This window comes from Lytechinus variegatus, chromosome 5, assembly GCF_018143015.1.
Source record: "Lytechinus variegatus isolate NC3 chromosome 5, Lvar_3.0, whole genome shotgun sequence".
NCBI classification, from domain to species: Eukaryota; Metazoa; Echinodermata; class Echinoidea; order Temnopleuroida; family Toxopneustidae; genus Lytechinus; species Lytechinus variegatus.
The window spans coordinates 18,074,770-18,199,746 of NC_054744.1; the positions used below are offsets into that span (position 1 = coordinate 18,074,770).

The following is a 124,977-nucleotide window of genomic DNA, read 5'->3' on the forward strand; positions in this document are numbered from 1 at the left end:
AGTTGGAATCGAACGCGGGTCATCGAAATCCGAAACCCTCGCTCTACCAACTGAGCTGTCACATGGACAAGTGAGCTATTACATCACAAACTTACTCGTAATTTGCATACAACTATACCACTTAGATATCTTAAATTGTATTTGTGTTATTGTGAATTGTTTCTAGTCAATTTTTTAATGTTTTTTATTTGTTTATTCGATTTGTTTTTATTTCTTGTTTTTAGCTGGCCAGTTGCAATAAAGACACAATAAGGATGGTGCGAAGTTTCCGCTTCATCTAGATGAGTAAACGAGAAACGGAGAAAAAATAAAAACCGGTTCTCTTAACCCGTTTTTCACAAATATACTTGAAGAAATAAAGTCAGCTAATTACCAGTGTTTTCATTTGTCTCGTTAAAACGTGCTACTGGTATTTGGATTTCTAGGTCTAGATAATATGCTATGATAAAACTAATGAATATCATATTTCCGCACCACCGCCACTACTACGGCTACTACTACTACTACTGCTACTACTACTACTACTACTTCTACTACTACTACTACTACTACTACTTCTACTACTACTACTACTACTACTACTACTACTACTACTACTACTACTACTACTATAACTACTACTTCTACTACTACTACTACTACTACTACTACTACTACTACTACTACTACTACTACTACTACTACTACTACTACTACTTCAACTACTACTACTACTACTTCAACTACTACTACCACTACTAGTACAAATTACCATCCTATTGGGATTTTTGTTGCATGGTCAGCCCCCCCCCCACACTTTCAAATCCGTTCCGCGCCCCTGTACCTTAATAGCACTGCTGTTAAAAATAAATAGCAAATGCAAAAAAAAACTAGTTATAAGAAGTCGCGTGCTTTAGAACAAAATCTAGGGCTTCAAGAATTTACGGTATTAAGTGCAAGCGTCAATTTGTGAAATAGCGCCAACACTGTGCTATGACATCTTAAACTGTCAGTACTGATTCCATAATATTGTGCTATAACATTCAAATAAAGTATATTCGATCGTATTAAATCAATTCCCAACTTCAAAAGTGCCAACATTTATTTGTATTTTTGTCGCTTTCTTTGTGAGCTGCTTTCACTTGTTTGGCCTTCAATCTCATCAAACTTGTCGAGATCAAAATGACTAAGGAGGATGATAAAATGTCAACTCCTCCCTCCTAATCATCACCATCATCCCACCACCATCATCAGGCAAACTGGACTAGTGATAATGGTGTCAAAATACTCAAATTTTTACTAGAATATAAAATAAAATTAAGTACCTAGAATGCACATTCACTGATAAAATTCAAGGTCAAAGCCTTTCAAAGGTCAATGACCTTTTTTTACGTTATATACCATACTGTATAATGGTATCTCTGAGATGGACAGGTGCAGGCTGGCGATCATTGTGTAAAAATGTACTGATTCTTACAAGAAGATAAAATAGAATGAATTCAAGTACTAAGAATGGACATTCACCAATAAAATTCAAGGTCAAAACTTTTAAAAGATCAATGACCTTTTTCCATTATATATACCATATTGTATAATGGTATATCTGAGAAGGAAATGTGCAGGTTGGTGATAATGGTGTCAAAATGCACTGATTCTTACAAGACGATCAAATGAAAAAAAAAGGACCTAGAATGCACATTCACCCATAAAATGTAAGGCCAAAGGTCAATTATGTTTCACAAAATATACCATATTATATATTTGTATCTCTAAGATAAAACGGCGAAAATTGGTGTTCTTGGTGTCAAAATACACAGATTCTTACATGCAGGAAGATCAAATAACATAAAATTAAATATCGAGAATTCACATTAACATTTAGAATTCAAGGACTAAGGTCAATGTCCTTTTTAACATAAGAGAATGATAATGATATCTCTGAGATAAAGCACCGCAGGTTGGTGATCTTGGTGCCAAAATGCAAAGATTAATATTGTACAAGTAGATTAAACAACACCAAAATCAGTATAAAGAATACAGTTTCACCCTTGAATTCCAAAATCAAATGAAATATTATATCTGTTTGACATAAAATAGCAAACATTTATTCTAATTTTATTTGTGATAATGTAAATAAAGGTGGCTAATTTGTAATGAAAACATGGAGGTTTCATAAATCCAGTCTGAAGTAATGAAGGTCATGGAGAATGTATTTAGTGGTCAGAGGTCAATGAACTCTTTCCAAAATATTAGTGGAAATTAAGTAAAAAAAAGAAGTTGCTAACCAAATAACACTTCTTCATATACTGCGACGCATTGCCAAAAGCATCGAACAAAAATAAATGAAACCAAGTATATAATGTGAAATGATATATGTCCTAGTAGCAGCATTTAATGCAACATATCTAAATCAAGGTGGTCGTGTCTTTTCTCTCCAGCGATAGTCCACTCACCTCAATGCTATAATAAATACTATAAACTATTAGCTTAATCTTATGAAAATGAATATAATAGGTCTAACTCTCATGTCACAGCTAGCATCATCTGAGAGCATTTACAAACAGCAGAGGGATGACGATGAAGATGAAATGATGGCCATACTTAGAGCTGCAACTTTTGTCATAGTAAATGGCATGTACATGTATCTCAACTTCAACAAAGATGAATTCCGGTATTATTATTAATTACCTATCACTGCGAGCTGCCAGAATCTCTTGAGATGCTAACGCTACAGGACAAAACTTCATATCTGCTCTCTAGCTGCTGTACGTCACCCATGATGCTTTTTCTACTAGGTATCAATTTGTACAAGGATCATGTATTTGGTCCAGAACAACTGATTGTTATCATGCACAAATTAGGTATATGATAATGAAATTCAAAAGGAGATAATAGCTTATAAGTACACATCCATCGACCTAACAAAACTCCTACAGCACCACTTCCAGTTCTTGAGGATCAAGCTGTGCAACATATCAGTAATAATATAGATCCTGGTCTGATATGCCTTGACAGAACATAAGGCTTTCATTGAATGGGCCAGATCAAAGTCCTGAAAATGTCAGAAGGTTTTTAAGAGTTTAATTGATTACTCTTTGCAGAAGTTGAGACACTTAACTTCATACTATGACCAAAGCTGCAGCTCTAATGATTGCCTTAGTTTAATTCTTCATCATTGTCCCTGGCTATATGAAAATGTTCTTAGATGATGCCTATCCTTTCCATTCACAGATGAAGTTATAGTTTATAGAATTGATTGTAACATTTGAGGTTTAATAGTGACCTATTGCTACAGAAAAATTAATACCTTGATTTAGATTTATAAAATGCATATCTAAATGCTGCTACTTTAGACAACTTCACCATTTCAAATTATATCATACATGTTTTTTTTTACACTTTTAGCCAATGCATTACTACAAAATATATTAAAAAGTGTTTTTTGATCTCAATTTCACCTGAAACTTGTATTTTGACATCATCATTGGACAAATATTCAACTAGTAAATATCTGTTCATTTTCCAAGCAGGTCAGTCTTTTTCCCATCAGAATCACTATATACCTACACAATCAAGTTATCGACCTATTTACTTAAATGCCCTGCCGTTATTGACATAGTTGATTGACCTCTAACCCCTAAATATATTTTTCATGGCCATTATTTATCCTTATTTCAGAGTAAAATTAATAAACAAGAAAGTTTTCATTACAAATAGCTATCTTTATTTCTACTATTCACAAATAAACTGTGAATAAAAAGGTTTAATTTCTTGGGGAGATCATGCATGGATATATAAATATTTATTAACTTTTGACCTTTGACTTTGGATACCAAAGACAAAGGATAATTCTTTATTATTATTTTGTGCCTTTTTATCTTATTGCAAAAATCGCTTTTTGACACCAATATCACCAACATGCAGCGTTTTATCTCAGCGATACCATTATACGATATATAGCCTATAGATGTAAAAAGGTCATTGACCTTTGACCTTGAACTTTATGGATTAATATGCATTCTGGGTACTTTATTTCATTTTATTTGATCTTTCTGTAAGAACCTCTGCATTTTGACACCAAGACCACTAACCTGCACCGTTTCATCTCAGAGATACCATTATACCGTATATGGTATATAATGTAAAAAAAGGTAATTGACCTTTAAAGGGCTATGACCTTGAATTGCATTGATCAATGAACATTGTATGTACTTGTAAAAAAAGTGTAAAAAAGTAATGTAAAAAAGGTCAATGCCCTTTGAAAGGCTTTGACCTTGAAAATTTTTGTTTAATGTGCATTGTGGGTACTTAATTTTATTTGATATTCTGGTAAGAATTTGTGCATTTTGACACCATTATTACCAATCTGCGCCTTTCCATCTCAGAGCTTTCATTGTATAGCATATATGAAAAGGTCATTGACCTTTGACCTTGAAAAAAAAAAATTTCCCCAACCCGTATTCCTCCTAACATTTTTGGGTAAATGCTGACACCCATACCTACTCAAATCAGTCAAAAAACCATGTCCAATAATTTCATTCCAGATGGTTACTAATTACAGGATACTAAGTGTCCTATAAGTCGGCATAAACGTCTACATGCAGCGGGATGCAGTAGAAAATATCGATTTTCTACTGTATCTGTGCGTGGAAATATACATCGCAGCTATAATTCATACTCGGCATGCTAACGGTAACATCAGTTTCTAGTCATTACAAAAATATAATTTGGAGATCACCTGTCAGAAATGTCGAATAGTGTGTTATGAACACCCTCTTCATTATCATCATCAAAATTAGCAGCATCTCCCTCCTCATCATCCACACCCTCATCATCATCATCATCCACATGATCACCATTATCATCACCATCAACATCATCATCATAACCACCACCACCGCATCATCATAATAAATAATAATAATCATCATCATCATAATCATCATCAACTTTACCATCATCATGATCACCATTAACATCACCGTAATCAACAACAACATCATCATCACCACCATCACCATCATCGTCAGTCTTTATTACCATCGTTATCACCACCACCACCACCACCATCATCATCATCATCATTGTCATCATCACCATAATCATCATCATCAGCATCATATCTCTTACCAGGTTTATCTCTTCCTCCACGCCTTGATCTTGTGTTCATATCATAAATATGTTGCGAAGATTTTATCATCATTCGTCATCCTTTTCCATTTTATGTTTATCTTTTGTAATAATTTCCCCTTTTTCCTTACCATTTTCTAATATTTACCTTTCACTATGTCCTGGGAATCACTCTCTGAGAGTGTTGCCCAGGCTACGTGACCATTGTCCCACCATAGAAACGCCATATTGGCTATAAGATGAAAGTTCAAAGACATTACAGAAGGACCATAGAGTAGGACGAATTGCTAAACCAATTGTTGCACAACAATCCAAGCTCCCCCCTTGTGTGTGTGTGTGTGTGGGGGGGGGTGAAATCACACATATAAATGGGATAGTCATACATAAAAAACACACTCGATCATACACATTCTAACACAATTTTGTTATCATTGCGTTAGGTTGTTCCCGTTCATGCAGTATTTGAAATCGTATATGTTCCTTAAAGGGAGGAAATACTTCATATCACATGTTTATATACCCCCTCATGCCCTAGGTATCACAGGCCTAATTCAATCCCCATAGACTCGTGCATAAAAGTGACACCTAAAAAGAATTCATTAAAATAACGAGGAAATTCGAGGGTTGAATGTTTACCACCAATTGATAGAATAAATGTCTGATATTCCATACCTGACCAAAAAAGGGTACCTCGACCGGCTCATTTTAAAAATAAATCAACATTTATGATGAAGACTACACCTGACGGGATCAAATTCATCACTCGAGAGAGTAAAATGGCCCTAATTCTTCCGCCATAAGAATTTAGTTCCATACATAGTGGTGATGTATCTTTCCACTTTGGAGAAAAGAAGTTGGGTCGAATGAATATTTTTTGCCTGCCAGTTGTAATTAGGCCCGTGTGACCCCTAATCAAAGATTCTTCTGGGTTTTTTTTGCAACGTCTGATCATGTTTGGAGGGGGTCGCACTTCATAGTCCTACATATCGATTAGATTACATCACGCTTAGAACATGCATTCAGTAATGGTATCATAATATGTCAAATCAATGGAAAAAAATAAGATTTTGCATAAAAATTTAATCAATTTACATAGATTATATCAATTATTCATTTGACATGAAAATAGAAACATATCAAATAAAAAGGAACATTAAACTAGGATATTGTTAAACACTACTACATTGCTATGTACATTCATATCAGTACTGGAGTTAAATTTTGTAGTCAACTTTAACATTTTCAGTATTAAATTGTTTCGATATAATGTCAAATGAAATCACTTTTTTATAGAAAGTTGAGGACGAGATAAAAGTTTGTATGATAAGGCTATCCAGATACTGAGTTGAAGAAAAGTATAACAAATCCCTAATTTCAACCAACAAATTGATTGGGAAATAATCTTTTTCTCTGTCATAGAATTTTTATAATAAGTTTGACTGTCACTATGGTCATATACAAAATATTTTTCTATGGAAGATTGTAATGATCGTGACATAAGTATGCGAGGCGATTGGACTTTCCTTAAATTCGATTTGTGAGTATTCAATTGGATCAAGAAGGATCCATTGCGCCCTGCACATGAACTTATTTGTTGCTGAACTGTTTAAAGAGTAGTTTTATTTCCGGAGGAGGGATTGCTCCCATTCCCAATTCCCCCCCCCCCCACTATGTACGGCTATGGTCATATCAACTGCATGCCGTTAGTTGAAGCGGGAGCTCTGTCTTCTGTTATTCCTCACTAGTACTACAATCGCCACAAACATCATGACCATAACAGTTGCCATGACAACCACTGCTGTCATCCAGGGTCGGGCGTTCTCGCCAACTGAGCCCTCCTCTCGAGCTTCTGAAAAAAAAAACCCAGGTGGATATGGTAAATTGAGAAAGAGGGAAATTATAAGTGCCTATGTGTGAAACAGGGAAAATATTGTTGTTAGATTTAAAAGTATCATTAATTTCATCACTATTTTTTTCTTTTGAACATCATGTATTTTATCATAATAATAATCATAAGTATTGCGAATAATATAAATATCTTCAACTTCATACTTTCCAAGGTGAATTGGATAATACGATCTTTAAATGATATTTATAATAACAACAATGATAATACTATTACTAATAATAATAATTAATAATGATTACAACTACAATAAGAACAACAACAATAATATTAACAACAATAATAATAATAGTAATAATATAATGATTATGATGATCATTATTTATTACTAACTTACCATCATTATTCACAGCCATCCCAGTATCCATCAATTCATCCGTGTCTTGCTTGACCCAGCGCACTGGTCCAACCGACAGATCCTTCAGATGTCCCGAGTTGACCCCTCTCCTCCGGCGGGCCTGGTTTCCACAAGGTGCACACTCACCACTCGTGTCGCTATCTAAACAGATAGCAACCTCGCAGTAGAGATAGATCTGTCAGGAGAGAGAGAGGGAGAGAAAGATAAAAAGAAAGACGTCAAATTGTATCTTTTTGAGTTTGCACAAGCTTCTTTCTTTTCCCCTTTTCGCCTTTTATTGGTGCTGTGGCTCAGTGGATAAGTCTCCGGACTGTGAACCACAAGGTCCGGGGTTCAAATCCCATCACAGCAGTAGCGTCCTTTGGCAAGGCGTTTATCTACATTTGCCACTCTCGACCCAGGTGTAGTAAATGGGTACCCGGTAGGAAGGAATTCCTTTAATGCTTGATGCGCCCGATCAGGGTAGCCGTGCTAAAGCCGGGGTAATAGTATGCAGCGCTTAGAAACATTTGTATTAAGCGCTATATAAGAAATTGCATATTATTATTATTATTATTATTATTTTATTGTCCTTTTTTTAATCTGAAGTGCTTGAACATGTTGGAGGTGCTAAAATTCGTTTTAGTTAAAGCTTGGTAAATGAAGTCCATGGGGCTGTTAAACTGTTAACCATCAACAACTATGTTTAAGAATGAAAAAAAAGAATAATCAACTGATTATCAAATTATCTATTATTTTCATTCTAATCATCATCATCATAGTCGTTATTATCATAATTGTAATCATCACTATCATCAGTTGACACCTTCATAATCATTATTGGTATTATTCTTCTAAGGATTTAGTTCTTACGGGGTTTTTTTTTAACCGGTGACCGCCCGCATTTTTTTCGGTGGTCCGCTAAAACGGAGAAATGCATAAGAAATTCAGTGTCACCAAAATCTGTAGATATCAGTCACTTTAAGCCACATATTTCCATACCTTGGCCCATATGAATAAAACCTTTCACATTGAACTATTATTTAAAACCTTTTTTAAACAAAGTAAAGCTATGGAGATGATAATAATACCCAGCAGGATTTCTCAATTTTCTTGCCTGTAACATTATAATGTTGTTTCGTCTGAATTTGACTCTTAGTTATTCCACTGCAGAATTGTAGCAGAGTACAGAAAATGGCACTCCACTTGCAACGGGATAATAAGCGTAGCGATCGTAGCTGCAGCTCGGTGTATTTTCGAACTTGATTAATATAATCACCATCAAGTGTGATTGAGAAGTTGTTTTTTAACTTCATTGGTATTTATTTTTTTTCTGTATTATTATCACCATGAATGATTTAACAACCAACCTGAGTAGTATCGATGTAGGTAAATCCCGAGAGACTGAATGCAGCTAGCCCATTCATCCCTAGATCATGGCGCATAACTGTCTGTTCTACCACACACCTTAATTGTTGATTAAAAAATGGAAAGAAAAAAATAAACGTATGATTTACGACCATGAGAACATGTTGTGCGATACAACTTCGAGTGCCTTTTTTCATAAGACTTGTGATTATTGTAAATTTACCGTAACGGTTATCGTTGCCATGGTTGCTGAAATCACAGAAGGATAACGTTGCCATTAACGTGAAATCGTTATAAAAATGGGCTCTTCATTTATCACGATTTCGTTTCAAATAACGTTTCAAAAACATTTCTTCAGCCTTTTCAATTGATCTTAGGTGTATCGCAATGTCTCGTTACAATTCGGCACCGATCGTAATCATTGATTGGGAATGTATATAGTCATGGTAATTGCATGACAGTGCATCTGAAAACTAGGAATAGAATTATCGAAGCAGTATTCCTTATAAGCATGCAGGAAATTTACCGCATCATAATTGCTAGTCGCCGAGATGTAGTCTCTGACGAAAATAAACTTATCCCACTGCCGGGTAAGAATAGTGGTCTATAGAGGATTCCCCTAACTTTTGAAGAAGAACATAGTACATGTAGATTTAAACATGTTAACCAGTAAGTCGAGTTGCCAATACATTTTTTTAATATTTCAGATAAATTGATTGTATCTACTTCAACTACTTTTAAATCTGCGTCCATCATTTATTGGTTCGCTGCAACTAAGGTCCACTAAAACTCTATCCACTACATCTCCATCTACTACACTTATGTCCACTACATCTTTAATACGTCCACTAGATCTGTCCACTACATCTACGTCCACTGCATGTACGTTCATTACATCTACGTCCACTACATCTACGTCCACTACATCTACGTCCACTACTTCTACGTCTACTACATCTACGTCTACTACATCTACGTCTACTACATCTACGTATACTACATCTATGTCCACTACATCTACGTCCACTACATCTACGTCCACTACATCTACGTCCACTTCATCTACGTCCACTGCATCTCCGTCCACTACATCTACGACCACTATATCTACGCCCATTACATATATGTCCACTACATCTACGTCCACTACATCTACGTCCACTACATCTATGGCCACTTCATCTGTCCACTGCACCTAGGCCTATGTCCATTACATATATGTCCACTTCATCTACGTCCACCACATCTATGTCCACTGCATCTATGTCCACTACATATACGTCCACTACATCTGTGTCCACTACATCTACGTCCACTACATCTACGTCCACTACATCTACGTCCACTACATCTACGTCCACTACATCTATGTCCACTACATCTATGTCCACTACATCTGTGTCCACTGCATCTACGTCTACTACATTAGAACCACTACATCTGTGTCCACTACATCTGTGTCCACTACATCTACGTCCACTACATCTACGTCCACTACATCTACGTCCACTACATCTACGTCCACTACATCTGTGTCCACTACATCTACGTCCACTACATCTACGTCCACTACATCTATGTCCACTACATCTATGTCCACTACATCTATGTCCACTACATCTGTGTCCACTACATCTGTGTCCACTACATCTGTGTCCACTACACCTACGTCTACTACATTAGAACCACTACATCTGTGTCCACTACATCTGTGTCCACTACATCTACGTCTACTACATTAGAACCACTACATCTGTGTCCACTACATCTATGTCCACTACATCTATGTCCACTACATCTGTGTCCACTACATCTGTGTCCACTACATCTGTGTCCACTACATCTACGTCCACTACATCTACGTCCACTACATCTATGTCCATTAAATCTACGTCCACTACATCTACGTCCACTACATATACGTCCACTACATTTATGTCCACTACATCTATGTCCACTACATCTATGTCCACTACATCTATGTCCACTACATTAAAACCACTACATCTGTTTCCACTGCATCTATCGCTACTACATCTGTCCACTGCACCTAGGCCTATGTCCATTACATATATGTCCACTACATCTACTTCCACTACATCTATGTCCACTACATCTACGTCCACAACATCTATGGCCACTACATCTACAATATGTCCACTACATCTACGTCCACTACATCTATGTCCACTACATCTGTGTCCACTACATCTACGTCCACTACATCTACGTCTACTATATGTATGTTCACTACATCTTTGTCCAATACATCTATGTCCACTACATCTGTGTCCACAACATCTATGGCCACTACATCTGTGTCCACAACATCTACGTCCACTGCATCTATGTCCACTACATCTATGTCCACTACATCTATGTCCACTACATCTGTGTCTACAACATCTATGGCCACTACATCTACATATATGTCCACTACATCTACGTCCACTACATCTACGTCCACTACATCTATGTCCACTACATCCGTGTCCACTACATCTGTGTCCACTACATCTACGTCCACTACATCTACGTCCACTACATCTATGTCCATTACATCTACGTCCACTACATCTACGTCCATTACATCTATGTCCACTACATCTACATGTATGTCCACTACATCCGTGTCCACTACATCTACGTCCACTACATCTACGTCCACTACATCTACGTCCACTACATCTACGTCCACTACATCTATGTCCATTACATCTGTGTCCACTACATCTACGTCTACTACATCTACGTCCACTACATCTACGTCCACTACATCTATGTCCACTACATCTATGGCCACTACATCTTTGTCCACTACATCTATTATTGTGTCCACTATTCCTATGTCAACTTCCTCTACGTCCACTGCATGTATGTCTATTTCATATAAGCACACCACATCTACGTCTTCTCAAGATCAACATCAACTATATATACGTCCACACCATGTACGTCCGGATTATTCATGTACATGTAATACACTCGCCCGCCATGCGGCGAGAAAATTGTGATAAAGTTCAAGTTCACTTGGCAATGATAATGCGGTAGTTGAGAGATGACTATCAGGAAAAACAATTGCTCTCCATAGAAGTTCGCGAAAGACAACCGATCTACAACCTCTCTCCGCGTTCAGGTTTTGATTCTCAGAGATGGTGTAACATTCGGACATATAATCCTCTTTTTGGATGGTTCGTGAAAATAATTTTCTTGTATATCCGTGATTGAAATAAGGTGTTCGAATGCACAGTGTAAAATAAATTTATGTTCTTATAAAAATGTTAATTACATGAAATATTATGGTTTGTGCGAATCTCACATAAGACGGAACCTAAAAATATCACTCCTTATTAATTTTGATTGATTTTCGCCAAATCTTGTATGTCGCTTTATTATTTTTTCATTAGAACCGACTTGATGTGAGCATGGTTTTTCTTACTTAACTACTCTTGGATGCAATATTTGCAATTCCGAGCAATTGAAGGGGGTTTCTTAATACTTTGCCCCTCAGGACTAGTAATTCGCAGTCAGTGGTATCAATTTCCGAAGGGTCTCTCGACTTGTGTTGCACCTTGCAGCATTAACATTGACTGCACAAGACTTAAAACTTCTATTTAACCGTAAATACGAACAAACTCACCCATCCGATATCAAATTGTAACGCCTACTATCATCGGGGTTATTCGTTGGTGTCGTCCAGCATGAGTCGATGACGATCCGTTGATCGGCAGCGGTCGTGGCTTCTACACCGAAGTAAGCTCTCTGGTTAACGGGTACGTTAGTGGCAGAAGAATCCGCTTTTGTCGTAAAAGTGTCGTCGGTATACATCGCAAAGTCGAACGTTGCACTTTAGACAAAGGGGAAAAGGAGAATAAAATAGTATGTTTAACCTGCACATATATAGAAAGAGACTCCACGATTCTTAAAAAAAAAACTCACAAAAGAAAATGGATGCACCGCCCTGTTATGTGACGTCAAGGCCTAGCTGAAACCCCTCAATGTTGGATGAATTTGAATAGATATTCAAAGTGGACCCTGAAAATAAGATGACATGGCGACGATCCCAGAGGACGGGGGGGGGGGGTGAATTGGATGGGCCCTTCCCTAAAATTTAATATGTAAAGAGCACTATGGGAAAGAGTCACCACTCATCCCTCGACCAAACAGAAATTACGATATCACCGCCACTGTCTTTAAGACACCACTTCTCTCTCTCTCTCTCTCTTTCTCTCTTGTATAATAATCCATTTCCCTTGGCCTTTAGCCAGTATCAACAGTTTTTGGCGATCCTAGTCTTACCTGTACGAGCCCGTCTCTTCGAGAGCCTGCTGAACAACCCCCGCGCTGCCACTAGCAGAGTAACCATATTCCAGGCGATGGACTCGCTCATAGAAGCAAGTTATTGGGAATGATACTGTGATATCACGCGAAACAACGTTACCGCTGTTTTTCCCATTTACGATGCGGTTCTTGTATACGTCTAAATCACCGTCTTCCTACAAATTCGGAGAAGGATTACACCAACATTAGATCTAGCAGTCATATCATTTTGATAATAGTTATTGGTGCACCAAGAGTGGTCAGCTGAAACCATAAGTTAGAAACCAGCTCTGGAACGTCTTCCTAGAGGGTATTTAACTCTATGAACGTCTTTCAGAAAGACTTGCGAAGAATTTATCGCAAAAAAGTATTCGCCATTCAGTACCCTGAACAATTTAAAATGTCATAATAGTGTGCGTGTTTGAGTATTAAACTGAAGCGTTTCTTATTTTATCGACAGCATAATGGCACTAAATTACGTTGTATGAAAAACTCCATGCATTGCCATGTCCATGGGTTCCTTCAAAAACATAAACATGTCAACGCTGCCAAAAGAGCAAGGAACAGTGACTGTTCTAGTCTTAACTAAAAATATATGAAATAATGGAATTCCAAATGCAATATCAAAAACAAAATAAAGAGAGATATGGCAATGATGATTTCCCGAATTAGGCATGTTTGGAGACGTTAGGCATTAATTACCATCATTATTCCCAGTAATCGTGGTAATTATCCCCCGTCACAGTAATGGTAATCCATTCTCGTCATCAATATCAAACTTTTTTTTAATACTTACCTCTTTAGTGGTTCCACACTGGTCAAACATAGTGGTGAAAACGAGGTAGTCTCCATCAATGACACCAGTACAATTCGGGTCGTTTTCAAATCTGATGACATCTCCTGCTAGGTCAGGCAAAATAGAGCGTTCAATGGTGACACGGATGGAATCACTCCTGCACTCTAGACTAACGCTCCTGTTGGTTACTGGATCAGGATTCTCTATAACAGGGAATAAGCGATAATACATTTCTGTCATTTCTTGTTTTCAAAGTGGGAAAATGAGAAGAAGCCTACTGTAGGTAATCACTAGCTGGAAGGTCCTTTTCGAGCATTGGCCTTGATATTTTACCAGTAGATGATAATTTATTCAATTCTATATTGTAGTATTTAACATTCTCACGAACGTTCGTATCGTAATGTAGGGCCTATATCGTAAACTTTCTATTATGGTAACAAGACGATAATCATGAACTGTGAGAGTCTAGAGCTGATATCACGACAAAGCAGTCAAAGGATTCCAAGTCCTACCGTTACAAGTCGGCACGTTCCCGCTCCATGATCCGTTGTTACAGCTTATACTTGACTGCCCCACCAATGTAAAATTAGCGTTGCATGTAAAAGACACCTCTGCACCATGGCTAAAGTCGTTTTCATTTGCTCTACCATTGGTTGGGGAACCGGGATCGGAACAATTCACTGTATTTTTTTAAGGAGAGACAAGACGGATAAACTATTAGCATCACTTAATTATAATAAATCACCGTTGGCCCCATGCTTTTTCTCATTTTCTGTAAGTAGTTAATTCAAGGACGACACAAGTCCATGATATTTCATTTCCAGAAAATAAAAAAGTTTTTTGGCGAGTGTGATTGTCTTATCAGTACTGTCTATTTATTCATCTATTACAAGCATGTTTTTTGGAGTGGTATACCGGGATATTCATTGCAAATTACACCAAAGATTGGCAATAATTATTATGTTTAATTCAATTTGGCCAGGATTACTGGTTTTACAGTCGTATACTCAATTGGTACAAAATAATAATGGGATGTTATACGAGTAGAACTGCTATGATTATTGATGTTCATTAATTGTGATCTGACCTCTCAACTTATCTAAATGATACTCACGTGGTTGGACACACTCAAAACTTGGAACGTTCCACGTGCCGTCCTGGCAAGTACCAGTCGCAATGGGCACTGACAAGACCCCGGACTCACAGGAGAATTGAACGGTTGTCTTGTCATAGTAGGTCGGTGAATCTGGTTCTATCTGAGCAAAAGCTGGAGCGGTAAGGTCAGCTGCTGTGCAATTTGCTGGGTATCATATAAATAACACAAATATGCACTCTTATTACTTGGATGATGTATACTTCAATATTTTTTTTTATTCCTGTTTCATTTTATGTTGGTTCCCTCCTCCTCCTCCTCATACTTCTTCTTCTTTCTTTCTTTCTTTCTTCTTCTTTTTCACTTTCTTTTTTGTTTTCGTCTTTCTGTATTATTCAAGTTCCACAATTATCTAAAACAATAATTATCATGAATACTGGTGTTCTTCTTTTTATGTTTTCGCTTTGTTTTGTAATCATAATTGCATTCTATTACGTTATATTTTTAGTTATCTATTTTTATCATGATTATCATCATTATTACCATTATTTTCATAACACGGTTCGCTTTTCATTACCTGATCCTACCCATGTTCCCATTGGTACCAAGGTCCTAATAGTTAATTTGTAAATAATCATAATTATTCACACAAGCATGTATGTTCACACTCATGTCATGCATCAATGGCGTAAAGACGAGGGACCTATAGGAAGCCACAACTACCCCCCCCCCCACATAAATAAACATAAAATAAGAGAGGACGAACAGAAAAATGGAGGCGAATAAGACAATATCATGGTTCACTCTGAATGTTATGTCAAAATTTATCACAAATTATATTTTTGTATTGAATAGGCTTTTAATTTGCTCCCTCGCTTCGATTACTCGCTTCTTTCTTGAGCTTTTGCTACGTTAGCTATTTCTTGCTCGCTCAAGATTTGTTTTGCTCATTAGCCATCTGCTGTCATAAGAAAATGTAATGGGTATTTCAGACAATGAACCTAAATTTCGCTGCATGTTGAATAAAGAAAGTATTTCTTCTCTGCTTTGTTTCATATCAGTTAAACCGTAACATTATAAAAAAAAATTTAGCATTAATTACTTTATTAAATTTACAGTGACTCAGATCACTCTTTTTAAAAAGAAGTATTTTACCAGTTCACCTTCATTGCATTTCAATAATATAATGTTTTATTGTCCAACTTAATGGAAATTCATTTTGTTTACATGCAAATATACAAATTACAAATATACATAATCAAGGAGAGACAAAATTAATACAAAATACTGTCATGCACGTAATACATTCGTTCTTAATTTAAATTTTAATGCTCTTTCACTTACCGTAACATGTAGCGAATGGGCTCGGGAACTCGCCATTGTTACATGTTTGGGAACCAGTAGTATCGCCGATGACGATATCATTGTAGTGTCGCCCTTCGTTGCATTGGAAGTCAATCATAGTTTCATGATCTACGACTGATCCCGACGTTTGTCCATTTCCAAGGGTGGCTGTTGTGGTCTCGGGTATGGTGCATTTAACTGTTTAATGTATTAAAAAATCAAATCGATAAACTAGATTATACTCTATTTTCATGAAAGTCACCCAATCTAAAGCAAATATCATTGTCCGTGACGAAAATGCAACCTTTATCATGTTTATTAATTCGTTTGTGCGTTGGTATGGGTGGGTGTATTTGTATGGATGAACGGGTATATACGAGTGTGTATTTGGGTACAAAACATTGCAAAAAGCGTCAACAAGATGGGATGTTTGGGGGATTGTAGGTGCGTAAGAGGATATTTGCACACCCAATTTTGGTGCGTGTGTGTGGGTGTATGTGGCTGTATGATGTTTTGTTTTGAAGTACCATTTTCTTAGTGGTCTCCAAAACAATTTAAATGCCACGCCCGTTTCGATCCAGCGCTAAGGTGGATACCTTGGGTAAATAAAAATATTTTTTATCATTAACACCTTGCATTTCATAAAACTACATGATTAACGTAATGGGAAATCGAGAGTGTGTCAGGGTACATCATTGTTCTCTGCTCACAATACGGCCTATGTTTTACCGCGCCCTATGTAAGTTTTTAGTAACAAATAAATGTTTTTTTTAGATGAATAATAACAGAAAAATAATGAGAATTAAAATTGGTCGGCACAGTTTTATCGTCAGATTTGAATAGAAAGTTGACGTGTTTTACTACGGTCATTCGGTTTACGGGAAAATTGTTTGTCTATTTTTTTTATCTATTTTATCTATTTTATTTATTTATTTATTTATTTTATTATTATTTTTTTGGGGGGGGGGGCTTTAATACTTATTTTTTCGCACAACATATGAACGGATATATTTTGTTTCAAAGGCTTACGTTATCATCCCAAATCAAATTAAGCCATAATTGACCGTTTGATTTAATAAATAATCATAATGATAATAATGAGACTATAATAAAGAAAATAATAAAGCGCCAAATCCACTCTGTAGAGAGCTCAAGGCGCATAAAGAGCTAAGAGTTAAATAGCAAAGTTTTTAGAAGATTTTTGAAAGTTTAGACAGAGGTACATTTTTTATGTCTTCATGAAGGCTATTCCACATAGTAGGGCATGCAAAAGCAAATGATCTTTCCCCCCAAGTTTTTGAAACTTTCGGAATGACAAGTAAGCCAGAGGTGGATGAGCGCAAAGATCTGCCTGGTCTGTAGTGATTGGTAAATGAAAGGCTGTGTTGTGGTGCTGATCCACGAATACTATGAAAGGCAAGTAACAAAATCTTAAAGATAATAAACACATTAAAAACACTTACAATAGCAGGAGGGAGGGGACGGGTCCCACGATCCATCTCTACACGTTGCGGTATCGGTTCCTATCATGGTTGTGGTGGTGAGGTCGCATTCAAAATTCAAAGTATCGCCGTCGTTGTAAGGGCCGTCTGGATTAGAAAGAGTCACCGTTGCGTTGACATCTGGTCTAGCGCATGGGGCTGCATTAAATCAGGCAAAACTTGATTAGCCAATCTTCAGAGCGAATGGCAATGTCATAACTAGAATGACTCACCTTTAAAGCACCGTGATACAAGAATGTACAATTTAGTATTTGGTATCGTCTGTCCTACATGTAGAAGGATGCCATGGACTCAAGGTCACAGTTATACAAAGTTGATCTGAGAAAGTGGGCAGTCAAGATTTCACGAAAAGTCTAAAATAAAGCGTTACAACATTGTAAGCTACTGCCATGGATGACAATATATTACAAATACGACAGTTACATTTTATCTGAGATAGTTAAAGAGAGCTTAAAATGCGCCAAAAATCGTACGAATACTTCCGAAATGTCACAAAATACATGTTCCTTTTCTTCATTTCATTTATCGGTTTTTGCAACATTTTTCATAACAAAATTCTGAACAAGAAAATACATATCTGAAATTTGACATCAAGATAATGAACAATAGTTTTGTATGTAAATCATCAAATATATCTTACATAAATGAAAAATGTTAAGTGGTATTTTCTGTTACGAAATAACTAGGACGGTTGCAAGGGTCGTCACAAAAGCAAAGCTTGAAACGTAACAACACTTGGTGTAAGTTAAAAATCCATCCTGGATTCATATAGACTGAAACCCTGTTCATGAAAATAGCTCATCGTGTGCAATTAATACCTTTGCATTCCGGTGGTTGTTGACTCCATGTCCCATCCTGCTGGCATGAGGCTTGACTGGCTCCAATTCTTCTGTATGTGTCATTGCAGATATAACTGATTGTCTTGAAGAGATTGTAGTCATTACCGACGATGTAACCATTGGTGGGGGCCATAGGTTCAGGGCATTGACAAGCAGCTTCAAAGAGAGAGAGAGAGAATGTTATACTGCTTCCACACCAAGGTACGGTCGCTGGATACGGTCGCAGAGACCGTACCCAGCGACGGTCGATTTATTTACTAAGTTATTGGTGTTCTGATGTAAATTTTTCAAGCAACCCCCCCCAAAAAAAAATAACTAATTGGAAATAAGGGTTTCACTACAAAATAAAAGTTGTAACAAAAAATACCAAATATGTCATGTCAACTTGATTAACCTAAATACCATCTTAAACCTAAATGAAACGAAATATGCATATCTTGGTTTGACATATGAACAGGTCTGGGTTAGATTAAACAAGTTTAGTTAGAAGCAGTAATCGTTTTAAAACAAGAGGTCAAGTGTTACATAAGAGGTATTTTTTAACACACCTGTGTGGCAATTGTAACGCATGATATTGCAACATTGTTTTTCTTTATCAAAGTTTATGCACCTGGCAAATTAAAGATTTTCATAAATTAAATAACACTAGCCCATATATAATAAAACATGACAATCTATACCCAATGCCCAAACTTATAAGAATCAACTTTATCAATGTCATTGTAATAAACTTATGTTATTGAGATGTTTACAGTGACTTATAATATTAAATACATAAATAGGAGGATGAATACAGTTATTTTCATAAACAAGCAGAAATTTTAAAGCTGTCAACTTACCGAAACAAACGATAGTGGGGTTGGGAATCTGAGATCCACCTGAAGCCCAGGTTCCACTTTCACAGTCGAATGAATCCAGACCTTGTTGAGTACATGAACAGGTAACTGAAAGGCTTACGCCTGCAGCTACACATCCTTCTTGACTGAACGTGACGGTTCCTGCGTCTGCATGACCTTCAACGGGGTATCTTGCAAACAGTGCAGTATCGCAAGCTGTTAGATCTGTGATTGTGGTTAGCAAGGTCGAGCTTAGTTTCTGCCTGCTTATTGGGGAAACTATTTTTTTTGCATGTTTATGTGTTCATAACAAATATATATTGGAGATCTCAAATTCAAAGGGGCTGAATCCGTTTTTGATCGAAATGATTTTCCAAGATAAATATGTGTATCTTAAACATAATAAACATGGTAATCGAAAGTATCACTTAAAGAAAATAAGGTTGGTAACATCTAATTACAAAGTTGTGCTTACAAAGAAATGAATGCAAAATAAGCTTAATTCATAGTGATCATCTAGATTAGTCAATTTAATCACATTACGTTTAGTTATGCATGTTGAGGCTACGAGTCTTCATCAAACAAGCGTTCGGAAACTGTTTGGCCGTTCGTAAGCTCACAGATTGGTCGATGGTCTTATCTTAGAATTTTTGTTAACGTCGTTCAAAACCTTCCCTCCGAAAGGCAGCTGAAAGAATGTCGTAAGAACGCCGTAAGAACCACACACGATTCGGCGGGGTCGAGAGACAGTTCTCAATGATCTTGAAGCCTTAATTCAGTGTTGATTTTTTTATCTTAATTTCTAAATGTATATGACGTTCCGCATTCATAACATATCTATATTATCATGATTATGGTATTTGCATATTATGAAAATGCAAAATACAAACAATAAGAAACAAATGAAAGGACTTACCTCCTCCGCATTCTGCCTTCACCAGCACTAGATTGAGAAAAGGAATAAAAAATTTAATACTTTGTGTGAAGAAACCGAAGTGCATTTAAATTCATCAAAAAAATTAAACGAGCAGTAACAAGTGATTATGAAGGGTTTCTGTATAGAGTAATTTAAATATTAATTTAGAAGCTAAATATTAAAGTCACAAAATTCTGACTGAAGCAGAAAATCTCACAAGTTTTAAATTGGAAGTAATATAGGCATCATCATTACAACCGACCACCGTGATGATATATGTATATACATAATATGTATGTGTAAACATGGTAAAGCTTTACATGTATAACAGCTTTTTGGCAACTCTTTTTTTATTTAAATATTGTAAAGAAATGGATGAAGAGAACAATGTAGGCGTAGCTTATAAAACAAGGTTCCCCAGAGCTATCTACCCTTTGGAAAAGTTGGTGATGCCGAAAAAATGTCTCTAGTGATTTTTTATTTCCTTTTTTCTTTATTGGAAACTGCAATAAACGAATATTACTGCAGCTATAGTGTTTGAGAAAGCTGTTTATATAAACGACGGGATCATATTCCTGGGTGATAATCAAATTCTCAAATATTTCAGTCCCCATCCACTACTAAATTTAAAAAATTCTATTTTGAGGGTTTTGAATTATGGGTTTAAACAATCAATTGAATTCAAATCTTTATTGTTGTTACTATTCAATGAGGGTTACTTGACATTAGTTCCAGTTTATTCCAACAACGTTAAAAAGTCCTCACTTGACACACGATTCCATAGAGCAGTCCCTTGTCTTTCTTTAATCTAACATTGTGCAAATTGATGGAAGATGAGATCATGATAATGATCAGTTTCCCACCATTTCCTCTCATTTTTTTGTGACTAGTCATTTTGTAATAGTTTTAGCTTGATTCGGAAAAAGCACTTGCATTACTTACCGGTGAATATGACACTTAAGAGCACACTCTGCAGAAATAAGCGATACATTATTCATTAATTTTGTAGCAGAAGTCAATTATAGAACAGCAACGTTAATCAGGAACAGAACTTTTGGGATTCAGCGGTCTTTCGGCCCTAATTAACCGGGATACAAGTATACACGACCTGCCAAAGTAAGCCTCCAAAGAAAAATGGAAGAGGGTAGAAACTATTGCAATGAAATACTCTTGAACTTTCTTTTAACAGGATCACGTTCAAGAGAATCAAGTGAGTGGTATTTGAGGCGAATCAACAATCGTTGCCGTTGGTAAATGGGCGTGAGCCGTATTTGCTTTTCAGATGGCATTTACTTGTACTTGCTCTATCATTCTATCAATATTCATTCTGAACACTCTTATTGCAGCACCGCCAGCTACCGCAGCAACTGCTTCCTGCTCTCTGTGTGTTTGGCGACGCAATTCTCTTGCGCTAATTAATCGACGGCTCCGTCAACTGAAACCCTGTGGCGTTATTTTACCAACAACACACCGTAATTAAATTGTAAATCCATGGCTGATAAATAAAAAATCAAAATGTTTTCATACAACCACTCCCCCCGCGCATTTCTAACCTTCAAAATATTTGCCCAATTCTAACAGTGTTTATTTTGTGTATTGTCCGTTATCCAGATTCGGTAAATCTTCGTTCAAGACTATGGAATTTAATTACGTAAGAGCTTTGAGTTTATGTGTACAATAATTTTGATTTTGAAGCATGATTTTTGTTTTAACTATAGAGCGAATATGCTAACACAAACATACATTATCATTTTGCCCCTTGCTTCATTGTAATGAAAAAAGGTAATATTGAAATTTACTCGAAATATTTGCTTTGGTATACAGTGGTAATGTTACTAATAATACATCGCTGGTCCCTGCATTTTGTTCGACAGTGGAGCGATAGGGTATTCATGCTCTAGATGCCAAAATACATTTTTCAAGTAATTATAAGTTTTTGAATATTCTGTAGCATTTTGTTTAATATGTACTTCTGAATATTCCATGTATTCATCTAGTAATTTGCTTTTGTACGGTTTGGTAAACAGAATCTCAAGTTTTCTCTTCTATGTTAACAGGTCGGCATATTTAAATAGGAGGCGGATACGGGGTTAATAAAAAGGGTCGCTCAAAGAATTGTTGGTATGTCAACTTCTGTATCCGTGATATTTTTACTAGTCTGATGTTCTCTCCCTCTTTCGTTTTCCAACACAAATAAAAGGATAAAAAAATATAAAACACCAAATGTAGCAACGTCATGGATGATCATAAATTGTGTTGATTTAGAGGGCTTGGCTTTCTGCTCGGGCAATGTGACTGAAAAAAATAATAAGTTCGTTTTTTTCAAACACGCAGCATGATTATTTGCCACTGTCCTGCTTTTATTTACGTTTAAGTTTGGTTTTAGTATTCGTTTCTTGTCATTTTTCTTTACAGGTATTGGATAGACAAAATTAGTACATTTATCATCTTAAGTAGAAGAATATATGTTGTTGTTGTTGTTGTTGAGCAGGGAAAGGCATATTATTTTACCGTAGTCTACCTAGTGAGTATACGTCAATCATATGAACTGTGGTTCGAAAAAAGAAGACTGTAAAATGTTGGGCCATTTTTTTCATTATGTGCTATGCTAGACTAGATCTGGACATTACTAGTTATTTGTCACTCATTTGCATTTTGTATACATACCTGCGGTCCTCTCTCTCTCTTAACCTTCCCCTATACTAGATTTGATTTGAATGTAATTCTATTAATGTTTCACTCCCAGTTGCTTTGTGTATATAATTTTCTTTTTTCCCCATGATTTGTAATTGTGGATCTTTAATTATTTTATAACTGTTGATGTTGATTTATATGTTCAATAAATATTGCAAGATTAAAAAAAGTGAAGAGAGAGAGAGAGAGGGCTGATGTATTGGCGTGCATACCTGCAATGAGTGAGTGCAGGGTTTTCCAAACAAATAGCGACGAAGGTCCATATCTAATCTAGTGCTATATTCGGAAGTGCTTCCGCTGCAACCCACCCCACCGATATCGTGGATATAAGAAAATATACTAATAATGGAATGTGATAGTGGTGTGCCGATGCCACTGAAGATTCAGAACTCATACTTGGTTGTTCCGCTGAGAGGCCTATCCCTGCATACAGAGTTCCTGTACGGTACAGCTTTACCTATCAGAATATGTGGCCATGGCTTTATATATTAACCAGGGGCGGTGCCAGGATTTTCCAAAAGGGGATGCACATTTTCCCGAGGAAAATTCGATAAGAAAAAAAGGGTCTTTACCTAAAAATTTAAAGTCATTTCGTCCGCAACAAATTTGATAAGCAAAAAACTTGGGTGAAAATTGTATTTTTGCATTAGAAAGTTTAATAATGGCTCCCAAAAGGGGGGGGGGCACGAGCCAGATGTGCCCCCCCCCGGAATCCATGTATAGTAACTATCCCTTCAATAATCAACAGCCACATTTCTTCTCACTCACACTAAAGAATGTATAAACTATTTTCTAAATTTAATTAAAAAAACGAGGGTCGTAAATAATGATATGCAAATATTGGCTATACTGCTAATCATGTAACATTTTCTTTGATAAGGTTCTACAAGTGCGTGGCTACTCGCTATACATTTTCTCGCTCGGTAGGAGACGTGGCCGTTCATTTCCTGAAAATGTTCCAATAATGAACACAAATTTCTGACCGCTAAATACCCCCCTTTCAATTACCCTTCGGTAATAAAACAATATAAATCGAACCAACCAGTTGACACTTATTTTCTGTTTTGCTCTCCAAGGATATTTGACAGGAGCAAAGCAGTTTGCTCCTTCAGTTTGCTGATGGATCAAGATATCCATGTAAAATTGATTTTTAATATTTATCTATAGTAAGAGTATTCTCGAAATCAAAGTTTTATCAACTTTTTCCCCTTTCATGCCACTACAAGTTTTAAGATAATTTTTTCAATTACAATTAGCCAGATCATGGTCATGTGGGTATTTTTTTGTTAACATCTCTATTGTCTTTGCCAAAGGGGAATTTTCTCAGCTTCTTATTTATTTAGTATTGTAACATTATCTTAACCAATCTCGGAATTGGAGCACAGTCTAAAATAAAAACTTTTTACATCGAAATTTAATCTGGTAACCTTGGAACAACTCGTTTTTTTTTTTATATTTAGATCTGACAGAAACTTACATGCATTGTAGAAGAGGTGAAACTGGGTTGTATACACTCTAAAAAATGAAGTGCTAATTCAGCTCTTAAAGAGCGTGTATAGTGACTGCACTTCGGAGTGCTGATTTGTCTAGTTCAAATTTGAACTCAAATCAGCACTCCGAAGTGCAGTCACTATACACGCTCTTTTAGAGCTGAATTAGCACTTCATTTTTTAGAGTGTAGACTATGTGAACATACAGGTCGCCATATCCATGATATATTCCATTCTCTGACTCCCTCCCCACCCCTCTCTCTTCCTCTCTGACACCCATCCCTCCCCTCTTACTTTCCAAAACACACGCGTGCGCTCTCACACGCGTGCGCTCTCGCGCATGCTTTCTTCTTTTTTAAAGAAACACCGTGTATATCACGAGTCACTAAATTAATCCCTATTCAAAGCTGCCAGTTTTCGAGAATAAAAGAGGCAAGCGTTTAATGAATGTATCATTTCTGTATATTCCGACAGCTCTTCAGCATGATATTTGGTATTAACAAATTGTAGAACGCAAAAAAAAATCGTATTGGAAACTTTTTCCCCCCACGATTTTAGATTTCTCACTTAATAACTAGATGGAATTTGTGGTGCCTTCTGTGAAGCAAAAATTGTGTGTGATGTTCATACACAAACCTGTCATAACGTTATCACGACTTGTTCATGTTGTATAAAGCAAATATTTGTATCTCAATAGCTTGGATTTTAATAACACCCATTATGCTCAATAGCCTGATTTAAAATAAAAGAGAGATCATTGGTTATCTTCATATAAAGGGTCCCCATTTTACAAAAAAGTTACGATAGATTGAAATCAAATTCAAATTGAATTTGTTCTAAACTTACTCTTTATTTTACAAATTTAGATCAACTGCCATTTGAAATTTGTTTGAATCAATCTCATATTGCTCTTTGAAAGACAGAGCAAAGAAGAAACACCTAAAATGGCACAAAATAAACAAGACAACAGAGATGGTAATATAGGCAATTATAAAGAGATTATTTTTTACATAATTTTTACATTGCTTTACACAAATCCAATTGATATAAACATCCAGTTATTTTAATAAACAATTTGTTTTGACAAAAGAGGTGCAATCATTTCCCTGTTTTAAATCTCTTTTTTTTAATAAACAATGAACCATTTATAAATAAATCGAGATCCTTGAATACTTACCTGACAAATACTTCATTAAAATCACGATTAATATTTTTAAGTCTCATTTCCAACTAATCAATCTCTCACAGCCTCTTGGCTTTATTCATGCAATTCACCATTTTATTTCCAATTTTACTCTGAATTGTTTGTTAATAGTTTCGCACATGTTGTATTATGTATTAAAGCGAGAATGAAATACATACAAATTGAATCGAATTGAATCAGACATTAATCATTACATCCATATACACTCTTGAAAATATTGGGCAACATACTGTCCACACAACAGTCGGTTAAACAAATTATCCAACTCTGGGTAGTTTTCAACCAATACTGTGTAGTTTTCACCCAAAGCACACATTATTGGTTTAAAACTACCCAGAACTGAATGAAGTTTTAACCAATTGTTGTGTGAACAGTATGTTGCCCAACATTTTTAAAAGAGTACCAGCACGCCTGACTAGTGAGTCCGTATTACAAGTTTCCATGTAAAACATTTATACTGCTTTATGATTTTTTTTACGTGTAGCGTGTGGTAGGAGACAAGTTATCAATCACATTGAGAATGCGTTTCAAATTATGTTTGGTCTTCTTCCCATTCAGCAGCGTGTCAACAAAACGTTTACATAAAAATATCTTGGTACTACTATCGTTAAGATAAAGTCTTTTGCGTGCAAGAACAAATATTCAGGCAGAGCATTCAGGTTTGTTCTACCTACTACTGTGAATGAAATAGCCAATTGACATATCCTAATAGTGATTACCGAAAAATTAAATGATACACTCGTCATTGTATTCATAACTCGCCATTGTTACGTATATTGAAAAAAATTATTAAAAAGATTATTAACATACTACGGTGCTCTGCCGCTTGATTGCCTCTCTGTTTTCTGAACAAATAAAAAAATGAAATTGCTATTAATATTTAAGTGCTAGAAACATCAGATCATAAGTTATTAGATATAAAAGTGCCACACAATTGACATAGTCTGAGTAATAAAACATATACAAGTTGTTTTCAAACCAGGTTCTCTACTACTTTAGACACACTTGAGATTATAAAGATTTGTTTGTTGTTTTTGAATTGGAGATACTTTCAAGATTTTCTTCATTTTAGCTATTATTTCTGGTACAATTTTCTCGATAAAAATATGAAAAGAGAATGGAATTTCAGAAGTAAAGAATGCTTCTAAAACAATCATTTTTATATACGGCCTATGAATTTTTACATTCAGTTTCATGCGATAGGCATTGTAAACATCGATTTTTTTTTTAATCATAAAGCTGTTCTTTGATAAATGTCATTAATAATACATTTCTTTACAATTACTACCAATGTTTGTCATCAGAGAAAGGAGATAATTTCCAATATCAACTCTAAGACACCTTACCAGTCTATTTATGCTAATTTTTTTCAACAAATGACTTATCGAAAGGGTGACAAGTACAAGCCGGGGGGGGGGGTAATGGTCCCATGAAAAGTAACTCGTTGATTAGAAGAAAAACTTATGGGTGACCAACAAAAAAAATATATTGAACAAGGCCCAACCAATCACCTGTCAGGCGTTTTTAAGTGCTCTATCAACCAGGTGTTGCCTGCTTTACCTTTTAAAGTTTGACATTTCAGACTGACGGTAAAATGCCAACGAAATTAACGTGCGCCATTTTGAAATTATTTCATATTCAGCGGATACAGATAATACACTCGGCTTTGGTGCGCTTTTAATTGAAATGATTTTCTTTTTGTTTAATACATCAAGTTCAAGTTTTATTCTATGCAACCATCGATCGAAAAAATAGAAAACAGAGTATCAGAAAGATGCCATCATTTTTTTAATGGAAGACCTGGGATGGAGTAAGACAAATCAATCCCTTTGATTGGATGGACCACGGTTGACGCTTAATATTCGAATTCGAAGGATAGATATGAAATTAATATGTAGTTTTCGTTTCAACCAAACACACTCGGTGATATAATTTTCTGACATGATTAATCTTCATTTCATTTCTTGATATTACTATCATAATACCGATAGCTTCAATTTGGCATGTCAAAAAATAGTTTTGTTATCAAGGTGCAGATCCATGGAGCAAATGATGATCCCATAGAAACGATTCCATTCAGAATTCCCATTGATTTCGAGAATTCGACTAACTTAGTTCTGGTTGGTAACAATTTCATGAATCCTGTTCGAAGAAAAGAGACCTGCATGCTCAGAAAAAAGGCGCGATGAAGTGACGACTTTCCTGCTTGTCATCATTACACTCCTGGAACCAATGTTGTTCTGTTTTTATCGTTCTTACAATTTGATCTGATCATGCGCAGCAACGCAAGCATCATCAAATCGCATCCATCTGGAAAATGGTTGACCATATACCGATTTCAGTTCAATCTAATACAGGTGGTATTAGTAAACGTTGCTGATCAACGGTCGTTACTTTGTTCTCGCCATGAGCAACTTCGTGGTTACAAATGAAAGACTGGCGATGAGGACCAAGCATATTGCAGCTAAACTCACAATGATGACGATATAAGCTGTAAGAGATCCGGCTACAGAGGGCAACCCTATAAGAAATGAAATGAATTAACTTTATATTAGTTTCATTATACTTTAATATTATATAACTTTATTTCGATCTTGCATTACTTTATTTAAAGATGATATTGATATTTGTTTAGCTCATTATTTGCTTTTAAACTGTGGAAGAAAAATAAAGTCATCTTTAACAATATCTTTCTGGTCATTTTTTTTTCTGGTTTTTTTTTGCACTGTTATAATTTTGTTTGAGGAATCTTAAGGTTATAAAAAATTTGATTTGCAATGATTTGTTTGTAGTGTCATTAATAGTGAGACTGACGTGGGAAAACATGGTATACCACGCTTTCCCCCAAGTCAAACTGCGGTGCTCTTAAGTTTGTTAATGGGATTCGGAATATGTTATGTCGACATTGCTAAGAGAAAATAATCCCGGCATTGCCGCCTAAATGTAAGCGATTCTGTCAAATTGTACTATCAAATCTAGATTTGACTTCATGAATATTAATGTACAAAAAAGAGAAAACTACTTTACTTATACGAACCGTTTTTTGGGTCCCAACAAAATTGCTGTATATTATTTTAATCACAAACTAAATTTGAAATATGTATTGGCTCTATCTAATACCTTCGCGTTGCGAGGAATCCGGCAAAACATGACGACTGTACGAGTACGATGATTCTATTCGTCTGAACGGCCCAACTCTCAACCTCTTTTTCTTAGTTGGGCCAATATGTGCAGCACTTCTCCTTCGTCGTCTACTGCTCGAACCAGAGCAATCTTCCCAGGGATTATTACACTGCGAATTAGACAGCTCACACACCAATACGTCACAATGGATATATACCTATGAAAGGAAATTATTTTCAGACTGTTAAACTTGGCAGTATGTTCAAGGGATATGTTTCTAAACTAGAGCAGACTCTGACACAGATCATATTTAACAGGTTTATATACCCATCAGAAACTTTCATCAATCCAAAAAGGTTATTACATCAAGCTTAAAATCTCATTAAGTGTATTGACATTTATCAATAAATTGTTCATTTAATTATCGATTAAAGAGAGCGAAGTTGGCTCAGTTGGTAAAGCGTCTGCCTGAAGAACCAGAGATCGTGGGTTCGAGTCCACCCCGGTCGAATGACTGAAGCCGGTGTGTAAATGTCTCTCCCCTGTTCCGTAGATGCAGGCTATTTTACAGTGGAAAACACTCCGTCCCTCGGACAGGACATAAAATGGAGGTCCCGTGTAGAAGAGAGTCACCATCTTTTCACGTTAAGATACCACTGCACTATTCGTATAAGAGTAGGGGGAATCCCGGATGTAGTGTTCCACCTGCACCCCCCCCCCCCGTCAGTTATATCGGGCATGTCGGGAGGAAAGACCTGCGAGTCATAGTGATTTAGTTCGCCTTTCTCCTCACAGGCTCAGGTGACGCCAAACAATAATAATAATAAATAATGATAGTATACATGTAATTATTCATTCTTACCGAGTCACCTTCGTTTAGAAATCGAAAACTTGACAAACTGAAAAGAGCACGTGTGTCATCTTCATAGAAAAGGAAAGCATCATCCTTCGGACATCTATTGGGAAAAAACAAACAAGAAGGCAGAAATAACACCACATTATTGCTTGGGTTGCTTTATGAAATAGGTATGTCCGGTTTGCTATTAACTGTATTTACAATATTTTTCTGATCGCTACAGCAATATTGGTCATCTTGATCCTGGAAGGACACACGTTATAATCTATTCCAACGATACACACAAAATATTTATTATTGATTTAATTAATTGGGGAACATGATACGTAATATTATAAATGAGGAGGTGGAAATGGAAAGTAGAATTAGTCAAAGGGGAATCCTCTTGAAGCTTCTGTGGGGATCGATGAAGAAATGTCCATGCCCATAATGCGTTTAGCTCTGAAATCAAGACATTTCTTGTGATCTTTTAAGAGCTAAAGGGTTGATAGGATTTGAACAGTATTTAGAAATTAAAGACGGGGGGGGGGGTGAAATAGAGCGAGAGAGGGGGTATATAAGTACTTACCCATTGGCGACCAATTCCCAACGGATATTATCCGTCGACTGGGAGGAGGGGGTCGCCCAGCAAGTCCGGGCGTTGACCCGGAGCGTCCCTCCAGCGCCCATCAACGAAACTCCGAAAAACACATCCTCTCCCAAATCTACGTAAACGACACTGTCGTCGACGACGATGTCGAAGCTCTCGTCCTCGTAGACAGCGAACAAGAACTGATAAGTGCCGTCTTCGGCGAGGGATCGGGATATGGTGTAGTTGTTGAGTTGGTATTTGACTCCATCAAGAAGTCGTTCACGATCGTATGTGCAGGTGAGGGGTAAGTCAACTTCAGGGCCAGAAAGCACACCAGTTGGCGAGTACGCTATGACACGATTCTTGTAGATGTCGTAGTATGTCGTGTCAACCTGAAACAGAAACAAACACATTAACAATTTGTGTTTTCTACATGATTGTGTCTTCCTCGACCTCAAATGTAAAAACATGTTGGTACACTCTTTTTCACTGTTACAAAAAAATACAAAATACTTATGCAAAGTATGAGAGTACTTTTACGAAACTCATGATCGCGTTTGTTCTATTCAAATTTGACGTACTAATTGAAAATTTCACATTACCTATCCATTTATTTATTCATTCATTCATTTATTTATTAATCTATTTTTTTTTACTCATTTACTTCTGTATTTCTTTATTTATTTACTTACTTATTCATTTATTGAGTCCTTTATTTGTATAGGTTTCTATCGAACGTCATATTTGTATTAAACTGTTGATATTTTTGGACTTTTAATGTGATTTTTTTATTTTTTAAATATCATTCGCTTCATAATATGTATTATCATCTTAAATCTGCATGGTGTGACACCATATATGTTTTACTGACAAGAAGAAATGGCAGGATTTTTTTGTAAAGTGTTAGAGTGGTATTATAATCACATGGGTCAAGGATGCCCTTTCTTTCATTGAACGTGTATACATAAACATAAAAATTGCCAGCAGCTGATTAGTTTTTTTATAGTCAGCATCATCTCCCCCTCCCCCTTTCAAAGGCCATTCTGATGTTCCTATATCATATTCATATTTTTATTTCTTAAATTCACAAGAATCTAAAAGGTACATCATCCAACCATAAGATAGACATGGGTTCAAGAAGTAAACAATAGTGACAACTAGAACGGGTTTGTTTTCACCAGGGGGCATTTGGCAAGCTATTGTTATAACATCCGTTTTCACCAGGGGGGCATTTGGCAAGCTATTGTTATAACATCCGATTATCGTATCCCGTTTCCCTGTCACTGAAAACTAACTCAATGTTGTATTTTATATCACTCTTTTCACCCCGCTTTGAACCTTTAAAAGATGTCCCACGAATAAGCTTTTAAGAAATTGAGTAAGAGTGGCTTTATCAACTTACGCCATCAGAGTCCGTTTCTTCGATGAGTTCAGTCCCACAATCTCCAAGCTTGGAGGTGATGTTGACTACACCCGAGGAATCGTTCACCCCAGTACAGTTCACATTGTTCTCCAACACGAGTTGTTCCGGGGTCAGCCCGTCCAGCAAAGCGTATGGAACTTGTACCGTAAAGCTATCATACGCGCAAGTCAGGGTTATTTGATCGACCAGGGTGGATTCTGAAATTGTACAAATATTTGTATTACGTGCTTATAATGTTATCTGATCATTGGCCTTTGTTTGTTCTCATAAGTCTGGTTTTTATTTTCATTAATCAAACTTGAATCTTGAACTTGAAACCGTAAAATCCATTCTTTTGATAACTATTAACATGATTAAAGTATATTAAGTACATACGTGATAAGTATGACATGATTTAAGGCTTGCTTTTTTTAATGTAGACCTTTACGGGTTAATACTACGTCGGGCATCTGGACAGTACCTGCTATTTGAGGTCATTAGAAAATTATTCTATTTTTATCTAAATCAATTCACATCATCTAAATTAATTCACTTTTAATAAAATAAATAAGTTAATTGATTCATATCGGATGTCATTATCAGTCGTTTAAAAATATTTTTAGGACTTTTCCTTAATCTAAAACTTCCATCGCCATCGTCACGTCACCCCCCCCCCTCCTCTCTCCCCCTCTCTCTCTCTGTCTCTCTTGTTTCTTAAATTTTTTAACTAAGGAAAAATTTCATGCCTAATGAATGACCATAAGTTCCCTTGCATGAGTTCATTATTTCTTTATTTAAACAGCTAATTTCGATATTCTAAGTTAAGATGAAGTGTTATTAAGTAGACCTATGTTATTTTATTCTATTATAATTGATCTTAAACATTTTTGTTCATACCCACTCTTTTATCCGCTTCTGTTTTATGTAAGCACCCACTGGATAGGGTCAAATGGTCTTTATTGACTACAGTAATTAAGTTAACTTTATTTGACCCTGGCAGTCCAGTGGGTGCTCAATCTATACTCTGTTATGTTTATAATGTGTATACACTGTACCAATTTCTTTCAATTTTCATTGCCGAAATAAATAATAATAATAATAATAATAATACCAGCCCCAGACTTTCGCAAAACTCTGTGTTAAGGACCCCAGGGAGGTGAATTGTTATTTTCTACTGTCAAGCATAATTCATGTTTAATATTTGTTTAAACCAAAGTAATGGGCATAGGAATGTAAATACCTGCACAAATCGGGACAAGACCTGACCATGTTCCATTGTCGCAAGTTATCGTCTCCGAGCCTAGGATATCGAATCCGGGATCGCATTCGAAAGAGACCTGTCCTCCGTGTGAGTACGAGGAATTTGCGACCTGGCTACCATTGACAGGTGTGCCTGGATCTCGGCAGTCCGCTGTGACATCAGAGAACCCCAAGAAAGAATGATATCAATCAATTGGCGGTTTGGAAAATAAAATACATTGGGAATAATTTGATAAGTGAATTGAATGCTAGAAATTAAAAGGGTTAGGAGGAATGCGTGGATTGCATTTTGCATCCCTAACGTAGCAAACTAAATCAATTCACTTTAATTAATATTTTAAGCGATCAAAATACAATACCAATAAAAAGAAAAACTTGAAATAACTAACACTACCTCATTGGAAAATGGACCTAATAAACATATACTTTTCATATTCAAATGAATAAATAAATAGACATTGCTTAAAAATTCAATCAGTTTTTTATTCGATTTGGAATTGATTTTGCAAAATACATTAATGAGCTGCTATGCGGATAAACTATAAAATTCTGGTCTGTCATCGGAAGACTAGTTCTTTATCAAATTACCACAACAACAACAACAACAAAACAGTACCTTTGCACTCTGGGAAGTTCGAACTCCATTCGCCATCGAGACACGTGATCGTCTGATTACCATCGAGTGTATAGTTTGTGAGACAGGTGAAATTGACACTGTCCCCGTAGAAATGAGGAGGTCCGGATAATTCCACTATTCCGTTCTCGATCCCGGTTATATTCGGGCAATTTTCTGGATTTAGAACCAGACAGTGAAGATTTTTTATTTCCTTTGTACAAATATAATGATAACTAAGAAAGAAGGACTAGACAGTAAACAATCATATGAAATAGAAATTGTTAGTAACTAAAAAGGAATGATAGATGAAATTGAATAATTGTGGAGCATCGTTGCTGAATTCATTTCAGTTAAAAGAAACCTAACTTGAAACATGAAACTTCTTCTATCACTACTACTACTACTACTACTACTACTACTACTACTACTACTACTACTACTACTACTACTACTACTACTACTACTACTACTACTACTACTACTACTACTACTACTACTACTACTACTACTATACTACTACTATCATTACTACTACTACTACTACTACTACTACTACTACTACTACTACTACTACTACTACTACTACTACTACTACTACTACTACTACTACTACTACTACTACTACTTCTACTACTACTACGAGTACTATTACTACTGCTGCTGCTGCTACTGCTACGACTACTACGAATTATACTACTTTCGGAACTGATCTCAAACCTATAATTCAATCCTGTTAATTAAACAAACTCTTTTTTTTCAAAGAAGAAAACCCCTACTTATTTACCATAGCAATAAACAGTCCTGTTGAAACCACCATCATCACAGTATACGACCTCTTCCGCCTCATCCCCGGTACCGGAAGTGAATCCGTCATCGCACTGCACCTCAACGAAGTCACCGTGTTGGGTCAAGACAGTCGAATTGGCAAAATTTGAGTTTTCCACATCGGGCCCTACACAGCTTGCTACAAATCATTAAAGCGAAGAAGCGAAATAAAATATCCAACAAATATATACACACATACCCTCACACACACACCAGTCCTGTCTCACACACACCCCACTTACACCTTACACATGACATTATACACTGTACATAGGTGTTTTAAAAAATCCAAACACACTCTGTAATACTTGAAAGTATTAACTGTCCAACTGCCAATTTAGACAGCGCCATCTCCAGACTTGACCCCCCTTTCATGGGGCTGCTGCACCCTTAACTAGAGAATGCAACATTTTGTGGTAGTCTTACATGTATATCAAACATTCGCTACAATCAATGTGTTCCTTCCGATCAACATACTATCTAACACATTATTCACCAAAGATTTTTTTTCAGTAAGTAAGCTTCCAGTATCATTATCTAGGAGTTCAAATGACCTCATATTTATAATAAAATAACAAAATTCACAATACACACACGCACCCTCATCTGTATGTATAAATATATATATATATATATATATATATATAGGCCTATTTAGGGGATACACCGTGCTCTAAGTTCAGCACCCCTTGACTCGAAGAAGCTTACCCTTGCAGTCTGGTACAGGATCGGACCAAGTACCGTTATCGCAAGTAAGATTAGGTTGGCCGACGAAGAGATAGGTCTCGCTGCAGTTGAAGTAGACCAAGTTTGAGTGGTAAAATGATGCGGGATCGGGAAACATATTTCCTCCATCTGGTGCTGATATATTGGGGCAATTTTCTGAAATAACAGGTAAATGGAGATGATTCGGTAAAGAAATAGTTATAGATATTACCACCACATGAAAGAGAAAATCGTTTTCAACTGAAAAGGTGTTTGTTTATTTGTTTATTTTTTTTCGTTATTATTATTGGTTGATTTTTTTGTGGGGGGCATTAATATTTCTTTCAAGTCTAACATTGATTTGAATTGGCCACATCAGGCAGTGTCATACCGCTGCCGCGGCTAGCGTACTGTGGATCGCGTCATAGGGGGGGGGGGTGATCGGTGTCACTTAGCATTCGACAGCCCGGTTGTTTTAGAGAGGGAAGGTCCTCTCCCCCTCTCTCTCTCATTCTGATCGTCCCAATGTCCAAATTTTAAGTCAAGTAAGTTGTTTTACAAACATAGTTAGGTTTTTTCATTAGGCCGAAATGAATAACTTGATATAGTGACTTGTAAAAAAATTGATTTTAGCACTTTATTGCAAGTATGAATACGATACATATTACAATAACCAAAATATGAGCGCAAAACGCAATTTCAGGTCTTGTGGTATACTGACCTGAAGAAGGGTGTGTAGTTATATGTTCTTTCATGTCTCTACTCCTTTCTTAATTCTGATCTCGAGTTTTGTGTGTTTTCGAGAACATATTTTCACCAACGTTACGGATTATATATTTACCGTAGCAGTATACACTGTCATTCCAAGAGCCGCCTTCGCAGACGAGTAGTTCGTCCTTTAACGATCCGGATCCAGAACTGAAGCCATCGTCACATTCAACGACAAGTGACGCTCCATATGGAAATACGTTGGTTTGGTTTGCCAGGTTAGAATTCGGCACTGTGGGACTTGCACAATTCTCTGAAAGGTATAACATAGAATGCTATCATTAGTACATTTCGGGTTTTTCTTGATAGCTGTTTTGTTCTGGCAGTAATATACACTCTTAAAAAGGTTGGGCAAAAATGAAAATTTGTTAATCATTACTGGGCAACATACTGTCCACACAACTATTGGTTAAAATCTGTCCAAATTGGGAAATAAAAACTAAATAATTGCTCAATTGGATAATAATTGCCCAGAATATATATATTGTTTACCAACATACATTACCATGATTACCCAACACCGTTGACAGTATGTTGCACAACATCTTAAGTGTGTATATCTATTAACTCACCGAGGCATTCTATTCCGGAGCTATCAATAACCCCATCATCACATGTAAGAGTGCCATCGAAGTCAGATCCGAACCCGAACGTAAAGCCATCGTAACAGGTAACCATCGTTGAACTACCGTGTGGAACGTACGTGCTATTCGTCGTGTCGTTCAGGTTTGAGTTCTCAATGTAAGGCACCAAGCAGTCGGCTAAACAATTATGGGTTCATGAAAAAAACTGGTTAGTATGCTTTCAAAACTTTGACGACAATGGTTGATACAATAAAAGCAGAGCCCAATCAAGATTTTTTTTTTGGTGTAAGCTTATGACGAGTACCTCCTACCCTTCCGGATTTTTTCTTTTATTCAAAGGAGGACGCAAAAAAGTAACATTATCCACTTTACTTGTGCGTTTCGCGATACTACAAAGGCCGCATCGCCACCGCTGTCTTGACAGTATGACCTGGTTACTTAAAACAAAAAGACACCCACAAAACGTGCACACTTTGGTATCAATAATGCATGAAGCATTTTCATTTATTTGTTGCAAGATAAAAGAGCAATGTAGATAAAATTGCCTTGGCCAGGGGCAGTGTCGGGAATCATTCATTCAGTTATTAGCAGGTCTGTAAAATTCTCCAGTCATAATGGCTATGCAGGCCGGAGTAGCGAGTAATTCGAATTTTAATTCGTGATTCGAATTTCAATTGTAAAATGAAAGAATAGTACCCCATCATGGTCAACGTAAAGAAAAACAAAACTTTTATTACAACATACGAAATTAATGCAGAAACGGATTCCATATATACCTTTGCACTCGGGAACGGCATTTGTCCAGCTTCCATCATTACACGTCGAATTGGTATCCCCAACCAAAGTGAACCCGATGCTGCAGTTAAATGTCACGATACGACCATGATAGAACGGCTCGACGAGACTGTTAGCGAATCCATCGTCAGGGGGCGAGATCGATGGGCAATTAGCTGTTAAAAGAAATGTATTAAAGGCACCATTATGATTTCAAGTTTGATTTTGGCACTGGTACTGGCACTGAAAGCACAAGACTGTCTTTCCCAGATTTCCTATGAACTTCAGAGGTTACTAAAATAATCCAAATTATGTCACTGATGGCTCAAAGCCTGGTGAGATGAATCCCAGGACCAACTTTATTATAGGAATGGTGCTGGCACCAACATATTAACACCGAACTTGACCTTAACCTGTCCGAAAGCTGTTAATTAACAAACTGTGGTGCCTATTCGTACATTTTTTTAGCTATTTCCCCCTGATAATTTTGTGAAATTCCGTTACGTAAAGGAACTATTTTATGGCTATTGGCGTTTAGAAAAATATAGACGTCAACATTGGACTTCATGTTATTAATTCGATTAGATATTAGTCAACCAATCGATGAAAGACAAACTGGTTAAAGCCTGACATCGCTGACATGACGACAGTATTATTGTTGTTATTACATTTTCTTTAGCATGTTTGCATACTTATCATCTTCATGTTATTACAGATCTAGAACTGACAAATCAAGCAAATATTCAAATGACTTTGGAAAATAATGATACAATAGGTGGTATAAAGTCTTCAGAACTGTACATATAAAGCCAGCTTTGTATGCCAATGGAAAACAAATAACACGGATAAGAAAACTTACCATAACAGTATACATCTGTATCCCAAGTACCATTCCCGCAGGTCAAAGGCTCAGACACGTTTTCCCCTGAACCGGAAGTAAAACCCTCGTCGCAGGTGAGAATGATGTAATCGCCATGGTTGGTCTCCCCCTGGTTAGTTGCAAAGTCCGAATTCGCAACGTCCGGTGAGGGGCAATTCGCTGAAGAAATTTCGAAATTGAAGCAATGGCAAATGTAAAAGATGTTCTCAATATTTAACCATTTAAGAGAATCACGTCCAACTTGAAACTATAATACCCCCACGAAAAGAAAATAAAAAACCCGTAGGCCTTGTTCTAAATGTATATTCATTACTTTAATACAAGTATGGTAATCTATCATTTAGGGCCTAATAGAAATGAAAATGTCAATTCTCATTCACATCTGGCATTATCTTTTTCAGCAATCTTTTTAACCTAACTAATATTCAATTTGGCGAAAAGGGGGATGAATGGGGAATCTGGAAATATGAAAAAAATAAAAACAATGAAACTCTTTTTTTTTACCTAAACACTCCCCAACTTCCGGATTCCATTCCTCACTGTGGCACGTTACATTGGCTATACCAATCAGAGAATAGCCATCCGAACACGTGATAGTCAGTTGACTCCCTTCTTGAAGTACGTCATCAGATGAGGTACCTTGGCCATTGGAAATAACAGGAATCGTGCAGTTCCCTTCAAGACGAAAGTGAATAACAGAATACTATCATTATGATTTAGCTGAAGTAAAAGTAGTAGTAGAAGTAGTAGTAGTAGAAGCAGTAGTAGTAGAAGTAGTAGTAGTAGTAGTAGTAGTAGTAGTAGTAGTAGTAGTAGTAGTAGTAGTAGTAGTAGTAAAAAATCACAATCAGAAGGTAATTTTTTATGATTTGGTACACGATTTTGGAAAAAAAAGTGTGTAGGGGGGTTGCAACCCACCCACTGCCCCCCGTTTCTGCGACCCCTGTCATTCATAGTAGTATATGTAGTAGTAGTATTAGTAGTAGTAGCAGGAGTAGTAATAGTAGTAGTAGTAGTAGTAGTAGTAGTAGTAGTAGTAGTAGTAGTAGTAGTAGTAGTAGTAGTAGTAGTAGTAGTAGTAGAAGTAGGATGCATAGTAGAAGTAGAAGTGTTAAAGTCAACAGTAGGCCTAATTGCCGACAAACATCATACATGTAAATACTATTGAGAAACTTCTCTTGAGGAGGCACGATAGCTCAGTCGGTAGAGCGGGGATTTTATATTCCGGAGACCCTGGCTCTGTTCCCACTTGGTGCGCAAGTGCCCTTTGGTATTAAGGTATCTACCCTTAATGATTACCAGGTCCCTTGGAGAGGACCTTAATCCGTTGGTCCTCTGGTCGCTTGTTTTTTTTACAAGCATTCATACTTTCTTAGCAATCAGGTAAGAAAAAAAAATCCACCATTCCTTTACTTAGTTATTTCATTGAACAATCATTATCAAACCTCATCCGTACTCACCAGAGCATGTTGGTATAGTATTTGGAGACCACTGCCCCGTCCCGGTACACACTGCCATGCTGGGACCATCAAGGAAGAGGCCTTCGTCACAGGAGTATTCAATCTCATCGTATAAGGAGTTACTACCCGATGGGCTTAGTGAGCCGTTCTGGGGATCTGTGGGCACTGGGCAACTTGATTCTACATAAATATCATAGGAAGAAACAAAATAATTACAAAAATGCACGTTATACTACCACAATACAATGTCATTTATAATAACTGAACCAAAAAATCGGGGGGGGGGGGGGGGTGGTGCTACTTTTTGGGACTAATTTTTTTTTTACAAGCCGTTGTGCTTTCTTTGACCCCTCCACATATAATATATCTCTTAATGTCAATGATTTGTATATATCTAACTGTGGAAATAAATTTGAATTTGAAATTAAATTTCTTCAAAGGATCTGGATGAAACGGCCGGTATGACGAAACATTATTTTTTTTCTTCTTTGAATGTGCACAGTATAGTTTATTTGGAATAGTTAAGTAAACCTTTTCGTTGTTTCGTGTAGAAAATGATGTGTTTTTGTTTGTTTAGATCTTCACAGCCTTGACTATAGTCTTATTTTCATTTTCAATTCATTTATTTCAAACTTCTTCTTATCATCATTACTGTTGTTACAATATATAATTGTACCATTACTACAATGAGTAAATTAATATTATTATTGTAGTATATTATTCGTATCGTGATTAATATGGAAATCAATATTTCTTTTATATCTATTCATCTTATCTGATTGATTATTTTTATTATTTTGTGAGTGTATGTGTGTGTGTTTGTGGGGGGAGGGGGGGCTCTGATTCTATCGTACTGAGTGTTTGTTTATTTATTGATTTATTTTCATCACCTGGCTCATTCCCGAATTAAAATCATATCGGATCAAACATTCCTTGCAAATTATTCGGCTTCATCATGATTGAAAATACCACAAAAGTTTAATCGCGGTGAGGGTTTAAAAGTTCTTGACACAATCCAAAAAGATAATAAGCATTTAGAAGGTTAAAGTATGAGATTATACCTTCGCATGTTGGTTGCTGCGGTGTTAACCAGTATCCATCAAAGCACTCTCCAATTTCTTTTACTCCGAACAGGTATCCACTACAGGTGACGTTCACGGATGAACCTTCATCATAGCAAGTCTGGTTGGGGGAAAAACTTACTGACCCACCACCTTCTACATCAGGTGGCGAGCAGAGGCTGGGTGCTGAAAATAAAGAAGCCAATGAAATGGTTATGAGACAGAACAAAAATATTAAGTCAGTGTTTTTTTTATCCCAGATGGTACAAATAAATTTGATTCTCTACTATTCTAGGTCTATGTACTACAATTACGTCTACTATCGTGACTTTACTTCTTCTACTACTATATCTTTTTCTTTTATTACTACTACTACTACTACTACTACTACTACTACTTCTTCTTCTACTACTACTACTACTACTACTACTACTACTACTACTACTACTACTACCAATACTGCTGTTGCTGCTATTTCATTTGATTATGTTGATGATGACAAATATAGTATTGATAATAATATCGATAACAATAATAATAATAATAATGCAATAAAATAATAATAAAAACAGTAATACTAATAACAATGAAAATAATAAAACTTCTAGTACTCAATCGACTAATTGAACTATTGCTGCTAATTATTTAATACATAGTCCCTATTAAAACACCATAAGTATGGTTATTGTTATCATTTTCATCAATTTCTAATTTCACAGTTATCATAATCATTACTATCATAAACAATAATAATCATTGCCAATTATTAGATTTCAAAATAACAGTGGAGCTCCGGGTTGTCATATCGGACAGTTACATGTACAGGCGCTTTATGATAACTCTATATCACTATCATCAATTTCTAATTGAGTGCATGTTTGTACTTGACACTGAATAACATCAATGATCGTACCTTTAATTGGTGTTGATACTTACCACTTGTTTGCCCTGTCACAGTTAGGACCAGCCCTGTAACGTGGTGTGTAAAAAACCGAATAATTATTTTAGAAATATGAAGAACCATTTGGTAGGCTGTTGCCTCTTCGGATAAAGTAGGGCCCACACTTAACATTTCATATTTAATGTACCATTAAAAAAGGAAAGGTTCAATGTTGAATAGTGTCAATTGCATACCGAGGTGTTTATTTGAAATCGATTTGACTTGAAATCAATAGAAAAAATGATGGAAATTTGTACATTCATCACCCATACCTCTTCAAATATTGAAATAAAAGAAGAGTAAGTGGAAATATAACATCATCAGATCTCTCATTGCATTATTGACGAGGACAGAACATTTTCAACAGAATAATTATTAAATCATAACTCCTTGTTATTTGGCCTTAGCAAATTTTGATGAAATTTATTGTTTTATTTGTTTATCTTATCCGATTCAATCTGTTCAAATTTTATTCTTAGAGCATCCATTAAAGTTTGGTTTTCTGTCACTATTTTTGCTAATTATACATCTACTTCTACTGTAATATAAACTTCTGCTACTATTCTTACGTCTTAGTGTAGTTGACCTGTAGTAGCCTTGAAAGTAGCCGTATTAGGATGACAATAAATACAACTTACCATCAACAACAACTGTAATATCAGTAATAAAAGGAAGCCAGTATAACATAAAAAGGTAATACACATGTACATGTATATAACTATATAAACGCAAAATGAAGACATATATGCAAAATTTTAATCGGCGAACATTCGGCCGTTCGTCATCAGGCCTTCATTAGGCCTATATACATTGAAACAAACGAAACAGAACAAAAATCAATGCCAATAAAGTCGTAATAACTAAAAGTAACAAAAGAAGGGATAGTGGACTTAAATAAAATGTCTTGAAAACGTCAGGGGTTTTTAAGGCTGCAAATTCACAAGGCCAGGCAAGTCATCGAAAAAAAAAATTCCTTAAGACGCCCGAAGGCCAAGGGCGAACATCAGGCCAATAGAATACGGATAGCTTATAACGAACTAGGCCTTCCATCATGAGTACGAGTTTTATGACAAAATAGTTAAGTGCTTACCTGAGAGAATGAATAAAATTAGGACCGTCGTGGTTTGGCCGAGCTTTGAACCACAAAGGCTCATGCTTAGGGTATCACTGGCTTCCCAACGAGCCACACGATCTCCGCTAGTCCACCATTTCAACATCGATCACCACACACATCCGGTATCGTTATTCTGAAGAACAATCTGCAACGAAAAAAACACCTTACGCCCCCGACAGTACAGAAATAACAAAACGTGGTTCTTACAAAACCGACAAAATACAAGAAGAATTTACAGTTGACTATTACGAAATTCTAACTCTTGCGTCCATGTTGGATACCAATACAGAATCGACAGTTTCAGATAAATTCCACTGTTGACAATAAAGATATCCTGAATTCTTTCTCTTTGCAGAAAGAATAATAGAAAGAAAAAACCCACAAATATCTTGGATTTTCTTTTCGCAGGCGCCTGTATAATGGGTGGAAGGAGGCTTTCAAAAGAGCTACCCGAGATTGATTATTGTTTACTTTGTAACTAACTTCTTTAGTCTTTGACCCGAAACACCCATCTTGGTTTTATATTAACCGAGGATTAGCACGTCCGCTTGAATTCATATATACATAACATTTTAATATGTCAGTCGGCTTTTTCTTGGCGACACATTGAATAAATACGTTCTGGATAAACAGTAATCAATAATGAACTTAGACATGATGAGACAATTTCCTTTTTTTCATTTTATTTATCTATTCAGTTTTTGTTTGGAGGGGTGGGGTAATCCACAACTTTAATTACTTTGAATCATTGTAATTATGATACTGAATCTGTTATTACAATGCGCTAAAGACATCGTATCCAGGCAAATTTAGATTATTATTACCAGTCATAAGATTGATCAGCCTTGCACGTGTATTCTCGATTTAAGCCAGGGTCACACCAAAACCGATTTCTCCCGAATGAAATTCGGGATAGGTCCCGAATCAGAGCAGAATCGCCAATAAGGACTGCCCACAATACCTCGAATGCATCCAAGAATCCAACTGCATTCCATCCGAATACATCCCGAATGTGGCACGAATGAAAATTACTGTTGCCATATTCGGGAGTAATTTAGAGGGTATGCCGCTTGTTCGGAACATTTCAAAACGAGCCGAATCCCTCCCAAATTTTCCCGCATTCGGAAAGGGAGAACAGAACAATCCCGAATCCTCTCGAATACGTGTATTCGGATCGATTCGCAGCTGATTCAGTTCCGCTGTAACCCAAGTCCAAACTAGGCTGGTTTTGAACATTCCAAAACGAGTCGAATCTCTCCCCGAATGTTTCCAAATCCCTTCCGAATGAAAACAGTTTTATTTTACCAAATACTATCTGTGTACATGCATAAGATTAAATATCAGGGTATGATGCAAACTCACTAGTCTCCAAAGTAATGACACTCCCAAGAAATGATAAAATAAGACAATAGTAGTGATACATGTAATATTCATAATAATAATAATTAAAATTATAATGATGATAAACGAATGAATAAAAACAAAATATCTACGCTTCTATCTGTAGACAATAAATTAGGGAAGATATTGAGTTTTATTCAATTTCAGTTTTCAAACTTTGACTCCTTAGATTTTACGAGGCCTGTAAAATTGTTATTACCATAATGTGTGTACATAGTAATCTACGTTCAAATTTTTGGATGATTATTAGACTTTGGGCTAATGGTGCATTAAAGGGATGTTGCGTGAAACCAATAAGAAAACTTTTGCTGTATAGAAACATTGATTATTGGACGTTGGGTATCATACATTATGAAGTTATATTAAACCAAATTTACACGGAGGCGCGATAGCTCAGTCGGGAGAGCGGGGGATTCGTATTCCGATGACCCGGGTTCGATTCCCACTTGGTGCGCTAGTGCCCTTTGCTAAGGCATTAATCCTCAGTACCAGGTCCTTCGGAGAGGACCTTAAGCCGTCGGTCCTCTGGTTGCTTGCTTACAAGCATTCATGCTTTCCAAACAATCAGGTAAAAAATCACCACCAACCAATTATATGGACCATCTGTTAATTGATGCGATATGGAGTTCTTTTTCTCATGTGCAATACCATAATGGTATCTTTTGAAAAGTGTTGTAGAAGGAGTAATATCTACGGGTTTTTTTGTCATTCCAGTATGGTATTACCTCAAGCTTGAGTCAGTGGGACGAACAACGTTACAGCCGCGTTTACAATTCATTTTTAACGTCTCTCTATTTGTACAGATGAATGTTAGGAGGCCACGGACTCCCAAAATGTTTCACAACCAAAAAAAATGGTGTGCAAGGAAACGAGTCGGTGTCATATGATTTTTTAATATTATGTCTAGATCTATCATATTTTTTTGGGGGGGGGTATTAAAAAGGCCAACATTTTACACAATCGCTTCACTCCCTCGCAGCTTTTTATTTTCCTTTGCTCGTATGCCATTTTTGGTCCCGTCATTTTTTGTTTGGCTCATCTCGCCACTGATTTGGTAAACAACATGAATTTAAGTTGAAACATTTCAACATCATTTTGATTAAACTAGAACCAGGATATTGCTTCATCCAATACATCCCGACTCGCTTCTGTTATCTGTCTTCGACAAACAGTATGTTTATGGTTAAATAAGGTGCGCCCTTATCGGTAGTAGGAGTTCGGCAAACTGTTTGCCAAGAATGACGAAACAATACCCGGATATACATTATATTGGAGTGTCTTTGCATTGGTAGCCCCCTCACCTATATAGGCATATTCTTATTTAAAGACATCCGTATGAGATGGTAATTTTTAAAATATAATATTCGTTTATTCTCTAGGAAACATAGTTTAAATAGAGCCAAAATTTTAAGAGAGCAGGAAAGGGAACTAGAAGGGAAATAAAAACATCTTCAGATTTTGATGGATAAAGATGGTGAAAAATATGTTGACGAATATGAAAAGGCTAAGCTAGATTTTGAAGCGCACATGGACCGTATAACTCATGGTATAATAGTCCGGTCCCACGCCATCTGGGTAGAATATGGAGAGAAAAACAGCAAATTCTTTTTAAACTTGGAAAAGGTCAACAAGGCAAGATCAACAATACACAGACTAAAAGTAGGGGATGAAATTTTAACCGATACTTTGATTTGAAAGTGAATACTCATATTAAGAATTTCTTTGCAAACTTATATTAAACAGAAAACTCCAAATCGATTAGTAACTGTATTTTTTTACCCAAGTTGTCGCCAAACCAGCGTGACTTAATTGTCAAGAAAGAATTATCTCTTTCGGAATGTACTTATTCTATATTTGCCGCGGCTAAGAACAAATCAACCGGTAACGACGGAAAAACCGTCGAATTTTATTGTCATTTTTGGAGCAAACTTGGACCGTTGGTCGTAGATACTCTTAATTACAGTTTTGAACGAGGAATGGTGTTTGTGTCACAGAGGCAAGGTATAATTACGCTAATAGCAAAAAATGGAAGGATAAAATGTTTAAAGAAAATTATAGGCCTATAACTCTCTTAAATGTTGATATCAAGATCAGCTCCAAAGCCTTTAAGAGCACAGAGACTGAAAAATATTTTACCATCTATCATTCATCATGCATGATGAATGATAGATGGTAAAATATTGTAAAAACTGTGGTGTTATAACTGACACCAATTGGTGTTAATAGAGGACCACACCCTGAGGTGTTAAAATAACACCCTAGAGATTGAACATAACACCAAAGAGTGTAAATGTTACAACCATAGGTGTTGTAATAATACCTATAGGTGTAAAACTAACACCGCAAATTTAACACTGGTGTAAAATAACTGGTGTGGTCCTCTATGTACACCGGTTAACACCATGCACAGTTTTTGCTGTGTGATCAAGTAGCTTTTGTTACAAATAGGCGAAGCCGTGAGAACAGTACTTGAGACAATGTTCTGTACTAGGCTTAAGCGTTTGGGCGGTATTTTATTAAGCCTCGATTTTAAAAAAAGCATTCGACTCATTGAACTACCAATTTTCGATAAAAGTTTTGAAATGTTTTAACTTTGGGATTGATTATTGCAATTTTGTTTGTCAGTGTTCTTTACAAAAACATTGAAACCTGTGTGATGAATAATAACGTTTCAACTGGATATTTTACGGTAGGAAAAGGAATACGACAGGGGGATCTTTTATCTCCATATCTTTTAATATTAGCTATGGAGACACTAACCATAAACACAAGAAAAAATGAAAACATTCAAGGCATAAGATTAAAAAATACTCATGAAATTAAGTTGTCTATGTACGCCAATGACATAACGGTTTATTTGTCAAACGTTGAGTCGTATCATCACCTCACGGAAGCTTTTTAAATGATTTTCAATTATGTTCACCACTCTCACTGAATTACGATAAGACGAAAGCAATGTTTATAGGACAATTCAGTTTGCAACACCCATCTATACCAATAGATATAAAGTTTTTTTGAACGTTTTGACTATTTTTGGAATCGACATTTCTTATTCTATTAAGGATAGAATGGCGAAATTACAAAGAATTTCATCCAACATTAAATCTCAACTAAATTTATTGAAAGACAGTAATTTGTCATTATACGGGAAAATTCAAATTGTGAAAACTTTTGCTACCTCTTAGCTGTTATATGCAGCCAGCATATTATCTATACCTTATTAATTTATTCATACGGTGAACACATTACTGTATGAATTATTTGGGGTGGTCTTGAAAGAGTAAAACGTGAAGTATTGGTTAAAGAATACGATGACGGGGGTTAAAGATAACTTTCATCAAATCGATTATTCAAGCTCACAAAATTTAATGGGTTTCGAGACTTTTCCCCTCAACTTCGGAGGACTGGAAAGATATATGTATATAATTATTGTCACCTGTCGGTGGAAAATACATTTTTATTGTAATGTTTATATGAAATATTTTAATATTGAAGTGTCAAAATGGTTGATGGACATTTTACAAACATGGTGTTTATTGGGAAGGAAAATAGATATTACCAATGACTTTATATGGAACAATCAATATATCACATTTAAAGGAAAATCTATTTATAAACCAAACATAAAAGAAAAAGGATTCACTAAAATTACTGATAAGTTCGATGAATTTGGACGCCCACTACGCGGGAGGGAAGTGAAAGAAAAGGGGTTAAAGTTTACTGAGTATTTTGAATTGTTAGATTGCTATAGAATAATGCCAGGAAAATTGAAAGCTTTTTTTAACAAAACTACCATCATCTTGTAAAAGAACCAGGGGATTTCCCTTCTATTTTCCGTGAATCTGCATTTAGACAAATTCAGAATATATCGACTAAGCAATTTTATCGCACTTTTTAAATATTAATAACTCCGAAACCTCCAAGGTGTTTACTCGCTTTAATCAACTTTACAACATCGATAGGCAACAGACTTCCAAATTGTTCACTCTTCCATTACAAATCACTATTGACACCAGACTTCGAATCACACACTATATAATTTTAAATAACTTAATACCTACAAATGAATGGCTCACAAAAATAGGAAAGAAAACCAATGCATTATGCTCTTTTTGCAATGCGACACCCGAGACATTGGATCATTTGTTTTTTGCATGCCCTAAAATTGCATCCTTTTGGAATGCGTTGCGCATGAGAATGACTGATTTTAATCCTAATTATTTCCTTTCACGAGATACTATTTTATTTGGATTACTAGAACCCCTTAAGTTAATCCACCTTAGCATTTAATTTTCTTATTTTACTTGGTAAACAATTCATTTTGCGATGTAAATACCAAGAGACTCTCCCTAGTTTAAAACAATTTAATGATTATCTTTTATCTTATAAAGTTACTGAGGAAATTATTGCAAAAAAGAAAAAACAAACTCAATAAACACAATGTAAAATGGCAAAACATAAACAATTATTTTTCCATTGCATAAATTGTAACCACTGTAGATTAGTATTTTGTGTTAATCGTCTTTTTGTGAGTTTGTTTTATCTTCTGTTCATGTTGTAGTAGTGTTTTTTATGTCATACTTTCGGTCATGCTAATACATTAAGATGTCATATTTTGGGGGTTGCGCTATACCCCGGCGATGCCGCCAGGACGACAGTCAGTGGCGTACCGTGGGTCATGGCATGGGGGGGGGGCACCAACAAAAAGTTTTAGTCACTTGGTGAGCGCTTCGCGCGCTCAGTTGCCAGATATACTGACTTAATAGAGACATTTTAAGGACAGTGCCATTAAACGGATATATCTCTCACTGGGCAAAATAATGCGAGCGCGAAGCGCGAGCTTACAATTTTTGATATTCAGACCTCAAAAAGACACATATAATTAATCTTTTGTAATCATGATACGTACCAGTTTCGCAAAATAATGCGAGCACGAAGCGCGAGCTGAAATTTTTGTAAATATTGACCCCTAAACAGGAAGACTTTAAGGACTATATTTTAGGAATACATTAAGAGTATACACATATCACCAAATTCATCTAATGCGAGTGCCAATAAGCGCTTGCTGATTTTGTTAGAAACATGCACATTAAGCACTTGTAATCATACATGTAATTAACATACCCATCTCACTAATAAAAATCTTGTGAGCGCGGAGCGCGAGCTGAAAATTTAGGAAATTCAGACCTGAAGAGGGGCATTATAAGGCTTGTTTATAGGAATTCACGAAGACCATACGCAGTTCATTAATCAAATGATGCGAACGCGAAGCGCGAGTTGCAAATTTTTGATTTTCCGATTTTTAAAAAGGACATTTTAAGGACTGATTCTAGAAATTCATGGAGAGCAGACATATTTCACTAATCCACTACTGCGAAAGTAATCACTGAAGGAAATGTTTTATCTTAAGACCTTAAAATGGGGCATTCACTTTAAGTAGTCACGAAAAGGAAGTATACTATTGTTCACTCGAAGTGCGAGGAAATATATTTGGCAGTTTGGTGTATACTGACTTGAAAACGGGAGGTTAATATAACAGGATTATATATTCCGGTAAACAGACAATGCAAGCACCAGGAGCAATGAATACATAGGCCCTGAGCAAATTATGTTTCATAAAGTTATGAAAAATGTTTCTGATGTAATATAACATAATTATGATATAACATTACATTGAAAAATAATGTCTTTTTTCCCACTACGTTACTTTTCCTTTCTCCCTCTTTTTTCTCCTCCCCCCCCCCCTTTTTTTGGTCAGCCGATGGGGGTGGGCACGTGCCCCCATGCCCCCCCCCGTAGTTACACCACTGACGACAGTGGACCAACGGGTATAATACTGTACACCTTTTCTTTTTCGGTAATGTGTTATGGTACAATTTGCTATTCTTAGTAGGCCTACACAATTTATTTAGGATATGTTGCATGTACTTATACACAGTTTGTATCAATGTTCTGTTTAATTAAAGTGCAACGATTTGTTTTGTATACTTTGATTGTTTTTGTGACGAATAGAAATTACAAAGATAAAACAAAAAAATCTTATTTCAATGGTATATTTTAACAAGGGATACTTGATTTAAAAAATATAGGTTGCCTTTTTAATGTAGTGGTTTAAGTTGCATTTGTGGTTAAATGTGGAAAGGGTATACAAGTTGTGGCGCAAGGGCGTTAAGAGAGGGGGGCACCTTTTCAAGAAAGATGTTTTCTAAAACAAAGATTCACGAAGAGCCGTATATGTATATATATATTCTTTCTTTCTTTATTAAATTTTCGTCTGCTTTCAATCAGTTATGTAGCGGTATAGTTTTGAAGGGCTATGCGATTATCTTATCTAGTTTTATACGTGTGCAAAAAAAAACAAATATTTATATATACATTGTGAAAGAAATGGATGAAGAGAACATCATCTTTTCATCCATTTCTATAAAAAAATATTTAAATAAAATAAAAAATAAAAATATATATATTTATATAAATAATCCATTATTCTAAATGGAGTCAGTAAACACTATCTGTATGTTTTCGGTGAGATACATTTGAAAATGTTCGTCTGCTTTCAATCAATTTTCTAGCGGTATAATTTAAATTAATATTGAAACTGACTTAGTCCGATTTCAAAAGCTGGATGTCAACACCATCAGACTATTTTACACACAAAAAAAATCTCCAGCAAATTGCCGAATGAACAAGTACAAAAGCAAATCGGTCAATGAATAAACTTTATGCACAGACATATAAATAACATCAGTGATATAGAAAAGAGAATGATTCGTTGAGAAAAAAAGGGGAAAAACAGAGGGATAATGAGGATTGAAATAGTTAAAATTCGAAAGGACGTCTATTCTTAAAAAACGTATTTTTGGTTTTCCCCGTTCCGCTCCAATCCTTATCCCTTGGTTTGGTCGATAACCAAAAAAAAACGTGTTATCTTTTCCATTTAACATATTTCCCATTATATTCATGTAGCAATCTATAACGACCCACCTAAGATAAAGTTCAAAAAGGTTAATCACGCGAACTGAATAGAATACAAATATTGACAAATCCACATGTACAATTTTTTATGCAGGAAATTACGTACTTCATTTGTATTTTCAGATATTGATTGTAGATAAGAAAGTAAGATATATTTTTTATTTCAATCACTTAATTGTCTTAGATTTGGAAGCATTTATCTTTCAACAGCAAATATCACGTGTCCATAAGATAATAGGAACATGAATTGTTCTTATGGTTTCTTATCTCATTCGACTTCGTGGCTATTTTGACATCGACACAGCATCTAGTGGCGCTATTCACATTTGGAAGTCGGAGCTGTTAATGAAGAGGGCTGATGGACCATATAAAAATTGTATTGTGCAATGATATTGATTACGAACAAAGTCTTTTTAGTACTACTACTACTACTGCTACTACTACTACTACTACTACTACGACGACGACGACTACTACTACTACTACTACTACTACTACTATTACTACTACTACTACTACTACTACTACTACTACTACTACTGCTACTACTACTACTACTACTACTACTACTACTACTACTATTACTACTACTACTACTACTACTACTACTACTACTACTACTACTACTACTACTACTACTACTACTGCTGCTGCTGCTGCTACTACTACTACTCCTACTTCTAAACTCACTCACTCACTCACTCACTAAATGTCGTCATTGAAATAGCAGTATATTTTACAAATTAATTTTGGCCCTTTTGGCACAATTAACAATATAAAAAATAAAGAAACTCTCAGAAATAAATTTGGTATCTCAAAAAAAAAAACATGTAGTCGTTCAGAACTATGCAGTCTCTCAGAAAAAAAAAATTGTGATAACATATATTCCTACAAAAGCATGCAAATCTGTGATTGTGTTTATTTCCAAGAATTATTTTGATTCCGCGTGAACTTATTATTCTGCGGTTGTCTTTATTTCTGTTGTTGCTTTTATTTCTGTAGTTATCTTAATTTCTAGAGTTTTCTTATTTTCTAAATTGTTTTAATTGCAATTTTATATATTTCTTAACGATGACATTCATTTGTAAGATATACTGATATTTCAATTGCGATATTTTTTTCTGAATGAGTCTTGTATTTCTAATATCTTTTATCTATGATTGAAAAGATTTATTTCCGAGTTTTCTTTATTTTTGAATTAAATTCATTTCTGGTTAAATACTTTTATATCTGACTTATGTACTATTCTTCAAAAAGTAATGTATTCATTTCTGAATGCTTTATTTCTGAGATACTTCGTTTATTTCTGAGGAAGTTAATTTATTTCTAGGAAACTGCTTTGTTTTCTGAGAGAGACTGCGTTTATTTCTGAAAGACTGCATGTATTTCCGAGATACTAAAATTATTTCTGAGTTTCTTTTTTTTTGAGATTGTGAATTTTGGCCCTTTTGGCTGCCGATGCTTTTGAGATGCACAATTAAAATTTGTAATGTGAAAATGCCGATAAAACAAAATTGTGCCCTCCCCCCTGTTTCCCTTTTAGAAAAACCTGGATACAACTACTATTACTACTATACTACTTCTTCTAATTCAGCCACCTTCAAACCATAATTATCTAACTTCCAATTAACTTATTTAATTCCTATGCTCTATTTGAAAGAAATAATAATAGCATAACGATCACCTTTGAAAATGCCCTTTATTGCCTTTCATCATTGATTAGTAACTCCCGATTATGTCATGTTCGTCTCGAGAATAAAAATAAGTAAATAAAATACATGATAAATCCATTTATGTTGGAATTGTTTAAACACTAATGCGTGCAGATTATTATCAATTATACTTGTTCTAAGAACAAAAAAGAGATACTTTTGAGAGGGTATTGACATCTTAAGGGCCTGTTATTTATATAAAGGAATCGAATAGATTCCAAAGTTCATTCGTTTTCAATAAAGTGGCGAGTGGTACAGACACTCAGCATGGAACTAATAGTCAGCAACGACCTATATTTTTTGTCGAGTAGCGCCAAGAAATCTACTAACATGACTAAGGATTACCCATTACCCATTTTTATAAACACACCAGACACATAAAGCCACCCTCCCTCACCCACACACACCGCGTAAGCACACCCAAAGCCATCACATATTCACATTCAAATTCATTTTTTTTATGATAGACTTAGGCATAATGATTAAAATATGATGATAATTAAATAGTCACCTTTGTACTTTCAGTATATCACTTTTCTAGAAGATTTAAATTGCAATAATCATTATTACCCCGGCCAACCGATCCTGGCATGCACACTCTCAACGTATGCACTTTCTCCAATCCCTGGGACAGAGGCGGCTGAATATATTTTTATGGGGGGAGCCAAAAAGGGCACTTATATGTCAACATTTCAAGGCTCAAATTCCTCAAGGCCAAGGTCAAGGCCCCCTCAAAGTCAAGGCTTGAAGGTCCATGACCAAGGCTAAGAAAAGGTAGGGCCTGAAGACCCCTGCCCTTTCCATTAAGAGTACAACTTTGCATAGTTTTCGTGCATGATAACTCACTGCTCCATTGATCGTACATAAATGTACATAGCCACGTCCCTTTGTTGAGGGAACCTGTTGAACTCTTCATTAGTGTGAATGTATGTATATACCATGATTTATCTGCTCATCGGGTGATCAGTCTTTCGAATTAGTCGTCATTAATCATCCCGTTGATAATACGTGTACATAAACCCCTCAAAAAAGTTTGCAACTCAGTTTTGGGGGATGATATCGTTTTGGTTAATGAAGTATAAAGGATGAAACTGGTATCATTGGAAAGCTGAATTATTCTTCTTCACAATGACATGCCATTTGCTGTGATTATGTAATCATGGAATATCCAATATCCAATCACCCTGAACATTGAGAAAAGTCAGAAGTGAAATGTTGCAAAATGCATTGATTTCTAACAAGAGTCTCAATTTCTATAGAATTTCCACCATGCAGGTAACAGTGAATGCACTCGGTCCATCCTCGAAACAATTGGAAATTCGCTATTGAAAACGACTCATTTTGCAACATTTCATTTCTAAAATTGCTGCGTATTATCATGTCTGTGTATTTCATGATAACACCAGCATTACAAATGACACATGATTGTAAAGGAGAATAATCATGCTTTCTAAAGATATCACTTTTACACATGATGATGGCACATTAAGAAATTTATTAGCACTCAAACTTGCGTTGCAGAACTTTTTTGAGGGGTTTATATTTTTTTAATATAATAATAATAACAATCGGCTTTTATATAGCGCTTTATCCATCGGAACGACGTGTCTCCGCGCTTTACAGATATATTATTACCCCGGTCATTGGATTCAATCAGTCATTCCCGCACACAATATGTGCGCATCCTCCACTCCCTGGGGAGTATTGCAGTCAGTCGCCTGTGAGGCGCACATAGTACTGGACAAGCTACAATGACTTTCACATCCTACCGGGTACCCATTTAGCACCTGGGTCGAGAGTGGCAAAGTGTGGATTGGCGCCTTGCAAAAGGACGCCCAGACCGCGGTGGGATTCGAACACACGACCCTCTGTTTACAAGGCGAAAGTCAGAACCACTTCACCACGGCTCCTCCATGTTATATCAGAATCTTGTTGTGTACTACATGCTTATTACAATATGTAACTCAGGTACAGTACATCAAACGCAACTTTTATTTTATTCACCTTAACACTGGGTTCCTTTATCTAGTTAGTATCAGAATGATAACATACAATTTTTCACAATAAATTGTATATCACACATTATGATCATTTTTATCACTCCATAAATGGTTGATGGAAATGCCGCAATCCTTGATTGGTCATATATCAATTTCATACAGAATAGCAGATGTTAAACGTGTCTTAAATCTACCAAGCAAAATAATTATGGAAAGAAAACAACGAAAGCAAAGTAAAGTAAAAAAAAATCATTCTATTCCAGACCGTTGTCTTTTAGATTTATTTGATATTAAAATAATTTCCATATCAAAATAACACAATGTATTTGCTGTCGTGAAGTGTTAAGAAACAGCGTTTGCATTCGGATGCAAAAAAAATGTATTTCATAAAATAATTAACAATACGTTCATGAAATCTAAGCATCTTATTTGATTTTTTATATACATCATTGTCAACATTACATAACGTTTGTCTTTCGTATACTCATTTAGATAATATATATACAAGAGTGTACATGTATCAACGCAACATTAATTTTTTTTATTCACCTTACTACTGGGTTCCATTATCTAGTTAGTATCAGAATGATAACATACAGTTTTTTTCACAATAAATTGTACATCACATATTATGATCATTTTTATCACTCCATAAATGGTTGATGAAAATACCGTAATCCTTGATGTGTCATATATCGATTTCATACAGAATAGCAGATGTTAAACGTGTCTTAAATCTACCAAGCAAAATAATTATGTAAAGAAAACAATAAAAGCAAAGTAAAGTAAAGTAAAAAAAAAATCATTCTATTCCAGACCGTTGTCTTTTAGATTTATTTGATATTAAATAATTTTCCATATCAAACTAACACAATGTATTTGCTGTCGTGAAGTGTTAAGAAACAGCGTTTGCATTCGGATGAAAAAAAAATGTATTTCATAAAATAATTAACAATACGTTCATGAAATCTAAGCATCTTATTTGATTTTTAAATACATCATTGTCAACATTACATAACGTTTGTCTTTCGTATACTCATTTAGATAATATATATACAAGAGTGTACATGTATCACAGAAAGCTCTAAGAGCTTATAAGCTGGACATTTACTGTATAGAGCCAAAGCCCGACTTTTAATCATTATTTGAATGAGTACAAGAAGAAAATGAATTAAATATGCATATGTTATTACTATTTGTGTGTGTGTGTAGTGGGGTCATTAACTTGAATCTTAATGAAGCATCGCTAAAATAAATCATATCTTAAGAATAAGAAAGGTGATCTTCATTAGATCAAGGAATAAGTTACCACAAAACTTTAGATCCAGTCCAACCCTGCCCATATTTAAAAATTCATGTCGAAATTATTTATTTGAAAGATTACAAAATATCTTAAATTGATTCTTGATAAACCATGTGTGCGTGTTGTGTTTGTATGTATTTTCTTATTTACTCTTTAGATTTAATCATTGTAAATATTTTTTTTTTTCATCTCATTATTGTTGTAATGTACGTTATAAGGGGCCCCTCTCACAAGCTCTGCTTCTATGGGGTCCCAAACCTATCATGTATTCTCATTTTTGTTTTGTTTTTTGTTAAGACGCGTTCACTGAGGACTACAGTTTGGCGATAAGGCTTCCGTTCCAACACACCATGCAACGTACCCAGAAATATCTCTATGGGCTCTCAGAAAACTCGATTGCCAAAGTGAAGACATCTGTCATTGGATGATCTAAAGACCTCACCGAAAGAACCTAAAAAAAGACAATGATAACAAAGAGAGAAAGAGAGAGGGAGAGGGGCGGGGGGGGGATAAGACGGAGAAGAATAGTAATAGAAATGGAGGAGAGAAGGGAGAAGAAAAACAGAAACGTAACAGCAAGTACAAGACATACATGTATGATAGAGAAAGGGAGAGAGAGAAAGAGAGAGTGGATGGGGAGAAAATAAAAAGGAATATAAGAAAAAAAAATGAGCAACAGAAATAAGAAAGATGTGGTAGTAGTAGGAGGAGGAAGAAAATCAATTCCAGCCATTGGAACTAACAAGAATGATATAATTTGCAAATGACTCATATCAAACGATTGGTTTAATGCATAATTTCACTAAAGGTCACAAATCAATAAAGCGCAAAATGTTTAAAATTTTGCCTGTTGTGCTTTTTTTATTCTAATTTCACACGAGTATACTTTTTGTGTAGTATATTTAATAAGACCAGAGGTGGAAAGAGCCCCGGAATAAGGGGGCGGGGGGTACTGATTTTTTTTATACAGTTGATTATTTCAAAAGAGTATAGATAAAGAATAATTTGTTCAAAGCTTGTACTATATTTGGCATGTAAAAAAGGTCAATAATCAATAAACCAGAAAATTCGACGAAAGTAATTTATCTAAAAATTCAATAATAGAACAAGAAAATCATGTTTGGGAGCTTTTGGGACAGCAGCCCCTTCGCCCATACCCACCAGTGTGTCTGTGTATAGAACCATCAGAGAACATAGTAAGTTAGCAGGTAGGATACCTTTGTTTCTGCTTCAAACTCGAAACTTGTAGCGTTCAATGCTCCACCATTGAACTTTACAACGGATGGCTCTCTTTCTAGTCCATATATAGTTATATCGTCCAAAGCCAGATTTTCCAAAAGTGCACTTGGGTGATTCGTGGGTACATGAATTAACGCTGACGTCAGGATGTGCTGTAAAGAGAATTTTTTTTTCAACCAATCAACTCTTTATTTTCATCTATATTTTTATCATTATTATTATTGTTGTTGTTATTATCATTATTATTATTTTTATTATTATCATTATCATCATCATCATCGCGAGCAACATCAAGATCAAGCTGATCCGAACATATAGTTTGTTACTTACCTTTGAAAACATATACCGCATTAAGTAATACTCTCCATTTTCAACGGTATCTGCAAAAGAAAATATATATACAGTACATTAAACTTGGCACAAAAAAATGAGTTCTCCCAATGGAAAAAGACAAATTTCAAGTTAACTGATCAGACGAGACTTGGTAGGTTCTCGTAAAATAGATAGATAGATAGATAGATAGATGGATGGATGGATGGATAGATCAACAGATAGATAGATAAATAGAAAGATAGATTCCTGAAGCAATACGTACGTACATAATTGTATACCCAATGATATACAAGTCTGATCGATAGATAATGGGCCAATATTCGATTTTTGCTGTATAACATCTATCATCATCATTATTATTATTATTATTTTCAGTATTATTAACACGATTTGCCGAATTGCCTCCTGCCAATATGACTCAATAACATTGATTTCGACATTTTAGGATTATGATCTGGAATCATCATTATTATCATCCAAGTAATATAGTGTGTTATATGACGTCACGTTACCAATGGAATCGCCGTCGTCCCAGAAGAGATCTCCAGCAGCTTCCATCGATTCATCGAGAGGTACTATGAGGCCAAACGGGTTTAGACGACTTCATTATTTCAGGATGCCCGAGTAAAACCATGAAAGATGTGTTGTCAAGAGGTGAATGACGGGGCAGGGGAGAAGGAACGTAGATGTTATCATTCATTGCATTTTAATTTCTTAAAACGAAACAACAAAATTGTTAATTGCTTTCTAAAATGAGAGACTATTCATTGATTTATTGTTATCTGAAATGATTCATTCAATATTTTCAACACTGTTTTGTATCAAGGTCGTGCAATAAAAAGACTGCCAATACAAAGCTTCTCCAGCCCATCCCTCTGCTCGTCTCCCTACCAACATCCTTCATTCACCTGATAGAGATACTGGCACATCGTACATTAATGTGTACTACCGAATGGTCAAAGCACATCATTCAAAAGACCGTACATTAAAAAAAAAACAGTCTAAAATGACTAGTTAATAGGGTCAGCTCGGTGCAACTTGTTATTCTAGTCATATTTGACTATTTTCTAGTCATATTTTACTAGAACAGAGTTATTTCTGACTAGAATATATGTCAGAAATGTGAATACCAGTGATTGTCATATCAGTTGCTCCCAGCTGACTACTGGTCTAGTCAATTTGACTGATTTGTTTTAAGAGTGTATAGCGATCCTATTATTTTTTTCAGTTATCCCCAAACTTCCCGTTAGCCCCATCAGCTCACCCCCCCCCTCCCTCTCTCTCTATTGTTGATTCTCTCCCTGTTTTCATATCCCTCTCCCGGGCCCTCTCCCTCTATTTCATCCCCATCTCCACTCGGCTCAATCCGTTCAGCCTAAACCTGCTGACATACAGCCGAGTCTATCCTCGCCTCCACCCCCGGGCTCTACCCACTCCTCTTCCTGCCTCCCTCTCAGTCTCCACTTCCCCTGACCCTCTGGTGTATACCTGAATTTAGTGCAGTTATGTGGTTGCTGCGTTGGAATGATATAACCTCCTCGGAAGTGAAGCGGAACGACGTTGGCTGGTGCAGCAAGATTTATGCCGCCAGCTACTTCCAGATTTTCCGCGGAGATCTCAAATCCCTGTAGTCACCATTTGCACACCAAATTCAATTTAAAGAAGTGCACTTATATTAACTGTTGTCTAGAATAGTTTCGTTTGCCGTTTTGTTTGGAACAGATTCGATATCGTGATTGATAGGTAGTTATTGTTATGAATGTATTCATAACCATTAGCATTAACGTTATTTAGAATATTCAGTGAAATATCATCACTATTACTTTTGATATTGTCAATGATAAAACTACTCATTTCATTTTATCGCCAAAGTCACCAGCGGTTGTATGGTCGACTTATTGTAAAAGATGGTTACGTTTGCTCGGGGTTATTATAGTTATAACTAAAATCAGCCGAACTAGATGAAACTAAGAGTAAATTCTAAATATGAAGTTACAAAATGATACTGAAATTTAGTTCTCTAAGATGGGCGAACAAAGCTATTTCACAAGTGGCATATAGGTTATACGATTAAAAAAATAACGTTTATTCCAGGAAGTAAGGTTTTTTCAATTAAGTATTTCAAATCTGAAATTCCATCTTTATTTCATTCGAGTTCCATAATCCGTTTCATGCAAATACATTGGGAATGTTCAAATTAATAACTTTCAATTTATAGTAGAGTTAGTATATCTGTACATTTGTTGTGATAAGCGCAGAGCAAATTTTGTTAATAATTAATATAAAAAAAATAATGGTAATCTGTGCCCTCTGTTAAAAGTAAAAGTTTTGATGAAAATCTCCATATTAGATTTCGGACAAAACCATGGTAAGGAATTTATCAAAAATTAAAAAGACATATATTTTTTGCTTCGTTATACCCACCACATAATAATCGTACCAGCGAGCTTGTGGGAAGTATGCCCGCACGACTGTGGTATCCTGTTAAAAGAGTAAATCATTACTCATTATTCATTATAGACAAACAGTTGAAATATACAAATAAAACAGATAAAATATCTAGGGTACAACTGAACAAATGAGCATGTATATTTAAATGGGTTGACTTTACTGGAATAGTAATGGCAGAAAGCAGAACATGTGCAAGCACTGACGTAAAGAGTAAGAGTAGTAGTAGTAGTAGGAGTATTAGCAACAGGAGCAGTAGTAGTAGTAGTAGTAGTGGTAGTAGTAGTAGTATAGTAGTAGTAGTAGTAGTAGTAGTAGTAGTAGTAGTAGTAGTAGTAGTAGTAGTAGTAGTAGTAGTAGTAGTAGTAGTAGTAGTAGTAGAAGTACACTAAAAAACACTGAGTAAAATTTCACCCAATATTAGGGGAAAGGGAACAAGCATGTTTTCTTGTTGTTGTTTTTACCCCATGTTGCGAAAAATGCATGTTTTAAAGGTAAATTTCAACGCAACATTGTATAATCCTTACAAAATACTTGGTATCTTCTTACCCAACCAACAGGCATGTTCCCATTTTACCCATTGTTGGGTAAACCTTATTTCTAGAGTGTATAGTAGTATCATTATTAGTTTAGTAGTAGTAGTAGTAGCAGCAGTAGTAAAAGTAGTATTATTATTTTAGTAGCAGTAGTAGTGATATTAGAAATAGTAGTATGTAAAGCAGCTATCCAAATTAATTATAATCATAAATATATTTAGGAGTACAGAAAGTGTTATGGTGTGACAATATTTACCTCTTCGAGTACAGGTGAGATGAGGAGAGCTGAGCCCCACATGAATTGTCTGTCTATTCCCCACGTGTGACTATCATGTGTGAATCTAAAAAAAAAACACACACACACATTGTTACAATAATCGCAACACTAGTGCAAGTGTGGACTTCGAGTGCATTCCTACCACTTTCAACATAATTATGATTTAAGACACATTCCTTGAATTCGTGCCCATTTACGTCTGTCACCGGCGAAATAATTGTCGTTCTCGTAGTTATCTTATTCATTTATTTATTTATTTCCAGTTTTATTTCAACAGGGATTTCTCTTCAGTTGGCAAACTACTATCCCTGCAGGCCCTGCGCAATAAAACAAAAAACAATGTACAATATGTACATTTAAATGGCAGGCAAGATGTGAGTATAAAATACAATAGCTCGTACAATGACCTTATTGTTCGTACAATTGTACATCCGTATGGGAAAATTATTCCGTATTTGAAATTGATTTGTTTATTTTTTTTTCATTTACACAATCGTTTTAGTCGTGTACTTAGCCTATGGGTGTGTACTGACGTCACATGAGCAGTTCATATTTACATACTCGTGCATCAGAGACCGGACGACGGTAGACCCTTGCGTGTGGGCGTGGTAAAAGAGGGTATACAGGTATGGGAGCATTCTATATCTTATGTGAAGCAAATCCCGAATACTGACAGCAAATTCTGCTCCATAGAAGCCGGGATCCTGAGCCTATTAAACGTAATATTGAGAGAGAGAGAGAGAGAGAGCGAGAGAAAGAAGGAGAGAGAAGAATAGAGAAAAGGAGATTAAAGTATAGAGGTGAATTAAACAATTAAAACACATATCTGCATATTAATCGGACACGAAAATAAAACGGGATTTTTATTTCATAAGTTAAGTAACTATTTATCATCAGACCTAAAGTTTTTATTCCCATGTTGCAAGCTTTAATCATTATTTCTTCAATTGTTCATTCACCTTTTTCTGCTTTCTGTTGGTACCCCTACTCATATATATCCATTAATTATATTCTTTATTTCTGGTAAGTGCTCACTAAATACCTGATATCTGATCCCATTGTGATTTCTGGCATATGGGTAGAACGCCCCCACTTGATGCCATCTGCGGCAGAGATCTTCTGGGCTGTCGTTGAAAAAACCGCAAATATCAGCCCCAACCTGACACATCGGAATGCCAAGAAACAAATTTCAATAAAATCTCAAGTAAAAAAAAGGTGGAAAATGGTGTCATAAAACAGAAAAGAAATCAACAAATAGGCGTTGAAGCTTAAATTGAAGGAGCGTCGCTTGATTGTATTCATAAAAGTAAAGATTTAAAAAAGCAATTAATGTCATAACTATAACAATAGTGATCGTGACAACAAAAGTCATGGTAACACATATGATAATGAAATAATTGAACCATTGGCAATCTTTGGAAATTGTTACCAACATACTATAAGATATATTTTATCAAACTTTGTTGCTTTAGCAAAAAATAAATAAAAAACACAAAACATATCATATATTTTAAGCACTACTACCGTTACTTATAAAGCATAAAATTGTGCTTAATAATAAGGGTGTGAAACATACCTATTTTAAATATAATGAATCAACAGATTAAAAAAAATCTCATTAGAAATTGAATAAGGTGTGAATATTTTGTACTCACATGGGGAACTCCAAAGAGATTGAATTCAAGTGTTCCTTTGGTAAAAAAAAGGCAGAGGAATTGGGGGGTTTGATAAGAATTTTCAATAGGTGAGAGAGAGCAGTTAAAAACTGAACATATTAATAAACAAATATGTATCACTTGCCCTTTTCCAAGTTTGATTGTTTTTTGTTTGTTTGTTTTGCTTCAGAGGATTTTTGTTTTGGACTTCATTTCTTCGATTCTTGATCTGTAAACATACAGGCCAATAGGTACTAATGACATATTTTGAATACAGAATATTATCTTCGGTCTCAGTTTAATGTTATTTCAGGTTTCTTCATTATCTTAGAATTAAAATTTTCTAGAGAGACTGGACACTTTGCTACCACTCCGGTGTAGTGACGTAAAAGATTGGTCTCGGACTATACACTTAAGTAATGAAAAGAAGTAGAAGATGAAGAAGAAGAAGAAGCAAAGAAAGAAGAAGAAAGATAAGAAGAGGAGTAGGATGAAAAAAAAATAGTGATCGTGACAATAATAAACATATCCCTTTGCAGTGTATGATATCAATACCTAGTACCCCGAAATAGTATTAAATCTTACCAATAATGGAGTATCTAAGTTGGGGCCAGTTTGAACCATTGTCTCCCAGCCAGTGGCCAGAGTTAGTCCCGCTGCTAGGTACCGTGGACCGCGTAACAACCAGACTCCTCAACCCAGTCAACTGTTGTACAGCACTAGAATTATAAAGAGAAGAGACACGATTAATAAGAGAAGAGGAGAGAGGGGAGCAAACATAATTTACGTATAAGTTGACCCAACACATAAAGAGGTGATCTTTATATAATTTATTTAAGTTACACTGTAAAGGATACACCGGAATACATTTCCATTATTTCAAAACAAAGACATAAACATCCATCCCTTCCTTTCTTTCTTTTTTATTTCCTTCCTTCCTTTCTTTCATTCCTCCCTCTCTCTATTTCACTTTTCCCTATCTCTGTTAGGTCTGTGGTGGTGATGGGGGGTGGTTGATGAGGTATTCCCGACCCTTACTCGACTGTCGGAATAGTTTGACTCCATCCGTAGAGGCTGTGCATATTGTAGTGGTTCTCCTTCCAATTATCATCGAATTGCTGAACAGAATTCATGCAGATTGTCTTATCATAAATCGGCCCTCCTCCTGAAATACCTGAGAAAAAGTAAGCAGAGGAGAAGTAAGCAGAAAATCTCTCAAAGTCAAGGGTGAAGGCTGGTTTGAACACGTGGAGGTACACATCCTGGGGAGAAGGGACTAAAGTGGTATGGGGTGCACATCTTGGAAAATCAGCTGTTGAAAGCAGAAGAAGGGGTACAAATTTCGTTTTGCTCGCCAGTGTCGGAACGTCTCTGCCTCAGCGTGCACGTGTACCCCCGCTGCACCCAGACAAATTTTATCCGGCTTTTTCAATGAATAATGCATGGATGTAAACACAAAAAGCAAGTTATGTTAAGAGTGATATTGATATGGTTGCAATCATATGATGGATATTTTTTATAGTACTTCCATGCATTAGTACAGTGGCAAATGTTTCATATTTTGTCCAAAATTAGCATTTGTTTTATGTTCAATTAATACCAAGTCATCATGGTCATTATCAATTGAAATAATTCGATGACATATTTTTAGTCCCAAAAGTCAGAACTTCATATCTCTATACTCTTTTTCCAATAAAGGTACACGGAAGCATGAAACAGTGCAGTCCAATAGCACGGACTAGACTATGCTGAAGGGACTGCCATCTTGGTCGTCTTGGGTGCCCATTCATACTTACGAGGAACATATGGCGGGAAATCATACGTGTTCTCGCTGCACCCATCGACTGAACCATGGACAAAGTTAGCTGGTTCGTTCATGTCCTAGAAGAAGAAAGTAAAATAAACAATACTGAAAATCAAAGCCTATTTTAATTTCCTTAGCCCATATAATTTGTAAAAAGTTTTGCACTCTAGTTGTGGGCCTTTATTCGTCACTCGTCAGTGTTCTTGTTTGATCCCAATAATGATACGAAACAGCTGTAGTTTGAGATCAGCACAAATACACCAAAATTATTTTAATAAATAATGAATGATTACCAATGTACATGATTAATATGAATGAAATCAAACCTCACGTTTAGGATTTAAAAAAACTAATAAATCAAGATAAATATGTGTATTCTTGACGTTGTTTACACTAATTAGAAAAATTTGGCCCTAAAGCTATTTAGGGAAGTTCACAAAAATGCAACATAATGGATCGAAAAACTAATTACAACGAACGATAATAATAATTAAAAAAATAGTAAAAGTTATAAATAGCCCAAAAATATATAAAGGAATCAGAAGACAAATAATTAAATCATATAATATCTACATGGATAGATAAATAAATGAACAAGTAAACAGACGAATAAGAATATAATCAGAAATAGATATCACTCACCAGCCAGAGACCATCAAAATTAATGATCTCCTTGAATTTTGTTATTTGGTCTATCCACCAGTCTTTCGTTGCTTGTTTCCTATAGTCTGGGAATACTGCGTATGCACGATAGAGCTGCGTAAATATGAAATTAAAACGATAATAACAAATGATTATGGGGTGTTATATACATTTAATAATTGTCTATGTGAACGTAAGTTAAAAACAAATGGAAAATGCAAAGTTAAAGTGTATTATCATGTAAGATGAACAGAAGTTTATTAACAATTTTGAGAGCTTGCATTTTGATCTTTCTTGTTACACCTAACAGGCAATAATCTCCCCTTGCATTTCCTCGTCATGCTCACATCGGCCAATCACCCTTTTCTCAGTTTAAGTTCAAGTAGTAATCCGGAGATAATCAAACTGTCGTCTGAAAAAGTTACTCGGATCATGCATATTGAAATATTGTTTATTTCACATTGAACACTGTTGCTGTTGTTGTAGACTATTGTGAAGGTATTAATGAATCAGTTTTATTGAGGCATATAAAGATATTGAACGATTTTAAGATACTTTGCATGAGTTGAAGACGAGAGAAACATAGTTTTGGCAAAATTGATACAAGTGTACTGATAAAACAGTGTGGGGGCATCATGGCAACGTGTTGCTGCTGTATGTAGAGTATAACTGAGTAACTCAACAGGGCAGAGAAGTTAGTTATTGTCCTCTTAAACATAAAATTCGTGTGCAAAATGAAGATTCATTTTACAGCTTGATAAGCATGTAGCTGAAATAACTTCGATAACATGCGATATATTTTAGCCCTTCTTAGCCATTCTGTGGAGTCAACGTTATAGTTCCTTTAAGATTCTTATCTCATTAATACAAATAATATCCTGGACGAATATTCACTAATGCAAAATGCACACAGTGGATAAAAAAACGCAACAAAACCCGAAAATGCTCCAGAAAGATTCAAGTGTAAAAAATAGTCCTTAAATTCGCCGTTGCGTGTAGTATAAGACGCATCACCGCATTGGTCAGATTATGAACATGGGATGCTCAATATCACGTATCCATCAATGAAAAAACGCGTTAAGTGGCTTGCGTGCGTAGTCACTTAAGCATGACTTCAATTCTCACTTAACTTGTTTTGAAAAACCATCCAAGTCTCATGCTGTCCTTATCCAAGTCCAGACTGGACCTTGGTGTTTGGAAGTTCTCTTTCCCAAAGCTAACATAGAGGGCGCATGACTCCAACTCTCTAATCAGCGCCAATCCACTCATCTTCCCTCCTCACCAACTTTGTGTCAACTTTGGGAAAGAGAACTTCCAAACACCAAGGGTCCGATCTGGACTATTCTTACCCTGACGCCTGTATCCCAGTCAACGGAATTGTTAACGGTGATATTGGGGTAGTCTGGCCACACCTGTATATAGGTAAGTAACAGAAAAATAGAGTTGGCGCCTGTATGCTCTTTTCGTTCATAATTATAGACCATCACTACAACTAAGAATAAATGATGATAAAAAAATAAAAAACATGATCTTAATAATGTTTACAAGGGAAGTCGTGTTACAGATACAGTTAATGTTAAGTTAAATAATGTATTGCGAACTGCTGTCCTTTGATAATTTGATAACTAAACACACTGACTTTTGTTTTATTGTCTTCTACTATTTGAGTCCGGTTTATGAACAGAGCGGGAATTTCAAAATCATGCTCAAATCAAATACTTTCATACTGCTTCTGTTCGCACTGCGGATACTATCCCTAAGCAGCATACGTAAACTTAACAAATAATCAATTCTTTATCTGGCTTTTTTCAATATTCTTAATATCATATCTTTGTATAACATATGAGATATCGAAAGATGAATATAACTTCACAAATCAACTAATAGACCGGCGTATTTAAGTGCATATAATACGATACATATTTTTTTTTTTTGGGGGGGTGTATGGGTGAGGGTGCGCGCGAGGGTGTAGGTGTGCGTGTATGCATATCCAAATAATACTTGGGGATTCCATGACATTTGCTCCGGCGATAATTGCTCCGCTATGAATTCCACACAACTTCAACCCTCGATTTAACACTACACTCGTGAAAAAAAAATGTTGGGCAACATACTGTCCACACAACAATTAGTTAAAACTTTATCCAGTTCTGGGTAGTTTTAAACCAATAATGTGTGCGTTGGGTGAAAACTGCACAATGTAGACCAGTTCGTAGTTACTTCATAGACAATTTTGATCAAATGACCTTTCATTTCTTTCATTATGATAGGCAGATTTCAAAGCAAGATAATACGTGAGCATGCCTTACATAGCAGGATGAAGAGATTGAATAGACCAGGTGACTAGAATAGCACACCAATGAACACTTTATGAAGGTATTTGTTGCATTCCTAATTTGAATGCAGATCATAGCATGTTGCACAATGTACTTGGCAAACTGTGAAATACCAGTCGTTCGAGGACGCAGTGCTGTATTACCTTCCTCTGATCATGCGTAGAATATTTTGATCATGCGCAGAAAGGAACTACGAACTGGCTTATTGGTTGAAAACAACCCAGAGTTGAATCAGTAATATTGCCCAACATTTTAAGAGTGTATCAGGAAAGGAATACAATCATAGATATGTTTTAGTTAAATTTTAAACATGTGTTAAAGGGGAATCCAACCCAAATAAAAACTTGTTTTTATAAGAAAAAGAAAAATCAGACAAGTTGATAGGTGAAAGTTTGAACAATATTGGACAAATAACAAGAAAGTTATGATTTTTAAAAGTTGTAAATATTGGTAATCACTATACCTATGGAGACTTCAAATTGGGCGCTTATGTGATGTCATAGTGATGTAAGGCAAGGACTACTCTTCCATGTACTTCAATACATATTATGGCTAAAATGTCATTTTCCCCAAAGGTTTTATTTCAAATTGTATTTTTCTTTCATGAGGACATTAAACAATATACTACCTGGGTTATATTTAGATTACTGCCCCAGGGGAATGGGTACTTAGGAGAAAACCACAAATCCCTGATAATAAAGTACATGGCCTATGGGAAAGTTGTCCTTGCCCCTTGTCATAATTTACTTACCCAGTTGCCAATTTGATATCTACATGGTATTAGTGATCTCAATTTTAAAGCAGCTATAACTTTCTTATTGCTTGTCCGATTTCTTTCAAACTTTCACCATTCTGTTTAATTCATTTTTCTCCTTCCCAACACAACATTCTATGGCCAAGGCTGGATTCCCCTTTAAACATATTTACTTGGTCCAGGTCAGGGTAGGTTAATAGACAAACATGTACATATGTTTTGAATATTTCAAAAAGCAAGCGTTGGAAACGTTTGATACCCCCCCCCCCTTTAGAGTACGGTTACACTTCGTAATTCCGAAGGTTCGTAATTCCGAAGGTTTTTTATTCCGAAGGTTCGTAATTCCGAAACACGTAAATTGCCTATACATCGATGTTCCTCAATCCGAAAACGAAAAGAGGTTCGTCAATCCGAAAATTTGTGGCGTAATTCCGAAGGTTCGTTAATCCGAAAAGGAAATAAAAGTCGTAATTCCGAAGGTTCGTTAGTCCGAAAACGAAATGAGGTTCGTAATTCCGAAGGTTCGTTAATCCGAAAACGAAATGAACAACGAACCTCATTTCGTTTTCGGATAAACGAACCTTCGGAACAACGAACCTTATTTCGCTTTCGGATTAACGAACCTTCGGAATAACGAAGCTTTGGAATTACGAATGTATACGTTAGAGTACAAGTGTACCAGGTTGATGTCATATTTTGTACAGGTGTTAGAAATATTTCTTATTAGGTGAAGCATTTTCATTCAGGTGTCATAAATAGCCAATACAGTGCTCTAGCATTGACGAATGTAGGTGTACAGATGCACAGGAAGTGCCTCTTATTAATAAGAATGTGTTGCTATATTAGACTGTGGGATGGTCGCTAAAATTGTGACTTTCCGTGGGGCGGCAAATACAACCACGGTTCTTGGACATGATAATATGTAAAATATTATGAGTGAATACATGCACAATGTTGCCATCGGTAAATTTTGCTCCTGACCTCAAAATTAAAATAATAATATGCAAAATCGTACCATTGATTCGACTGGAAATTCCGCCATTCACCCCGTGTGTTAAGGACTTCCGTGAACGCGCGCAAGCGTGCACAATGCATGTAACCTCGTTCGCGTTTTATTTTTTTTATTCGCTGTACATGATATACGTTATAATACAGAATGTACGATGGCGGATAAGATGTCGTCGTCTTCGTCGTGTTTTGACAGCGAAAATGACGATTTATCACTAGCAAATATATGCTACATGCACGTCTTACCCAAGGAAAGAGGGCCAGTAAATTCCTTTCAAGTAAAGAGCTAGAACAAATTTAAGCCTTTGCTGCATTCGTTGATGTAGACTACCTGGGACTTCAGAATAAAAATAGCTATTCGTGCAGCAGAGAAGTTTGCGATTGACTTGCATGCAGCCCGGCCCCGGGAGACCAGCCCGACGTCCGACCAGCATTTCAGCAAGATCCGAATGGATCAAAATAAATATAGATGTTCGATGTAGGCCTACCGCGTTTACATCTTGCCCAGAGCCAGGTCAAACATCGTTCGTATATCACCAGCATTGAGCAATCAAGCGATCGAAGGTAATTTGTTTTCACTTTGTGCTCTTGCATTTCACTCTCTGCAAAAGTGAAGCGGTGCAAACTTTGATGATTTTTGTATAGGTCTACATCTAGATTTCTTAATTGAGTCGATGAATAATGTGACTCATGACTTACTTCGTCTTCTGTTCATAGGCTTGTAAATGTGGCGGTGAAGTAAGTCATGACATGAGTCACATTATGTATCGATTCAATTAAGAAATCTAGACCTATACAAAAATCATCAAAGCTTGTACTGCTTCACTTTTGCAGAGAATGAAATGCAAAAGCACAAAGTGAAACAATTTTGGCATGGACAAAGATCGCTATAACAAGGATCACCATCTCAAAATCATCCTCTGTATCTTTTTCACCTTCGATAGCTTGATTGCTGGAATGCTGGTGATACGAACGATGTTTGACCTGGCTCTGAGCAAGATGTAACGCGTTACATCTATAACGTTAGTTTGATCCATTCGGATCTTGCTGCAATGCTGGTCGGGCTGGGCATGGAGCGTAACGGGTCGGTGGCCATGCAGGAGGGGCAAGAGCAAAAAAATCTCCGGTCTTATCAGGGGCAGATCCATGATTTTCCAAAAGGGGTCTAATTTTTCAGAGGAAAGTTTCGACCACCCCCCCCCCACATATCGAATCCTACGGGACACTAACTGCGCGTGCTTTCCGCGCGTGTCTACCACTCTATGGAAATACCATTGGAAATGTCATGTTTTGTTAACAATTTTGTCATTCCTGAAAAAAGTTCCCACTTTTATCCCTAGTTCCCATGATATAATGCTGATGATATCATATCATTTCCATTAAATAATTGAAATTTTTGCAAAGATGTTAATTACATTCGCGTTTTGGGGTCAAAAACATCCCTTTCATATCAAAACTAGGATGAAACTCAACGTAAAATCCTACTTTATGTCACCACAAACGATTTCCCACTCTTCCAATTTCGCTTGATGGTATCGTACAGCTTAGTTCCCATGAGTCATTGTGCAGTTTTTTCTAAGCTTTACGATGATGTAAGAATGATGTTCATTGGTCAAACTTTGCGTTCGCGTTTTAGCTTTAAATAAACATGTGTCAGCCCACAAGCCAATGGCAAAAGTTGTCATATTCGGGCCGGGCGCGTACTGTACCTAATATGCAGTGCAGCAGGCAGGAGCCACGGCCGCCGTGCCCTAGCGTATAGCCCTAGCGCTAGCCGGCTGGGCTGCGCTTGTGCGACTGTGCGTGCGCCGCTGAGCATTGGCGCGCGCAAGGGGTCCAAAAGGCGTGAAAGGACTTGATATGAAAAAAAAGTTTTTCAACCAATTGACAAGCAAAAAAAAAATAAAAATAAAGGTTTTCACCCACAAATGAAGTATATTTCGTACACGAAAAAAAGGGTCTTCAATTTCAAAAGAGGGGGCACACCTTTGTTTTAATGGCATATTTACATTACAAATTTTAGTATTTTGCTTCTCAAAGGGGGGGGGGCAGGCAATGGCGTCATGAGGCAACATTTTGAGGGGCGATATGGTGTATCGGGTAAAAAAAACAATGCGAGTGAGCAAAAAATTATACATTTTTATTACAAAAATCCAATTTCAGATTTTGACATAATGTTAAAGAAGATAACATATTTTTCACCCTTCTCTCTTTCCTTTTCCTTTTTTTCTTGGTCTGTACGCCACGGTAAACAAGATTTTGTTTATGATTTTGCATGCTTATTTAAAAAAAAAAAAAATCACCTTTTCATGACAATCTATCTGTTCTTCTTTCTTTCCTTTTCCAGTTCCTCTTTTTCCCCTTTCCCTTTCATTCTCCCCCTTTTCTTTTTTCCCCTTTCATTCTCCCCCTTTTCTTTTTTCCCCTTTCATTCTCCCCCTTTTCTTTTTTCCCCTTTCATTCTCCCCCTTTTCTTTTTTCCCCTTTAAGTTCCCGGTGAACTCCGCCAGGGGGGATAGCTTGCCCCCCCCTGCACTGTTAAGCCACTGCTCCCTGGGATGGGCCGGGTTGCATGCAAGTCAATCGCAAACTTCTCTGCTGCACGAATAGCTATTTTTATTCTGAAGTCCCAGGTAGTCTACATCAACAAATGCAGCAAAGGCTTAAATTTGTTCTAGCTCTTTACTTGAAAGGAATTTACTGGCCCTCTTTCCTTGGGTAAGACGTGCATGTAGCATATATTTGCTAGTGATAAATCGTCATTTTCGCTGTCAAAACACGACGAAGACGACGACATCTTATCCGCCATCGTATATTCTGTATATAACGTATATCATGTACAGCGAATTAAAAAAAATAAAACGCGAACGAGGTTACATGCATTGTGCACGCTTGCGCGCGTTCACGGAAGTCCTTAACACACGGGGTGAATGGCGGAATTTCCAGTCGAGTCAATGGTACGATTTTGCATATTATTATTTTAATTTTGAGGTCAGGAGCAAAATTTAACGATGGCAACATTGTGCATGTATTCACTCATAATATTTTACATATTATCATGTCCAAGAACCGTGGTTGTATTTGCCGCCCCACGGAAATGAAAAACTAGAGACATTTTCCTTGTCCATCCCACAGTCTATATGCACTCCTCTGTTATTGAAATTCTTTGAATGACTTTATAGAAATTTTACAGTTAGTCTTAGTAACGGTAGGGTATATTAGGAGGTTAGTTTCGGTAATTCAGGGAGAACCACCTAAGCTAGAACAGACCACAGATATTAGTATAGGCAGTCGAAGTTAAAACTGAGGGCCTACGTCGGTGACGAGATAACGACCCCAGCTGCCGCCGGTTCTCCACCGACATGATTCGTCAAAATTCACGTCATCATTTCGGACTCGATCTCGTCCACTAATTCGTCGAAGCCACATCTCTCTTATCTGGGGGCTACTCATCAAGGGGCAACCCTGTCTGCTGAGGCCGAGTGGAAGAGACATCGCAAGCTGCGGAGGCCAGGAACTGGACCGACCACCAGGGCCGAGTGGGGCATGTCAGGCCAGAAGAGATGACGGGGGCTCGAGTCAACTATTATTGTTAAGTTAAGATATATCTTATCAATATTCATGTATGTTTTCATGTACAATTATAGTAAATCAAATCAAAAGAAAACAACCGAATAATTGAAGAGATTTGATTCAATCTTTTAATAACTGTATTTATCAGTTTTACGTATTCCTTATTCATGTTTTTTGGTGTCAAGCAGCAGTTAGTGTGTAGGTGAATAATTGAAAAAAAAGTCCTACAACATACAACCATATTATAGCCTATAACCCTAACACTATTACCTTGCACAATAATGAAGCCTGGAGCAATTGTCGCCAGAGCAAATGTCGTGTCACCCTACTGGGGAATGTTTATTTTATTTCAATTCACTTACCTTTCCGTATCTCAAATCACCAAATTCGTCTTTGATGAAGACATCGTTTTCAACACCGAGATCATAAGGCTCATAACCAGTTTCATTGGCTGAAATTGCTGGGTCCTTTAATGGAAATACATAATGAAATTTATAAAACAGAGGTGATGTACAGTAAGTTAATACGAGTAAATTTTGAGGCCTTGACGGATGTATCTTAACATTTGAAGTTGTATGGGGATTTGAACGGGGAGGGGGAAGGGGAAGGCTTTTAAGATTTTCTGCCCCTCAAAAATAGTAATTATGTTCATTTGGATGCCATCCTGACAAGTAAAAAAAAGGTGACGATGACCAAACCCGGTTCCCCCACAACCATACAAACAAAACTATTTCAATCACTGCTAGGTCCAAGAACCGATGATCACCTACCAACATTATTATATATCTTGTGCCTTCTGCTTTGATGGATTCTACGAACTCTCCTAAACCACCGAAATTCTCCTCATCCAAGGTGAAGTCCAGATTCCTCTTCATGTAATCAATGTCACTGTATTGAACATCCTACACAGTATACAGAATATGAAAGTGGGAGAATAAATATGCTGAAATTCCCCTACATGTGAACATGCTGTTATTGTTATAGTTTTCTATGGGGCTCTGCTCTTATTAGTGATATTCTGACTTACATGTCCAATGTACCATTTATCACGTTTATTCCGTAAAGATTACCCCTTTCCATGCATGCTATATCAAAGACAATAGGATCGTCCGTAGCTTGTCTATAATTTTTTTTTCAATAAGTTTGTTTTTAAACACCCCTTAATATTCCACTTTCATGACTTTGTTAAAGTAACAATACGATATCTGTTTCATCTTGTATATTTCAATATGAAACTGTTCACTATTGAGAATTTTGTGGAAACAACAATTTGACCATCTGAGTGGACTAATCGGTCCATGGAAACGTTAGTAGGGAAATAATGGTCATCCATAATTGTGATTATACACACTTGTAATTAAAAATGAAGTTAATGTAACACTATTGAATCGTTCGGTTCGAGCATTCGATAAGGTATAATTTACTCAATATGATATTCGGATAATAAATCTGTTTCGCAAAGAGTTTTATATTGTCAGGGGGAAGCTTAAGAAAATGCCAATCCTGATATGACTATCATCATGATCATCATGATCATGACAACTCCATCAACAATATAAAACAGAAAAAACGGAAATAGAGACAATAATTCATAAAAGTAAAGACGTAGCATTTTAAAACTTTTACAAGAAAAGATGCAGAAAACGTCAGTCAATAACAAGCTGTTTTACCTTAGGAATTCCAATATCACTTGAAAAAACATATGCCAATACAACAACGTGACTTAACTCTTGCAAGACTTCTTTGTCGTTTTATATACATATATATAAATCAAACCTTTCCATAACATGTGCTATGTAATCCCTTGTACATGACAATATACATAACAGCAACAGGTGAATTGATTTAAACACGTAACTATTATAGCCAATGTCGTGATAAGAATGACGTTGAATAATCGTAACGGTAACTTACGTGAGGAATGTCATATTCCCTCATTCTCGCCACAACTTCCTGTAGATTGTCCAGATTGTCATAACCATATCTGCTTAGATGGTAACCCAAAGCCCAATATGGAGGTATCATCGGACGGCCGACCAACTTATGATTTGGAAAAGAAAATAAATGTAAAATAATATAAGCTCCAGATATGGTTTTATTAATGCAAAAAATAAAGGTCCCTAAGCCGCACTGCTTCATTTGTTAAGATGGTATGTATTCTGTCATTTGCAATATTCCAGTGAAACGAGAATAAAACACTGCTTTCAGTTTCGACAGGATTTCATAAGTTCTGTAATCTTCCTTATTGAGGTGATTCTACAAAACCGTTACCATTTATATTCTGTAATTTACCTTTTTCTGTTTAACGATAGAACCTAGTTACATTTGCAATATTGATATAGTAGTATAGTTCAACAAACTAATCGAATTGTATATTACTTTGAAAATTGTGTTATAACTACAAAGTCATTCAAAACTGTCCTTACGATGGGAAATATTTACAATGGTTAATATGTGTAAATATTTAATAAAGAAACCCGAAGATATATGGTTTTTATTATATGATATTACCTCTGTGTACTGTTGAATAACTTGGTCTGGTGTTGGCCCGAGAAACATGTAAAAGTCCAAAATTCCACCGACTGTGCGATAGGTCAAAGCAGGGGTTGGCTGGACCGTAAAATCTGAGACAACAGACAGATCAAACACTCAAGAAAGATGATAACGATAGAAAATAAATAATTTCAATCTTGGTAATGTATGCGAACTAACCAGGGGTACCTTTTTCATTATCTGCTTTCATAAATATATTTTGCTACTACCCTTGTATTGTTTAGGTATTTCAGTCAATTCCCAAACCTCAAACTTAATTATGTTTTATTGCAAATTTTTAGATAAATTAGATAGATTGATGAATAGCTGGCCACTTAATTGGTCATGGTCGTTCTTGGCATTCCCCTCTGACCTAAGGACTTCAATTCAATTCAATTCATTTATTTTCTCTTTCAATCTTTTTACATCTACAATGATAGTTCAATATACATGTTTACAAAATATAATATATAAATCATTTTTATAATACAATAATACTATGAAATCGAAAGAGAAGGAGACCAACTAAAAAGCAGAGCTTGTAGGGTGAAGGCCCCCTTTCATAAGTACATTTTATGAAAAAAAATAAGATAAAATAAACAAATAAACAATACATATATAAAATGAATAAAAAATAAACAGTAAATTGAATTGAATTGACTGAAACCACAGATTGGCAAGAAGTAAAAGCTGGTCTGCAGTAATGTCTATTTCGACAGTTATTAATTATCATATCTAGTTTGGTTGTCATGTTTATAATGTATAATTTAGCTTCTAGTATTTAGTATGAATGCGTGCATAATGAAACAATCACATGCATTCTCATAGGCCCGTATTCTGAAGTCAGGTTTAACTTAAACCGTGGTCTAACTCTGTGCTAAAATTATGGGAAGCCAAAAATTTAAAAAAGTGTGTTTATATTGTATATTTCTTACGTTCACTATCCTGTTTCCTTATGCTTTCATTATGAAGAAAAATACTTTAGTTATCATTCCCAGACAATTATGAACAACTTGGGTGTCATATGAGTTGATAAATTGGATGTGTACCGTTAAGGATTTGTGCCCCAGTTGGCTCTCCATAGTTAAACTAAAACTTTAAGCCAGGGTTTAATTTATTCCCGAGTTCAGAATACGGGCCATTGTGTTTAACATACCTTGTGCGTTCAGATTGAAGAGAAGAACACCATGTGCATTTCCATCATACTCCACATTCATGTAGAAAGGATGGACACCATACAGATTGATATCATCCTTTGAGGAATATAACATATTGAATATATTTATATTTTTATACATAAAATAATATTCCATGATTGACTTTGTTGAACGGAAATGAATATATCTGGGAGACTTTTATCCAGATCGATCTTCCACAAAATTGAAGCATCGAGTTTGTATATATTCAAAGCTTATACCATAATTATGATATGTCTAAATTCATGTTTTCGGGGAAAGATATTAACATGATCAATATTCATACTTTCCTCTTGATGCGTTCCGTCTATGACTGAAAACCATAATTAAAAATCTTGGCTTCAGCAAAATTTCTAACAAATTGAGAGAGAGAGAAAAAAATAATTTCTTGTTTTTCATTACGATTACGAAAGTCTTGCTACCTGCCGCAATTTGAGGTCGAATTGATTACAGTACCATGCTTTGTCAAAGTGATGATTTGAAATTTATAACCGATTTAGCACTCCATTATTAAATCATAGTCTTGTATAAGAATAATCATATTTGATATGAAAGCAAATTATATAATTTGTTACAAAGGAGGGGGGGGGGATCTTGCCACAATCTGATAGCGCATAGTAGGAAGGAGGTTTTACTGATATTAGTGATATACTTACGCCAGGCGGCTGGTCCCGGGCGAAAAGACCCCATGTCCGCCAATTCATGTCATGCTTAAAGCTTCGATGCTCACTTTCCCCAAAGCCGTAGAGATTGGAGGAAGGCAACCGAGTCGAAATTGATAGAAATTGGTCTTCAAATATCAGAGCTCCAATTGACGTATCCCATCTAGTTATACAAATATGTTTCCATTAAACATTAAAGGAATCCCAACCCAAATAAGAATTCGTATACTTTTCTCATTTTTTTCTATTTTTTTTTTCGTTTAGGATACCGCAATTAACAATACAGATTATGTGCCTGTAATACCGGCTTATGTTCGAGACTCGTTTTGATGGATTTTTTTCCAAGTTAATTCGGAAACTAATGTTTGTTTATTTTCACACTTCAGAACATCAACATGATCAAAGTTAAGCAAAAGCCAATAGAAGCTAATGTTAATAACTGACTGCTCTTTATTTACCACCGCTCTAAATAATCTTCATTTGCATAAAACCCCTTTCACAAAACTAACTAGATCAATAACCATAATGATTGCGATATATGGATAGTAATATTGACTGACAGACAAAATTCACAATATATTTACAGACGAAACTATTGTGCGTTTATTCCCCCACTCTAACACAGAGACACACTCGCACCAACAAACACACACACTCACACGCATGCGCATACACCCACTCTCGCCTTCACAGGCACACACCCATGCATTTTATACCCATCATACATATGTACAAGATACTTATAGTTATTTCAAAAAGATAAGATATTAGAATTTGCGTGACTTTATTTAGTCTGGTATTAGGATTCAAAATAACTTCTAAACATGACCGCTCACAGAATATCCCCGTTTCTTTTTTTTATGTTTATATGGGCTCAACTTCACAATACTAGCTGTCAATGGGAAGTTTTAGCGAACGATACTATTCAGAGAAGAGTGATTCTACTATTGTTTTTACATTGTTAGTATCGATAACGAGCTTTCTTTAACAAAGCCGAGGCTTAATTTCGTTAATGTTACATTATTAGGAGGACCACCCCCTAAAAAAAAACCCTGAAAACCCCTCCTTTCTCAAGCTCTTGTATCGTCTACACGGACTCAGTACAAGGGTCAAGTTTGAACGTAATCACTGAACTGCTTGCAACAAACTTGGGTAACTTTGTGTGTCTTTTTCCTTTTAAATAAAATATTAACTATCTAACAGTATTATCAAATCCGTTATGAATGACTTATACCATACCATAGAGAATTATGCAGTAAATTTCTGCAATTTCAATATATATATATATATATATATATATATATATATATATATATATATATATATATATATATATATATACATACATATACCTTTATATACATATATATACCTATATATACAAATATATTGAATTATCTATTTTTTCAATATTATACTATTACGAAATGCCCTTAATTGTTAGATAATCATAGAAAGGATAGAAATAAAATTTATATATATATATAGTCATTACGATTATCATTGTTGTTATTACCATTATTATTGTTGTGGTTATTGTGGCTATTACACTCTAATAAAGATTGAGTAAAATTTTACCCAATATTGGGTAGAAAGGGAACTCGCATGTTCGTTGCGTAATTGTTTTTCCCATATTGGGCAAAATGCATGTTTAAAGAGTAAATTTCAATGCAACATAATTGTGTAAAACTTACAAAGCATTTGGTACCGTTTTACCCAGCAAGCATACATGCTCCCATTTTACACAATTTTTGGTAAACTGTTTCTAGAGTGTTTTATTATTATCATCATCATCACCATTATCAGCAACCCATCTCGGGAGACACTTTTATAATCCAACAGACATTTGTTTCTGAGCAATTGAACAGTTTAAGACGTCTGGACAATTAGGCCTACCCTTTACTTAATTTCAGTCATATAATAATGTTTTTTTTTTCTATGATGGATTTATCATATAGGTAAAACTAAACATGCCGTAACTTTCTCCTTTTAAGCTTCCGAATTCATGCAACGAAACGTTCGGAATATAATGTCTTTTGAAACGATGAATTCCGAATGCAATTGTTTTATTGATTGAGACCAGTATACTTACAATACTTCTCCCGTTGATTTTCGTGTGATTTTGATTGTGAAAGGGCGAACGGTATATGTGATGTCGTAGTCGGTGTTTAGTGCTCCTTCAGTTGGGCTGGGTGGTAGCGGGATGGGAACTTCAAAACGAGTGTTAGAGGCATCGTAAAACTGTTTTCGGCGTGGGAAGGGTATAAAATTGTACAAATGATATTCATCTATGCTCTTTAGATTTTGAGAAGTTTATGTACTTATATAGGCACAAGAATATCAAATAAATGAAATCAATATATGAATAAGCCATGTGATGTATCATTTAATCATTTTACCTTGTACGCCACAACGATCGATATGTTTGCAGTTATTTCGAGAAAAAAAATCTTCAATAATATTACGGAATATCATCTTGCAAATTGAACATAAATTTATTATTTTAAAAAATATGATTTATAAGTAAAAAGAAAACATTAAGACATAAATACATGAGTATTTTTACTTCTATTATTTTATATCATAACATTTTTATTTTTTTTTATTCAATACATTGATAGAAAAATGCGTGGCTAGTGGTTATGATTATCAAAGCAATACGATCGGCACGGAATGCTCAATAGCATCGTTCTACCCCCCCCCCCTTCCTCACTCTTCAAAAAGTATGCATTAATACTTACTTTGAAATGGAGCCTATTGCGGGACTGGTATTCGATGTCAAGTGTGAGAGTTTGGATGTCTTGACCAAAGAAGGAAGGGGCGTATGTTTCCCTCTCCAGCGTCAACCTCATCCCCCATGTCTGTTCTTGTTCCAGAACGAGACGATACGTGCCATGCCCCCTCGGGAAGAAGCAATAAGGGGCCCCGTCGACGACCGTCGGTTGCCATTCGCACCCACGTTCCAAGCAGATCCGCTCGGCCTCGCCTGCATTCCGATCCGGGTAGCAGTTGATGCGCTCCACGATGGTCATCTCATCAGGGTCAGTGGGGAAGGGGTCGAACGGGGGGACATCGCCATCGACTGTTTGGTCAGGATGAAGAAAGAACGTGAGGGTGGTGCAAAGTATTGCCGCGCAGGAGATGGCGACGAGGACCAGAGCAATCACCTGAGGATTCGTCCATCCTGTAGATTTCTTTTCTGCTTCCGACCGGAGAGATTCAAAGTCGTCCTTCGCCATGACTGATCGATAATTACTTAAAGAATAGCATCAAACCACGCGTGAAGATAGAAGTGTACTATGACCACTCGTGGCGGAGGCATTGAGGAGGAGATAGGGCATCCCCACACCCACATCACACGAGCAGGGTGTGTCTTGTTTCATTTGTTTAACTTTTTTCTAAATCGAATAGAGTACAAGGACGTGTAGAATGTGATAGAATATAATGATGCTATGGCAGGCAATTAGGGTACAATGGTTACAGATTCCTAAGTAGATTTCACCCCCCCCCCTCTTTTTATATTCGACGAAACCAGTGTCTATATTTTTGCAACACCTTTGTTATATTTGGCCTTTGATCTCCTTTCAGTACGATCGGTACAAGCCCGGGTACAAGATACATTCATTATCAAAATAATTTACATTTGGCCTTATCAATCCATTATGATAAGAAAACAAGAAGCAATCTTCTTGATGCCATTGACATTAACATGGGTGTGACCATCATGTCTGAAATAGGAAACATTAATCCTACTCACACCCACTCTATCAAAAACACTCACACAAGGGGTGGTGATAACGGGGAAACTTAACGGGATGAGGAGAGCGAAATTAATTTCTCCATTACATGTACATTAGGGCTCTTTTTTTTCAAATTTCTCGGTCAAACCCTCTCCTTGGAAACAGTTTTACCTGGCACCTAGATCCGTCCCTGTTCCATGTATTCCCAACCCTTATCCTCTTAACTTCCCGTCATTCTCTCTCCCTCTCTCTCTATCTTCCTTGTCTCTCTCCCCCTCTTTCCCCTCGATTATCTGTCCCCTTCCCCTCTTATTAATATTTCTTCCGCAAATGATACAATGGAACCGCTTTTATTTTGCACTAATTTTACGAAATGGGGACCATTTCCTAAAGCTGTTCGTAAGTTGAGAGCGGCTTTAAGCCGATTGGCGAACTTTTCGTAAGCGCTAAATCATCATCAATGTACAGTTAATGGTAAATTATATAATTTACCACAATAAAGGATCACCAGTCGTTCTCTTAACTCTTAACTTATGAACAACTTTATGAAACACCCACCAGATACGTAATCGATACTACATGATATCTATGTGAACAAATATCCGACAACAATGATAACGATTATTATTAATGATAACATACTGATGATGATGATGACGATAGCAATAATTGATACAGTAATGACAACAATAAAATCACGGTAACATTGATAACAAAAACGTTATCTGATGATGACGTTGATGATGGCAATGATGATAAAAACAAAAATGTCATTTTTCTGACTAAAATTGTAATCTGTATCATTGTTAATGCATTCAATATGATGTATATGATACACAAACAATATCTAATGCAGTCGTTTATCATACCCTTAATCTAAATGAGAAAAAAGGCGCCATCAGGTACAACGAATAATAATTAATGTCGTACCTTGGACTTGATGTTATGACCATACCCATCGCTCGTGCCACGTCTGCCTAGTCTACCTACAAGGTCAATAGTTGATGTATTTAATTGTATTTTCGTGTGAGCTTTATATTTGGCGTTATTTGAGAAAGATAAATTAATAAATGTCATATTCATTATTTTGTATCCCACTAAACCATATCGAATCGACGGTCTGTCCCATAAACATGACGGAGTACATCGTATTTAATATGTTGATATTCCAGTGCGACTGTTAAGGAAAACGTTAATGATTAATCTTGAAAGAAAGCATTGAAGCATTATTGTATTTTTGTATGAGTGTGCTTTTTAATCATTACTTCATTTATTATCGTTTTTACAGTCTTGGCCGTGGTAATGGTTGTAATAACTCCCTACTTAAGGTTAATCTTCTAATCTAAATTTCTAAGAAGCATAGACGGATATTTGTATTCCTTTATATGCCGAATCCATTTTTACACGTGTACACTTGAAAAAAGGGTCCCTCTGAATATTTGAAGGTTATAAAGCTAACATACCGAAAGAAGAGTCCAATTCCATGGAATGCAATTAATACGCTCAGTAGTTCCAATTTTTTAAACCCATTGTAATACGTTAAAAATGTTATTAAAGACTTATCTTGATAATTCATAATGAAAATGAATGGTGTATCTCGGAAAGATCGCACATGGTAGTGAAATCCATATATAATAGCAATCGTTGTTACCAGCCCAAGTACATGACATATGAAAATTGGGAAGTTTAATTTGTCTTGACAGTTTGTCATTTAGATTATGTTTTATCACAGTACGCCTTTGTGAGCTCATCTTGAAAACAAGTGGAATGCCTCTGGCCGTCTCACTTGCATCACGCGGTTCATTATAGCAGCAGTGCTGACTTTGAAAACCACCCATCACACAAGATGTTCAGTGATACATGGTTACTCTTATGTCCACTTTTTATGAAATAGACCAATAAACTTACAGAGATATGATGGTTATTCAACAAAAAACCCCAACATGGTCAAATTTCATTGACCTTACATGACCTTTGACCTTGATCATGTGACCTGAAACTCGCACAGGATGTTCAGTGACACTTGATTACTCTTATGTCCAAGTTCATGAATCAGATCCATAAACTTTCAAAGTTATGATGGTAATTCAACAGATACACCCCGTTCGGCCAAAGTTCATTGACCGTTGACCTTGGTCATGTGACCTGAAATGCGCACAGGATGCTCAGTGATACTTGATTACTCTAATGTCCAAGTTTAACGAACTAGACCAATAAACTTTCAAAGTTATGATGGTAATTCAACAGATACCCCCAATTCGGCCACAGTTCATTGACCCTAAATGACCTTTGACCTTAATCATTAGACCTGAACTTGCACAAAATGTTCAGTGATGCTTGATTACTATTATGTCCAAGTTTCATGAATCAGATCCATAAACTTTCAAAGTTATGATGGGAATTCAACAGATGCCCCCAATTCGGCCAAAGTTCATTGACCCTAAATGACCTTTGACCTTGATCATGTGACATAAAACCCATGCAGGATGTTTAGTGATACTTGATTAACCTTATGTCCAAGTTTCATGAACTAGGTCCATATAGTTTCTAAGTTATAATGGCATTTCGAAAACTTAACCTCAGGTTAAGATTTGATGTTGATTCCTCCAACATGGTCTAAGTCATTGACCCTAAATGACCTTTGACCTTGATCATGTGACATGAAACTCTAATAGGATGTTTAGTAATACATGATTAATCTTACGGCCAAGTTTCATGAACAAGGTTCATATACTTTCTAAGTTATGATGTCATTTCAAAAACTTAACCTCAGGTTAAGATTTGATGTTGACGCCGCCGCCGCCGCCGGAAAACCGGCGCCTATAGTCTCACTCTGCTATGCAGGTGAGACAATAAAAACATTAAACGATAAATGCTGGAAACGAGCCAACAAAGGTAGTTGAATTTGTCACCCAGTGTTACCTAAAAACACAAACCCTGTCTCATTTTGTAAAAAGTTGTTTTGAATTAAGAGGATCTTCATTGTACTGAATGAAAACGCATCCTTGAAATTATTATCGATGTCGTTTTTGCGTTAGTAATAATTGGTTGTCTTTGGAAGTGGTAGTTCTTATGTGGGATTGTTTGATTAGTTGCGTTTGTCTGTTTTATGTTTCAATCAGTATTTTTCTTATTAGGTATAATAGACTTATATTGAGATAAAAGAACGAAAAACTGTGTCAATTTTTTTTTCATTTATGCATTGTTATTTTTATTTAACTTATTTTATTTCAATTGTTTTATTTTTACATTTGGTGAATTTGTGATAAATTCGAAACAAATTGTACAGCTTAGTCGGAAATAAAGGTAGGCCTACACAATATTATATAGGGTTTCGTGAAAAGAGTTTGAATGTACCAAAGGTATATAAAACTGCGATTACTCTGATTTTTTTTTATCGACGTCTGTCCATATATTTCAATTTGTCATTGGTTATACCCTATTCACCTAAATACAATATCACATCGCACTGGAAGGAAGCGAAATATCAAAAAAAAAGGAGAGGGAGAGAAATCCCGAGGGAAAGGGAGGAAATTAAACAGAATAAGGAGGATGAATCGAGAAGTTGTAGAAGGAGAATAAATGAAAACAAGAGCGGAGCACCATACCTTCGTTCTAGAAGCTCGGGTTTTATTTTTCTAATCATTTTATTGAAAATCCAATATAAACAGCTCCAGAGACAGAGATCCGTCTTGCGTATAGTATACATCATCTCACAAAAATTACAAACCACAAGGCATGAAATAAGCAATTACATCGAAGAGACATTAACGCACATTTATCAAACGGACTAACCGGAAATGACTTGCGTAAACAATATATATATATATATATTAACACTTGATGAATTCGGGAACCGAACTTGGCCGTCGTTATTACACCAGAATTAAATACCCACACTTTTATATCAACAAAGATAAATTATATATTCCTGTCTACCATGTCTACGAAGACACGTTTCAATAATGCGCATGAATTATAACAATAACCTCAGACTTAATAATCTATAATATTGGTGAATGTATAAACACTAAAAAGAATGGGATCAAAATGAGGATACAAGCAAGCCACAATATGTTTACACAAACAAGGTACAATTCCCCAATAGTGCAGGTGGTGTATTTTTTTTCTGGTGTGAGAATGATAATTGAAAGTGTTAGAGTGGATCATCGATTTTTTTTGTTTTTCGTCGTTCTCTGAGATCACTCTCATCGTTGCTTACCCTTAATATCTCTGCGTGTGAGAACATAGTGTCGCACAGTGCGGAACAAAATACATTTTAAAGTTTGGATCACAGTTTCAAATAATTCAGTCTGTGAACACTATGAGCACGCTCAAACTGTAATGGTTACACTGTGGTATTTTCTCCACACTGATGATTTTGTGCATTTTAAGTGTGAATCTCATCTTGATCTATACTACAATTAAACACTGCGTGTGAGACCGCGTCTTTTTCAGCCGCGAAGATCCAGTTGTTAACCGAAATAAGTATATAATATACACAAAGTTACTGACCATCTTATATGTCTTATGTCGAAGGCCAGATAAATTATTACAATGTAGGTTACCATGGAAATAAGCGTATACACTCCTTATTGTCTTTAAAGTACACACAAAAGGGTTGCACTTGTTCGGGTCACTACATGATTTTAAGGGTGAATCCAGTATCCATGGCGTGATTAATTCCAGTTACATTCAGAGCCTGTAACCAGGGGAAAAATGAAAGAAATTGGCAATTATATATATCGCATAGATTACATGTATGAAAACCCTTTGAATGTATATATAATTGATAATTATGGTGAAACATATTGCGTTACATTCTTTAATTTATTTTGATATTGCTGCTATGACGTTTGCATGACTTTCGGACCCGATTATGTTTAGTTTGCGCAATCTATCTCGCAATGAATGCATGCGTCCAGTCTAAATATTGATGAAGTGTCGTGCCAGATTTGAAATGTTTGGGTCACAAATTTCGAGGACAATATGTACTTTTTGTAAATTATGCCCAACTTCGTCGGGTCAACGTCTACTGGTGAGGACTATGACGCAGGCCATTGGCGCACGTCGTGCCCCGGTATAGTCGCGAATTTGCACGATCAAATCGTGCGAAAGCGAGAACTAAAAAACGTACAAAATATCATGGTAGTAATATTCAAATAACCTCATTAACATAACACTTTAACAGTATACTAACAAAATCGTTATTACGTATCATGATAATAATCATATAAATAACAGCAGGCCTATTGAGAGTGAAATAAAAAGTAGAAATGAAAATTAATCTCACCATAGTTTCCTGATTGAACGTGAAGGTACTAATCTCCTTAACGATATCATAATCTGTCACTACGATACGAGTGGGTTCCTCCTTCAAGCCATAGATCATCATATGATCCATAAAAAGATTGTCCATCAAGTTTCCGTATGAATGGGCTATGTCTGCCGTCAACATATCCTAAAACAAACGTAATTTAATGCATTTACACACATTCCTCTAACTCATATCGATAGTGCATGGTCCATCTTGCCCTATACTTGACAGTGTGCGCAATCATTGCAGTTTGTTTTCAGTTTCAGTTCATTTTCTTTTTCATTTTCAACAAAACAGTAGACAAAATCCATCATAATTACAGTTATAACAATTGAAATGTAATAAAGAAACATGTAACACAATATATATATATTCATTTAAATTATACAATTGAAACTTAATATGGATCATGAAATATTTGTGGCTGAAAGTAACATGCTGGAAATTGAGAGGTCCACTGTGAAGCTGTGTTTTATCGATGCCTATTCATTCAAAGTAAAATGCATAAATTTTAGCTTGTGATCGAATCGTTCGAAATACCCCTATATGATAATGCGCACCCTAAATTTTTTTTGAAGGGCGGCATTTTCAGATGTTTCCTGTAATATATCAGACGATTTAGAACAGATTTTTCCATCACATTATATCTTTGTTATTTTCCACCAATATAAGGCTCCGAATTGTTTGGCTTATGAATGCTATATATAATAATACGAAAAAACATCAAAATAAACAAAATAAAGAGTTTTGATTCGACCATAATTGGACATTTCTTGTTAATATTGTCCGAGTCTTCTGTCATGTCTGAAATATCGTTTCGCTTAGTAATTGATTCACAAATTCTGGGTGGGGCGGGGACTATTATGATAGTTGTTCTTGTGATGCTCTTGTTGATGTTATTAATCCAAGCTCATTGTGAGAAAATACTTACATTTGTGAACACGTAGTGGAACATGTAGTATTGTTCGTTCATAATGGTACCTGTATACCAAAGTAAAAACAGGGGGTGGGGCATTGAAAGAAGGTTGCAATTCAATTACGTAAAAATAGATACAACAGCTGATGAAAAGTTAAAATAAAACACAGATATTCAAGTTTTGTTGCTTTTTTATTTCATTTGTAAAATGTATGATAATTTCATGAGGAACTGGCTTACAGTCGGGTTCAAACCAACAAGAAATTGCTAGCTTTTTTCATCTTTCAGTTTCCATACTTTGTCTTTCCTTTATATGGAATGTAATTATTATCAATATTTATCAAAATCATATCTAATCACACCGTCCCTTCCCCCCATAAAATAGATGAATAAAAGGTAATATTAGGAATTTATTTGATGCAAATCTGTCTGAAGATGATAACGAATTAAGACTGGCAAATCATTGTAATAGTTTTAATCTCACAAAGAAGATGTTTTCATCAACAGCTACTGTCGTGTACAGGATGAAGTTTTTAGTAATTTCTAATTTGTTTGGTACTTTTTTGTTTCATCTTGTAAATCGATTTTATTTAGATTTGAATTCACCGATTGAGGGCGTATTGTTATTTGTACAGTCATGGAAAGCTTGTCGCATGTCAGTTTATTTGTTGAATTTCTCTAATTTCGTGATACGAGCCCAATGACGTAAGTTTTATTTTGTTCATTTTGAAGTTTAATAGTTATATTCTCAGATAAGCCGAGTGGCATGCTGAAATATGGTTTAAGTTATTACGAATCAATATGTCAAAATTATGTAGGCTCAGTGAATTTGTTCTACCTAATGAATACGCCCTATACGTGTACATACATGCATTATGTAATAGAAAGCGTACGCGGCGGTATACATAGTTGTGTATGTAACTTAAATTCGGTAAACAGATACGCATTTAAAGTAATAGTTGATTTCATGTATTATGAACATTGTTTTACAAAAGGATGAATTTGGGGTGCATTAATCAATATATGACATTGAGAGTATGCTTAAACTTGATATGTGACCTTGAAACTTGTCAAGGTCATTCTTGGTTGTTGTTTGAAAATCTGTAGCCATTACTTACAGTTATATGTGTCATGACATGTTGTCAATTTAGCTTATACAAGTATTGTTTATTTTGTTATTAAATTACAGATTGAACCAGTCAGTCTCATCAACACTATAGACTCGTTCTGATTATTGGGTTTTGTTTCGACGTATCACACGCCACAGCTAGTATGCAATCTCTGGCTGAACTGATTTTACTATGATCTTTAATCTCGATGTTCACTTGAAGTTAGACAGGGTGACTTGATTTTAACCCTTTGTTTGTCATTGACTGCAAAATACACAGCTTTCTTTCAGTATAGGATACCATTTTTTAAAATTCAAATAAACATTTATTTTCTTCCATTTCACAAATGTTTCGTATTTTAATACAATCTCTTAATCATTACGGTAATTTGTTGCGTAAACTTGACAATAATTGTAACTTTGACATCCAACGGTAATTTACACGGAACCGTTATTTTTCTTTTATTGACTGACAAGCATTGTTGCCCCTCGAGTTGCCTTTCGATGGTAAAGCTCCCATTATCGTGATTATAATAATAAAAATGCTCCTTGCCGAACTTGTATTTCTAGACTCACCGATGGAATCACCGTCATCCCAGAAGAGATCACCACTTGCTTCCATCTCGTCATCCAAGGCGATGATGAGACCAAACTCGTTCCTTCGACTAAATCAACAAATGAAGATACATTTTTCATAGGTGAGTGACCGAATGTAAAATGATATTGTTGGCGATTCTCAGTGTACTCAGTTTCAGCCAGTTTGCAATACATTGCTTCCTCATTGATCACTTCGTATTCTCATACTTTCACTTTAAATGTATATATTGTTTTGCAGGAGTCTCTGCATTTATTGTAAAGTCAAAATAAATTTACAATACATAAACATAATCGTAGTATGACATTATTTATTTATTTATTTATTCACACATATTTAAACAGGTTCACAAGATCAGAGATAAAATTACTGTTTTGCATCTTGGTCCTGGTGTATAAAAAGACATGATAAAATAGTAATTACAAAGATAGGCATGTATCAAAGAATAGGGTAAGACATAAAAATATCAGCGTTATACAAATTAAACATGAAAACATTACTGATTTATTTTACATTAAAGTATAATGTGACAAATTTAGACATGAATACAATTTAAGGATAAGAAAAAGCAGTGGCAAACTATATTATAAAGCAAAATAAATGCTTGAGTAATAGCAGTCAAAGGGGAAAGGGCTACCTGGAAACCAATTATATTCCATAGGTCAGGAAGAAAAATCCGACGTCATAAATTATCAGAAAGGGGAGAAAGAAGAAAAATGAAGAAATTAAGTTTGCATGTGTGTGCAAGTGGGTGAACGTGCAGGCTTGATATACAAGAATCTTCGATAAAAGATATTTTTAATGAAGCTTTGAAAAATAATAATGTAGGTGCAGTGAGTTTAATGACATTGGGCAAATCATTCCAGATGTCTGGCCGTGATGTCTTATCGTTTTGTGTGCTAATATTATTTTGCGGTTTTGTGAGGTGGATGTTTGATGAGTGGCGTGTAGGATATGAATGAATGTTGCTGTTGTAAACAAAAATATTTTGAAAGAGTGTAGGTATAGATTTTGTTGAGAACTTTTACATGAAAATGGCAGTTTGGAAAGTATGAATGTCATGAATTTTTAACGTTTTAAGGTTCCTAAAAATAGGATCAGTACACTGTAAAAATGAAGAGCCAAATTAGCACTGACTGCACTTCGAGTGCTGATTTTCTAGTTTGAATATGAACTAGAAATCAGCACTGGTAGTGCAGTCACTATACAAGCACTGGAGACCTGGAGTGCTAAATTAGCACTTCATTTTTTAAAGTGTATGTGCTAAAAATTGCGAGTGGGAACAAGTGCGGAATATCGTACTTTTAGTTGACTCAAAGAGTGGGTGACGAAGTAGGCGGTGTGCCATATTGGTAATAGGATAATAATAAAACTCAGAATAACACAAAACAATACCTGAACATGGTCGAGTTGTCAGGGGTCTGGGTCGGAATAATGCAGCCGCCTCTAACATGAAGGTTGATGTAATCCAATGGAGCGTCTAGCGTTACACCGCCACCAACGGCGAGCATGTCGTGGGACAATTCCATACCCTATTGATAGTAACAATTTCAAGACATTCATTCAGGTTAGGGCTACATTCTTGGTTTCGAAGTGGGTTGTTAACAATTCATTTAATTAAGATTATATACAGACCATTTTATCATTACAATGTGTATCTGCATAGTAATCATAACATCCTTTGACAAAGCAGTAGTCTACAAGTGCGACAATCGGGAAGCTCATTTGCGAGGATCTGTTGATATGGCTCTTCACTGGGATCGGAAAAGGGCGGTTTGTGATTCAAAATTCAAATTATAAACCGATCCGGGTCCTTAGGTTTAGTTAACTACTGTTCATTTTTAGAAAATGAAGCATTCTCATACTTACAGTATAGTAATCATACCATCGAGCAACAGGAAAGTATGCCTTTACGCTTGTTGTTTCCTGCAGCAGAAAAGAGAGAGAGAGGGTGGGGGAGATGGTAAAATCGGATTCGAAGGGCAATGCTTATTTATGTGGTTCTAATTTTGTCAACCGAGTGCTTGGTAAGGATTGGTGTGTTGTCAGACACAGATTCCTTCATGATCATAATATAAATGTTATTTCTACGAGGGCATGGTGAACGAGGCAGTCACCTCCGTCGTGACGATTCACGAATATCTAATGAGCGAGCTGATTATGTCACGTCCCCACTTTCCTGCTTTATGCTCTCATATACTAGTATAATGAAATTTTAATCAGCTAATCATTCAAACAGTATGAATTTCTATAGTTATAAATTCAACTCCATCAATGATGATGTTACATTGAATCAGTCGTCAATCATAATAATTTTACAGTTCGGGGTAAAAAATGGAAATATGGTTCAAAATGGGATACAAGAGATATTCCTCAAGTTGAGGCTAATACTGCACGAATTATAGCCGAGTGCAATGCTGGTCGTAACAAGGGGAACATTCCTGGTATTCCATGAAATTAAGCGATCCAATGTATTTTTTTACTTTCATTTTCTACAGTATCCCTTGCATAATTATAATTCATAGTGTTCTACTCATTTTTTGCCATGATGACCTATCTTAAAATACTCTAAAATCACCCAGGAATCGGAGCGGAAATCTCTTCCACAGTCATCAGTTCAACACAGACAAGTCGAAATTACATCTGGTCACTTTTAGATCGAAATCCATTTCCCTAACTTATCGATGTTTGATTTTGTACTGTGACGGAGACGGGTAATGTTAATGTTCAAGTCAGGCCTGGTCAGAGTACGACTGCAAACCGATCAATTTGTTTCACGTTATTTCGAATGGTATATCACTGATCGGTCTGCTTGGAGTCCGATTCGTTGGTGTGACTGAACTTACTGGTTCCAATACAGGGGAAATCAGAAGAGCAGGTCCCCATAAGAACTGCCTGTCAATGTTCCATGTGTTTGAATCAGAAGTGAACCTGGAAATATATAGAGATAGGCACACAATAATTATATCCAGATAAAAGAAGGGCTTACACTGGCATTAAAGAATGTTATTTGTTCGAGGAAATGGCACAGTTGAAAACAATGATTTAAATAAACCTAAATAAAATTCTTTGAAATTTATATTGGTGAGGCACACAGCCCCGCAAAGAGTCTAAATATAGACCTAAGTAATTTCGCGACCCTAAATCCGAAATATCCAATAGATGAAAACATATTTTCATGTTTAATAATTTTGTTTTATTCCTGCACTTATGCGACAAGGGGAAGAGTGCAATAGATCAAAAAAAAAAAGTTGACAACCCCTGCCCCCTCCCTACTTATTTTTTTATTATTCTTATTATGGAGGGAGTTTGAGAACTAGTGCATCATTATTCACTGGGTTGTCCCAAATGAGCTACCATGCAACCGGTTCAAAATGACAGAAAATAATGGAAAATATATCTAAACTATGAAATTACTCACTCGTGCAACATAGGTCTGACTACAGTCGATCCCTTGGTATGGGCATGGTAAAACAGTGTGTAGAGGTATGGGAGGAGACGGTATCTGATTAGAAGTACATCGCGCACCTCCAAGGCAAACTCCTCACCAAAATGTGCCGGGTGTTGAGGCTGTAATGGTTGTTTCAAAAATAAAGATAAGCACTTAGATTATAAACTTACGAAATTGAATGATCAGAAAACGAAAATTAAATCTTACAAAGAATCGGAATAGTATAGGCCAAGTATATTGTATAAGTTTATGCATGAATACCAAATATTTCAAAGGCAAGGATCCAATATCTCTATCTCGGTGATGGCAAACGTTACTGTTGCTTAAATAATTACAGTGCTATTCATGGTTTCCTAATAATGTGCAAGTCAATGTCACGAATGGACAAGATCGAAATTACGTAAATATCTTTCATGATTTTACTTGCAAATACGATTCAAATGAATTGATATTCAAAATATTACTTTGTGTAGTAAATGTTAGTTACTTGCTGTACTTTGGATTTACAATCATCATTCTACAGCAATCTCTCCTTCACGAACGGGCTTTTTGCTTTAAAAATGGAATTCTAAAAAAAAACACATGTACGAAGAGAGACAGAGAGAATTGAGATGGGCGGGGCAGACAGACAGAAAGAAAGAGTCAGGTGTACAAAATAGTATCATAACCAGCAAAGAAACCGTGATCGCCGACAATTGTCACGATGAGCCATCGTAATACATACCATATACCCTAAACCATTATGATTCCTAGCATATGGATAGAAGGCTCCGACTTGATGCCACCTACGACAAAGATCCTCTGTTGTGTCGTCAAAGAAACCACATATATCGGCACCGATCTATCTCGAGACAAAGAGGAATCATATATTTATAAGAGGAATAACAATGCTGAAATGGTTAACGCGACTATCGTATAAAGCAATATTGTTTCTTTTTTTTTAGAAATGAGCCCGTTTCCCTGGAATAAAAAAAAATATCATGAGTAAACAGCAAAAACTCCGATGCTTTACCACCAGCCTGGAATCTGTATAATGACCACAGTCCACAACAGAGAAGTGTTAAACAACACCAGTTTGGTTTTGGTCTAACACCAGATAGGTGTTTATTCAACACCAATTAGTATTAAAACTGCATGGGTTTGATTCCAAACTGGTGTTGTTTCAATACCTCTCTGGTGTGGACATATATAGATACCGGGCTGGTGTTAAATCAACACCGTTGTTTTTGCAGCGTACAATGGAGACGAATGAAGTGAACGTTTATTGTATTTACGTGGTTCTAGCACATGTATTTCATATTTACTTAGGATAGTTATATCGGTTCAAACTAGATATAAAATTTGAAATATGATAAAACGCCTAAAAATCAGAATTAGGTCCAAGCCTCTTCTCGGCTGTCTATACTTACATACGGAATACCAAACAGGTTGAACTCCAGCATACCTGATAATGCAAAGATAAAAAAGGGATTTATAGAGACATTGAAAAACACTTTCCTGCTTACTGTGTATCATACAAGCTTGATCATTGACAGGGAAACAATTAGTATTTTCATTTTATTTCTTGAGCAGATCAAGGCGTTCAAGTATTACAGAGTCTACTACAAAAGTCATTGAAAAACAATATGAACATGTTTATCTAAAGTATGCCCATTCATCACATTTCTATCAAATCATAATCATCGTCATCATTATTACCATCTTCACCATAATTACCATTATAATTTTGAAGGGATTCACATTAGAATTATTTTTACAGAAAAAGAACAAATTATAATAAATTTTGGATATTACCATAGTTGTTATATATAAGATCATCAAAAATTGTAACTTTGACCATAATTTTGTAGTTTCTTTTTTCGTCTTTTTGTAGGCCCTCCTTTCACTTTCAGTAAAAAGGCATATAAAATAAGAACGAACGCCTTATCTTCCAACTATTGGACTTAATAAAAAAAAATGTCTTCTCTTTGTACCTTGTTTTTGACTATTTGTCTTTTTCACTCTTGTTCAGTGCATATATTAATAAATAAATAAATATATATACATATATATATATATATATATATATATGTATATATATATATATATATATATATATATATATATACATGTATATATATATATACACTTTATTAATAATAGTATGCAGCGCTTAGAAACATTTGTATTAAGCGCTATATAAAAAATTGCATATTACTATTATTATTAATGTATTTAATTTATTCATTCTTGTTTCATTCATATTCAAACGTTATATATCTATTTGGATGGTATTCGGGAGGGAGAAAGGGATTTTTTTTTTACCAATTATAGAGTAATATAGATGAGGCCATATCGAAGCATTGTCTCCGAGCCAATGACCGGTATGTTTGCCGCTGCTAGGGAAGGTTGATCGTGAGATGACGAGACTTCTCTCTCCTGTCACATTTTGCGCCGCCCTGTTTAAGAAAAAATGGGGGAGACAAATAAAAATTCAACTTCCTATTCGTGTAAAACCTACACTCACACCCATCCTCCCACACATCCTAACCCATACACACGCACACAAGTTATTCAAGTTTCGTTGAAATATACCAGGGTACAAGAATTCGAAAAAATGCATTCTCCAAGTCATCAAGATGACCGATGAAACTTAGTAACGTCGGTTACCTTCAGACAAAACTCAGAGATATTAAAGTTGAGAACACATTTACAATTGATAACAAATAGTTTACCTCTCAGGCAGCAATGTAATTATGTTTTAAGATCACAATTGAAATATCAACAATATAAATGCGAAACTAAACGTTTCCAATGTGGCTCTCTTCCATACTTTGTTAATCTTTTAAATAACATGTAATCAATGTAATTGTGTTTACTTTGTATTTTGATGATTCCACAGTTTAATTACATCGTTTGCTATCATCATTTTACTATGTAAATATATTAAACATTTTTATTGTTTGTTTTTTTAATCTCACTGCAATTTTCCTGCTACCATCTCTAAGTGATAGGATATGGTGTGTACATGTCAAGATGTTATGAACGTGATCTGTTCTTTTCTCCTCTTTTTCTCCTTCTGGTTTCTCCTCCCTTTCTCTCCTCTCTTTTCCATTCTCTCCATTTATTCCCTTACACCTTCACAACTTCCACTTACGTTTGTCTAGTTTCCTTCTTTCTTTTCGCTCACCTACCACTGCAATCTTCTTTTTCTCCACTGACGCTTTTTTTCTCTAAGATCACATAGTTTACATAATAGGTTTGTGTATCATTTAGGAAAATGCTACGATACTTCGAATTAGAACTTAATATGTAACTTGCATGTTTGTAAAATTGATCACAATTCGCCCTTTGGCTGCGATGATCTTTTAATAAACCATTCTATCTATCTATTTATCTATCTATCTATATATCTATCTATCTGCTAGCAACCTACTGTAGCGTTGGTTCTGTTTGACTCCATCCGTAAAGGCTGTGCATGTTGTACTGGATGTCCTTCATGCCGTACGTCACATGCTGTACGGAGTTCATGCAAATTGTTTTATCGTATATGGTTGGTCCCCAAATTTCTGAATGTGAATAAATCAGAAAAAACATGAAATATTATTTCGAAAAAAAAATAAAATCATGCAAAATATTGCATTTCAATAGTAAATGTAAATCTTGACAAATGAATGTTGACTCCAAACAAGACAAATTACATATAGGAGGTCAAATATACAATGCATTTCGCAAAGGAGGTGTTGTTTTTTTTCATAGTAAATAGCAGGTAAGACATTTGTATCATATTAGACAAGCTTTTGATGATTTCCCCCATTATTTCCACTGTCTATTATTCCACATAAATAATTTGTTAAGGGCCTATTCACAACAAGCTCTTGCTTTACTTTGAATGTGAAACTTTGATTACACGTTTATATGAACGCATTTATTGAAAGTATTTATTTCATTTAACATTATATATACTCACATGTTTATAGGCTTATACTTACCAGGCATGAATGGAGGATTGTCGTATTTATTATCTGGGCAACCGTCCACCGAGCCATGCACAAAACTTGCAGGTTCATTCATATCCTGTGATATATATTAAATGTTATTTTGATGATATATATATCCTTTTTTAAATGAAGAGTTTGTCGATAATGTCTCCGGTCAAGTTGTAAAAACAAAGATAACATAATATATCAATACATTCTACAGCTCGTCTAGATTGATCAATGATATTACACTATGAGAGAGAAATCAAGAAAACATAACTTTCTTAAAGATATGTAAACTTTGTGATACTCTTTTGTAATATCACACAAAGTATAGGTGTTTTCTTATGAAAATTGAAGGCCAGTTTTAATCGTCACCATGCTTGCACTGCCTTAATTGAAGGCCAGAAAACCGAATACCCCCCCCAAAAAAAAAAGATGGATTTTCAGTTTATCCACTACTAACTATTATAACTTATAATTCATAAATGATCTGTTTTTAGAGTTTATTGAACCCTGGTTTGTCTTAAAAATAATTGTCCAAATTATCAACTGCGTGCATGTGTAACGGCAACACTTACTATCCAGATGCCATCAAATGCAACCCTTTCGTGGAACATGCTTACTTCATTTGCCCACCACTCTTGGGCCGATTGCTTCCTAAAATCAGGAAAGGCAGCATAGGCACGGTATTTCTAACGGGAAAAATGATGAAGAATATAACAATCAGCATGATCAGAAAATCATCTTGACTTGAATATTTTCATGAACATCAAAGGCTAAGATAAGGTCATTAATTGATCATTATAAACAGAGCTGCATCGAATATGATGCTGAAGCATTCATGTGCCCGTAAACTCTTTTGTTGAGAGAGGAAGAGTCCTTCTGTTCATGACATTCAAATGTCGAAGAAACTGTGTCAAAGTAATAATCGTAACTGGAACGTAATAAAATACTCCTATGAATTGGAGTGCGTTAGTAGTTTATGCCAATAACAGTTCCCCTTTGATAAAGTCAGAGACATTTTCATGATATTTGTTCTGTTTAAACTATCAATAAACTGTTCGTGTGGTTATTGCACTCATAATGTGATCATATAGCAGTAAACAAATTTGCTTAAGAGCATAAATCAGTCATTCTAAAGCAATGTAGAAGCCATGCCTTCGCTTTCCCCTCATCAAGTAACCCTAAGACTTGATGTAGCCTCTTTTACACCTTCACGGAAGCAACACGGATTATCCCGGATTGTCAATCCGGGGTCATCCGTGTACAGTCCGGGACTACCGTGTACACTCCGGCTACTCATCCGGCGCAATCCTTGATGTACCGGCATGTCCGGGAGAAAAATTGAACATGTTCAATTTTTCATCCCGGAGTACACGGACTGATAATCATCCGTGTTCATCCTTGTAGCCTCCTTGTACATCCGTGTAGCTACCGAATGCATCCGGGAGGCTCCTTGTAAGAACCGGGTGATCCTTGTTGATACCGGCTTTATCTGGGGTCAAATGTTTGTATTGTTTGCGTACATGAACAATAGTCCGTATTCATAACCAAGCACGAGCATGCTCCAGATGCTGCAAAAAGGGACGAAACTTCATTCTAGCAAGATATATCCCAGTACAGAATGTGAGCAACCGTGAAGGTCCGTGTAAAGACCCAGTAACATCCGTGATCATCCGGGTATTCCGTGTTGGCTCCGGGAGCATATCAAACAGGATCCCTATTGCTACCTTGCCTATCCTTGTAGACTCCGTACTTTTCCGTACATATCCGTGTTAATAACCAGTTAACTCCGTACTCACTCCGGGAATGCTAGGAACATACAAATTTGGCACCCCGGATCATCACGGACTGAGATCCGTGATGATCCGTGTTGCATCCGTGAAGGTGTAAAAGGGGCTTAAGACTTGATGTGGCCAAAAATCTATTAGTATTCTTTCTTTTGATCATTTTACAGATCAAATTATCAGTTATTAAAAGCAAACTTAATTGTGGTAGGACTCTCAATTGATATTTCATATATTATCTTAAAGCATTCAGATACACTTCATCGACAGTCTCGAGCAAAACGTAATAATCCAATAAGTCAAGTTTATTGTCCACTTTAAGAGTTTTTTTACATTTAACACACCATTTTTTACATTTGCATTTCATTTCTGACACACAAGAAAATTTCAGAAAAATTAATAAAGAATGACGATGTAAAAATGAAGAAGATTATTATCAAGATATCTCTGACTGAATACCGGCATTTAGAAAACTCCATTGATAAATGAGTGTGTTTGGTTAACACTTAGAAGCTTTTACTTTGGGTGCTTCATCCGTATAAAAAATATACCATCTCCCACCTCGGATACAAGTAGGGCAATACAGTTGATATTTGACATAGATAGCAAACGTTTTTTCAGATTTTTTTTTTTCAAATAAGCCCCTTCAACCCTGCTAGAGTTTCATTCTAACGATGTACAGAGATACACACTAATTAAATAATCGTACTAATGTATATGTAACGATTTCTTTATAAATAACTTGAAATGTATAATTCGCACAACCTCATTTAATTCAACATTTCGAGAAAAAAAAGAAAATGTGAAGCAATTTTATTAGAAATCCGGATGTCTTGAAGTCGTCAGGTATATCATAGGAAGAGAATCGACTCAGTCGGGGTGGAGTGTGGTTAATTAGTGCAATAAAGGGGAATAACAGAAAAATGGCCTACCTCGACTTGTTCTTCCCAGGGTAAAGATGTGTCAATGTCAGTAACATCCGGGTAGTCGGGCCATACCTATGGTGAGACCAAACACATTTTGACTGATTAATACATTGTCTTAGATTGTTCAGTAAGGAAAACCATGGTATTGCTATGTAAGACCGTGTATAGAAAAAAAAATTTGGTCTACCACTGGGACTACACCAACATTGTCTTCTATCCGTTTGGATTCATCCCACGTAGTCTAAAATCAAAGTTCGTCTACAGCCACGTCTCTTCACCATTTGGTCTAATTTTCATTTAGCGCACTTGCCACTTTGTCTAATTTCCAGTTTGTGTAATACCTATTTGGTCTAGTACTACTAAATCTTATTTGATGAACCAGTAATGAGCAAAATTTTCATTTGACAAAGTGGCAAATAATAAGACGACGAAGTTGAAATTAGACAATCTGGACATTAGCCTAAAAGACAGTTCCAGTAAGTGAGGGTTGTACCAAACGGTAACCAGGCCAAAGTGATAGAAGACCCAGTGGTTTTAGCCATTTCGACAGTGGTAAACCACCCATTTTTTTGTAGACCAAGTGCATAAGAACCAAAGACGAAAATGAAGCAATGTATGCATTATCAGTGATCGTGGTAATTGACTAGTCAAGCTATTCATGTAAAATTCGTTTCAGAAAAGCAAATTCTAGTTTGTCAACGATCTTTTAAAAAATTTTATTTTGTCGCAAAAGGTAATACAAATATATTTATAAAATAAGGTAAAAAGAACAAGTCATGTCCACAAACCTCACTCCTTTCCCCAGCAAAAAATAGTGACATTTTCGAAAAATATGTCAAGCTAAAAGAAAACAAAGTTATTACAAGGAGACGTCTTCTCATTATTACTCATTTGATGCGCTGATCAATATCCTGGAGACCGGAACTTTGGACCGGATGCCCGAACCCCTCTCCCGTAAGAAACTGTAAATTAAAAAAAAAAAATCCTCTTCAAAGCCCTTTCTTGACATAGGACCATTATTTTGGCCTACCTTTCCGAACTGTATCGCTCCGCTTTCGTCTTCGATGAAAACTTTATTGTCGACCCCGCGTTGGTAGGTTGGGTAGTAATCTGCTGTTTCGTTCGCTGAAATGGCTGGGTCCTTATGAAGAAAAAAGTAGAGGGAAAAGATCAGAGAGAGAGAGAGAAAGAGGAAGAGGGAGAGATGGGTTCGAATAACAGCTCATTTTTTTAAGAAATTGAGAACAAAAAAATAATTTGTAGCCTATGTTTGACCATTTTACTTATTCAATTTGGCAGCACCTGTATATTTTCCATTACTGACTTTGTCTCTTTTTAATCCGTTTAATGTATGGAAAATAGATCCTAATTGATACAAGATTTCCTTGATTTTGCAGGCTGAAATAAGGTTTGAAATTGAGTTCTAAAATTAGAGATGTTAGTGATTGTTGATTTTTGCAACAATGCATTGAACATGTAGTTTCCGTCTTCTATTCTTGTGATATATTTAGCACATCAATTTTAAAAGGGTTCCTATCAAAAGTGCGAAGTAAGCACAATGGTCATGAGTAGGTTAAAGTGCAACTTACAAGGATGATGATGTATCTCGTCCCTTCTGGCTTCAAAGAATCAACCCAATCTCCGAGACCTATGTAATTTTCAGGATGGATGGTGAAGTCAAGCTGACGATGCATGTAATCAATATCTCCATATTGGACATCCTTAAGAAATAAGAAAACAATAATTTAAATATCAATAATCACTAGTTATCACAAAATAATAAAATAGGCTTGGGTGCAAATGAAGGGCGCATGTCCCTTTGTCAAATGTTTTTAAATGTGCTGAAGAAGGATTTTTCAAACTTTTTTAAGTGGGATCATTCTCCCTTTCACAAACACATTCCCTTTCTATCTCTTATGAAGTAAATTAATTTTCATTACAGAATGGTAATAACAAAGATAGCAACAAAATAAGCATAGAACAGTTGTATCGAACACTATTTTTAAAGTATATATATAAACTATGCTCCTATATACATCGTCTTTTAAATAAATAAACAAAGTGAAGCTAAGGATTACAATGAAAGTATTTTTTATGTAAATTCGTAATTTCATTCATTTGGTAATGGCAACTGGGACCCAGAGATAGCACTAGTTAATGGTCAGCTCAAGAAGTCAAGTATTGATATCTTTGATAAAAAGTACAATGAAAATCCTCCATATATTTGTAAGATTCAATAGGATCAATCATTCTAAAAATGATGTCTATAAGGTAGTGAACCAGTCTCACGTGTGGAATTTGATACCGACGCATGGATTCGACCACTTCCTGGACGTTTGAAAGATTTCCATAACCGTATCGACAAAGCTGATAGCCAAGGGACCAATATGGCGGCAGCATTGGTCTACCGATGGCCTAGATAGAAAATGAAATTCACATTAATGAAATAAGAAAGTCATGAAGATGTACGGATATCAAAATGTCATCTTTCTTGTAGTTTTTTTTCTTTTTTATCATTAATGTCATCATAATTATTCAAACTGTAATCATCATCATTACAATCGAAACAAATGTCATTTCCGTAGTTGTTAGATAATTTGTACAAAATAATATAACCACTGTTATTGTTTTCATTTTTGTCATGATCATCAGGCTTTCGGGGTGTACCATATTATCATCATTATCGAATTATCAGGATTGTTTTACACATATTGTGGGTCTATGTGCATAATGCATGGGTATCCTTGTATTGAAAAAATGAACAAACTGTTACAGCAGGCACCAGTAGGCGATATCCATAAATATGTCAGTAAAACTATTTTCATCTGGCAAAATAGCTGATCTATATTCAGGATTCAAGATTTATTAAAACATAATTATAATCGCATCTTGTAACAGCTGAGTTGGCAAATGTTTTACGAAACAGAGTTTGAAAAATACATGTATACATAGAATCAACAAGCAACATTACAAAATAATAAATTTCATATATGAATTCAAAATATTATGGTATAATCGTGATAAAAGTGTAAGTGCAATGTATCTATTTCACCAACTGTTTAGTATATCGCCTACCTCAGTATATTGACTGACGACAGACTCTGGGTTTGGACCAAGGAACATGTAGAAGTCTAGAACTCCTCCAATTGTGTGGTATGTCAGGGCTGGGGTTGGCTGCAACGTGTAGTCTGGCCGATGGGGGAGGGGAGGGGGTTGATAACAAAAAAATGTTATTAATAAATGTTTTCTGTTTAAACGATTTTCATGTGCTGAGGTCACTCGCATAGTACAAAATATCTTGATAGGTGCAAAAATTGGCATGACAACAGATGCGATATGACGCAAGATTTTTTGTTTTATTTTTTTGTAGGGGGGCCGATGTTATGTTAGTATGTTGAATTATTTGAGGGGTTTATAAATCAAAATCAAATAATTTACCTTGTGCATTTGAGTTTAGAAGCAGTACACCATGTGCGTTAGCGTCGTTCTCAACGCACATGTAGAATGGATGGACTCCGTACAGATTCCCTTTGTACTGGAAAAAAAATAATACTTTGTAAGACACGTATACAAAAAAAATAATTCTTGTGTATTTTAAAATATAGGAATATGGGTCTGTTCCTTACCAATGAAGATTTCATAACAGACGATTCAAATTTCACAGCTCATATCCTTTACATTCCAATATCCTTCGAGCACTTGGCGTCGAGACGAATGTCCTTCTTTTTGGGGGGGTCTTCGGTATGACTCGGCCGGGGATAGAACCCAGCGAGCGCTCTGTCACTGAGCTACTCTGGCGTTAAGTCGGGCAAGATTGATGACATTCTAATTATTAATTTTACTTGCCATGCTCATTGATTTATTTTGTAATTTTCTGGTCTTAAATCTTCACATTTCCGATGTATTCCTGATTTTTTTGGGGGGTGAAGGAGAAGTCATTGACATTATAGTGACACAGGGACCGCTTCAAGTGCACAGTGCGCTCCTAAATTACACCGGCTATTACATAGGTTACCGATTTCAGTGTTTACATGTGTTGGTGTTTTAGCTTCGGTTTGTGATCTGCCCTCTTAAAACATGACCGGCAAACGATTAAATAGAGTCATAATTCATGTTAATGAGTTATTGGAAAAACATTCTCATACATATTTATTGCATTTTTTTTACCGAAGGGGGCTGGTCCCTGGAGAATAAACCCCATGTTATCCAGTTCATATCGTGTCTGAAGCTATGGTGTTCACTTTCTCCCAATCCGTAAATGTTTGTCGACGGCAGTCGGGTGGAGATGCTCAAAAACTGATCCTCAAATATGAGTGCACCAATCGAGGTATCCCAACTGGTGAAGAATATCAGAAAATTGTTTAAAAGAAGAAAGAATACTCTCAAGTTAGTGAAAATATTGAAACACATCAAGTGCACAACGATTAACAAGTAATGAAGATAAAGAATAGTTGAAGGGATGGTCCGGGCTGAAAATATTTATATCTTAATACATAGAGTAGAATTCACTGAGGAAAATGCAGAAAATTTAATCAAAATCGGCGAACAAATAATAAAATTGTTGGAGTTTAAAGCTTAGCAATATTTTGTGAAAACGGTCGTCATGAATATTCATTAGGTGGGCTGATGATGTCACATCTCCACTTTCCGTTTTCTCATGTTATTTCATAAAATCATGATTTTTTTTCATTATTTCATACTTGTGTGAATCATATATCACCCTTATAATGAAATAAGTTGTAGCAATAATATCTAATGCACTTAATCAGTTGTCAATCCAAATTTTTAGGTCTTGGAGGAAAAAAAATTGAATAAACATAATTTCATATAACAGAATACAAAAGAACAAGTGGAGATGTGACATCATCAGCCCACCTGATGAATATTCATTACGACTGTTTTCACAAAATATTGCTTAACTTTAGAATTCAATAACTTTGTTATTTGTTATCCGATTTTGATGACATTTTCTGCATTTTGCTCAGTAAAACTCTATTTATTAGGCTATACACACTTTCAGCCGGGCCCTTTAAATTGCTTGCCTGTTTTTAACAAACATGTCTTCGGCTGGGTTTTTTATTTGTTGGCTATTTATTTGGGCGGAGGAGGTTGAGTTCATTACAGTCCCCTTTCTATCAAATGGGTCCACCACTAAGACCGTATATTCTATTTTCAGATAAAATTGTCGGTAAGCTACGCAGCAGAAGAATTTTTCGTTCATCATGTTATATGGTTTTATAACACCTCCCTTAATCAGTTAATGTCTATTTTCTAACAATAAAACATCGTGTATTCCATTCCGTTGACACATTTGAACAGTTACGCAGAGTATTTCGGCACTTGTTTCCTCTTTTTCCTATTTTTCATTTCCTATATTATCTAGGAGTTCATTAATAAAAAGAAAGATAAATGTGCAATTTCTAAAATATTTGTAACAAAAAATAAGTAAAAATTGAATCAAGTTGTACGAAGATTTTGCTATAAAGAGGAAATGTTAGTACGTCAAGACTTCTTTGCATTTAGATAAAACAAAATATTTTAACTTTAACTTTTCTAAAAATACTTTAAAATTATTGACTTCAATTCAAACATTGATGCCTTAAAATGAAAGCGATATGTGCACATACTACTTGAAAATTGTTTTAAATTGCTGTTTCGTTTATCCAGACCCACATTATTATTTCTTCCATGCATTCTATTGATTTCTCTTCCTTTTTTGGTCCGTTGAACTTTCATAAGGACTACCAGGTCCTGTGTACACCTTTTATTTCCATATATATTTCATGATGAATACATAGTGGTGACTATGTAATTTTTCAAACGTAGAAGTGGAAAGTAAAGATTGGTTATGTACTTGGAGACCATTTTGAATAACATGGAAGCGTGTTCAGGAAATCATTATTCCCGAAATTCTCCCGACTGTGTGTACACCAAGGCATGATGGGAAAAGTAAATATCGTGATATTATAATCTACGCTGGTACAACTTTTTGCCACAATTTTATATCTATGAAAGAAAAAAAAAGACTAGAACAGAGAACTACCTATGGACATACATATATTGACATACATAGAAACTATTTTTTTCTTTCTTGATATACTCGAAATGAACTATCATGGACTTGTGCCGTTCTCATGTTCATATTCTATATTGCGTTCTACAAACTCTCTGACATGAAGATGGATTCATATTGAAATTGAATAATCCTGGGACTTGCTTACAATATTTGCACAACCAAAGTGCGTGCAACAATCAATACTCAAGAATATTTGAAACTATATACAAGAATAATCTGAAAGGAGTTCTAAGTGTGATTCAGAATGATTCGAGGGAAGTTTTAGGTAATGTATTTGATCAGAATTCAAGCCGGCGTCAGACACGGGCTATAAATTATGCCCCCTTGAGAATGAGACGTTGTCAATAACTGGTGTCACTTTTCCCATAATATTCAACTCTAAGGTATTATACCAGGAGCTACAAGCTGGGAGAGGGTTGATATCATTTTAGAAGGCCATAATACGAATTATAAACAGTCTTAATCTAAGATTAAGAAGCTCAGCTTAATACCTTTTCTGAACTTTATTCATATAATTCTGCAAGACTCATATCACACTTATGGTGCAAAACCTTTTCAGTATGCAATCGAAAACTCCATATTGGTTCATAACCCTATCCAATCATTGAGATCGGTGTCATCCAGGGATCCGTACTTGGTCCATTTTTTTTATTCATATCAATTATACCTCTTCGATCTTATCATTCATCTAGTCTGCCTATGATACGGATATCATGAACGAAACAATACTATATTGTAGACAAGTCACAAGGCACAATCATCTAAATATGTGACGTTACAACCTTATCCATACTGTTAACCTTTCATGAAGTGTCGGGTTTATGATGAATTGGTTTTTATTTTTGTTTTCTCTCTTATTTTGAAAAAAATGTCTGCGACAGTGTTTGATTTTATTTGACGTCCAGGCAATTTCCCCCAAACACGCCAAAAATGGTAATTAATGCACATATCAAAACAGTGTGTATGTGATAACTTTGTTGATTAAAATCACAGCTCTGTTGCCTCTGATAAACATTCGTCAATACGCTTCTCTCCACTTTATGAGGGCAAATAAGTTTAATTCAATTACTTCTTTTAACTTACAGGACTTCTCCGGTGGACTTCCGGGTAATCTTCAATGTGAACGGATTGTTGGTATACGTGATGTCATAGTTAGGATTTTCGGCCTTTTCTGCTGGACGTGTTGGCATCTCCACGGGAACTTCAAATCGACTATTTGAGGGGTCATAAATCTGAATTTCAAAACACAGAAAGATGGAAAGTAAATATTGTACTTGAAAATCAATTCAAGAGATGCTCATTTAGTGTTTGACACACTCTTAGAATAGTTGGCCCCCCAAAAAAAATAAATAAATAACCAACCCTGGGCAACATATACTGTCCACACAACTATTGGTTAAAATCTGTCCAATTTGGGATATAAAAACTAATGATTGGGTAATTGGATAATAATTGCCAAGAATATATATATATATATTTTTACCAACATGTATTACCCAAAACAGTGCACAGTATGTTGCCCAAAATTTTAAGTTTGCACGAGTGAATCGCCCTGCGGGTGGTAATTGTATTTATTTATATTACAACATGATTTCGATTAAGGCCCAATCTTGCAACAAAAAGGCTAGCCTATGAATTACAGTTTTCTTCAGTGTTTGCACTTTCAAGTGTTTTCTGTGCAAGAAAATTTGCGATCACCATTACATTAAAACATCGGTGGTGGGATCGTTGTATGTTACTGCTGGATTTCGATAGAAAGCTTTTTACTGCTACGCCGGTTCTGGACGGATTCATCTATACAGACAATATTCCAATTATAGGCAAGCAACGACGTACATGGGACCTTCGGAAATTAGTATTAGAAGAAGTAGTAAACGTAGTGTAGTTGTAGTAGCAGCAGCAGTAGAAGGAGTAGTAGACTAGTAGTTGTAGTAGTAATAGTAGTAGTAGTAGTAGTAGTAGTAGTAGTAGTAGTAGTAGTAGTAGTAGTAGTAGTAGTAGTAGTAGTAGTAGTAGTAGTAGTAGTAGTAGTAGTAGTAGTAGTAGTAGTAGTAGTAGTAAGAATAAGAAGTAGCAGCCTAACCTTGAAATGGATCCGATCGTTTGTTTGATGCTCTATATCAATGACTAATGTATCAATGACAGATCTGAAAAACGAAGGCACGTCATCATGTCTTTCAAGACGTAACCTGGTACCCCAGCTCATGTTATCCTCAATCACAACATGGTACGCGCCATAATCCTCGGGAAAGAAACACCATGGTTGGCCCTCTGAATAGGGCTCCATCCACAGGCAACCTCGATTGGAACATAACTCCTCGTTAGAAGATTGTTCCCTGTCCGGTATGCAGTTGATACGGACATCGGGTTCAACCGGCATGGGTTCGAAGGGGGAGCCGTCGTTGGCTTCGCTCAGTCCGTAACCTGGATGAAGGAAGTATGTGAGACAGACACAGAGAGGTACGATGATGACGGTGATGCCGAGAGCGACGACGACCAAGGCCGTCGTCGACCAGCGCTGCCGTCCGGATTTCAAGGCCTCGTCGATACCCATTTCTTCTTTCATCGCAATGGCTGAATGTTCTCTCTCCAAACTGTCCTGGACCGATTCCTAAATGCCTCCGCAGGTTATTCCCTTAATCGTCCAAATACCTTTAGCAATAACCAGGGCAATAACCATGTGATAATCAACGTGGACAAGTAACGAAAAGAGATCGCTGTGTTGCATAACTATTCCTTAAGAATGGGGTGGTGTCTTCTTATCTTTGACTGCCATCCAAGATTGGTTTGCCTTAAGATAAAAAACGGTTTGGTCTTCTCGATTCAAAAGACATGCGCAATTATTTGTTCAAAGATATGATGCGTTGCAGGCTTATATTGAAGGCAATGAAATATGGGTACAGTGAGAGGAGAGGGTCAACGGGGATTAAGACTCTGAGGAGAAGTAAGGAATTATGTATCCCTTAAAACGTAACCTATATACACTTCTGAATCAAAATACAAAGACGGGTTTTTTTTTTAAATTGGCTGGTTTGGATTTGTACACGATTAGCACGTCTCTATCTCTTTCCTTTTCTGCCGCTTCCTCTTCCATTTCTTTTTTTTTGTCAAGGATTTGAAATTTAGCGGAATCTTGTGGGAAATATGACTTAGATCCCGGAAATGATTAGATGTAAGATTTCCACTAATTCCCTCAAAAGTAAAACATAAGCACAGTAGCACGTATACCAACCCAAATTTCACCAGGATGGTTATGCCAGTCCAGGATTGAAATCGATCTCGATTCGATTGATCACGCTTAAATTTCAAATAAACTATAAATGAAGACATTAAATTATTCGAACCAACATGACCGTACAATTATTTTTTTCCAATGGCAAAAAGTTAAAAAATACAAGTAAAAAAATCGAAAATCTAAACTGCTGAAGTTAGAAATTTAAGCCGACCCAGATTGCATTTATTTCTTGTAAAGCTTTGTGACAATTTTAAATTTCATCTATTAATAAAATTCTGTCGGTACTTTTATTTTCTGTTTTGTAATGGTCCACAGTATGGCCCTAGGTGTATGTTTGGTCATAGAGCTATGATAGGCATACTATTGGGTTGTCATCTAAAATTTCAATACGTCGGTCGAGGGCTAAAATGTACCACGCTTGTCGTTTGGTTAAAAAAATATATCAACCGATTTAAGGGTGTTTCAAAGGGGGAAGTTCACCCTGACAAGACATTTTAGTTCAAATAGCAGAAAAAATAAAAATATTACTGATGATTTGAAGAAAATCCATCAAAGAATATTTTTTTTAAATGTGACGTCATAGGCGAGTAGATTTCCCACATTTCGTACGGTAAAAAATCAATAAACAGTCTTTTCTTTCAGAAAATTTTAAATATTTGTTATTGTATCTTTAGTATTTCAACAGGCAAATCATTTCACATTTGCTTCTGAAGGAAGTTTAAAAACAAACGAGTCGTAGGCCGAACTTCCTATTTAAATGCCGGGGAGTCTTGTTAGTGTTTGTGTTTGTGTATCAGCCTTTTTGTCTATGCGTGTTTTGTAGAGTTTTTACAGACGTATACATGTTATGTTTTAAATGACTTTTTTACATCTGGGATCGACTTGCAACGTCACCATTCGAAAGACATGATCTAGGACTCAAATCTCTGTAATGGAAAATTTAGAATAGTGTAGAAGGAATGACCAACTCTTACCCTGGACTTAGCTCTATTCCCTATCCTTAACCCAACCTAAATGTAATATGAAACTCTATAAAGCCCGGAGCAGTTGTCGCCGGGAAAGATGTCGTATCACCGCAAGGGGACAATATTTTTATTCGGTTCGTAAGAAATACTGCTAATCATCTACTCATTCACACAGTTTTAACGAAAACACTATATACACAGAATATCCAATGTATTCAAGGAGCCAATGAAACAATATTACAATATTCTACCTATTGGTATATTATTAGTTTTTGTAGTAGGAGGAGGACTCAGAAGTAGTAGTAGTAGTAGTAGTAGTAGTAGTAGTAGTAGTAGTAGTAGTAGTAGAAGTAGTAGTAGAAGTAGTAGTAGTAGTAGTGGTAGTAATAGTAGTAGTAGTAGTAGTTGTAGTAGTAGTAGTAGTAGTAGAAGTAGTAGTACATGTAGTAGTAGTAGTAGTAGTAGTAGTAGTAGTAGTAGTAGTAGTAGTAGTAGTAGTAGTAGTAGTAGTAGCAGTAGCAGTAGTAGTAGTAGTAGTAGTAGTAGTAGTAGTAGTAGAAGTAGTAGTAGTAGTGGTACACTCTAAAAAATGAAGTGCTGATTTAGCTCTTAAAGAGCGTGTATAGTGACTGCACTTCGGAGTGCTGATTTGTCTAGTTCAAATTTGAACTCAACAAATCATCACTCCGAAGTGCATTCACTATACACGCTCTTTAAGAGCTAAATAAGCACTTCATTTTTTAGAGTGTAGTAGTAGTAGTAGTAGTACTAATAGTAGTAGTAGTAGTAGTAGTAGTAGTAGTAGTAGTAGTAGTAGTAGTAGTAGTAGTAGTAGTAGTAAAAGTAGTAGTAGTAGTAGTAGTAGTATAGGCCTAGTAATAGTTACACAAAAGGAAGTTGCCCTGAGAAGAGTTTCAAGAAATGTTGAAATTGTACTGCACATAGAGTTCCTGCAATAGCGAATATGCATGTGATGAATTTATGCTTAAAATGAAAACTGTATAATTGAACGATTCTATTCAAGAATTGGGTATTTCATCTGAAGGTATGCTGCAACAAGTTTCATAACTAAAAAAAAACCGTTACGTATTAAGAGAATGAGCACAGCTTTGACTCCACAGAATTCTGTGAAATCACAGAAAGTCGGTATGCATGAAATGATATACATGTAGGGTCTGAAAGTAGTCATGTGATCTCCCGGACCCAAAACTATTTTTTCAAGTAATGAAAACAAAAACACGAAAGCAAGTATTGAGAAGTGTATCAAGCATGTAAAATGTAATGAATGAGCGTATGACTCTATAATGCACCTCTAATTTAATTGGAAAAACGAGTAAGTGCGATGTCACGTTTAGCATGTTTAGGTTGTCTTGCCGACCCCAATCGAAATATTCTGTCGCTGCCCCTTACCATCAGGGGTTATCCCCAATTGACCTTTTTAACGCCAGTTATTCATGGATATCAATCATGTAGGACACATTTAAATCCTGCAAATATATACCTTAAAATGAAGTCTATTCTCAGTCTGCATCTCGATGTCTACCGTTAAGGTTAAAATATCGTCACCGAAAAAGGTAGGGCGAGATGCTGCCCTTTCCATCCGAAGTCGTAGACCCCATCCGAAAGTCTGCTCCAACACGACATTGTAACCGCCGTAGTTTTCCGGAAAGTAGCAGAATGGCGCGCCTTGTTCATCAGTACTTTGCCAAGTACAACCCCTGTGCATGCATATTTGTCGATGGTCTTCATCAACGTCGGGAATGCAATTGATGCGATCCTTCTGCGGTGGCTCTACTGTTGTAACTGGCACGACTGGTATAAAGTTGTTATCTCCGGTGTTCCCGTAATTGGGATGAAGATAATATGTCCCGAGGATGCATGCGACACCAACAACGGCTGCAACGGCCACGCAAACCAACACCAAGGTGTATGTACTGAAACCTTGCTTGGGAGCCTCCTTCGGTGTTCGCCATCTCCAATGAGCCCATTTTACCAGTCATCTTGGTTCTCGAAGGGCCTCAACGACAAATGAAGCATCTCTTTTGTCCGGTAGCTGTATGAAGTGACGAAAATCGTTTTCGTTTCTCATTGGCTGTTTTAATCGTCATAAAATCTGCTGTAAAAATGGAATATTTATAGCGCTGACTATTAACCGGCCAATACACGTTTACATCATCCACCTTTAGCACTGCATTCACGCCAGAGCCCCGTAACACAAAGCTTAGTGATGGATCATGGGTTTGATTTCTACGATTGATTGCATTGATTACTGTGTATGATTAATCGTATAAATCAGTCCCACTATCAATCGCTAAGATTTATGATACAGGACCCATCTCTCTTTTTTTCGAAACGAAATGACTCTGTGCGACCTTCAATTCTCATCACCTTGTTCTGGTCGAGGAAAATCTTCGTTATGTTCTTTTTGTGACAGTGTATTTAAAGATAAAGAAATTGAATTCATGTGTGTGTATGTGTGTATTTGAGTTTTGTCAGACGTGTATCAATCAGATATGATTATTTACGTCTGGGACCGACCTTTAACGTCACCATCCGAAAGACGTGACCAGGGCTCGAACCTCGAACCTCTGCGTCAATTTGTAACTTCCCCACAGCTTGGATTACAGGCGCACGCCACAACGCCCAGTTCTTTTCAAGTACATGTAATTCGATAAATGATTATATAAAAATGTATCAGTTAACAAGTAAATCAATAGGTTCATTCACCCATAAAAAATAGAGATCATATAGACAGTTGAAAGATATTGGTGTTCACACGATAACGGAATAGGCGTGTCGGGAGAGAAGCGACGAAAACATGGCAAATGAAAGTAATATTTACAGATTAACTAATCTGTCTGAATAAACATATATCTGGTGAAATAAAGCTAAGAGGCGCAGAAATATGGTTGCACCGATGGTTTGGTTTTATATTATATCTCGTATGGTCATGTGGGCATTGCTCAGGTATTAATAGGTTTGATGAATGAAATGGCGTCTTGATCAATTGTCAAATTGCTTGTCGAGACCATGGGTCATTTCGTTGCTTTTTTTATATTGTTGTTATTGTCAGTTTAAGTATTCGTATACGTCGTCATTTAATTGCTTTGCATGATGTAGTCCATAATCTATAATTGATCTGCCATTCAGCAATTTGAAAAGAATTCGTAAGTTTTGTGAATCAATCGACAAGGTTAGGCCCTGCTGATCTCTCTGTTTTGATCAACAAAACAAACAGTGCAGATATCAAGAAGGTTGACGGTTAGTGGATTAGACGTCATATTTGATAGCTACGTATCATTATTTTCATACTATTATTGCATTAATATACTGGTTTTTTATGAAGTCAATCTTCTTCCTTTTTTTATTCAGTTAATGATATGTGAAATTGCACAATATCTAAAGTGCAGGCCTATCTTTCTAAAGACGAAAATCAGAGAATCACAGAAACAATAGCTTTGACTAGTCTAGTCGTCTAGCTAAATCATACTTCCAAAATCAAAAGCTACCAAGATTATCACCTGCTTGTTGACATGAGAGTAGTAGGTTACACAAGAGACGCCACTAGCCGAGCCTGGTATCCTGCTCTCGTTAGTCCATTTAAGGGAGAGGCAGGGATGGGATAAGCAACGTGATGGTTCTCTGGTGGCATAGTCAATTTATCAGAAGAGATGATGGCAGCACCACGCGCGAGGCAATTCTCTCATTTTTTTTGCTAATATGCTTACCTTAAAGTGGAGACGGTTTTCGGTCTGGTGTTCAATATCCACGGCTAAAGCGGGAACATCTTCTCCGAAGAATGAATGTCCATCAGCGTCCCTGTCTAGCCGGATCCTCATTCCCCAAGGAAAGGTTTCTTTTCGAATGGCGTTATATGTAGGATAATCGTTTGGATAAATGCAATCCGGCTGATCAGGTGCATCCGTGGGCATCCACAGGCACCGTCTATCCCTACAGATATCTTCAGGTGAACCTTGGAGATCGCGATCAGGAAGGCAATTGATCCGCACCATGTGCGACGGTTCCTCTGGTTCCTCGGTCGACGATGGGTACGGTGGCATGGGATCAGTACCATCTCCCGTCGGAACCACACTTGGTGCCCGGGTTGGTTCCCTTGGTTGTGTTGTGGTCGGTTCCCTTGGTTCTGCTGTGGTCGGGTTACCCACAAATGGGGACATCATCCCTCTTCCATCTGGACTGTACTGGGGATGCAAGAAGAAAGTCAACACCGTGCACAGGACACCGACGATGACAGCTACCAAAAAGCACGCCAACAATAGAGAGTTGGTTGTCCATTTTTTATGGATGTTATTGGTGTCCTTACTCGGAAGATCGCCAACTTCAAATTCGTCTTTCATCTTTGAAATTTGATTTCTTTTTCCTGATGTCAATTAAGCACTGATATGCTTGGATTTTCCTAGTACACCCAAAATCCTTTGCACGCTATTACTCTTTCCGTGCTCTTGCTGAAATCCACACTAACCCTGACTTGTATTTAGACGAGAAAGGGTTGACGCCTCCTCAGAGTGAAAGAGAAATTGCATACATCAGTGGGCATCGATAGAGACAAAAAAGTTAGAGATAAGACGAATATAGAAATTGAATCGATGTAAAAGACCTGAGATTGTGTATTCGTAAAATATACCATATTTGCAGAAGGTCAAATGCGGACTGTTTTTTGTATGTTTAAGGAGTTTGCTCTCAGCACAAGGATGAAAGCACATACGATGTATCGTGTGTATATAACACTCAATTGGACAAAAGAACAAGGATGCGTCAGAGAGTATGTATCTCTCTACCCCCCCCCCCCTCTCTCTCTCTCTCTCATTCTCTCTCTATCTTTTTTCTCTCTCTATTTCTTTCAGGTTTTACTTTCCTTAATGCAAGATCCTATTAGTGAGTAAATCTTTCAAGTGACTCGTATTATAATTTCTGAAATCAGTTGATCACCCTCCTACCGAATTATTCGTTTTGTTTATTTTCAAAGAATTATTTTATTAAGAGTGACGAAAACATAAATATTTGTACAGTGCGCATCAAAAAAAAGTTTACACTTAGAAAAAATCCTGTAAAATTATACATTTTTTTCCACATTTTGATTGGTACAGGTCCATTTAAGCAAATAAAACTGTCGAAAAATATTTCCGCTTGAGTGAGCACCACTTACTTTTGAAAAGTTAGTGAAAAATGATTTGCGCAGGACTTTGAAATAGTTATGCGAATAAAAGTAGACCTTAATCATGAATAACACGTGGAATTTAGCTAGTAAAATTGATTTGAAGATATCTTCTAACTATTTAACTTGTTTCTTTGCCCAAACCACTTCGAGAAGTGCATTGCTTCCCACCCCACTCCCCCACACACCGAGGCCATCGGGACGATATTTGCTTTACACTGAGCTGTGATTTACATAAAATGGCTTAGGCTTGATTTTAATTTTGTTAATCATTGTCAAGCTTGGGAAAAGTGTGGAGAAACAAGTATTAAATAAAAAAAAAGTGAAATGTAAACCCACTTTAAATGATAAAAACTTAGTGAAAAAAATGATAGAGATGTCTGATATAAACTTTGGTTCAGATTCAGTTATGTCCTCAGATCCAGCAGGCACAAAAAGGGTAAGAGTTGTGTATACTAAGTGTTAAAATTTCAATTTGGGTGGCAAAATTGTTATAAAATGCTTGAATGTGTCCGTTTTATTTCAATTGACTAAAAGTTCAAGGGAAATTTATGAGAAATGTTTCGCAGGGTAAGTTTGATTTCACCCTTTCACCTTGACACAGCGCACTAACGAGCATTTCTGCGCAAACAGATTTCTGCGAGCTTTACAAAAATGGACAGTGCTCACTCAAGTGTAACATTCTGTCAAAACTTTTACTTTCATTGGATAGATGAGACCCAAACCCAAGATTGTATGTGAAAAAATTACCCACATGTTGTATATTTTTAAATTCCCAGGGCTTTTTCAAAGTGTAAACTTTTTTTGATACGCACTGAATATCTTTGTAATGGCGTATTTCGAAGATATCATGGTTTAATACTCTATATGGTGCGTAATCCTAATTCCAGACTACATGTTCTGCTTTCCAGTATGTCTTTATGAAAGCATAAACAAGCTAGCGACTAGCTGGCTCACTTAATAAAGCGATTACAAAATATAGCAAACGGTGTTATGCTCGCTAAAAGATTATTTATCTACATTTCTTCTATTCTCGGTTTATGAAGCAAATCAGTAGCTAGCCGCTAGCTTGAGGTTTCAGTCAGGACACAGTCATTGTGTCCAATCAAACACGGACAATCAATGAAAATGTTTAAACAGAGGATGCGAATTATACCATGATGGAGATATTTTTTTGTTCAAACAAACATAATTATTTGCCCAACGAAACTGATACTACCCATATTTCATGTTTGTGGGTGAGGGAGGTGTGTGTGTGTGTTTTCCTATTTCATAGTGTTTATGGGTCTAACTCCTACAAACGGTTCAAGCGTACTGATTTCTCTGTCTGTAGTAATGTAAAGGTTTCTCCTTTATAGCTTAACCTATGAGGCTATTTCTGTTCAATAATATTACATAAAATCACAAATAAACAAGGTAATAGTGTTTCATATTCATTCTTCTTCACCGGCCGTCGAGTGGACATGTTATCTGAGTGAAAACAATGGTAACGAATCGATTACTAACGCGATTCTTTTTTCAGTTGTATTTTTCAATTCATAAATCACTTAACAGGACTACTATAATAACATGTCGAAAAATATTAAAGAAATAAGACATCCATTAATAATGACTCAAACAATAAACCTTGTCATTTGATATTCATTGTCTATATCCTCATCTAAAATCGATTACCGTTGGCCAATAGAACTAGGCATTGGTCATTTACAAATTTTACAGTACATAAATGATTGACTGATCATGTGCAAGATTTGCCAAAAGGGGCGGTACATTTTCCCAAGGAAAATTTGACAAGCAAAAAAAAGAAAACAAGGTTGTCACCAAAATAAGGTCATTTTGTCCCATATACAATTTGACAAGCAAAAAAAAAACTATGAAATATTCTTCATTTTGTTTGATAAAATAGAAAAATAACAGATGAGTGACAGTGATTATTTCATTTGCATATCAGTATGTCGGACACATGACTTTTTTGTGAAGCTTCAAAATGTGACTGTTTTGTGACGCGTTAAAATGTCCTGAATTTCTTATTTATCCTTCTTGGATGAAATTTCATGCATATTTGATTTTCTCTCTTTATCAAAATTAAATTTAAATTTGGGTCAGGGTCCAAGGCGTAGAAAACGGGGGAGGGGGATGCTGTGTACAATCACCCTCCCTTGTTTCAAGGTGGAATAAAAAAGAAATGTAATGATATTCTTTATATGATATTAGCCTAACATTAAGAAAATCACAAGAAAAGCAAAGCGGTGAATATCTATCACAAGCTAAAAAAATTTATTTTGAGAAGGTAAAATCAATATGCTCGTCGATCTTTATAAAATGTTGGCATATACTCCACGTTCTACACCCCTCAAAACACACCCATCCACCATGCCGCACGCGCGCGCACACACACACACACATGCACAACTTATGTACGCATCGTGCAATTGGCCTATATCCCCAGACGTGCAGAGAATGATGTCTACACCACTAGTGGGGATTTCCCTAAACCGCATGAAGAGGAATATACATACACCTGGCTGCACAAAGAATATGGTATTATTTAAATATTTCCTGGTTGAAACGATGTTGCAACATTTATAAAATCCAAAAAAAAATCAAAATGCCGTAGGAATAAAATCGTAGATTTTAAAAGGAGCATAGCTCTAAAAATGAAAGGTAAAGTCACGCATCTTTAGATGCGTCTTTAACAGTGCGCTTCTTCCATCTTCAGCGCATTGATTTCTTTGAAATAAAAGGTGAGTTTCTCTTTTTTGGTCACATCATGGGCACTGACGAATAGTGTGACTTTACCTTTCATTTGAAATATAAAATTGGTCATTGTCCATTGTAAAATTATTTTTACGAACTTGTTATATCATGTATTTAATTCGTGTTTAAAAGAACTCCGTCATATTTCAAATTGATAGCAGCTTTTATTACACTGTTTGAGGTTATGAAACGGTAACAAAGTTTGCTTTGAAACAGGCTTAAAAACAGCAATGACGTATTGTATTTTGAAACTCTCCGCCGTATAAATTGCTTTTTATGATGCATGAAACTAATTTAGATTGTATAAACAGAACACAATCGATAGACGCACGAGTTTTACAACTTAGGGGGCGTATAAGGGCGTATCGGGGGTAGACTTTGATTGGTAAATAGATAAATGTTTGGCGAATCTTGCCGTGAATGATAACACCCTTGAAATCAGACACAATCTACAAAGCCATCGAACATTAATTTCACACGAACATTTTCATGCGAAAAATGACTTTTAAGAGAGAGAGAAAAAAAACTCGTCATTGCTTACGATAGGTCCTATGTTGCTATATTTTTATCATCGTTTTTGTGATGAAACTTCATCGCACTATAGAAACGATCATTCAAAATTCTTGTTTAATTCTAAGATCATTCTGCTTAAATGTTTACAATTTCATAACCGTTTCCGTGGTGGTTGGATTTCATTATATTAATGTTTTCTTTGCCACGTTTGTCCCAATATATCTACTTGGGGACTATTCAAAATCATGACAGAGCCCTCGTTTGATGTCGTAGTGCTGAAATTTACAATGACGTTGTCAAGGTTCTAGCGCGTGTTTTATAACTTCGAATATGGCTTCAGTCACAACTCGGATCGGCGACCGACCGATTAGTAGACTGCTCGGGCGCCGCTGCAATTTTGCATCGCCAAAGGTTTTTTTTTTTGGGGGGGGGTAGAAGTCGCGCGGGCTGTAAAGATATACCGGCGGCCAAGCAGTGCCCTGTCGATTATCCATTACTCAAGGTCAATTTGAGGTCAAATCGGGGGAACCTTGCTGTTGAAGTGATCGGCTGACGACACACCGATTCCCAGGCGGTCCGCCGAAACAAGGCGTTTCCGTTTTACACCCTGGCGAAGGCATTTTCCGGAAAAGTAGCCAAAAAGCGACTAGTGAAGAGTCTACGTCTACATTTGTTTACATTATCAGCTTGGCGCGCGATTCAAAGTCCGCACCGAAGTTATCCGCTGAACATCCCGTACCATGGTGCTTGCAAATGCAGCTGAGCTTTTACTTTCCAGGTTCAATACGAATGTTTGCCTTGATCATTGCCTTGCCGATTGGCTGATGTCTGTCTTTCTCTCTATCTGTCTATATATCTATCTCTCAAATTCTATCTCTATCTATCTATGTAACTGCAGTATCTATCTATCTAATAATCTTCTCTGTCTCTCTCATTCTTTATCTAACATATATCTCAAATTCTCTATCTCTCTCTATATCTATCCATCCATCTGTCTGTCTTTCTCTATTTCTCTCTCTCTACCTACCTTTGTAACTACAGTATCTATCTGTTAATTTGTCGCTCTTCTTTCTCATTTTTGATCTATCTGACATCTATCTATCTCTCAAATTCTCCAGCTCTCTCTCTCTCTATCCATCTGTCTGTCTTTCTTCTATCTATTTATCTATCTATCTATGAAACTACAGCATCGGTTAATTTGTCTATCTTCTCTGTTTCTCTCATTCTTTATCTATTTATCTCTCAAATTCTCTATCTCTCTCTCTCCCTCTATCTATCCATCTGTCTGTCTTTTTCTCTATTTCTCTTTTTCCGTCCATATATCTATAACATATCTCCATCTCTCAAGTTCTCTCCCCCATCCATCTATCTATCTATCTTCTATCTATTTTTGTATACAGTATCTATCTATCTGTTAATTTGTTGATAATCTTCCCTGTCTCATTCTTTATCTATTTAACATCTATCTATCTCTCAATTTCTCTCTATCTCTCCCTATCTATCTATCTATCCATCTGTCTGTCTTTCTCTATTTCTCTCTATCTATTTATCTATCTATTTTTATAATTTCAGTATCTATCTGTTAATAATCTTCTCTGTCTCTCTCACTTTTAAATCTATTTAACATCTATCTCTCAAATTCTCTATCTATCTCTCTATCCATCTCTCTATCCATCTGTCTGTCTTTCTCTATTTCTCTCAATCTATTTATCTCTCTATTTTTTTAACTAGAGTATCTATCTATCTGTTAATTTGTTAATAATCTTCTCTGTCTCTCTCATTCTTTATCTATTTAATATATATATATCTCTCTCTCTCTCTCTCTATCTATATATCAATCTGTCTGTCTTTCTCTCATTCTCTCTATCTATTTATCTATCTATTTTTTTAACTAGAGTATCTATCTGTTAATTTGTTAATATTCTTTGTCTCTCTCCCTCTTTATCTATCTAACATCTATCTATCTCTCATCTCTATCTCTCAAATCCTCTATCCATATGTCCGTCTTTCTCTATTTCTCTCTATATATCTATCTATTTATCTATCTATCTGTTGATTTGTCTATCTTCTCTGTCTCTCTCATTCTTTATCTCTATCTATCTAACATCTATATCTATCTGTCTCTCCCTCTCTAGCATCTGTCTTTTTTCTCTCTTTCTCTTTGTCCGTCCATATTTCCATGTATAACATCTCTCTCCCTCTCTCTCTATTTATCTATCTATCCATCTCTCCCTCTTTCTCTCTATTTCTATCTATCTATCCACCTCTCTCTCTCTCCCTCTCTATTTCTATCTATCTATCTGTCTATCTTGTCTCTCTCTATCAGTCTTCTATATCTATCTTTCGGCAGCTAATTCTAAGTGTATCAATCCATCAAACTTCAATTTGTCTTTCCATTATAAGTATCTGTTTATTTTGATTTTGTCTGTCATTCTATTCATTTAGTTAATAATTTATTTTTAGAAAAAAAAACTATCATAAACAACGCGACTGCAAAAGCATGTTCGGAATTCACTCCTGACTGCCACTCTCTCTAGTGAAGTGCCGAGGAACTCTCTGTAGTAACTGTGCAAATGTGGTGGACTCGCCTGTGTCGCACGCTGCATACAACCAGCGACGTGTGTAGACTCTTCACTAGTCGCTTTTTGGCTACTTTTCCGGAAAATGCCTTCGCCAGGGTGTAAAACGGAAACGCGCGGGCGGTCCCCCACCGGCTACCTGCGTATTTTTGTTTTATTTTAACCGATCTTGAATTCGCCGCACGAAATCGTCGACCGATCTCTGAGCGGCAACCGGCCGGTGACTGTTCGACAGCCTTAGACTAACGAGTTCAATTTTTTGACCTAAATCGTTCGACGGCGACCGCTGATTTGGTCGGCTCCCGCCAGACGGCGACCATTCGGGCACCAATCGTATTGTGGGCGGCGAGTAAAAAGTGAGCAGGCGCGGCCAGAATTTAACTCCCCGCTAAATCTTTAGCGGCGACCGAGCGACGTCTCCCAAAACCTAGCGGTGCCCGGACGGCAGCTGCTCGAGGCCCGGCCGAATTTGGCTAAAAACTCACCTCCCGGTCTCCGAGCAGGCTAAATTTTGGAGTTGTAACCTTAGCCTAATTTGAGGGATTGTGACCTTAGCCTTTAATAGATTATGAAATATATGCTTCGTTATTTTAGTCATTTCGGATAACTCAAATGGGTTATATAAACAAGATAGTGTATGAGTGCAGTTGCATTCAATGGTAAGGTCGCTTTATTGACATGACACTTATTTGCACAAGTATTGTAAAAGAAGATTATCAGCATTAAGTGGACTAGAAACTGGATTTTTATTCAAATTTTGTTTGACCTAGTTTTCCTTCCTTTTTTATAAATCAAGATTTGTCAGTGAATGGGTGGTGGATATGCCCATTGTCTCCACTTTGATAAAAAGGCCCGAGAGCCATATCTGTCGTCTATAAGGTCAGCCATTATGACTGATTATCCTAGACGTTCTCAACGTTTTCAAGTTCTCAACATTATTTATTCCTTGAAAAAAATGATTTCAAAATTGATGTCACAAACTTGGACCCACAAAGATGAGACTCGGAGGATAAAAGTCATGAAATAATTATACCAATTAACAAGAAAAAATGCCTATTTTACTACAATTTTGCCGTGGACATGTAAATGAATAGTTTATAGTTAACTAATAAAGATACCAGCCATAACATGTTCGAGATCGAAACTTCACGAAGAACATGTTAATGATTATCACTTTTTCATTCTTTCCGACAATAAATTCGAAATCTTCAGTTTTAGTTACCCTGACGAAGCAAAATAGAGACGCTTCACATCGTGCCGATTTCGGCAAACTATTTTTTTTATCTCGTAGATGGGGCTATTTTTCCCAAAGCTGCCAAGGACATTAATTGCCACGAAATATTTATGCCATGTTTAAATGATAATAATCGTTTCTGACGTGAAGCAATTAATTCTATAGGAATGATCACGTATTGGGTACATTAGATACACTACCAAATAAGAAGTTTGGGTTTCAAAGCAATCAAAGTGAAAAGAAGATTGGAAGTTTATAAATGGGTACATTATAAGATATTCACAAATGAAGTAATTGGATGGGATACAGTTCGCTTTTTATTTGTTCATCATTTATTTTGTTAGTATCAGTTTCCCTTATTCATTGCCATTTTTGTATTCCTTTTATTAAAATGATATCGCCCGGTTTATGACTGTGAACAAAATAATGTGGGCAGTCTCGTAAACGTGGAGGAAAATAAGTTCAAATTTTTGGACAACTGGCATCTGTCCGTCAGCTAACATTTAGAGGTTTATAGTTTAATTTTACTAGACCCGGATTCAGGGAGGGGCTTGAGGTGCAAACGCACCCCGTCAAATTTGACAATACAATAGTGCACCATGTAAAATGCACAAAATGCGCATCCCGTAAAATGAGCGATGACCATTTTGTTTAATTGTACTTTTTTCTGCATGTCAATATATATTTTTGGAGACGAAATGTCATTCATTTTGAAATGTTTTTTTTTAATTATTGTTGTTGTTTTTCCTGTCATTTTTTTTCAGACAAATTTGTAACCATTGATGTCCCGATCTGATTCCATGCCCGGTTAAAAAATGTTATTTGTAGTCACGTCAGTCGATTTTTACAATAGAATACATATTGCTATCAATGCAAACAGTCTTTAAAAGATAATCGTTATTTCAATCACTACAAGCTGGTGTTACCGATTGATATTTTAGCTATAGTAGAGCAAAATGCACATTTAATATACATATAGCATTGTAAAGCCACGTATTGTTTACCAATCAGAAGGTGAAAGGCCTATATACTCTTTGCTGTCTACACACAAACACTCCCAGGGTTGAAAGGTGAGAGTGTTGACCCCCCCCCCCCCCTTAGGATTTCTCAAGAAGAGATAGGGGAGGCGAGAATAAGAAAAGGAGGACAATTAAGGGAAGAAAGATGGGAAAGAGTAACACAAAAGAGGTGTCTAGGTAGTGTAACTCTTTATCATTCCTTTGATTAAATTATGAAATAGTGACATCACCTTTAATGTGCGATTCCATACGTGTCGTACGAGACATTTCAACAACGATTTCCAATCTCTTAATTGCTGATTGCTTGAGCTATAAAAATTGTTAATAATAAAGTTATAGTGGGTAGTCATACTATAAACTGATTACCAACAAAACAATGTTGGATAATGGGTAAATCAAAGGTGAAAGTGTTGTGTGTCGTACGGGACTCTGAAATGCCCCGTACGACACGCAACATTTTCACTTCTATTTCACCCATGGACAACATATTTTCGTTGGTTGTCATTTTTTTTCATTGGAACTACCCAGTAGCTTTATTATTACCACAAAACAAATTGAAGTTCCTCACTATTGGTTGGACAGCAGATTTGAAAAAATGCTGCGAAAATAAAATTGCTTATTTTTCTAGCATGGAATCGCCCCGATTCTTGTTGCACCCTATCGAAGTACCCAGGCGTCTCACCTGGTTAGATAAGGTAGTTATAATTGTAAATGCTGCCATTCCGATACATCAGAATGTGTATCACCCATTAAGCCCAATGAATCTAATTAGTTGATGTATAACTGCACGAGAGGTCGATAGCAACGCACGGACAAGCGTGTAATGATAACTTAATTACTCGAAAGCTAGTTATCAATTAACGTTTTAATTACACTGCAGGGCAGATCAATTATAAACATATCAAAGTTCAAAATATTTTACTTCTGTTTGGCAACACTTAACCCAGTCGTTGTATTCACCGTGATGTCAAATTTTATCAAGATAATAATCAAGAGGTTCTGATTTGGTTTGGACAAAACTTGATGTGTGAGCTTTTTTAGCACAGGCTGTGCTTCGTGGCTAACTGGCAGGTTAAGGGTGCCGTAATCATAATAAAGCACCTTAATCTTATTTTCATTCAATTCAATTCAATTTATTTGGCAAATTAAAACAATCAAGAAGTTACAAAATAAACAAATACATAAGAATTAGCCAGGACCTCTGTAAAAGCATCCTGTGCTTATATTTGAGGCCCAAAATGACAAATAAGAAAAATACAATAAAATACAAAAAATAACATTAAATTAACTTAGTTAAAAAACGTAACTATTAGCAAAAGGCCTGCACACCATAAAACAACATACACCCGCACACACACATTGCAACATAAGAATAAGGAAAGTGAGAAAGAAAAATTAGATAAGAGAGGAATAATAGAATCATAGTAAGAGTGGGAGTGAGAAAAGAGGATAAAATGAAGAAGAAGAAATGGAGTCTACTCAGCCAAGGATGATAGTTTTTCAAAAATTGATCGTTTCAGTAATAGTCTGAAACGAGAGAGTGTTGAACATGACTTCAGATTATTACATAGTGAGTTCCATTCATGAACACCTGTGTACCGAATAGAATGAGTTTGCATTGTTAAATGCGTAAAAGGAACACAAAGATTGTTTCGCATACGTGTGTGGTAACTATGGAAGAAACAATTGGTTTTAAACATATTATTAAATATTTTGGGTAGAATTCCTCTGTGGTACTTAAACATAAAGACAGATATATTTATTTTTACAAGATCATATATAGGAATAATTTTTAGATTAAGAAATAATGGTAAACTGGGACTGCAAAAGTCACTCTTTGTTATTAATCTTAGTGCTCTTTTCTGTAAAATGTAAAGTTTCTCTATATTAGTCTTATACGTTTTACCCCATATCTCATTACAATAGTTAAGGTGTGGCAAGATTATAGCATTATAAATGTTTACTAATATCTTACCGGGTAAACAGTACCTAAGTTTTGATAAAACACCAATGCTTCTTGAAATCTTAGAACAAATATTAACAATATGATATTTCCAGTCGAGTGACTCATGTACCAATACACCTAAAAAACTTAATGATTCATTTCTAGAAATAACAGTATTGTCAATTTTTATTGGCTCGATATTCAATGGAATTTTTTTACGTTTAGAATGGAAAATAATATACTTTGTTTTCTTGAAATTTAAGATAAGTTTGTTACATACAAACCAGTCATTCAACATGTTCAATTCTCTGTTCATTGTAGCTGTAAGAGTAAAAATATTTTTATGTGAACCAAAGACAACAGTATCGTCAGCAAAGAGTGAAAATTTCAATAAATTAGAAGATTTTATAATATCATTAACATATATTAAAAAAAGGAGGGGCCCGAGCACGGAACCTTGAGGTATACCTAAATCAACATCTAATTTAACAGATTCAACACCATCGACCACCACAAATTGTTTTCTATTTAATAAGTAACTTTCAAACCATTGTAAAGATAAACCTCTAATTCCATATAAACTTAGTTTTTTTAAAA

General features: G+C 35.9%; 3 protein-coding genes across 3 annotated transcripts; all 3 read right to left on the reverse strand.

Annotated features, from left to right (window-relative positions):
• Nucleotides 1–6,619: 6,619 nt before the first annotated feature.
• Nucleotides 6,620–21,547, reverse strand: LOC121415621 (uromodulin-like 1). The gene is made up of 14 exons (XM_041608906.1): nt 21,309–21,547; nt 20,367–20,393; nt 19,454–19,675; nt 18,594–18,770; nt 17,737–17,913; nt 16,274–16,471; nt 14,951–15,136; nt 14,349–14,516; nt 13,837–14,039; nt 13,020–13,216; nt 12,361–12,567; nt 8,723–8,819; nt 7,353–7,548; nt 6,620–6,958 (listed from the first exon to the last, which is right to left on the reverse strand). The coding sequence occupies exons 1-14, from the start codon at nt 21,355–21,357 to the stop codon at nt 6,813–6,815; spliced, it is 2,250 nt and encodes a 749-aa protein (XP_041464840.1). The 5' UTR covers nt 21,358–21,547; the 3' UTR covers nt 6,620–6,812.
• A 4,692-nt stretch (nt 21,548–26,239) lies between these two features.
• LOC121415622 (complement factor H-like) lies at nt 26,240–43,093 on the reverse strand. Its single transcript, XM_041608907.1, has 19 exons — nt 43,076–43,093; nt 42,670–42,838; nt 41,576–41,608; nt 40,640–40,825; nt 39,579–39,758; nt 38,623–38,793; nt 38,098–38,277; nt 37,241–37,414; nt 36,453–36,641; nt 35,954–36,133; nt 35,116–35,289; nt 34,367–34,546; nt 33,583–33,756; nt 32,947–33,117; nt 31,707–31,924; nt 30,302–30,696; nt 29,740–29,833; nt 28,875–29,094; nt 26,240–28,275 (listed from the first exon to the last, which is right to left on the reverse strand). The coding sequence occupies exons 2-19, from the start codon at nt 42,794–42,796 to the stop codon at nt 28,145–28,147; spliced, it is 3,177 nt and encodes a 1,058-aa protein (XP_041464841.1). The 5' UTR covers nt 42,797–42,838; nt 43,076–43,093; the 3' UTR covers nt 26,240–28,144.
• Nucleotides 43,094–56,293: 13,200 nt separating this feature from the next.
• On the reverse strand, nt 56,294–113,705 carry LOC121414922 (maltase-glucoamylase, intestinal-like). Its single transcript, XM_041607968.1, has 46 exons — nt 112,886–113,705; nt 106,041–106,189; nt 103,049–103,217; nt 102,320–102,416; nt 101,957–102,069; nt 101,171–101,296; nt 100,471–100,602; nt 99,912–100,022; nt 98,888–98,953; nt 96,747–96,860; nt 96,178–96,262; nt 95,622–95,754; nt 94,511–94,644; nt 93,616–93,650; nt 92,931–93,047; nt 92,177–92,325; nt 91,602–91,686; nt 90,625–90,681; nt 90,151–90,287; nt 88,737–88,825; nt 87,068–87,117; nt 86,113–86,280; nt 85,463–85,521; nt 79,821–80,334; nt 79,172–79,320; nt 77,074–77,242; nt 76,378–76,474; nt 75,201–75,313; nt 74,604–74,729; nt 73,460–73,591; nt 73,052–73,156; nt 66,368–66,430; nt 65,019–65,132; nt 64,369–64,453; nt 63,611–63,746; nt 63,158–63,291; nt 62,573–62,607; nt 61,960–62,076; nt 61,479–61,627; nt 60,897–60,981; nt 60,012–60,137; nt 59,145–59,281; nt 58,169–58,257; nt 57,654–57,703; nt 57,302–57,475; nt 56,294–56,535 (listed from the first exon to the last, which is right to left on the reverse strand). Exons 1-46 carry the CDS (start codon nt 113,513–113,515, stop codon nt 56,458–56,460), a joined length of 5,982 nt encoding a protein of 1,993 aa, XP_041463902.1. The 5' UTR covers nt 113,516–113,705; the 3' UTR covers nt 56,294–56,457.
• Nucleotides 113,706–124,977: the final 11,272 nt, after the last annotated feature.

What these genes read in the sequence shown, in the direction of transcription:
- LOC121415622 (XM_041608907.1), bottom strand. Translation starts at nt 42,796, where the DNA reads ATGTTGAAATGGTGGACTAGCGGAGATCGTGTGGCTCGTTGGGAAGCC. An exon ending in TCTTGTCCCGATTTGTGCAG is followed by an intron (nt 31,925 to 32,946) that starts GTATTTACATTC and finishes GTACAATTTCAG; the next exon opens with AATCCACCCTGGTCGATCAA. An exon ending in TGGGAATTGGTCGCCAATGG is followed by an intron (nt 29,834 to 30,301) that starts GTAAGTACTTAT and finishes TTTTCCCAATAG; the next exon opens with ATGTCCGAAGGATGATGCTT.
- LOC121414922 (XM_041607968.1), bottom strand. Translation starts at nt 113,515, where the DNA reads ATGAAAGACGAATTTGAAGTTGGCGATCTTCCGAGTAAGGACACCAAT. An exon ending in ACTTAGATACTCCATTATTG is followed by an intron (nt 62,608 to 63,157) that starts GTAAGATTTAAT and finishes TTTTTACCAAAG; the next exon opens with GAACACTTGAATTCAATCTC. An exon ending in CATAACTGCACTAAATTCAG is followed by an intron (nt 58,258 to 59,144) that starts GTATACACCAGA and finishes GAAATAATGAAG; the next exon opens with TCGTCTAAACCCGTTTGGCC.
- LOC121415621 (XM_041608906.1), bottom strand. Translation starts at nt 21,357, where the DNA reads ATGTATCGCTTATTTCTGCAGAGTGTGCTCTTAAGTGTCATATTCACC. An exon ending in CCCCACTATCGTTTGTTTCG is followed by an intron (nt 18,771 to 19,453) that starts GTAAGTTGACAG and finishes CTCTCTTTGAAG; the next exon opens with CTGCTTGTCAATGCCCTGAA. An exon ending in CCTACATCGATACTACTCAG is followed by an intron (nt 7,549 to 8,722) that starts GTTGGTTGTTAA and finishes CTCTCCTGACAG; the next exon opens with ATCTATCTCTACTGCGAGGT.